Below are 144,179 nucleotides of genomic sequence, written 5' to 3' on the forward strand. Positions count from 1 at the left end.
AGGCAGTCATAAAAAGCATCACAATGTGAATTATCAACCCAATCCATGGTTCTGTTAAACTTTATAAAATAAATCCCATGCTTTGGAATGCAAGAATTCACACTACAACAAACTATCTAGTTGTACTGATTAGTGACAGTTTATTTGAATATCTGTTCAATGGTTATTGTACCATAAAGCCCTTTGTTTTTGTGTGTCATGTCCCTGTTCTAGATTCTGGAAAATGTTAAACTGCTTCTAACGCTCCAACACTTCAAATGTCTGAACACCAGTTATGCACATAGACAGCATGCAGTTCAGACCTAGAGCTCAGCTGACAAGTCACTTTTCAGATGGATGAGATATCTGTGTTTCTACTGAACTTCATTGTACTGCTCCTCATCGCCACTTCAGAGTTTGACTCATGAAAGCATGTGATCTGTCATTTGTTAAGTTGCGCATGTAACTGAGCCAGTTTTGGAAGAGAAACTGAATATAAAAGCAAATAATTCATGCATTCCTTTTTTATTTTTATTATATTTTTTTCCTCTGCAATTGACAGGCCCTGATTGGTCCATGAATTGCAATCAAAGGTGCTGGTGTTATTTTTGATGTGCCAAAGTGCAATGGTATCTAATGCACAATAAAGTAAAATAAACATACCAGCAGATGTGATGCTCAAGGTGTATTTTACCGATTCTTACTCTGATTCACCATTAGTAGGACAAAAATAAAGTACCTCATGCATGGTGAAAAGAGATTTAGATGAGATCTCTAGTCTAGGCAGGGGTTAAAGACTTCATCACACTTATCCCGAAACTGTCAGGTTGCAGTGGGACACTGCACAGGAACTGAACAGTGAAGCACTGACGGAAGGAATATGGTCAGTGGTTGTAAAAGTACCCAATTGTCATACTTGATACCTGCTCATTGACTTTTGCTCAGCCTTCAACACCATAGTACCCTCCAAGCTCATTATGCTCGGGGTCCTGGGTCTGAACCCCACCCTGTGCAACTGGGCCCTGGACTTCCTGATGGGCTGCCCCAGGTGGTGAAGGTAGAACACAACACCTCCACTTCGCTGACTAAACACAGGCCCCACAAGGGTGTGTTCAGCCTCCTGTACTCTGTTCACCCATGACCGTGGCCACACATGCCTCCCAACTAACTATATTATCAAGTTTGCAGACAACATAACAGTTGTAGGCCTCTCTGAAAATGGCAGCCTACAGGGAGGTGAGGGCCCTGGTGGAGTGGTGCCAGGAAAAGAACCTCTCCCTGATCATGGACTTCAGGAAACAGCAGAGAGAGCACGTCCCTATCCACACCGACGGGACCACAGTGGAGAAGGTGAAAAGCTTCAAGTTACTCTGCATACACATCACCGACGATCTGAAATGGTCCACCCACACAGGCAGTGTGGTGCAGAAGGCGCTTAAGAAATGTGGCTTGGCCCCTAAGACCCTCACAAACCTTTACAGATGCACATTTGAGAGCATCCTGTTGGGCTGTATCACCGCCTGGTACTGCACTGCCCGCAACCACAGGGCTCTCCAGAGGCATCACCGGGGGCACACTGCCTGCTCTCCAGGACACCTACAGCACACGATGTCACAGGAAGGCCAAAAAGATCATCAAGGACATCAACCACCCAAGCCACGGCCTGTTCACCCCGCTACCACCCAGAAGGCGAGGTCAGTACAGGTGCATCAAAGCTGGGACCGAGAGACTGAAAAACAGCTTCTATCTCAAGGCCATCAGACTGTTAAATAGCCATCACTAGTCGGCTACCACCTGGTTACTCAACCCTGCACCTTAGAGACTGCTGCCCTATATACATAGACATGGAATCACTAGTCACTTTAATAATGTTTACATACTGCTTTACTCATTTCATATGTATATACGTTGGTTAAGGGCTTGTAAGTAAGCATTTCACGGTAAAGTCTACACTTGTTGTATTCGGTGCATGTGACAAATAAAGTTAGATTTGATTTGATATACTGTATTCTATTCCACTGTATTTGAGTCAATGCCACTCTGACATTGCTCATCATAATATTTACATATTTACTCCATTATTTGATTTAGATGAGTATTTTTTATGAATTGTTAGATATTACTGCACTGTTGGAGCTAGGAACACAAGCATTTCGCTACACCCGCAATAACATCTGCTAAATATGTGTATGTGACCAATCAAATTAGATTTGATTTTAATAGAAAATGACTGAAGTAAAATTGAAAGTCTCTCAGTAAAATACTATTTGAGTAAAAGTCAAAGTATTTGGTTTTAAATATACTTAAGTATCATCTACAAGACCCTGCTAGGTAAAGTCCCCCCTTATCTCAGCTCGCTGGTCACCATAGCATCACCCACCTGTAGCACGCGCTCCAGCAGGTATATCTCTCTGGTCACCCCCAAAACCAATTCTTTCTTTGGCCGCCTCTCCTTCCAGTTCTCTGCTGCCAATGACTGGAACGAACTACAAAAATCTCTGAAACTGGAAACACTATTCTCCCTCACTAGCTTTAAGCACCAACTGTCAGAGCAGCTCACAGATTACTGCACCTGTACATAGCCCACCTATAATTTAGCCCAAACAACTACCTCTTTCCCTACTGTATTTATTTATTTTGCTCCTTTGCACCCCATTATTTTTATTTCTACTTTGCACATTCTTCCACTGCAAATCTACCATTCCAGTGTTTTACTTGCTATATTGTATTTACTTTGCCACCATGGCCTTTTTTTTTGCCTTTACCTCCCTTATCTCACCTCATTTGCTCACATCGTATTTAAACTTGTTTATACTGTATTATTGACTGTATGTTTGTTTTACTCCATGTGTAACTCTGTGTCGTTGTATGTGTCGAACTGCTTTGCTTTATCTTGGCCAGGTCGCAATTGTAAATTAGAACTTGTTCTCAACTTGCCTACCTGGTTAAATAAAGGTGAAATAAAAAGTATCATAAGTCAATTGAATTGCTAAGATATACTTAAGTATCAGAAGTAAAAGTATAAATCATTTCAAATTCCTTATATTAAGTAAACCAGACAGCACAATTTTCTTGGTTTGTATTTATTTAGATAGCCAGGGGCACACTCCAACATAATTTACAAAAGAAGCATTTGTGTGAAATGAGTCTGCCAGAACAGAGGCAGTAGGGATAACCCGGGATGTTCTCTTGATAAGTGGGTGAATTTGACAATTTTTCTGTAAAAACATAACGAGTACTTTTGAGTGTCAGGGAAATGTATGGTGTAAAAAGTCATTTTCTTTAGGAATTTACTGAAGTAAAAGTAGGCAAACAAAATACATAGTAAGGTGCAGATACCCCCCCCCCCCAAAACGACTTAAGTAATACTTCAAAGTATTTTTTACAAAGGTACTTTACACCCCTGGGTTACAACAGGCACAAATACAGTAAGCACAACATACCACTGAACATACAGTAAAGAGAGTGTAGCAGATACAACAAGCAGCTGTCTCCTCTATTGTTTAAAAGAGGGGACTGCTGCAAATAGAGAAATAAGGAAGGCACTCTGATGTCTTCATGCCAACATGGGACGACTTGCTTCTTTGCAAAAAAACGTCACGTTGTAGATGTACCTATCTGAGCTCACGCGAGAACTTCGGTTTCATTGCCAGCGGTGTGCGACAGAGACAGCGAAGATGGCGTCGCAGGAGACCGAAGCTTCTCCGCAAGCCAACGGCGAGGTAAAAATGAATTAAATTGTATGACTGTCGTCAATGTGTGAACGTACCAATATCGGCATATGGCGAACTCGAGCAGTGAATGGCACTGCAGACATTGTTATTGAAGTGTGATCGTTTCACACGCGAGCTTTTTGACGCTGTCAATGCCGGTCGGTTTATAAACGTCCCCCCTGCCTTTCACGGTACGTTTGTTATAGCATCTTGCAAGTTAGTTATTTTCTGATAAACCGACAACCATATTTCTGATCAAAATAATGAGGTCGGTACTTGGGGTAACAGATCATGTCATGACAGTGGATGATTGGGTTAGCCCGTTTTAACCTAGCTAGTTAGCTACACGAGTGGCTAGCTAGACTGGCGATGATTTCGTCAGCCTAGCCGACGTTCGTTAGCAGAATAATTTGTCAATCATTACCTTTAATCGCACTTCCTTTTTTTAACGGACTAAAGTTATTACTTGGTAGACTAGGCTAGTCTGCTGCCTGTCACTATCAACTGAGTGCTAAACGGCGCTGAGAATGATCGAACATCTGTGTTTTCTAGATTTTGGTTCGTTAACTACTTAGTTATGGATGTTGCATCTTATTAGCTAGCAAGTAGATCCGACCGCATGCTTACAGCTGTACTAGGGTCAGACGGGATTCATGTATAGATTAAGACACGGCGGAGCTGGCGCAAAATATGGCTCGGTAAACATACCTCAATCCAGGGATGAGAAATATGTTGTATTCCGATTTGTCCCATTATCCAAACTGTTACACCGAGAAGTTTGCTAGAAGGGTTAGCTAAAAGAGTACGGTAACATGCAAAGTAGTTAAAGTTGCTAAAAAATGCTTTGGTTGTCTGTGATTTGAACTTGACATTTGCGTTAAACGCCCAACCAACCACCCTACTTTAATTTGTGTATGTCTTTTGTAACCATACCAAATGTAAAATCTACTAATTTGGGTGTCCTGGATGTACAATTACTATGTTACGTCTAGTCTGAGACCAGGCTGTTTTTCTGGAAAACTGCTCTTTTCATCCTCAAGCCATGGCAGCCATTTTGGAATTGTAGTGTCAGCCAATCCGCTTCTTTGTTGTTCAAGGCGACATGCCATTCCATAATGGCTGCTGTGGCTACTGATAACTGTCATTCAATCTTCTCCTGTAACAGTTGGGATAATGGGACAATTCGAAGTACAAAGCATTTATCATCCCTGAATTGGGTTATGTTTTCCAAGTGAGACGCCGGATAATCTAAACAATTTACACGGTGAGCCTGTCTGACCCTAGTGCATCTGTAAGCAAGCGGGTTGGATATTCTGGTTAGTTATTAGCTAACTAGCTAGCAAGCTAGTCACTACTCATCAGTTAGCAAGCTAATGTTGACTTGGGTCAAACATCCGTGCACATGCATGCCACGGGACTGTCATCCCCTTCTGAACAGATCGGATCAATTACTCATTTTTGGTTCGTGTGACATTTGCTTTCACTGAGAGACTACGCATGTAAAAAAAAATAAAAATAAAAAAGGGGGGGGGGGTAATTTTTTGCTGTGTCTCAACAAGCCTCCTGATTTGATAGGTGTGTTCAGTTATTAAATCAACTTCAAACGCATCCACTAGAGGCCCTCTTACTATGCTAGCCTTCAGAGTGGTGTTATCTAAGGTCCTCATGGCTTGTTTGCGCAGATACTTCTAGTTGATTATCCACTGCATTCACGAGTATCTCCCACTCATAGGAACCAGTTTGGTCCTCTTATCACAGATACTGTCACTCATCTCACCAATGAGGAATGCTACAGGAGCCAAGGCAGCAGCTGTCTTTCGATTCCCTCCATGAAAGATTGACAGATAAAGGGCTGTGTTGCCTCTCATAGCAGTAGGCAAAGCCATTGGTTGTTTTGAAGCTTTTACTCTGTGTCCCATTGGCAGAATTTAGTAGTGGGTAAAATGTTAACCCCAGTTGACAATGTGAGTTGTAAGAATGACTTCTTACTGGGAAAATAACAGTTGGATTTTGGATCCTGTGTAATCTTGGGGTGCCCTCTGGAACAAAACAGAGCATCTGCCACAGATAATGAAATCATTCCAGTCAGTTAACATCATAAGGAAACTGCTGCCTTCACTCAAAAACACTCATGCAGCACTATTTAGCTTCAGCCTCTTAGGCCATGGTGGTCACTGTGTTGACTGAAACCTTTATGACTGTCAATGCAGTTTGTTCTTAGAGGCTTGCTGTCCATCCCTGTTTGTGTTAGTGACATGCAGGGGAGATGTGATTTTCAGAAAGTGGGGCCTGTCTTGTGACTTGGCGTGTGCTTGTCTTTTGTTTCACTGGGCAACAATGCACCCCTGCTTGGGCTTTCTGACTGACACGTTCTTGGCTTGCAATGCTTCCTTCATGCTGCACTCACTCCAAACCATACAACTTAATTAGACAGGATTTGACATGTAAGCAAAACCTATCAAAGTAGCTACATCATCATGGGTCCTAATAGTAGACTTTCAGGGGAACATTAATGCAGTGTAAACCATTGACAAACCTCAGGGAATCACTTTCTTTATAAGTGACTCGCGTAATTCATTGGTGGCTCTTGAAATGAGTCCCAGACTGGATAACCCCCCGAAGTGCTACTTTCGTCACCCTGGTTTGGGTCTTGTTTTTTTTCTCTTGCTCGCTTTAGGTAAAATTTAGTTGATGCTGGAAAATATTTTCTTATAGTGTTCATGGAAACTGGGAACTTCTGGGTAAAATGTCCTACAGTCGACAAAACAAAATTCACCAGACATGGGTGAATTTTGTTGTCTGTAACCACGTTTCCATACACAGTTTTTATGAAAGCAAAATCACGACAGCTGTGATGGAAACAGGAATATTCAATACAATTTTATAAACTGTTAGCTGCTGAAAATACATTTGGCCTGTCATGATATAGGTGAATTTGCATAATTTTAGTGGAATTAAATTGGCGTGTGTATTTTCGTTTGTCGTCATGCATACCGAGGCTAGTTTGAGGAGCGGAATAGTCGATCACCTGTCAAAAAGCCTGCGCTGATGAGAAACGTGCTTTTGTCAGCCAAGTCATTGCGCAACAAATAACATGCGACTGCATCTAGAATTGTTTAGCTTTGATGGCCACGGTTTTAAAATGAGCTTTTTTTTCTTTCTCGATCTCAACTCGTAATAAAAGCACGCCTCCCATTCGAGTGCGTAGGCTATAACCTTAGTCAATGGTAAGAAGACAATCAGCGCGTCACTCACCACTTTGCAATTTGAGTTTGCGGCAGTATATTAGTTTGAAACCTGAAAATTTTACTTCAAATAATGAGTCATGTCTTACCTTGCTTCAAAGTAGCATTGCGGAAATCCATACATAAAAACGCAGAGGCAATTATTTTAGACTTCCTCATGCCATTAATCAGCATTTCTCTCATGATCAAATCAAATTCCCGTGATTTGCGTTTTGGCAAATGTTTTAAAAAGACGTTTTATTAGCTGCTTCATTACAGCAGTTGCATGTTAAATAATAGACCATAGAGACTTTTGACTGTATGAAGCTCTGTGGCGAAATTTTCCCGGAAAGCTTCCGAGCCTTCGCGCAGCCCCACGTTTTTAGGTTAGAAATAGTGTTGCGAAGGCTCGGAAGCTTTCCGGGAAAATTTCCATGGGGAGTTAAGCCTGGGAATTTTGCTTAAATTCATTTTTTTTAAGTAGGCTTATAACAGTGAACCTTTTTTTGTGGGATACACAGAAGGAAATTCTAGATTTTGTGGCATATTTTGGTTAAACTATCCCCAATTCAATGGAATTGCAACCCTCTGCATGCACAGTGCATTCTTCCATCACATGTACAGCTGATTCTCAAGATTTTACACACTAATGAGATGCTATTGAGCCCACACTACTACACTACCTGAGCCAAGGACTACATGCTTTCTGGTATGTTTTGATTGCAATACTGGGTGGGTTGAATATATTTTATGACACATGATTTTTTGTTAACTAGTAAATAGTAGTCTACAGCAAAGTGTGTTTCAATGATTTCTAACTTAACCATTTCTGCTAGTTAGTCTTTGCTACCGTGTGGGTTTTTAGCTTGCTTGAGCCTGCTAACTGAGTGTTAATTCATCTGTTTCCATACGTTTAATTAAAATATATATATATCTTAGAAAGGAGTTGTTTAATCTAACTGCCTAACTCTATCTGTACATGGAATAGTATTTTTATTTATTTACAAATGTTTTTATAACCTTTACAGGCAAATGCCACGGGCACTATCTGACAAAAGTCCCTCTACTTCTATTCGAGGTGAAAATGATGAATTGGACACATAATCGATAGCAACAGCTCGTGGTTCTCCTGGAATCAGAAGTTTTTTTGACTCAATGGAGGAATGTAGGCAGAGAAAAGCTGATGAATGTCTTGCTCGAGCTGTGTATGCAACTGGTTCAGCGCTGATGCTCACAGGCAATGTGTATTGGAAGAGATTTCTGAATGTTCTTCGCCCAGCATACACCCCTCCAACCAGACATGATTTATCTACTCATTTGCTGGATGCAGAGTTCAACAGAGTTCAAGTGAAGGTCACGCAAATCATTGAGAAAGCAGACTGTATTGCAATCACCTCTGATGGGTGGGCAAGGAATAATTAACTTCATCATCTCCACCCCTCAACTAGTATTCTACAATAACACAGACACAAGGGACAACAGACACACCAGTCCCTACGTTGCAGGTGAGCTGAAGGTAGTCATCAATGACCTTGGACCACAGAAGGTATTTGCACTGGTGACAGACAATGCTGCAAACATGAAGGCTGTTTGGTCTTAAGTGGAGGAGTCCTACCCTCACATTACACCCATTGTCTGTGCTGCTCATGCATTGAATCTGCTCTTCAAGGACATCATGACACTGAAAACAATGGATACACACTACAAGACAGCCAAGGAAATGGTTAGGTATGTTAAGGGTCATCAAGTTATAGCAGCAATCTACCTCACCAAGCAAAGTGAGAAGAATAAGAGCACCACATTGAAGCTGCCCAGGAACACCCATCGGGATACATAATAAGATGTATTACAAACGCTAGATCACTCACCCATCACTGTGATTTGTATGCTATGGTGCAATGGACCTCTCTCTCCACCAGGAGGTGATAGCACTGGTACACTTTTGTGTACAAAGCGTTGATGGGACAACTCCCTTTTTATCTGTTCCACTGACCAGATCAGTCACTCAATATAGTCTTTGTTCACAATTGCTGCTGTCCTTGTCTGTTCCGGGCTAGAACTAAGATGAACGGGGGGAAATATTTTTCCCATAATGCGCCTTCATCTTGGAACATGCTTTAGGAGATTTTAAAGGTAGGGGAGTTAGTGTCCTTGTCTGTTTTTAAGACTGATCGACAACACTGTTTCACAACTGCAGTTTCTAATCTTCAATTGTATCTTTAACTTGTGACACTTTATATTCTGTATTTTTCTGTAATGTTTTATGCACACGCTGCTATTAACCTGTTTCGCCTTCTTGCCAGCTCGCCCTCAAAATTGTTTTTTTTAACCTCAATGGGTTTTACCTGGTTAAATAAAAATTACGAGTCTACCGTCTCCTTGAACCCAGGCCGTTTCCGGAGTATTTTTGAGAGCATGGGTGAAAGAGATTACAGGCTACAAAGGCATTATGACAACCAACCAAAAGGGTACATCTAGCACAATCCAAAACAAATTTGGGGGTTGTATGTATGCAGTGTACAGAGAAGCTATAGTTAAGGAGGTGTCTGAGACTCCTTTTGCGTCTGTACAGGCAGACGAGACCACTGACGTCTCCTGTAAATCACAGATGGTAATAGTGCTGCGCTACATGTTGCCAGACAACAGCGTGTGTGTGAGAGGTTTTTGGAGTTTGTGGAGGTGGACAAAAATTAATATAATAACCATCGTATCGAAGTAAACGAGTTGTGATTTGTGGTCCTGCCACAATGACTCGGAAAACCACGCACTTCAGCTAAATAAATAATGAACTTCAGAGGGTGGTGGTGAAAGTGCAAGGTGATGAGCTTGATGCTCCTTTACAATAAATATCGAGGGTCTTATTCTAGTGACATGATGGCTACCGTATGACAAATTAAAAATGAACATGCTCTTTTGTCCATACATTTTAAAAATAAACTTGCTCTTTTGCCCATAATCATCTCGTGCAGGATATACCCGCACTATATCTGCGAGCTGTTGGCTATAGCGCACGCGGCAATACCAGAGTGGGCACTTTTGCTATATAACGCAACATTTAAACCATCAGTAGAGTTGAAAATGCGATGGAAACTCATTTTAACTTGTATTTTTTTTATACGGTACGTAAGAATTTAAGCACAGACGTTGTGCACTACGTCATCATGCACAACTAGTTAATTTGAGGGGAAAACGTCTCTGGTGGGAAAATGCACATATTTTGTTAATGCAGAGAATATTTGCATAAATCTTTTGCCTAGCTATTGAAATTGATTTTTTAAATTGACATTTTTGCACCCTACATTCCACTTTATCAGTGTTGTCCAGAGAACATGCACCAAGACGAGATTGGGCAAGATTGCTATTTGATAGAAACAGTTTTTGTGACAACCGATGGAATCGCATTGAACTTAAGTGAATCGCATTGAACATTAACTGAATAAAAAACTGATGTGCAGAAGGTGTTTTTTTATGTCATCGCACAGCTTTTCATCTGTAACAAGCCAGTTTGATGGAAACACTCCTGTGCCTATCTTTTTGATGGATATTCCACTAGTGGATGGAAACCCATTTTAGGATTCCCTGATTGATAGGGATGCACAATGTAGCGGTGAACATATCGGAATCGGACGATATTAGCTAAAAATGCCAACAACGGTATCAGCCGATGTCTAGTTCAACGGCGATGTTAAAAACCCATGTCAAAGCTACCGTGCATACCTGTATGACGTAATAACTCCATGTAAAATGTTGAAATGATTGAACAACGGAACAGAATAGTAAGTAAGTGAAAGAATTATGTTTTGATTGTTTTACTGGTAATGGGGACATACATACGTAAATGCCAGCAATAACTTTTTTGTGTGTAACCTTTATTTAACGAGGGAAGTCAGTTAAGAACAAATTCTTATTTACAATGACGGCCTGGACGAAGCTGGGCCAATTGTGTGTGGCGCCCTATGGGACTCCCAATCACGGCCGGATGTGATACTGCCTGGATTAGAACCAGGGATTTTAGTGACCCCTCTTTCACTGAGATGCAGTGCCTATTTAACTGTACTAGAATGCTGAAAAGGTCGCTAAAATGTTTAAATATTGGTTATTTGTATCGTTTCGTTTTTGGCAAGGAAAATATTGGATATCGGTATCGGCCAAAATATTTAATATCGGTGCATCACTACTGATTTGATGTGTGTGTGTGTGTGTGTGTGTGTAGGTGAGCAGCAATGGAGCTGCTGCAGCCGTGGATGGCCAGGCCATACAGACTGCTGTTGGGGACCCTGCACAGCCCCCGCCGGCTCCACCACCCAACGCATGGTCGGTCATAAAGGGAGTCCTCTTCAGGTGGGTCAGAAATGTGTGCACGGAAAGTATTCAGACCCTTTTACGTTGTCCATATTTTGTTACACTACAGCCTTATTCTAAAATTGATTAAATCTTTTTTTTCGCTCATCAATCTACACACAATACCCCATACTGAGAAATCAAACTGAAATATCACATTTACACAAGTATTCAGACCCCTTTACTCAGTATTTGAAGCACCTTTGGCAGCAATTACAGCCTGGAGTATTCTTGGGTATGATGCTACAAGCTTGGCCCAACTGTATTTGGGGAGTTTCTCCCATTCTTCTCTGCAGATCCTCTCAAGCACTGTCAGGTTGGATGGGGAGTGTCGCTGCACAGCTATTTTCAGGTCACTCCAGAGATGTTTGATCGGGTTCAAGTCCGGGCTCTTGCTGGGCCACTCAAGTACATTCAGAGACTTGTTCCCCTAGCCACTCCTGCGTTGTCTGTGTGGTTGGAAAGTGAACCTTTGCCCCAGTCTGAGGTCCTGAGCAGGTTTTCGTCAAGGAACCCTCTCTGTACTTTGCTCCGTTCATCTTTCCCTCGATCCTGACTGATCTCCCATTCCCTGCCGCTGAAAAACATCCCTTTGTATGTTGTTGCCACCACCATGCTTCACCATAGGGATGGTGCAAGGTTTCCTCCAGATGTCACAATTGGCATTATGGCCAAAGACTTCAATCTTGGCATCATAAGAAACCAAGGTGCACGATGGCGCACGCGGAATCCAAACCGGCTGCGCGCGTGTGCCATTGTGCATAAATGCTAGCTAATTTGTCCCATTTAGCTAGTTTGCTGTTGCTAGCCAATTTGGGATATAAACATTGAGTTGTTATTTTACCTGAAATGCACACGGTCCTTCTACTCCAACCAATTAATCCACACATAAAACGGTCAACCGAATCGTTTCCAGTCATCTCTCCTCCCAGGCCTTTTCTTCTCTGGACTTTATATTGCGATTGGCAACTTTCATAAATTAGGTGCATTTCCGCCACCGCCCTCGTTCGTCTTTCAGTCACCCACGTGGGTATAACCAATGAGGAGATGGGAGAGTCAGGAGTTGCAGTGCGATCTGCGTCACAAATAGAACTGACTTCTATTTTAGCCCTTGGCAACGCAGATGCTCGTTGGCGCAATAATTGATTAATATAGATTTCTACATTTATTTTGAAACGTGACACGCGAGCGGTCAAGTCATGGTATAAGTCTAAATATTGCTGTTACATTGCACAACCTTCAATGTTATGTCATAATTATGTAAAATTCTGGCAAATTAATTATGGCCTTTGTTAGGAAGAAATGGTCTTCACACAGTTCGCAACGAGCCAGACGGCCCAAACTGCTGCATATACCCTGACTCTGCTTGCACTGAACATGAGAAGTGACACAATTCCCAGAGTTAATATTTACTGCTAACTTGCATTTCTTAACGAAGTGTGCAAGTTTAAAAAAATATACTTGTGTATTGATTTTAAGAAAGGGATTGGTGTTTATGGTTTGGTACATTGGTGCAACGACAGCGCTTTTTTTTTCGCGAATGCACTTGTTTAAATCATAAAGTAAAGTAGGCTGTGATTCGGTAACTTAACAGGCACCGCATTGATTATTTGCAACGCAGGACAAGCTAGTTACCTACACATGGTTGATGATATTACTAGTTTAACTAGTGATTATGTTTATGGTTTTTTTTATAACATAAGTTTAATGCTAGCTAGCAACTTACCATGGCTCCTTGCTGCATTCACGTAATCGGCGCCCAAAAATGCTGATTGTCGATTGTTATGAAAGCTTGAAATTGACCCTAATTAATCGGCCATGTCGACCTCTAGTACGCACTACCCTCTGTAGTGCCTTAAGGTTGGATTCCGAGCAGTTCCCATACCAGGTGGTGATGCAACCGGTCAGGAGGCACTCGATGATGTAGCTGTGGGACTTTTTGAGGATCTTGGGACCCATGCCAAATCTTTTCAGTCTCCTGTTTCTAAGACTGTCATGAAGAGGGCACGACAGGCATTGTCGTGCCCTCTTCATTACTGTCTTAGCGTGTTTGGACCATGATAGTTTGTTGGTGACGTGGACACCAAGGAACTGGAATCAATCCTCTCCAACATCTGATGCTAAAGAGAGAGAGATGTATAAAAACACTTGTCTTTATCTCAACCTTTGTTTGACACACACCCTTTATGGTAGATGCTAAGTGGGATCGTTGGGACTACCCTACCCTTAACCTTAACCTAGCATTTAACCCTTACCATAACTGTTTTAAATTTCAACTTTAATGGGGTGATGTCATTTGGGTGGTCTCAATCATAGAAATGTAATTCTATTTCTATGGTTCCAAGCACCCCACTTAGAAAAAACAACCTTTTTACACATTTGACTAAAAGTTTAATTGGTTTCAATTGGACTTACTTGACTTTCTTCTTCTCTTTCCTCAACCTCTACAGGATCTTTGTCATCTGGGCCATCAGTAGCTGGTTCCGCAGAGGGTCCTCTACACCAGACCCCAGTACCCCAGCTGGGGCACCGCATTTACCCAGCCGAAACCTTTTCCCCAAGGAAAGCCTCATGGTACACCAGCCTTTTCACACCGTTCTGCATAAGCGATTAACCCCAGGTCATGTGACCGTATTGACTTCCTGGTTGACCTTTTGGTCTGTGCCTGCCTCTCAGTGGTAGTTCTCTGGGTGAGTTGTGTGCACAACTTGTCTCCGTTGATGAGCTTTATCCTGGCTAGCTTGTTGACTTGCACTCAGTAATTAGTTTACACTGCTGGACAAAGAAGCTGTGCCACAGCAAACAACCACCCAAAGTGGTTGGGAACAAGTCAATAGGAGAATATGGAAATAGATAACATGAAGAATAAGTGATAACCTGTTTTCTTTTTGCCCTCAGGACCTGTATGTGTACATCTCCCAGGACGAGGTGTTCTCTGACTTCAACGACACACAGTCCCTGTTCTGGTTCCATAGAGACCTGGTCTACGGAGACTGGAACACTGGAGAAGATGGGGACGGCTGCTATGAGCACTCAATAGATCTGAACATCCCAGAGGTGAGGGAGCAGGAGGGAGAAGTGAAGGTAGAATGTCCATTTTCTAATCTCTTTCGCTGATCCTATGTGCTACAGAAGGTGCAAATGAATGGTTCCCTCTACATCCACGTGTATTTCACAAAGACTGGATTCCACCCAGACCCCAAACGCAAGGACCAGTATCGTCGGCTAGCGACAGTCCATGCCACGCGGAGTAAGTAACCGACACCCCCCCCACTCTGATGCATGCATGACCTTTTCAAAGTAGTATGTCAGTGGTTTGACTCACGTTTTCCTCTTTGACTCTTTCAGTGTTGAACAAGTTCAAACGCAGGAAGTTCGTGAAGACTAAGAACCTGCTGACGGGGGAGACCGAGACCGACCCGGAGATGATCAAGGTTGTTTACCATGATGCATAGACCCTATTTTTGTATTCGGTCAGTAAACCCAGTCCGTACAGTATTGATTGACTGCCGTTCCTCTTTTCTCCCCCCCACCCCAGCGAGCGGAGAGCCACGGCCCAGTGGAGATCATCTCCCACTGGCACCCTAACCTCACCATCAACATGGTGGACGACCATACAGCCTGGGTCAAGGGCTCGGTCCCACCTCCACTGGACCAACGTAAGCTCTACCAACCTATTCTCACGCTTCTCAGTGGTTCAGACCAGAGCATGTACTAGGAGGGTTGAGATCTACTGCTTCTTTACAAATATCTAACTAAAGGGGAAATACCTTTTTTTGTTGTTTTGTTACTGCTCTATTCAGTCTCATTTTCTCAACCCATTCTTTTTACCCTCCACAACCCTACAGATGTGAAGTTTGACGCGGTGAGCGGCGACTACTATCCTATCGTCTACTTCAACGACTACTGGAACCTGCAGAAAGACTACTACCCCATCAATGAGAGCCTGCAGTCGCTGCCTCTGCGCCTGTCCTACTGCCCGCTGTCCCTGTGGCGCTGGCAGCTCTACGCTGCCCAGAACGCCCGCTCACCGTGGAACTTCCTGCCAGAGGACACCTATGAGCAGTCTGACGAGGACCAGGACTCTGTCAAGGTCAGGGGTTAGAGGTCATAGGCTGGGGCAGGGCGTACATTTTTGTTTTGCTTTTGCTCCTCCAATTTAGCACATCGTAGAATCAAACTGGTCCCGGAGTCTGGACCCCATGTTGTTTCCCTGGTAACCGTGGCTAAGGAACTGTTGTCTCTGTAGGTGGCCTTGCTGGAAACCAACCCCTACCTCCTGGGCGTGACCATTGTGGTCTCAATCGTTCACAGCGTCTTCGAGTTCCTGGCATTCAAGAATGGTGAGCTCACTGTGCTTCTTTTTTTCCCACAGCTTAACTGCCTATTACATGTATTTTGTGTGGTTGAATGTTCTTTCTATTCTGGTGTGTGTGTGTTAGACATCCAGTTCTGGAACAGCAGGCAGTCCATGGAGGGTCTCTCTGTGCGCTCCATCATCTTCGGGGTGTTCCAGTCCCTGGTGGTGCTGCTCTACATCCTGGACAATGAGACCAACTTCGTGGTGCAGGTTAGTGGGTTTTTCCATTTGTGTGTATATAAAAAAATAAAATAATAATAAAGACTTGTCACCAGACCCTTTGTAATGTCATTCATCATGACAGGCTCTGTAGGGATGTCATTCATGACCATTGTACTAGAGCAGAGTGGTCCCTTCTCTAATTCCCAGCTCGTGTCCCATAACAGGTCAGCGTGTTCATCGGCCTGCTCATCGACTTCTGGAAGATCACCAAGGTCATGGACGTCAAGGTGAGATGGAGAACAGGTATTTCTCTTGTTTTCGGGTTGCACAAATGAATCCCTGGTTGTTAGCTAATCTGGATGTCGGTTTCCCCTTAGTTGGACAGAGAGAACAAGTTGTTCGGGATCCTCCCACGCTTATCAATAAAAGACAAGTCCACGTACGTGCAGTCCTCCACCAAAGTCTTCGACGACGTAAGGAAACGCGTCAACGCCACACACATTACAATGGCTTTTATTGACCGCTAGAATGGCAAATCTTCTACTGACGTTTTTTGTCCTGTCCTCTTCCCTCTGCGTAGATGGCGTTCAAGTACCTGTCATGGCTGCTCTACCCTCTGTTCGGGTGCTATGCCGTCTACAGTGTGCTGTACCAAGAGCACAAAGGCTGGTACTCATTCGTACTGGGCATGCTCTATGGCTTCTTGTTAACCTTTGGTGAGTCACGCACGGGTGGTCATTGTTCAGAAATGGGATTATACATATTTTTTTTGTCTGATTTTTCAAGGAATTCCTATTTTTCTGGTCTTGGAAGATCCTCGTTTTCTATGCTGTGATGATCAAATCGCTAAATATCAGTTGCACAGTCCAGGACAAGTGAGAGTCTATGCTGTCTTAATCCTCATTTTACATAGCCTGATCCCTATTGACAGTGTCCGAGCAGACAGTCGAGCCTTATTGACCCGTAAAGTCTATAATTATTGATAGTCTGTCCTTGTTAACACATTCTCTCCTAAATGTCTCTTTATTATTTGACATCCTAAGTGATATTCGACCCTAAGTGACACTGTCGGAGACAGACTAAGTGCGACGCTCATCGTTTCTTTGATCTGATTCGTCGTGGTGTCTGCTTTGTGATTTTGGCTCAGGTTTCATCACGATGACGCCACAGCTGTTCATCAACTATAAGATGAAGTCCGTGGCCCACCTCCCATGGAGGATGCTCACCTACAAGGCACTGAACACCTTCATCGACGACCTGTTCGCCTTTGTCATCAAGATGCCCATGATGTACAGGATAGGATGTCTCAGAGACGGTGCGTTATTACTCACTGCCCTCCAACACACACACATTTCATAGACTTAAGTACAGTCCATTCCGGGTCTTAACAATGACTATCCCATTGATGTATAAAAAAAAACACACTAAAAAACGAGTTCCCTTAGGGGTTTAACGGTACACGTATTCATACCGAACCGTTTGTTTCTGGCTGCATCGTGGACCTGAATGAATGCATCCCAAAAATATATGAACAAAGTAATAACACTAGGCCTGCAGGCTGTCTACGCTGCATTGTCTGCCTTTTTGAGTACGTCTGAGCTGAAAAATAACATGTTCAGGCTGTTCCGTTAACGACTACAGTGGTTCCTCATTTGAAATCCTACTGTAGTGTCGTGAACAGTATGTCGGTGAGTCGCAGCGCTTGCAGTTAATACTCATTTAAAACACCAGAGGGCATATTTGAGCACATCTTCTCCATCTAGTCTTTTTATCCTTTTTTTATATTGAAGGAAACACAAAGATGTTGATGAACAAAAACCGTATACTACTTTCTATTGGATGTAAAGTATATACTGTACATCATGACCTAATAAGGTTGTTTTGATTATGTGGATTATAATTGTCATTTGTAGGGGGTTGAAGCATTTTCGTCAGGGCAAATCAGGTCTGTGCTATTGAGTTAGACATTTCAAACTTTAGTCTTGTGTCAGGTGAACTATTGTATCTTTTGGTTTGCTCGTTTTGTTTAAGCGTTTCAGTTATAAAAAAATAAGAAACAAAAGGGAGCCTTGAATAATTAAACAATATATGAGCTGCAACAAGTTGGCTAAAGCAATTGCAATCACGATTGAAAGCGACTGTTTTTAATCTTTGGTTGTGCTATAATTGTATTTGTTGTGTTACAAATCGTCATTCAAAAAAAAAAATGTTTTGCCAAATTTCTCAATTATTTTTAGCCAATGCCCATCACGTGATTGGGTCCTTATCAGGCATCGCAGCTTCGAAGTAACAACTGAGACATAAACTGAACAAGTTCCACAGACATGTGACTAACAGAAATTGAATAATGTGTCCCTGAACAAAGGGGGGGATCAAAATCAAAAGTAAGTCAGTATCTGGTGTGGCCACCAGCCCCGTTAAGTACTGCAGTGCATCTCCTCCTCATGAACTGCACCAGATTTGCCAGTTCTTGCTGTGAGATGTTACCACACTCTTCCACCAAGGCACCTGCAAGTTCCCGGACATTTCTGGGGGTAATGGCCCTAGCCCTCACCCTCCGTTCCAACAGGTCCCAGACGTGCTCAATGGGATTGAGATCCGGGCTCTTCGCTGGCCATGGCAGAGCAATGACATTCCTGTCTTGCAGGAAATCACGCACAGAACGAGCAGTATGGCTGGTGGCATCGTCATGCTGGAGGGTCATGTCAGAATGAGCCTGCAGGAAGGGTACCACATGAGGGTGGAGGATGTCTTCCCTGTAACGCATAGAGTTGAGATTGCCTGTAATGACAACAAGCTCAGTCCGATGATGCTGTGACACACCGCCCCAGACCATGACGGACCCTCCACCTCCAAATCGATCCCGCTCCAGAGTACAGGCCTCGGTGTAACACCTATTCCTTCGATGATAACTGAATCCGACCATCACCCCTGTGAGACAAAACCGAGACTCTTCAGTGAAGAGCACTTTTTCCAGTCCTGTCTGGTCCAGCGACGGTGTATTTGTGCCCATAGGCAACGTTGTTGCCGGTGATGTCTGGTGAGGACAGGCCTACAAGCCCTCAGTCCTGCCTCTCTCACTGATGGAGGGATTGTGCATTCCTGGTGTAACTCGGGCAGTTGTTGTTGCCATCCTGTACCTGTCCCGCAGGTGTGATGTACCGACCCTGTGCAGGTGTTGTTACACGTGGTCTGCCACTGCGAGGACCATCAACTCCCGTCCTGTCTCCCTGTAGCGCTTTCTTGGTCGTCTCACAGTACGGACATTGCAATTTATTGCCCTGGCCACATCTGCAGTCCTCATGCCTCCGTCACGCAGATGAGCAGGGACCCTGGGCATCTTTCTTTTGGTGTTTTTCAGAGTCAGTAGAGAACTTAGGACATTAGAGGCTTTTCATAACTGTGACCTTAATTGCCTACCTTCTGTAAGCTGTCTTAACAACCGTTCCACAGGTTCATGAATTGTTTGTGGTTCATTGAACAAGCATAGGAAATGGCGTTTAAACCCTTTATAATGAAGATCTGTTAAGTTATTTGGATTTTTACAAATTATCTTTGAAAGACAGGGTCCTGAAAAAGGTCTGTTTCTTTCCTTCTTTTTGCTGAGTTTCTATACCCAACATATTCAACATGCACTATATAGTGATGGTTTTATATCAATTACACCTACTGTAGTTGAAAAAAGCTTGCCCAGTTTTCCAATAGTTTTTTTTACTGGTTCCACATCTGTATTACATCACTAGGTGGAGACATTGACCATAGTACCCCAAACCCTGAGTACCGACCTGTATGGTCTACCACATGTCTCATTAGCGCCACCAGCTGACGATTTCTCCTTAATTGTCTTCCCCATGCCCTAATATGAACTTGTCCATTCACTTTGTGATTATTCTGAAGAAGGCCATTGAAGGCCTCAACAACATTCTTTAAAACCTGTTTAGGGAAAGTACAGTCTTAGTGCTAAGCGAGCGTTGTGCCTTTTCCATTCCAATGGGTTCGTCATATAGAAATGATAAAAACATTTATTTTAACAGCTCCAAAGCAATTGCCTGTCTATGGCTCAGGAACCACTTGCCTCTTTCTGTAATCAAGATACCTACTGGTAACTCTTGTTGGATTCTGGGTTAAACTTGGAACATTTGCTATCCTAGAAACTATGTTTTACATCAGAAGTTGATGGCTTTGGAATGTGCTGGGTGGACGGGAGGAAGTCGCAGGATTGCTATAGGGGATAGGGATGGACATCTGTGGATTAGGAAAATGAGGGGTTGAGGTCAGGTCATATCCCCTTAAGGGAGAAATGATGATTCATTACCCTATTACTTTGTCTCTAACTTGGAGTGTATATACTAACTTGGAGTGTATATACTAACTTGGAGTGTATATACTAACTTGGAGTGTATATACTAACTTGGAGTGTATATACTAACTTGGAGTGTATATACTAACTTGGAGTGTATATACTTGTTGTGGTGGAAATGTGTCTAGTGCAGCTCTAATGATCCTCTGGGAAGAATACACTTGGTTAAGCTTTCAGAGTGTCAGAGTTTTATTACTCTGAGAATTAGAACACTTAACTGTTAGGACAGCTTATGGGGTCTCCTGTAGGCCGTCATTGTAAATAAGAATTCGTTCTATATAAGAATTAGTTAAATAAAGATTTAAAATAAAATGTTTTTTAAAAATCTGTCAACGACTAGTTGGAACTCTTAAGACTGGAGAGGCTGTATAGGAAGTTACGATATTAAGACCAAACCGGACACGCTCTTAGGCCTACAGCTGAGTGGTGGTTATACAAGGCTATAGCGATAAGAAACCATCTAATGACATGACTTATTATAATGATGATCATAATTGTAATAACAATAAGGAGGGTAGAGAAGCGAGAGCTGCTTGCATATTATGTGTGACAAACCGATGGTGTTGGATTACAATACCTTTTCTGCCTGTTTGGAACCGTGTAAACAACACGAATACCAGAGAATCTGTTCTAACAAACATTTTGTAAAGCCTTTTATTAAAGCATAGCAAAGATTTTAAAAACTGGCTGCTTGCTTTACCCAACATTTATCCGACATTTTGCAGTTGTGTGATACTTGGTACTCACGGAGTCAGTAGACTATTAAATAAACTCAAACAGGCAACAGAAGCAGGATCTGTCTCATTCCTGTAGACATACCTTTGGTCATGTAGTGTATGTGGAAACCTGCTCGTTGAACATCTCATTCCAAAATCATAGGAGTTTTAATATGGACTTGGTCCCCCCTTTGCTTCTATAACATCCTCCACACTTCAGGGAAGGCTTTCCACTAGATGTTGGAACATTGCTGCGGGGACTTGCTGGGTGATTTAGGACTAGCTTGCAGTAAGCTTTCCAATTCAACCCAAAGGTGTTCATTGAGGTTGAGGTCAGTGCTCTGTGCAGGCCAGTCAAGTTCTACCACACCGATCTCGACCAACCATTTCTGTATGCACCTCGCTTTGTGCACGCGTGGCATTGTCATGCAGAAACAGGAAAGTGCCTTCCCCGAACTGTTGCCACAAAGTTGGAAGCACATAATCGTCTTGAATGTCATTGTATTCGGTAGCATTAAGATTTCCCTTTCACTGGAACTAAGTGGCCTAGCTCGAACCATGAAAAACAGCCCCATCCTCCACCAAACTTTATAGTTGGGGCTAAGCATTGGTTCAGGTAGCGTTCTCCTTGCATCCGCCAAACCCAGATTTGTCTGTCATCACTCCAGAGAACGCGTTTCCACTGCTCCAGAGTCCAATGGTGGCGAGCTTTACACCACTCCAGCCGACGCTTGGTATTGCGCATAGTGATCTTAAGCTTGTGTGCGGTTGCTCAGACATGGAAACCCATTTCATAAAGCTCCCAACGAACAGTTCTTGTGCTGACGTTGCTTCCAGAGGCAGTTTGGAACTCTGCAGTGAGTGTTGCAACCGAGGATTTCATTTTTACGCGCTACGGCACTCGGCGGTCCCATTCTGTGAGCTTGTGTGGCCTACCCCTTTGAAGCTGAGCCACTGTTGCTCCTAGATGTTTCCATTTCACAGAGCTTCCAGTTGACCGGGGCAGCTCTAGCAAGGCAGACATTTGACAAACTGACTTGTTGGAAAGGTGGCATCCTATAACATTGCCACGTTGAAAGTCACTGAGCTCTTCAGTAAGGCCATTCTACTGCCAATTTGTCTACGTAGATAGACTGAACAAAAACATAACGCAGCAATTTCAAAGGAGTTACAGGTCATACAAGGAAATCTGTGAGGTTTAAATAAATTCAGTAGGCCCTAATCTATGGAATTCAAATGATAGACAGATACCTTTTTTTAAGGTTGTAAGGCCCGTTGGACGTACTGCCAAATTCTCTAAAACGACGTTGGTGTCGGCTTATGGTAGAGAAATTAACATTCTAAATTACTTCGCAACAGCTCTGATGGACATTCCTGTAATCAACATGCCAATTGCACGCTCCCTTGAGACATCTGTGGCATTGTGTTGTGACAAAAGTGAACATTTTAATGGCCTTTTATTGTCCCCAGCACAAGCTACACCTGTGTAATGACCATGCTGTTTAATCAGCTTCTTGATATGCACCTGTGAGATGCATGGATTATCTTGGCAAAGGAGAAATGTTCACTAACCGGAATGTAAACCAACTTTAGCATTTTTGAGAAATATGCTTTTTGTGCGTTTGGAAAATGTCTGGGATCTTTTTTTTCAGCTCATGAAACATGGGACCAACACTTTACATGTTGTATTTCATATTTTTGTTCAGTGTAATTAAGTTGGTGTTTCCTCAATTTGCACTTTTATGCACAAAGCAACATCTAGGGAAAGGTGACAATTCAATGGTCACTGAAGATTGTTTCAGAAGTATGGACAGCTCTATTTTTCAGCATAGGGCTGATTGACTCACTTATTTGTAGCTTTTGTTCAAAATAAGTTATACTACAAAGCAGGGTTAAATGCATACTTTCTGATTTTGTCTTTAGCATGTTTATTGCTGCGTATATGAGCCCATTCTCGGTTGTTGAGAATATGGGGATTCAGCACCTCATGAATGTGCTTGAGACTCTATGAAACTGGAACCCTCGCACCCGTTTCAGAGCGGGTCCTACCCGTTTGCTATCTAAGCAAGCTAAAGCCGACATTGTCAATGAATTGGCCAACACACCATGTGTTGAGCAACTCCAGTCCTCAGGGTGTAGAGTGGTTTCACACTTCTCCCCATCCTAATCAAACACAGCTGATTAAACTAATTGCATTCTAAACTGAATATCATGATTAGTTGATTGTTGGAGTCAGGTGTGTTAGCTGGGGCAAAAGTGTGACACCAATCAGGCCCCAGATGATTGGAGTTGCCCATCCCTGCTACAGATGGATCTCCATGCCTACAGAGAGCTAATTAAAGGATAACAAAATCTATATTGTAAAAGTACATTTCCTGCAATTCTCCACATTTTGGCATAGGGTGGAGGCAAATGTTTTAAATATGATCACTCGTGATCAATGTGCCCCACCCCGGTCAGTAATTCAAAACATGCTTACTTCAAGTTTAGATAGCTGGCCGCAAGACTAACTAAACATTAAAATATTTTTTGTGCTGAAACGGGCTAATTGAGTGAGTGACTGATGCATAACCACATGGTTTAATTGCAGCTTGTGTTGTCTATTATTCTAACTCTTAACAGTAAGTTGAGACCCAGGCTGAGTTGGTCCACCGGCCTACAAAATGTTCTGCGGGCTCATCCCTGGTGTAGATGAAAGGGACAGGTTAAGGATTCTCAAGCCTTGAGACAATTGACACATGGGGTGTCAACTCAATATTAGGAAGGTGTCCGTAACGTACAATGTCTGAGCCATGTTTACATATTGATTTCACACAGATATTGCACTTTGTTGATGAGTAATTGTTTTCATTTAAGAAAAGGCAAAGTGTTAGGACTCCTGATTTGTGCTCTCATCAGCCATTATATAACTCATGATCATACATGAAATCAGGAATACCAACACTTTGTATTTTAAAGGGCCAAAAATGTTGCTACAGTAACTATTGGCATTTCATTTTCCCGCTGTACCGAAACCGAACTGTGACCCCAAAACCACAATACGTACCCAACCATGTGTTTTGCTGAACATTACACCCCTAGTTTTGATACCCAAGGCTTATTGTCATTTTACAGGTTTTAAGTAGGCGCAACTGACTCAACACAGAAGTTGGCATAGTCTGAAATAACATCTGTGACTTCATCAAGATCAGAGCTGCTGTCCTCATATCTCCCACATAGTAGAGTCAAAACACCCCTGGAGACAAGTGATACTGTTGTCATTCCAGATCTGGACAGTTATAACTGTTTTAACCCAACCATGGGTTTTGGTGAACATTACACCCCTGTAATAACTCTTATGTTTCCCTCCCACAGACGTAGTATTCTTTGTCTACCTGTACCAGCGCTGGATCTACAGGGTGGATCCCAACCGGATGAATGAATTTGGCACCAGCGGAGCGGAACCCACTGGAGTGGACCCTAACAAGGACAGCACAGCACAGGGGGAGGTCACAGCCACAGGGGAGGTCGCCGCCATAACAGAAAAAGCAGAGGAGGAGAAGAAGAACGATTAACATGACCAACCTATCCGCCTTTCTCTCCCTCGCTCCTGGGGCGAAGCGGACCTGTGGAAACCAGGCAGAGTGAAATGTCACTTGCCAGGGAAAAGGAGTCATTGTATTCTGTCATGGACACCGCTACATATTTCTGTTTAACTCTTTGTGTGGGGGATCTGCAGCAAATCGTAATTAATGTAGACTCACTTTTTTTTCTTTTTTTTTTCTGCAGTTCAAGTGAAACGTGATGTACTGTAATCGTTATCTTTTTCTATGGGTAACAGTAATGTTTTGGAAGCAAGGTTGTGAATGTGGGAGATCCAGTTGAGGGTGGAAGGTCGCAGTACATATCTCCGTATTTTCAGATCTTTGCACCATTTATGGATTTCTTGTGATTTTTTTTATTTTTATTTTTCATTCCGTGTGTGAACGCAGTGTGTCATGGTGGGGTAACTGGAAATTGGTGAGTAGTGCTGGAGGAAACTGGAAGGGTCCAGAGCCAAGGGCGACGTGAAGGGAACCAAGATGGACGACCTGTCCAACACTACCCACGAAAGACAGACTACCCTCCATTTTTAAACAAATGGTCGATGTTCCCAACTTGAACAAAAAAACAGCCTTGTAGGTATTAATATAAATACATTAATATTATTGACTTGATTTCTGTTTTCAGTCATTTGAATTTATTTAGTATGTTCTGAAACTACAGAATCTCAGCTTGTAATGTTAATACTGATGTCAAAATGTCTAGCAATAGCTGATTTACAAGTCTTTATGCCTGGACTTCTGATTTTTGAATTGTTTTACTACATTCACACGCCAAGCAGGACCACCTTGACATACAGTCTACAAGACATTAACAACCCACCCTCAGAACAGCCTCATATTGTCGGGGCATGGACGCTACAAGGTGTCAAATGCGTAATACAGGGATGCTGGCCAATGTTGACTCCTATGCTTCCCACCGTTGTCAGGTTGGCTGGATGTCCTTTGAGTGGTGGACTATTCTTGATACAAATGGGAAACTGTTGAGTGTGAGATGGTTTAAAGCAGTGTTTCTCAAACTATGTCCTGGGGATGTACTTCACATTCAAATAATCAACTAATCATCAAGCTTAGATTATTTTTAATCCGCTGTGTAGCGCTAGGGCAAAAACCAAAACATGCACCCTTTAGGGTCCCCAGGACTGAGTTTTGGAAGCGCTGACATAAAGGCATCCCGCAGTAAAGTCACACACCTATACAAATAATTACTTTTTTCCCCAATTTATTTCTCCCATAGGAGATTTTTAGAAACACTTAAAATAAGGGCTGTTCAGTCTTAACAGGCTGTGATGAGTTATTAACCATGTAAATCTCTCTCGGACAAGGTGATTTATCAATATATTTGGCTATTTATTCTCAGCTTTTAGAAATTCTAATTGGCATCAAAGTAGACGACATGCAAGATGACAAATCCCTGCAAGCACACGTATTGTGTACATTTCAAACTTACCCAAGACAGCTCTCCGAATTGTCAATTTAAGGAAATTTAGCCATTTTATTCCTTACTAAATGTAGTTAACAGATGGTTAATCCAGAAATCCTTACCTTTTCCTCGTTTCGGCAGTCTCACCCAGAGCATCATGGGCATGGTTATCAAAACATGACGCCAGTTTAAGACTTCACAAAACACGTCCCTTATTTTACGTGTTTCTAGAATAGGTTTATGGGTGTTATTGCTCATACTGTGGTACTCTAAGAACATATTTTCATTAAACTAGCACCATTTAAAGGGGCAAATTGTAGTTCAAGCAAATGTCCAGGCAACTTCTGAAGGTACACCCCACTACTGTCTTTGGTAAACAGCTGAGGGATGGATGTAACCACTGTTGAAATAAACCCGTAAGACAAATTCTATTCTTTAAGAATTAATGGGTGTTGTCGCGAGAATTTTCAATCCCAATGATAACTCAAATAATTTATAACTTTGACCAATTCCCAGAGGTTTGTAAGACCCTGGATTTAATAATAATTAGGCGAAGTCTCAGATTGTGCAAAAGGTTAATTCTTTATTCAGAGAGTACTCTGAAGTCAAAAATGAGAACAGTCATTTTATAATTCACACACACACATCAGTAGAAACTCTGCCACCCTTTAGGTGGGCTGTATTTTTCCACAATACTAACACATTCCTAGTTGATCACTTTTCTTCCAGCTTGGCAGTTTCTAGCTGTTCCTCTCCTCCCTAGATTAGAGGGACCTTGGAAAGGGCCTCTTTCCTGTCGTACGTTTTCAGAGTTATAACTAAGTCATCTGTGGTTCACATTGCTACAAAGTAACACAATGTTTTTTATCTTAACTTGTTTTACACACACATTATTGGATTATAGTCTCATAATTCTAATACATTTCACACCGTTAAATACGTTTCAGGGTGGAATTCTTTAGTCATTACTTTAAACATATAAATTCCTTTATCAATCCACCCTTTGCCTAAATATTACACACTGATACTTCAACCTTTTATTGGAATTATAAATGTCACACAAAACCAATACATGTATTTACATCATATACTCATCAACGACTGTTCTAGGCCTATATCCAATTATAACTCTTCTTTTTAGGATTTTCATTATCTTCATGAAATGTCTAAACATTGAAGATGGGCTCCTCGTAATCAAAGGGATCAGAGCCATCTACTCGGTTCGGAGGCATGTATTTGTTGTCCCACTGGTCGGAGCTCAGAATCGGTCCTTACCTCACCATTTTGTTGCGTCATCGATCTCTAGAGTCCTGGTGATTAAAAACCTCTCGCACACGGAATCAAACAGCAACCACACAACATCAACACACTCATACAGATGAAAGCGGCCCACAACACGGTGATTATAAAAAATTCCATTTTCCAAACATACTATCGAACCACCCTGTCACAGATGTATTAACCCCTGAGTTCTCAGCCCATTCTTCACTTAGAGCCGTTAACCCTGCTAGAGCTCTTGTAACTGTCCCATCTGGTGATGTTTTATTAGGAATAAACGTACAACAATGAACCCCTATCATTCTACATACCCCGCCCTTTTCTGCCAATAACATCGAGAGCCAGCCTATTTTGCCAGGTCATAAGGGAGGTGGCGGATAATTGGTCAGAGATCCCGTTTACTGCATCCCCGGTTTCATTCATGAATCTCTATTGATTATATTAGATGTAATTAATCCAATCCACATTTTTATTTATTGTCAACCACCAAAAAACGTAGTGGTAATGCCTTCACCTATTTGATTCATAGCTTTGTATTCATCTGGAACTCCCCTATGGATGCCAATAGCATCCATCTAGACAGGGCTACTCTCATCCTGGTCAAAACTCCTCATGTGCCTACCTTGGCATCCTATAACTGGCCTCTGATGACTAATTCTAACTGGTTGACCAATAACACCGCAGCGCAAGTTCCTAACCACCCTTTTGGTAGTGTCTGTCATATGCATCCTTTACTGGTACAAGCCCACTATGCATCAGTTATAGGTTCTGTGAGGTTAAGAATTTTCTCCTGTGCTTCCAAACCTAAGTCAGTCACATTAACTATCAGACTTACATCCATTAATCTCCTAAATTCCTGGTGCCATTCTTGTGTCTATAACACTGGTGCTCACCAGGAGTAAACCGAGGTGGGTTGCCCGAGTACTTCAATCTGGCTAACCCAATCCCTGTACAGTTGTCTGCTTTCCTAGGGAATTGTTTGTTTACCTTAAATCCTACATCAAATGTATTTATATAGCCCTTCTTACATCAGCTGATATCTCAAAGTGCTGTACAGAAACTCAGCCTAAAACCCCAAACAGCAAGCAATGCAGGTGTAGAAGCACGGTGGCTAGGAAAAACTCCCTAGAAAGGCCAAAACCTAGGAAGAAACAACCTAGAGAGGAACCAGGCTTTGAGGGGTGGCCAGTCCTCTTCTGGCTGTGCCGGGTGGAGATTATAACAGAACATGGCCAAGATGTTCAAATGTTCATAAATGACCAGCATGGTCAAATAATAATAATCACAGTAGTTGTCGAGGGTGCAACAAGTCAGCACCTCGGACGTAAATGTCAGATGGCTTTTCATAGCAGATCATTAAGAGTATCTCTACCGCTCCTGCTGTCTCTAGAGATTTGAAAACAGCAGGTCTGGGACAGGTAGCAAGTCCGGTGAACAGGTCAGGGTTCCATAGCCGCAGGTGGAACAGTTGAAACTGGAGCAGCAGCACGGCCAGGTAGACTGGTCGCAGAGGAGTCCTCATACCAGGTAGTCCTGAGGCATGGTCCTAGGGCTCAGGTCCTCCGAGAGAGATAGAGAGAATTAGAGAGAGCATACATAAATTCACACAGGACGCCGGATAAGACGGGAGAAGTACTCCAGATATAACAGACTGACCCTAGCCCCCCCGACACATAAACTACTGCAGCATATATACTGGAGGCTGAGACAGGAGGGGTCAGGAGACACTGTGGCCCCATCTGATGATACCCCCGGACAGGGCCAAACAGGCAGGATATAACCCCACCCACTTTGCCAAAGCACAGCCCCCACCACCACTAGAGGTATATCTTTAACCACCAACTTACCATCCTGAGACCAGGCCGAGTATAGCCCACAAAGATCTCCACCACGGCACAACCCAAGGGGGGGCACCAACCCAGACAGGAAGATCACGTCAGTGACTCAACCCTCTCAAGTGACGCACCCCTCCTAGGGACGGCATGGAAGAGCACCAGTAAGCCAGTGACTCAGCCCCTGTAATAGGGTTAGAGGCAGATCATCCCAGTGGAGAGAGGGGAACCGGCCAGGCAGAGACAGCAAGGGCAGTTTGTTGCTCCAGAGCCTTTCCGTTCACCTTCACACTCCTGGGCCAGACTACACTCAATCATATGACCTACTGAAGAGATGAGTCTTCAGTAAAGACCTCAAGGTTGAGACCGAGTGTGCATCTCTCACATGAGGAGGCAAACCATTCCATTAAAATGGAGCTCTGTAGGAGAACACCCTGCCTCCAGCTGTTTGCTTAGAAATTCTAGGGACAATTAGGAGGCCTGCGTCTTGTGACCGGAGCGTACATGTAGGTATGTACGGCAGGACCAAATCGGAAAGATGGGTAGGAGCAAGCCCATGTAAGGCTTTGTAGGTTAGCAGTAAAACCTTGAAATCAGCCCTGGCCTTAACAGGAAGCCAGTGTAGGGAGGCTAGCACTGGAGTATTATGATCAAATGTTTTGGCTCTAGTCAGGATTCTAGCAGCCGTTTTTAGCACTAACTGAAGTTTATTTAGTGCTTTATCTGGGTTGCCGGAAAGTAGAGCATTGCAAGTAGTCTAACCCAGAAGTAACAAAAGCATGGATTAATTTTTCTGTATCATTTTTGGCTGAAAGTTTCAGATTTTTGCAATTTTACGTAGATGGAAAAAAGCTGTCCTTGAAACGGTCTTGATATGTTAGTCAAAAGAGAGATCAGGGTCCAGAGTAACGCCGAGGTCCTTCACAGTTTTATTTGAGATGACTGTACAACCATCAAGATTAATTGTCAGATTCAACAGAAGATCTCCTTGTTTCTTGGGACCTAGAACAAGCATCTGTTTTGTCCGAGTTTAAAAGTAGAAAGTTTGCAGCCATCCACTTCCTTATGTCTGAAACACAGGCTTCTAGCGAGGGCAATTTTGGGGATTCACCATGTTAGCAGTGAAAGTTAACATTATGTTTTCGAATGACATCCCCAAGAGGTAAAATACATCGTGAAAACAATAGTGATCCTAAAACGGAACCTTGAGGAACACCGAAATTTACAGTTGATTTGTCAGAGGACAAACCATTCACAGAGACAAACTGATATCTTTCTGACAGATAAGATCTAAACCAGGCCAGAACTTGTCCGTGTAGACCAATTTGGCTTTTCCAATGTCTCCAGAAGAATATGGTGATCGATGGTATCAAAAGCAGTTGCGAAGGTCTAGGAGCACGAGGACAGATGCAGAGCCTCGGTCTGACGCCATTAAAAGGTCATTTACCACCTTCACAAGTGCAGTCTTAGTGCTATTATGGGGTCTAAAACCATACTGAAGCATTTCGTATACATTGTTTTGTCTTTGGAAAGGCAGTGAGTTGCGGCGCACCTCTTTTTCTACAATTTTTGAGAGGAATGGAAGATTCGATATAGGCCGATAGTTTTTTATATTCTCTGGGTCAAGGTTTGGCTTTTTCAAGAGAGGCTTTATTACTGCCACTTTTAGTGAGTTTGGTACACATCCGGTGGATAGAGCCGTTTAATATGTTCAACATAGGAGGGCCAAGCACAGGAAGCAGCTCTTTCAGTAGTTTAGTTAGAATAAGATCCAGTATGCAGCCTGAAAGTTTAGAGGCCATGATTATTTTCATCATTGTGTCAAGAGATATAGTACTAAAACACTTGAGTGTATCTATTGATCCTAGGTCCTGGCAGAGTTGTGCAGACTCAGGACAACTGAGCTTTGGAGGAATACGCAGATTTAAAGAGGAGTCCGTAATTTGCTTTCTAATGATCATGATCTTTTCCTCAATGAAGTTCATGAGTTTATTACTGCTGAAGTGAAAGCCATCCTCACTTGGGGAATGCTCTTTTTTAGTTGGCTTTGCGACAGTATCAAAAATAAATTTAGGATTGTTCTTATTTTCCTCAATTAAGTTGGAAAAATAGGATGATCGAGCAGTATCAAAAAAGCTAAAGACTTTATTTCCGGATTGTTCAGAGCTTATTTTCTGTATACCAGGGAGCTCATATGACAAATAAGATGGGCAACTGGAAAAACTAGTTGATTGTTAGTTGATTGTTGGAGTCAGGTGTGTCAGCTGGGGCAAAAGTGTGACACCAATCAGGCCCCAGAGGATTGGAGTTGCCCATCCCTGCTAAAGATGGATCTCCATGCCTACAGAGAGCTAATTAAAGGGAAATTACACCCCAAAACAACATTTTGTTACTTATTTCTATGTCCATTGTTGATATAGTCCCAAAAAATGATTTGCATGTCAGCAATTAAGTTTAAGATATAACTTTCAAAATACAGCTGGTATGATGCGTTTACCAAATAGCATTTTAGCAGCCCTCTTTGTGACAGCCAAAAGAAAAAATCTATATTGTTAAAGTACATTTCCTGCAATCTCCACATTATGGCATAGGGTGGAGGCAAATGTTTTCAGTTTTAAGTATGCTCACTCGTGATCAATGTGCCCCACCCAGGTCGGTAATTCGAAACATGCTTACTACAAGTTTAGAAAGCTGGCCGCAAGACTAACTAAACAATAAAATGAAAAAAATAATTAATAAAATAAAAAATGTTTTGTGCTGACATGGGCTAATTGAGTGAATGACTGATGCAGAACCACATGTGTTGTCTATTATTCTTAGTCTTAACAGAAAGTTGAGTCCCAGGCTGAGTAGGTCGACCGGCCTACAAAATGTTCTGCGGGCTCATCCCTGGTGTAGATGAAAGGGACAGGTTAAGGATTCTCAAGCCTTGAGACAATTGACACATGGGGTGTCAACTCAATATTAGGAAGGTGTCCGTAACGTACAATGTCTGAGCCATGTTTACATATTGATTTCACACAGATATTGCACTTTGTTGATGAGTAATTGTTTTCATTTAAGAAAAGGCAAAGTGTTAGGACTCCTGATTTGTGCTCTCATCAGCCATTATATAACTCATGATCATACATGGAATCAGGAATATCAACACTTTGTATTTTAAAGGGCCAAAAATGTTTCTACAGTAACTATTGGCATTTTATTTTCCCGCTGTACTGAAACCGAACGGTGACCCCAAAACCACAATACGTACCCAACCATGTGTTTTGCTGAATATTACACCTCTAGTTCACTGTAATAACTCTTATGTTTCCCTCCCACAGATGTAGTATTCTTTGTCTACCTGTACCAGCGCTGGATCTACAGGGTGGATCCCAACCGGATGAATGAATTTGGCGCCAGCGGAGCGGAACCCACTGGAGTGGACCCTAACAAGGACAGCACAGCACAGGGGGAGGTCACAGCCACAGGGGAGGTCGCCGCCATAACAGAAAAAGCAAAGGAGGAGAAGAAGAACGATTAACATGACCAACCTATCCGCCTTTCTATCTCCCTATATCTCCCTCTCTAACTTTAAGCATCAGCTGTCAGAGCAGTTTACCGATCACTGTACCTGTACACAGCCAATCTGTAAATAGCACACCCAACTTATTTATTTTTCTCCTTTGCACCCCAGTATCTCTACTTGCACACTCATCTTCTGCACATCTATCACCCCAGTGTTTAATTTGCCATACTGTAATAATTTCGCCATTATGGCCTATTTATTGCCTTACCTCCCTTATCCTACCTCATTTGCACATACTGCTAAGTTATTGACTGTACGTTTGTTTATGTGTACCTCTGTGTTGCTTTATGTGTCACACTGCTTTGCTTTATCTTGGCCAGGTCGCAGTTGTAAATGAGAACTTGTTCTCAACTAGCCTACCTGGTTAAATAAAGATCAAAGAAAAAAAAAATGTCTACTTGCACATCTTCATCTGCACATCTATCGCTACAGTATTTAATTCTAAATTTTAATTATTTCGCTTCTATGGCCTATTTATTGCCTACATTTACACAGACTGTACATAGGTTTTTCTATTTTTATTTTCTATTGTGTTATTGACTGTATGTTTGTTTATGTGTAACTCTGTGTTGTTTTTGTCGCACAGCTTTGCTTTATCTTGGCCAGGTCACAGTTGTAAAAGAGAACTTGTTCTCAACTGGCCTACCTGGTTACATAAAGGTGAAATCAAAATAAAACTCAAAAAAGATGGATGACCTGTCCAACCCTACCCTTCAGGGCCGGTCCTGGACCTTCTGCCGCCCTAGGTGAGACAATCTCCTCGAATATTATAGGCTGCAGTTTAGCTTCAGATTGTCATCGTGAGTAATCAATATATCCCCATATGCATCGGAGTCACGTCTTTCACGGGCATTTTAGAATTTATTTCTACCATAAGGCATCACCGAGTTAAGCATTTTTATAGAACGCTTATATAATCTGGATACGTTTTTTGTATTTATTTCAAAATATAAAGCAAACTATAGATAAGGGTACGAGTCTGGGTCCAAGATAGTAGGGTCTTCGCCGGCATTGTTTGGAGGTGTGGCTTTGCCTGGAGCGACCACCTGTTCTTGTCCAGCCAGAGAGCTGTCATCATTGGTGGAAGTGCATGGCTCGGACTCCTCCGGTTTGCCCTCTTCCCTGCTAGAATCAGCGAATGGGGGCTCGTCGTATGAATGGCCTGTCCTCGTAGGTTTGTCATTCTCCACACCGGCTGATGGACATTGCTGCACACTGACGCATTTCACCAGTGAATTTCTTTGGTCCAGAGATTGTGCCTTTTCTCTCATTGTTTAAAAAATAATAATTGCTTCCTGATAGTTTTTGTCTCTTACACATGGTAGCAAATTGTTTCAAATATATTACTTTTAGCTAAAATTATATCCACTAGTAGTAGCTAGCTAACATTAACAGACTAGTTTAGGCTACTGCCTTAATCAATAATCGTCTTCCTCACACACACATTTTTTTTAAATACAATCATTTATTTGGCAGATTCATTTTTATTAATGTTTCACAATTGGATAATCCCATATAAACACACACATCACCATAGCTACCAAGGATAATGGGAGTGAACTTCGGGAGAAGCGAGAATGGGGTGAGGGCGGGAACTGCAGCAACGCCAAGAACTGATGGCCGGGGTGCCGCGGGCGGTGAAGTAGCCAATCACTTGTCAAAATGTCACCTCAAATTCAAGTGCCGCCATAGGCGACGGCCTAATCTTGCCTAATGGAAGGGCCTAATGGAAGGGCCTGCTACACACGAAAGACAGACTACCCTCCATTTTTTACTTCTTATGGCTGGGGGAAGTATTGACTAGCTTGGATGAATAAGGTGCCCAGAGTAAACTGCCTGCTACTCAGTCCCAGTTGCAAACATATGCATATTATATGTGGATAGAAAACACTCTGAAGTTTCAAAAACTGTTTGAATGATGTCTGTGAGTATAACAGAACTCATATTGCAGGCAAAAACCTGACAAAAAAATCCAACCAGGAAGTGGGAAATCTGAGGTTGGTCGTTTGTCAACTCATTCCCTATTGAAGATACAGTGGGATATTGGTCATGTTGCACTTCCTAAGGCTTCCACTAGATATCAACAGTCTTTAGAACCTTGTTTGATGCTTCTACTGTGATGGGGGGCCGAACGAGAGGGGAATGAGTCAGAGGTCTGCCAGAGAGCTACAAGCTGGCCACGCTCGTTCACGTGAGAGCGAGCTCTGTTCCATTGCATTTCTACAGACAAAGGAATTCTCCGGTTGGAACATTATTGAAGATTTATGTTAAAAACATCCTAAAGATTGATTATATACTTCGTTTGACATGTTTCTACGGACTGTTACGGAACTTTTTGACTTTTCGTCCTAGTGAACGCGCTTTGTGAGTTTTGATTTGTTTACCAAATGCGCTAACAAAAGGAGCTATTTGGACATAAATGATGGACATTATCGAACAAAACAAACATTTATTGTGGAACTGGGATTCCTGGGAGTGCATTCTGATGAAGATCATCAAAGGTAAGTGAATATTTATAATGTTATTTCTGACTTCTGTTGACTTCACAATATGGCGGATATCTTTTTGGCTTGTTTGGGCTCTGAGCGCCGTACTCTGATTATTGCATGGTTTGCTTTTTCCCTAAAGCTTTTTTGAAATCTGACACGGTGGTTGCATTAAGGAGAAGTTTATCTAAAGTTCCATGTATAACGCTTGTATTTTCATCAACATTTATGATGAGTATTTCTGTAAATTGATGTGGCTCTCTGCAAAATCACTGGATGTTTTTGGAACTACTGAACATAACGCGCCAATGTATACTGAGATTTATTTTGAGAAATATGAACTTTATCGAACAAAACATACATGTATTGTATGACATGAAGTCCTATGAGTGTCATCTGATGAAGATCATCAAAGGTTAGTGTTAGGAATCGTATGAATACATGACTAAACAATATCCCCATTATAAATAGAACTGTAACTAAGTAAACTTATACTCTGTTTTGTTATATCTGATTAACAATATGAATTCATAAGTGAGGGATTGTGGAGCCTGAAACAGGGGTAATTAAATAAAATAAATACCATTCCAGCCAGGTTGGAGAAGATTGGAAGTGTTTTTTTTTTTAAATAAGCAGAAAGGGTAATTTACCTATGGTTGAACCTACTCAACTTAGCACTAGAATGTTCAGATAAAGACATTGTTTGTTTTCTTAGGTTTTCCGTTAACTGGAACTGTCAGCTAAGTGGTGATGGATAATGGTGAGGGATCAAGAGTTAATTCAGTTATATTGTGTGTCATGTGTGTGCGCTAGTAGGTAGGAATTAACTGTTAAACCTGCGTTTGTCTTGGTCGACAGGAGGAGATTCATTCTAGAACCAATGACGTCATATTTTGTATATAAACTGTTGTTTGTGGTTACATGGCAGCGTGCTCCGAGAATAAATACTACTATCTAATTTTGATAAGACTGGTCTCCGTCTATTTTATGCAAATAAGAATCTTACAAATTCTCATAAAATAGACTAAGTGAATTCAATTAATGAAAACATATTTGAATAATGAAATTATATCAACAGAATGTAATTCTATCTCTATTTCTGATTTTTGTGACTCCTCTCTTTGGCTGGAAAAATGGCTGTGTTTTTCTGTGACTTGGCTCTGACCTAACATAATCGTTTGTGGTGCTTTCGCTGTAAAGCCTATTTGAAATCGGACACTGTGGTGGGATTAACAAGAAGTGTATCTTTAAAATGGTCTGAAATACTTGTATGTTTGAGGAATTTTAATTTTGGGATTTCTGATGTTTTGAATTTGGCGCCCTGCAGCTGAAAGAAGTTTTAAACAAATGCTTGATGTTCCAAACTTGTTTTTCAGTCACTTGAATTTATTTAGTATGTTCTGAAACTACAGAATCTCAGCTTGTAATGTTAATACTGATGTCAAAATGTCTAGCAATAGCTGATTTACAAGTCTTTGCCTGGACTTTTGATTTTTAAAATTGTTTTACTATATTCACATGCCAAGCAGGACCACCAGCCTCAATTCGTAGGTGCATGGACACTACAAGGTGTCAAAAGCGTTCCACAGGGATGCTGGCCAATGCTGACTCCAATTCTTCCCAAAGTTGTCAAGTTGACTGGATGTCCTTTGGGTGGTGGACCATTCTTGATACACACGGGAAACCTTTGAGTGAAAAAACCCAGCAGCGTTGCAGTTCTTACCACTCAAACCGGTTCGGCTGGCACCTACTACCATACCCCGTTCAAAGACACTCAAATATTTTGTCTTGCCCATTCACCCTCAATGGCACATAAACACAATCCATGCCTTAAAAAATATATTTTAACCTGTGTCCTCCCCTTCATCTACCGATTGGAAAGGATTTAACAAGTGACATCACCTGGATTCACCCAGTCTATCATGGAAAGAGCAGGTGTTCGTGATGTTTTGTACACTCACTGTATGTGGAATAGCATAAAGCAGTGTTTCCCAAATCCTCTCCAAGGGCTGCACATTTTTTATTCTATAGCACTTCCCAGCTGTTTCAAATAACTAATCATCAAGCTTAGATTATTTGAATCCGCTGTGTAATGCTAGGGCAAAAACCAAAACATGCACCCCTCGGGGTGCCCAGGACCCAGTTTGGGAAACGCTGGCATAAAGGCAACTCGCGGTAAAGTCACACACCTACACAAATACTTGCTTAAATGTAGGCTTTATTTCACAACATGGTGCAATCACTTCACAGACAGGTTTACGCCTACGATGATAGTGTCACATTGAACGAAGTGTTAACATTCAGTGAAGAAATGGCTTCGATATGGATTTGGAGGAAATAGCCATAGAGTCCCACAGTGGATGAGTCATATACCCAGAAAACCTAGTGGTCAAACAGGGAAATGGTTCCAATCGTTTTTCCACCATTTATTATTCCCATAGGGGATTTTAGAAACACTTAAAATAAGGGCTGTGTTTTGTGTAGGCTTATCCGGGCGTGAAATTTGATTAACCGTGTAAATCTCTCTTGGACAAGGTGACTTATCAATATATTCGGTTCTATTTATTCTCAGCTTTTGAAAATGATAATTAGCATCAAAGTAGATCATCAAGACTACAAATCCTTGCAAGCTCCTGCACGTCATCTTTAGACGATACCTTTGCTAACAGGTATTGTGTAAATGTCAAACATGTCCAAGACAGTTCACAGAATTGTCAACTTAAGGATATTTTGCCAATTTATTCCTTACTAAATTTAGTTAACAGATGCAGAAATTCTTAGATTATCCTCGATTCGGCAGTTATCAAAAACTGATGCCATGGTAAGCCTTCACAAAACACAGCCCTTATTTGAAGTTTTTTTTAAATAGCTTTTATGGGTATAATGACTCATACTGTGGTACTCTAAGAAAATATTTTTATTAACATAGCACCATTAAAGGGGCACTCTGTTGTTCAAACAAATGTTCAGGCAACAAATCTGCAGGTACACCCTGCCACTGTCTTTGGTAAACAGCTGAGGGATGGATGTAACCACTGTTGAACTAAACCCATGAGACAAATTATATTCTTTAAGAATCAATCAGTATATATATATATATATATATATACAGTGCATTCGGAAAGTATTCAGACCCCTTGACTTTTTCCAAATGTTGTTACGTTACAGCCTTATTCTAAAATGGATTAAATAAAATAAAAATCTCAATCTACACACAAAACCCCATAATGACAAAGCGAAAAACAGGTTTTAAATGTTTGCAAATTTAGTAAAAACAAAAAACAGAAATACGTTATTTACATAAGTAATAAGACCTTTGCTATGAGACTCGAAATTGAGCTCAGGTGCATCCTGTTTCCATTGATCATCCTTGAGATGTTTCTACAACTTGATTGGATTGGACATGATTTGGAAAGGCACACACCTGTCCCACAGTTGACAATGAATGTCAGAGCAAAAACCAACTGATGAGGTTGAAGGAATAGTCCAGAGAGCTCCGAGACAGTATTGTGTCGAGGCACAGATCTGTGGAAGGGTACCAAAAGTTTCTGCAGCAATGAAGGTCCAAGAACACATTGGTCTCCATCATTCTTAAATGGAAGAAGTTTGGAACCACCAAGACTCTTCCTAGAGCTGGCTGCCCTGCCAAACTGAGCAATCGGGGGAGAAGGGCCTTGATCAGGGAGGTGACCAAGAACACGATGGTCACTCTGACAGTGCTCCCAAGTTCCTCTGTGGAGATGGGAGAACCTTCCAGAAGGACATCCATCTCTGCAGCACTCCACCAATCAGGCCTTTATGGTTGAGTGGCCAGATGGAAGCCACTCCTCAGTAAAAGGCACGTGACAGCCCGTTTGGAGTTTGCCAAAAGGAATCTAAAGGACTCTGAGACCATGAGAAACAAGATTCTCTGGTCTGATGAAACCAAGATTGAACTATTTAGCCTGAATGCCAAGCGTCACGTCTGGAGGAAACCTGGCACCATCCCTACAGTGAAGCATGGTGGTGGTGGAAAGCATATCTCTACACCTACAATGCCATCTGCCAAATATGTGTATGTGACCAATAAAATTGGACTTTGATTTGGCAGCATTATGCTGTGGGGATGGTTTTCAGCAGCAGGGACTGGGAGACTAGTCAGTATCGAGGTACAGATGAATTGAGCAAAGTACAGAGCGATCCTTGATGAAAACCTGCTCAGGACCTAAGACCGGGGCGAAGGTTCACCTTCCAACACGACAATGACCCTAACAACACAGCCAAGATAACGCAGGAGTGGCTTCGGGAGAAGTCTCTTAATGCCCTTGAGTGGTCCAGCCAGAGCCTGTACTTGAACCTGATTGAACAACGCTGAAGATGTTCCCCATCCAACCTGACAGAACTTGACAGGATCTACAGAGAATAATGGGAGAAACTCCCAAATACAGGTCTTCCTGTCTGGGTATTTACTCCTGAAGTGCTGACCTGTTGCACCCTCGACAACTACTGTTATTATTATTTGACCATGCTGGTCATTTATGAACAATTGAACATCTTGGCCATGTTCTGTTATAATCTCCATCACCAGAAGAGGACTGGCCACCCCTTATAGCCTGGTTCCTCTCTAGGTTTCTTCCTAGGTTCTGGTCTTTCTAGGGAGTTTTTCCTAGCCACCCTGCTTCTACACCTGCATTGCTTGCTGTTTGGGGTTTTAGGCTGGGTTTCTGTACAGCACTTTGTGATATCAACTGATGTAAGAAGGGCTATATAAATAAATTTGATTTGAGGTGTGCCAAGCTTGTAGCGTCATATCCTAGAGGACACTAGGCTGTAATTGCTGCCAAAGGTGATTCAACAAAGTACTGAGTAAATGTGATATTTTTTAAATATTTTTTGAACATTTGCAAAATAAAAACTGTATTTGCTTTGTCATTATGGGGTATTGTCTGTAGATTGATGAGGGGGGGAAACTATTCAATCAATTTTAAAATGAGGCTGTAACATAACAAAATGTGGAAAAAGTCAAGGTCTAAATACTTTCTGAATGCACTAACGTGAAAGTCCAGAAATGGATGCACCAATTGCCTCTTTAAACCAACAAAACATCTAGTCAGTACACCACCACTACCCAGGCTGACACAATATGGCTTATCCAGAGATTTGGCTCATTAGAGACTATAAAGATGCTAGTTTTAAGCTTAACAGTTAACATACCAGATTTCTCAGCAATAGGCTATGGAAATACCCAGAATTCACATTATGTTGAGAGGGTTGGGCTTCTTTCCTCTGGGCGAGATAAAGGTTCAGCACCTGGAAAGGATGGAATGGAGAGGGGAGGAATGATCACTGAGATCAGAGATGAATCCTGTTTTCACCCAGATGTAAGTGTTGCCCGGCACCAGTTCAGGGGAGCTGCAGTGGTCGGGTAATGTGTGGTACAGAGGGGAAGGCAGGGTGCTGACATTGCCATGAGAGGCCAGCAAAGACATGGCGTTTACCATCACGATGGACCGCTCGTTCATCTTCATAGACACACTCTCCACTGTTCCTAGCAGAACTGGACACAAAATTCAGATCAGCTTTGTGAAGCCACTGTACTCAGTGTCAAAAATAAAGTACAGTTGAAGTCGGAAGTTTACATACACGTTAGGCAAATACATATAAACTCAGTTTTCACAATTCCTGACATTTAATCCTAGTAAAAATTCCCTTTCTTAGGTCAGTTAGGATCACCACAATTTTTTAAGAATGTGAAATGTCAGAAAAATAGAAGAGAGAATGATATATTTCAGCTTTTATTTCTTTTATCATATTTCCAGTGGGTCAGAACTTTACATACGCTCAATTAATATTTGGTGGCATTGCCTTTAAATTGTTTAACTTGGGTCAAATGTTTCGGGTAGCCTTCCACAAGCTTCCCACAATAAGTTGGGTGAATTTTGTCCCATTCCTCCTGACAGAGCTGGTGTAACTGAGTCAGGCTTATAGGCCTCCTTGCTCCTTGTGGAGTGGTTGAAAAACGATTTTTAATGACTCCAACCTAAGTGTATGTAAACTTCCAACTTCAACTGTATACTGAACAAAAATATAAACAGAACATGCAACAATTTCAAAGATTTGACTAAGTTACAGTTCATATAAGGAAATCAATCAATTTAAATAAATAAATTAGGCCCTAATCTATGGAATTCACATCACTGTGTAGGGGTGTAGCCATGGCTGGGCCTGGGAGGGGATCCACTGGAGAGCTAGGCCCAGCCAATCAGAAATAATTTCCCCCCACAAAATGACTTTATTACAGACAGAACTACTCCTCAGCACCCTCCCAACCACCCCTCAGATGAAGAAGAAGCCGGATGTGGAGGTCCTGGGCTGGTTACACGTGGTCTGCTGTTGTGAGGCCGGTTGGACGTACTGCCAGATTCTATCAAACGATGTTGGAAGCAGCTTATGATAGAAAAATTAACAGCTCTGGTGGACATTCCTGCAGTCAGTTTGCCAATTGCACGCTCCCTCAAAACTTGAGACGTCTCTGGGATTGTGTTGTGTGACAAAACTGCACATTTTAAAGTGGCCTTTTATTGTCCCCACTACAAGGTGTACTCACTCTGTTTAGCCTCACATGTGAATCCTTAAAGAGAAGGGTGTGGCTGGCTTAAGGGGATGTGAACGATGCTGAATGGTTGTAGACAAAGAAGAGCTCTCCAGTAGTGGTACCAAAACATTCCAGGGCCATTTTCTCAAATGTGGGGTTACAAGTTTATCAACTTTCAAAGCAGAATTTACTTTCCCATTGTTCCTCAACTCTAGTGCATGATATGCCATTTTCTAGCTCTGAGTCCATACTTTTATCCAAAAACACCACCTCAAATGTTGCTACATAAGACAGCCGGTCGGTCACATTTTTGTTCAGTGTAGATTCAAGTGCTTCCCACTGTTCTTGCTAGAGGTCAAAGTATAGATTCATGTTTCCTTCACTCTGTGCTGCAAACTGGAGGCCTTACTTTCGGTGTAACACAGATCTTCCGTCTTCAAATCCCCCAGTGGTAGAAGCCTGGGTCCTGATGGTAGTAAACAACAGTCTAATCAAATGGGCTTAGACAGAGACAGAATCCATACAGGGACCCATCAAAACACACCCCGTTTATCATTTATGAACTACATATAGAATCATCATATCATTCGTCTGGGCTGTGGGTTGGTCTTTCGTATGGCCCAGAGATAAAAAGACGTAAAACAAACTGTGACATAAATCATGGATCGATGAAAAATGTGAGTCAAGTTCGGAATGTATCCTGTTCCCACTGACCTGGAATCATGTTCATGCTGGTGGTGTTTCGTTCAGTCCTGGGGTGCAGGACCCCTGCACAGCAAGACCACAGGGAGGAGTTGGGGTAGCGGTGCCCACAGCAGGTGAACCCTGACTGGGTAGGGTAGAGCAGGTCTAGCCCTGGGGCAGAGCAGCAGGTCTGAGTGGAGCCGGCCTCCATCAGGACATTCCCACAGCACTGGGCATCCTCTGTGAGCCTGCCCTGAACCTGCATGTCGTACAGAGTCCCTGCACAGCACTTCATCTGGCCACTGCTGGGGCCGTAGGCCTTCCCTCCGCAGCAGGACATGTTCCCCAACCTGCGGTGTCTGTGCAGAGAAAAAAATATTTGACCCAATAGCAAGAGAGCTGTTCTGATACACACCAGCAAATTGATTAGGTATTGTCAACAGGTTTGTTGTCTCTATTAGTGTGTGGCGGGTTAGTTAACACTTGGATAAACTGATTAAAGTTAACGGTACAACGGGCCTCCCGGGTGGCGCACTGGTCTAAGGCCAGAGACTTTGGGTTCGAGCCCAGGCTCTGTCGCAGCCGACCGCGACCAGGAGGTCCATGGGGCAACGCACAATTGGCCTAGCGTCGTCTGGGTTAGGGAGGGTTTGGCCGGTAGGGATGTCCTTTTCTCATCGAGCACAGTGTTTCCTCCGACACATTGGTGCGGCTGGCTTCCGGGTTGGATGCGCGCTGTGTTAAGAAGCCGTGCGGCTTGGTTGGGTTGTGTTTCGGAGGATGCATGACTCTCGACCTTCGTCTCTCCCGAGCCCGTACGGGAGTTGTGGCAATGAGACAAGATAGTAACTACTAAAACAATTGGATACTACGAAACTGGGGTGAATAAAGGGGGTAAAACTCTGAAAAAAAACGAACACTAACACAATAACTGGCTTATGGAAGCACTTCTCTATGTGAGAGAGAGGTATAATTATATATTTATATATAAACTATTTATGCTACCTTTTATATCATTGATCCTAATGATTTAGGCCTAGATGTACAACAGCCAATGTGAGTAATGACCGTGGAATAAAAAACAAAATGTGTATGGGTGGAGAGAGGGTTAGTTTTACAGGTTCACTCGCTCTGGATTGTCAGTACTGCATGTATTGTTGGCTGTCGTGCCATGGCTGTGTCAGAGTCGATTGTAACTTGGGTATTCCTTTATGGGCAGTGTGATTCCTAAGACACATTTTTACTTCCAGTCATTAGCAGCCGTTAGAATCCATGTTCTTTTTTCCTTACTTTTTTTTGTCGGAAAACAACAGGATATGATGAGGACTACATGAAATATGTCTTGCATGTATTGGACATTAAAAAAAAGGACTGGTCTTGTGATATATTTAGCTTGTTTTCTCTTCATTTTTTCAAACATTTTCAAACAATTGAATCCAATGAACTGAGCAGGCTGGGCTGACATGGTTATAGCCTTGCTAGGACTTTCTAAATATGAGCATGCATTTATAAGATTGTGCTGTTATTATTTATATTAATATTATCAATTATTGTTACTATTTATTTTTTTCTGACTGTTTTCCATGTTATTTGGTTAGTTCTCTTAAACACCCTCATAGGTATGTTATCATGGGACTGCCCGTATTTCCCTCTGGCCAACGCCAATTGGCGGCCAAGGGTTTGCCTTAGGACGCAAAGGTGCGTCATGAGTCAGGGAGATGGTCTGATGGTCTTAGTGATAACAGACCTAGATATGGGGGGAGGTTTTAGTGGGTGGAATATTATATCTTGATAGTGAGGCTGTAGAACTTTTGAGGATCTGGGGATGCCAAAACCCATGCCAAATCTTTTCAGTCTCCCGAGGGGGAAAAGGTTTTGTCGTGTCCTCTTCACGACTGTCTTGGTGTGCTTGGACCATGATAGATCGTTGGTGATGTGGACACCAAGGAACATGAAACTCTCAACCTACTCCACTACAGCCCTGACGACGTTAATGGGGGCCTGTTCGGCCCGCCTTTTCCTGTAGTCCATGATCAGCTCCTTTGTCTTGCTCACATTGAGGGAGAGGTTGTTGTCCTGGCACCACACGACCACATCTCTGACCTCCTCCCTAAAGGCTGTCTCATCGTTGCCGGTGATCAGGCCTACCACTGTTGTGTCATCAGCAAACTTAATGACGGTGTTGGAGTCGTGTTTGGCCACGCAGTTGAGAGTGAACAGGGAGGACTATGTACAAACCCCTGAGGGGGCCCAGTGTTGAGGATCAGCGTGGCAAACGTCTTGTTCCCTACCCTTACCACCTGGGGGGCGGCCCGTCAGGGAGTCCAGGATCCAGTTGCAGAGGGAGGTGTTTAGTCCCAGGGTCCTTAGCTTAGTGATGAGCTTCGTGGGCACTATGGTGTTGAACGCTGAGCTGTAGTCAATGAACAGCATTCTCACATAGGTGTTCCTTTTGTCCAGGTGGGAAAGGGCAGTGTGGAGTGCGATTGAGATTGCTTCATCTGTGGATCTATTGGGGCGGTATGCGAATTGGAGTGGGTCTAGGGTATCCGGGAGGATGCTGTTGATGTGAGCCATGGCCAGCCTTTCAAAGCACTTCATAGCTACCGATGTGAGTGCTACGGGCGGTAATCATTTAGGCAAGTTATCTTTGCTTCCTTGGGCACGGGGACTATGGTGGTCTGCTTGAAACATGTAGGTATTACAGACTCAGTCAGGGAGAGGTTAAAAATGTCAGTGAAGACACTTGCCAGTTGATCCGGGCATGCTTTGAGTACACGTCCTGGTAATCCATCTGGACCTGCAGCTTTGTGAATGTTGACCTGTTTAAAGGTCTTGCTCACATCGGCTACCGAGAGCGTTATCACACAGGCATCAAGAACAGCTGGTGCTCTAGTGCATGCTTCAGTGTTGCTTGCCTTGAAGCAAGAATAAAATGCATTTAGCTCGTCTGGTAGGCCCGCGTCACTAGACAGCTTGCGTCTGGGTTTCTCTTTGTAGTCCGTAATAGTTTTAAAGCCCTGCCAAATCTGATTAGCGTCAGAGCCAGTGTAGTAGGATTCAATCTTAATCATGTATTGCTTGTTTGATGGTTTGTCTGAGGGCATAGCAGGAATTCTTATAGGCGTCCGGATTATTGTCCCACTCCTTGAAAGCGGCAGCTCTAGCCTTGGGGACAACGTCGTCGATGCAATTATTGATGATGCCAATGACTGAGGTGGTATACTCCTCAATGCAATTGGATGAATCCCGGAACATATTCCAGTCTGTGCTAGCAAAACAGTCCTGTAGCGTAGCAACTGCGCCATCTGACCACTTCCGTATTGAGTGAGTCACGGGTACTTCCTGCTTTAGTTTTTGCTTGTAAGTAGGAATAAGGAGAATAGAATTATGGTCAGATTGGCAAAATGGAGGGCGGGGGAGAGCTTTGTATGCATTTGGTAAAACTGATTTAAGTTTGCCTGCATTAAAGTCCCCAGCCACTAGGAGCTACGCTTCTGGGTGAGCATTTTCTTGTTTGCTTATGGCCTTATAGGGTTGGTTGAGTGCGGTCTTAGTGCCAGCATCGGTCTGTGGTGGTAAATAGACAGCTACAAATAATATAGATGAGAACTCTCTTGGTGGATAGTGTGGTCTACAGCTTATCATAAGCTACTCTACCTCAGGCGAGCAATACCTCGAGACTTCATTAATATTAGACTGCGTGCACCAGCTGTTATTGACAAAAAGACACACCCCACCCCTCGTCTTACCAGAGGTAGCGTCTCTGTTCTGCCAGTGCATTGAAAATCCCTCCAGCTCTATATTGTCCGTGTCTTCGTTCAGCCGTTTTTAATGTCCCGTTAATAGGATAATCGTAATCATAGGTCATCTATTTTATTTTCTAATGATTGCATGTTAGCACGTAGAATTGATGGTAATGGGAGTTTACTCGCTCGCCTAAGAATTCTCAAAAGGCAGCCTGATCTGCGTCCTCTTTTCCAACGTCTTTTCTTCACGCAAAAGGTGGGGATCTGGGCCTGTGGGAGCAGTATAGCTTTCTCGTCGGACTCGTTAAATGAAAAAGCTTCTTCCAGTCCGTGGTGAGTAATCCCAGTTCTGATGTCCAGAAGTTATTTTCCATCATAAGAGACAGTAGCAGCAACATTGTGTATAAAATAAGTAAAAAATAAGTTATAAACAACGCTAAAAATCGAACAAAATAGCACAATTGATTACAGACATGTAAAACGTTAGCCATCCTCTTCGGCACCATTTTTTGACACTTAAATCATTGTGGTGCTTTTTAATGGTAAGTCTACAAATATTGGTTGTGGTAAGTATAATTGAAACTTGGGTATCATTATGGTAAGTCTGGAAATAAGTATAGCCAGTTATAATTGTAATGGCTTAGCAGATCATAAAAAAAGAAGATAAATTTTTACATGGCTAAAAGAGAATATAATATCTATTGTTTACAGGAAACTCATTCTACAAATATAGATGAGGTTGGGTGGAAAAAGGACTGGGAGGGAGAAATATATTTGTGTCATGGGCAAAGATACTCAAAAGGGGTGATTATACTAATTAATACACATTTTGATCCGATTGTGCAAACTGTGCGAACAGCGCTGCAAGGAAGATGGATTATTTTAAATATGCTAGTGGACCAAAAACAGATCTGGCTAATTAATCTACAGTTGAAGTAGGAAGTTTACATACACTTAGGTTGTAGTCATTAAAACTTATTTTTCAATCACTCCACAAATTTCTTGTAAACAAACTATAGTTTTGGCAAGTCGGTTAGGACATCTACTTTGTGCATGACACAAGTCACTTTTCCAACAATTGTTTACAGACAGATTATTTCACTTATAATTCACTGTATCACAATTCCAGTGGGTCAGAAGTTCACATACAATGGGGCAAAAAAGTATTTAGTCAGCCACCAATTGTGCAAGTTCTCCCACTTAAAAAGACGAGAGAGGCCTGTAATTTTCATCATAGGTACACTTCAACTATGACAGACGAAATGAGGAAAAAAACTCCAGAAAATCACATTGTACGATTCTTTATGAATTTATCTGCAAATTATGGTGGAAAATAAGTATTTGGTCAATAACAAAAGTTTATCTCAATACTTGTTATATACCCTTTGTTGGCAATGACAGAGGTCAAATGTTTTCTGTTGCTGGTATTTTGGCCCATTCCTCCATGCAGATCTCCTCTAGAGCAGTGATGTTTTGGGGCTGTTGCTGGGCAACACAGACTTTCAACTCCCTGCAAAAATTTTCTATGGGGTTGAGATCTGGAAACTGGCTAGGCCACTCGAGGGCCTTGAAATGCTTCTTACGAAGCCACTCCTTCGTTGCCCGGGCGGTGTGTTTGGGATCATTGTCATGCTGAAAGACCCAGCCACGTTTCATCTTCAATGCCCTTGCTGATTGAAGGAGGTTTTCACTCAAAATCTCACGATACATGGTCCCATTCATTCTTTCCTTTACACGGATCAGTCGTCCTGGTCCCTTTGCAGAAAAACAGATTTTTTCCCTAATTTTGTCTGTCATAGTTGAAGTGTACCTATGATAAAAATTACAGGCCTCTCTCATATTTTTAAGTGGGAGAACTTGCACAATTGGTGGCTGACTAAATACCTTTTTGCCCCACTGTACATTAAGTTGACTGTGCCTTTAAATAGCTTGGAAAATTCCAGAAAATAGTGTCATGGCTATAGAAGCTTCTGATAAGCAAATTGACAACATTTGAGTCAATTGGAGGTGGACCTGTGGATGTATTTCAAGGTCTACCTTCAAACTCAGTGCCTCTTTGCTTGACATCATGGGAAAATCAAAAGAAATTAGGAGACACGTTCTGTCTCCAAGAGATGAACGTACTTTGGTGCAAAAATTGTAAATCAATCCCAGAACAACAGCAAAGGACCTTGTGAAGATGCTGGAGGAAACAGGCACAAAAGTATCTATATCCATAGTAAAAACGAGTCCTATATCGACATAACCTGAAAGGCCGCTCAGCAAGGAAGAAGCCACTGCTCCAAAACCGCCATAAAAAAGCCAGACTACGGTTTGCAACTACACATTGGGGAAAAGATTGTACTTTTTGTAGAAATGTCCTCTGGTCTGATGAAACAAAGATAGAACTGCTTGGCCATAATGACCATCATTATGTTTGGAGGAAAAAGGGGGAGGCTTGCAAGCCGAAGAACACCATCCCAACCGGGAAGCGTTTTTTTCACAAGTCTGCAATCTGGATCCCTGCACAGTCTCATTGAAGATCTTGATCACTTTTCTAGCCTCTCTGGATTAAAAACTAATTATGACAAGTGCACCATATTACGTATTGCAGGGGTGTCAAAGTCAAATGGACGGAGGGCCAAATAAAAAAATCAGCTACAAGACGAGGGCCGGACTGTTCGAATGTTCATTGAAAAATTTTTAAATGACGCATATAGTCTAGTGAACCTAATTGAACCTACTGAAAACCTAACAAATATATTACAATATGATCAGATAAATAAAGCAATATTTTCTTATGGCTCTGTCAGTAATCTTTAATTTTCAACAGACACAAAAGACAAATTTCCTTTATATAAATATCCCCATAACATGAACATTAAATGAAAGAAACCGGTATTCAAGGCACCATCAGTAGACTATATTTTCTATTTTAGCAAAAGTGGGCTAAATTTACTTCAAAGAAAAAACAATAATAGCAATTTTCTATCATCCACTCAACTGAAATATTTTTAAAATATAATTGGATTGAAATACAAAAATAAAGTGCAAAAATCTATTAATCAAAAACAACACTTTGTTTAAGGAGAAGTAACATGCAGTGAAAACAAATATTAAATTTTAACTTTTAAACTTGAACTGAGTAAAAACTCTAAATATGTGATTGCACAGTAATGTTCACTTGTTTGAGGTTGAGGGTGATACTTGGTGGTGTCCCATCTTTTCCACAAGTTCATCAATGTTCGGGGTAAGGCTCTGAGCTGAAGAAATCCTCAGAATTGAGTGGAGGTGTTCAGCAGTAAGTCGACTTCTGTGTGATGTTTTGTTCAGGTTCATCAAAGAAAACAGTTGTTCACACAGGTATGTGCTGCCAAACATAGACAACGTTTGAGCAGCCTGGATGCGCAGCTGGGGCATTGTGCCGGGAGGAAACGGGCGAACTCCGCAGCACCCACTGCCGCATATTTTGCCCTCAGTGCATCATTGCATTGGAGGTCAATCAACTCCATTTGGAGGTTTGGTGGTGAGCTTTCCACGTCAACAGCAAATGGGTTACCGAGCAGTTCCAACCTGCTTTTTTGTGCTTCAAAGTCAGCAAGTCGAAAGTCAGCGGCAAGCATACCTATTTTATCAGCCAACTGTGTGCTCGGGAACGCACTGGTAGAGAGCTTCTCTTTCATGGTCTGGCAGCTGGGAAAGTGGCTCAAATTTTCTTTCCGCATCTGCGTCTCCCACAGAGTCAGTTTGGTTTTAAATGCCTTCACTGTACTGTACATATCAGAGATGACACGATCCCGACCCTGCAGCTGCAAGTTTATTGCATTCAGATGACTCGTAATGTCACACAGAAAAGCCATTTCACACAGAAACATTTCGTCTCGGAGTTGTGTTGTGTCTTTCCCTTTGCTGTCCAAGAACAGACAAATCTCCTCACGAAGCTTTGCGAAACATCTTTGAAGCACCTTTCCCTGGCTTAGCCATCGCACCTCTGTGTGATAAGGCAAATCACCATGCTCCGTTTCTAACTCCGTCAGAAATGCCTTGAACTGGCGGTGATTCAAACCTTTGGCTCTGATAAAGTTAACTGTGCGCGTGATGATGCTCATTACATGCTCCATTTTCAAGGCTTTACCGCACAACGCTTCCTGGTGTATGATACAATGATAAGCTGTCAGCTCACCTGTCGCGTTTTCCTCTTGCATCTTTTCCCGTATCTTCGCCACCAGTCCGCTCCTGTGTCCACACATCGCAGGTGCTCCGTCGGTTGTCAAACCCACGAGTTTTTCCCAAGGCAGCTCCATCTCATTTACACATCTTGACACCTCTTCATACAAATCATGCCCCGTAGTTGTGCCATGCATAGGACGTAAAGCCAAAACTCCTCTGTCACGCTTAGGTTGGAGTCCACTCCGCGGATGAAAATTGACAACTGGGCAATGTCAGAAATGTCGGTGCTCTCATCCACAGCCAAGGAATATGCACAAAATCTTTTCCTTTTTCACAAGCTGCTCTTTTAGATTGATGGACAACTGGTCTACTCTCTCGGCAATGGTGTTTCTGCTCAGACTCACATTTAAAAAGAGTTGCCTTTTTCTGGGCAAACTTCGTCACAAACTTTAATCATGCAGTTTTTGATGAAATCCCCCTCCGTAAATGGCCGGGCTGATTTAGCGATCTCTTCTGCCAAAATAAAACTGGCCTTGACAGCAGCCTGGCCTTGTGATTTGGCTTTTTTGAACAGAGCCTGTCGAGATTTGAGGCCTCGTTTTAATTCCTCTGCCTTTTGTAGCCTTTGTTCCATGTCCATATTCTTGTTTTTGTCCGCGTGTTTCGTTTCATAATGTCGTCTCAGATTATACTCTTTCAGTACCGCCACACTTTCTCCACACAGAAGACACACAGGTTTAGCTACCTTCGTGAACATATACTCCGACTCCCACCTTGTTTGAAACCCCCGGTTCTCAGTATCCACCTTCCGTTTTGCCATTTTTGATGGGTATCTGAAAGTTAATTTTACTGTGATGCTGACGACTGCTGTGCCAATAAATATTGAAATGAAGCAGCCTACTGCTCGGTGCGTCACCTTTGCATTGTGGGAAATGTAGTATTGGTGCGTGTAAAAGATCTGCGGGCTGCCGGCTTGCTGCGGGCCGGTTCTAATAATAAATCAAGATCATCCCAGGGGCCGTAAAAAACCTTCTTGCGGGCCGGATGTGGCCCGCGGGCCTTGACTCTGACATATGTGACGTATTGGATCGTTAAAAAAAATTGTGTTGACAATACCTTGTTAGTTTACCAATAAAATGGGTGGATGGTGAAGTAGACATACCTGGTATAAATTAACTTTCCACAATTAATTTCAATAGAAAGTTAGCAACAATAGATAATATTCTGAAACCATGGCGATGTAAATACTTGTCTATTTATGGAAAAAATCATATTGATGAACTCTTTGGTCCTATCACAGAATACTTACTTACTAATTTACTTACTAATTGTCACGTTCTGACCGTAGTTCCTTTGTTTTGCCTTTGTTTTAGTACGGTCAGGGCGTGAGTTGGGGTGGGCAGTCTGTTTGTTTTTCTATGTTGGTTTTTGAGTTTGGCCTGGTATGGTTCTCAATCAGAGGCAGGTGTCGTTAGTCGTCTCTGATCGTTACACTAATGGCACTGCCTACTCCAGATGACTTGTTTTTTTAAATCAAATGAGCAAAAAACATTTAATTTGATTTGAAATGCTAAGCCAGACAAAATTAAACGTGCCTATTTCTATAACGAATATGAGTTTGGGGGGCTAAAATTATAAAATATTAAAGCTTTAAACCTCTTACTAAAAGCTTCACTCATACATAAGTTATACTTAAACCCAAAATGGTTCTCCAGTAGATTATTAAAAAAGGCTCATCCATTGTTCAAAAATGTCCTTTTTGCCTCTATACAGATTACAACTTCTCATTTCCTACTAATTGAAAATGACATTTTGTTTAAAGTATCGCCATGCAAAGCTGGTTACAATTTCAGTTTTATCCTCCAGAAAAGAAAGAACAAATATTACAACAAATGGTTATGGTTCAACTCAAATATACTGATAATTTAAAAAACAAACATTCTTTATGGAATTTTTTTTTTTTAATTATTAGATTTGTTAATGACATTATGAATAGAAACGGAGGAGTTATGTCACATATGCAGTTATCGAAAATATATGTGGGGATCCAAACGTACAACCTCAATCCAAACGTCCAACCAACTGATTGCAGCACTACAACAAAAATGGAGGCAAGTGGAAAAGGGAGAAGGTAGAGAACTTGAAAGGCCGCACAGCAAGGAAGAAGCCACTGCTCCAAAACCGCAATAAAACTGCCATATATTAAAGATACAAATTGGCTGAAATGAACTGGCATAAATAGAAAAATATTCCAGTTTAATATTCCAGTTTAATTTGAGGACAAAAATGTTGACAGCTGCACCATAACGGTTGCAAAATAAATGGGAAGATATTTTCGATGTACCAATTCCATGGCATATGGTTCATGAACTGGTACAAAAAAACTACACTTGATTCAACACTTTAAATTATTATACAACACTTTAAATTATTATATAAAATGATTGCCACCAACAGAATGCTATATATATATATGGAGCATAAAACAATCTCAGCTCTGTAGATTTTGCTGCGAAGAGACCGAATCAATGGATAATTTATTTTGGTATTGGCCCTATGTAGCTTGTTTCTGGTCACAAGTACAGGAATGGTTAAAAAAAATCACAACATGCACTTAAAAACTAACCTTACAAATAGCAGTGTTTGGCGATTTGGAAAGTCATAGTCAGTCAATAAATAATATAATAATACTCGTAGGAAAGGTTTTCATCTTTAGCTCATAAACTGTGGATAGTATACAATTAGAAAGGTAAAAAAAAAATTGGTAAAACATCACAGCCCAATTGAAAAATATATGGCACATGGAAACCAAACGAGGGTGGTCTATGGAGACAGGTGGGATGGGCTGAGTGGCGGGATTAAAGAGCTTGTGTTTGGTAAAGTATCATTGTTATGTGACTGCTTTATATAAAAGTACCATGTATGTCAAATGTATATGTAAAATGTATATGTAAAATGTATGTATAAACTCAGCAAAAAAGGAAACGTCCTCTCACTGTCAACTGCGTTTATTTTCAGCAAACTTAACATGTGTAAATATGTGTATGAACATTACAAGATTCAACAACTGAGACATAACCTGAACAAGTTCCACAGACATGTGATTAACAGAAATGGAATAATGTGTCACTGAACAAAGGGGGGGGGGGGGGGGAATCAAAAGTAACAGTCAGTATCTGGTGTGGCCACCAGCTGCATTAAGTGTGCATCTCTTCCTCATGGATTGCACCAGATTTGCCAGATCTTGCTGTGAGATGTTACCCCACTCTTCCACCAAGGCACCTGCAAGTTCCCGGACATTTCTGGGGGGAATGGCCCTAGCCCTCACCTTCCAATCCAACAGGTCCCAGACGTGCTGAATGGGATTGAGATCCGGGCTCTTAACTGGCCATGGTAGAACACTGACATTCCTGTCTTGCAGGAAATCACACACAGAACGAGCAGTATGGCTGGTGGCATTGTCATGCTGGAGGGTCATGTCAGGATGAGTCTGCAGGAAGGGTACCACATTTTTTATTTATTTTATTTTTTTATTTCACCTTTATTTAACCAGGTAGGCTAGTTGAGAACAAGTTCTCATTTGCAACTGCGACCTGGCCAAGATAAAGCATAGCAGTGTGAACAGACAACACAGAGTTACACATGGAGTAAACAATTAACAAGTCAATAACACAGTAGAAAAAAAAATGGGCAGTCTATATACAATGTGTGCAAAAGGCATGAGGAGGTAGGCGAATAATACAATTTTGCAGATTAACACTGGGGTGATAAATGATCAGATGGTCATGTACAGGTAGAGATATTGGTGTGCAAAAGAGCAGAAAAGTAAATAAATAAATTTAAAAAACAGTATAAAAACAGTATGGGAATGAGGTAGGTGAAAATGGGTGGGCTATTTACCAATAGACTATGTACAGCTGCAGCGATCGGTTAGCTGCTCGGATAGCTGATGTTTGAAGTTGGTGAGGGAGATAAAAGTCTCCAACTTCAGCGATTTTTGCAGTTCGTTCCAGTCACAGGCAGCAGAGTACTGGAACGAAAGGCGGCCAAATGAGGTGTTGGCTTTAGGGATGATCAGTGAGATACACCTGCTGGAGCGTGTGCTACGGATGGGATGAGGGATGAGGATGTCTTCCCTGTAACTCACAGCGTTGAGATTGCCTGCAATGACAACAAGCTCAGTCCGATAATGCTGTGACACACCGCCCCAGACCATGACGGACCCTCCACCTCCAAATCGATCCCGCTCCAGAGTACAGGCCTTGGTGTAACGCTCATTCCTTCGACGATAAACGTGAATCCGACCATCACCCCTGGTGAGACAAAACCGTGACTTGTCAGTGAAGAGCACTTTTTGCCAGTCCTGTCTGGTCCAGCGACGGTGGGTTTGTGCCCATAGGCGACGTTGTTGCCGGTGATATCTGGTTAGGACTTGCCTTACAACAGGCCTACAAGCCCTCAGTCTAGCCTCTCTCAGCCTATTGCGGACAGTCTGAGCACTGATGGAGGGATTGTGCATTCCTAGTGTAACTCGGGCAGTTGTTGTTGCCATCCTGTACCACTCCCGCAGGAGTGATGTTCGGATGTAACGACCCTGTGCAGGTGTTGTTATACGTGCTCTGCCACTATGAGGACAGTCAACCCGTCCTGTCTCCCTGTAGCGCTGTCTTAAGCGTCTCTCAGTACGGACATTGCAATTTATTGCCCTGGCCACATCTGCAGTCCTCGTGCCTCCTTGCAGCATGCCTAAGTCACGTTCACGTAGATGAGCAGGGACCCTGGGCATCTTTCTTTTGGTGTTTTTCAGAGTCAGTAGAAAGGCCTCTTTAGTGTCCTAAGTTTTTATAACTGTGACCTTAATTGCCTGTAAACTGTTAGTGTCTTAACGACCATTCCACAGGTGCATGTTCATTAATTGTTTATGGTTCATTGAACAAGCATGGGAAACAGTGTTTAAACCCTTTACAATGAAGATCTGTCAAGTTATTTGGACTTTTACGAATTATCTTTGAAAGACAGGGTCCTGAAAAAGGGACATTTCTTTTTTTGCTGAGTTTATGTAGCAAAAAAGCTGTAAAAAAAGTTTAAAGATATTTGTCCTCTGAAGAGGGATTAATAAGGATTCATCTTTTTTAAAGAGCTGTCATGTTCGGTGAACTCAAAGCCATAAGTACTGATTATTTAGAATTTGATGGATTTTAACCATTATATTTCAATGAATATAGCACTCAAAGAAATGCAATCTGGAGAGTCTAGCTATAAGAATGAATTATTTTAGCTCATTGACTGCTTGAATCAACAGATTGAGCAATGAAGAGAGATTACCAAAACCCAGTGGTGGAAAAAGTACCCAATTCTCATACTTGAGGAAAAGTAAAGATACCTTAATAGAAAATGACTCAAGTACAAGTGAAAGTCACTCAGTAGAATACTACTCGAGTAAAAGTATTTGGTTTTAAATATACTTAAGTATCAAAAGTAAATGTAATTGCTAAAATATAAAATTGCTAAAATATGTATCAAAAGTAAAAGTATCAATAATTTAAAAATGTATTATTTTAATGTTTTATTTAACCAGGAAGGGCTCATTAAGATTAAAATCTATTTTTCAAGAGCGCCCTGGCCCAGATAGGTGCTGCCTATCTTGCCTTATATTAAGCAAACCAGACAGAACCATTTTTTTGTTTTTTAAATTTACGGATAGCCAGGGGCACACTCGAACATATCCCAGATTTTGTGTTAAATGCTCTAGAACAAAGCTTTCTTAGTGCCCAACAAGCTTTCTCTACCCTTAACCTTGTTCTGAACACCTCCAAAACAAAAGTAATGTGGTTGGGTAAGAAGAATGCCCCTCTCCCCACAGGTGTGATTACTACCTCTGAGGGTTTAGAGCTTGAGGTAGTTACCTCATACAAGTACTTGGGAGTATGGCTAGCTGCAGGCTAAAGTTAAATCTAGACTTGGTTTCCTCTATAGTAATCGCTCCTCTTTCACCCCAGCTGCCAAACTAACCCTGATTCAGATGACCATCCTACCCATGCTAGATTACGGAGACATAATTTATATATCAGCAGGTAAGGGTTCTCTCGAGCAGCTAGATGTTCTTTACCATTCGGCCATCCGATTAGCCACCAATGCTCCTTATAGAACACATCACTGCACTCTATACTCCTCTGTAAACAGGTCATCTCTGTATACCCGTCTCTTGATGCTTATTTATAAAACCCTCTTAGGCCTCACTCCCCCCTTCTGCCAGTCACATTCTGTTAAAGGTCCCCAAAGCACACACATCCCTGGGTCGCTCCTCTATTCAGTTCGCTGCAGCTGGCGACTGGAACGAGCTGCAACAAACACTCAAACTGGACAGTTTTATCTCAATCTCTTCATTCAAAGACTCAATCATGGACACTCTTACTGACAGTCGTGGCTGCTTTACATGATGTATTGTTGTCTCTACCTTCTTGCCCTTTATGCTGTTGTCTGTGCCCAATAATGTTTGGACCATGTTTTGTGCTGCTACCATGTTGTGTTGCTACCATGTTGTTGGTATGTTGTGTTGCTACCATGCTGGGTTGTCATGTGTTGCTGCCTTGCTATGTTGTTGTCTTAGCTCTCTCTTTATGTAGTGTTGTCTCTCTTGTCGTGATGTGTGTTTTGTCCTATATTTATATGTTATTTTTTAAATCCCAGCCCCCATCCCCGCAGGAGGCCTTTTGCCTTTTGGTAGGCCATCATTGTAAATAAGAATTTGTTTCTTAACTAAGTTTCCTAGTTAAACAAAATATCTGTACTTTACTATTTATATTTTTGACAACTTTTACTTTACGAAAGACAATAATGTACTTTTTACTGCATACATTTTCCCTGACACCCAAAAGTACCCGTTACATTTTGAATGCTTAGCAGAACAGGAAAATGGTCCAATTCACGCACTTATCAAGAGAACATCCCTGGTCATCTCTACTGCCTCTGATCTGACAGACTCACTAAACACAAATGCTTTATTTGCAAATGATCTCTGAGCTTTGGAGTATGCCCCTGGCTATCCGTAAATAAAATATAAAATGGGGCTGTTTGGTTTGCATAATATAAGGAATTTGAAATGATCTATTTATACTTTTACTTTTGATACTTAAGTATATTTTAGCAATTACATTTACTTTTGATACTTAAGTATATTTAAAACCAAATATTTTTAGACTTTTACTGGATGGCTTTTACATTAGTCATTTTCTATTACATTATCTTTACTTTTACTCAAGTATGACAATTGGGTACTTTTCCCACCCCGTTATCCATCATAAACCAGCCCCTCGCGCTTGCCAACTCGCTCTGAGGGCCCTCCGTTGTCACATGTTGCGGAGGAAACTCGGGAGGGTGACCTCAAGAGTAGCGAGAGAGGGTCAACCCCTCAACTTCAGGACACACTCGTGACTTGAATGACGCAATTCATGTTTCACATTGAAATAATAAAACAAGCATGATGTTCAAATGAACAAATCCCCCCCCAGAAATCAACCAGCTTCCTCCTAGAGTCAGACACCGAGGTCAAGCACAAGTCACACAACAGGACTAGGTAGACAAAAACAACTACCCACCCCCCAAACCCCCTCTTAGAGACCCCAAAGCAGACATACAGGCAGGCCAGTTGAGAACAAGTTTTGGGATGCATTTACTTTGTTACATGTGTCATGCCTTGAAATCAGACATAAACAAGCATGAGGGAGTAATTTGGGATTCAACCACAGAGTCAAAAAGAAAGCAAATCGAAGTGCGTCACTACCCACCCCCAAACCCAGAGGTGTCTGGCCACCTCTTAGAGACCCCAAAGCAGACATACCACTTCTCTTAAAATGTCTGGTAGTCTGTCTGAATGCCTCTGACTGGAAAAAGGGAAGTGAAGTACAGGATGGGAGGAGACCTTTAGACCTTTGGCTGCAGCGGTAGACGCCCTCTGGGAGTCAGTGGTTTGTATGACTTGGTGCATTCCATTAAGCAGTTAGTCGCCCACGGAATTCTACAAAATCGAAGGTAGTGGGCCTGGGAATGTGGGTATGTTTAATTTCATTACAGTCGCATCCATTCATGTTTCCCAGACATAAACATACAAAGATGCACACCCAGTGTCTGATGGTTGGGAATACTTTCCACCGTTAGTTAAAGTACAAACATGCACACACACACACACTGGTTGAATCAACATTGTTTCCACATCATTTCAATTACATTATGTTGAATCAACGTGGAATAGATATGTTGAATTGACGTGCCTAGTGGGATTGTATCATCACATGGAAAGGGGAGGCTGGATACAGTCTGTTGAAGATGAAGTGATCTAATCGTTAGCCTTCAGGCACTCTGAACTCTACTTGCAGACAGTGATAACCCCATGTCTTTGGGATAAACTGCCTGGCTAGGTTCATCTACCTACAGTTTCCACCCTACAGAGCAACTCACTTGTGTCCATTGCAGCAGATTTCATCCTGAGGGTTGTAGGTCTCTTCTCCACAGCAGTGTTTGCCTGAATTGTTGAGATGAACGCGTGACTCACACACAATTTCACGGGATGGCAGATACAAGTGGCCACCTGGGGAGCACTGGTGCCCAGCCTCCACCCCAAGGTACAACATCTGGTTACAGCACAGCACCCGTCGGTCCTCTACAGCATAGGGAGTTTTACCGCAGCACTGGGAGAGACACACACCAGTCAGCAGGGTATCAACACACGCGCACACACAAATAACAGACACACACACATACAGACAACTTCATGCACTCACAAACCATAGCATGCAAATACACAAAATTCACACACAATCACAAAAGAAAGTCAAAACGCTAGAAAAGAAAGTCTGATTTTCTTTCCAGTAAACCTGTGTACACATCTTCTACCGACAGAGTGCCGTGATAGAAAAGAGACCCAAAGAGAGCTCTCGTTACTCGTCAGGTACACTCTCACACTATAGAGGGGCTGTACTACTTTAATTGGTTGCGGAATGGGGCTTAAGTAAATAACTGTGCAGACTAAACTGACAGCATATAGTACAGCATATAGCCAAAGTAAAGCTCTCACCACTACAAATAGTCCTTGTTACTGGCAAATCATGGGGCAGATTTTCTCCCTGATAGACTTTTAGATCAAACAGCACTCAAACATTCTGAGTGTATTGAAACTAGTCTGTGGACAACGTATAGTTTGACACTTTTAGTTATTTTGACCATTAACATTTTTTTTTTTACAAACACATCCATTTACAGTACAGCATTGTCTTCATGCCTTGACAAACAACTACTCAACAAGTGGGTGGATGATACATTCATTTGACTGAGGTTAGCACATTTTTATGTTGCGGAGGAGGTTCAGTGAACTAAATTTAGCTGTAGGCCTAAGCTCTGTGGGCTAATGGACTCACCAGGTTTTTCCCAAGCACCCTGTGAGAAATCTGCCCGGCACAGCAGATGTTGATATCTGGATTGTAAACCTGAGAGCCACAGCTAGCAACATTGTAGGGACCTGGTTAGACAGATGGGAAGGAGGGAGGACAGAGATGGTGATGACTCACATGAAAAAATACTTGTTTGCTATAGACATCTATAGAACTTACTGCGGTATTCAGACCCCTAGACTTTTCCAACATTTCGTTACGTTACAGCCTTATTCTAAAATGGATCAAATTGATTATTTTCCTCCTCAATCTACACACAATACCCCACAATGACAAACCGAAAACAGGTTTTTAGAAATGATTGCAAACGTATAAAGAAAAGAAGAAATACCTTATTTACATAAGTAATCAGACCCTTTGCTATGAGACTCGAAATTGAATTGAAATTGAGCTCAGGTGCATCTGTTTCCATTGATCATCCTTGATGTTTCTACAACTTGATTGGAGTCCACCTGTGGTAAATTCAACTAACTGGACATTATTTGGAAAGGCACACACTTGTCTATATAAGGTCCCACAGTTGACTGTGCATGTCAGAGCAAAAACCATGCCATGAGGTCAAATAAATTGTCCCTAAGACAGGATTGTGCCAAGGCAAAGGTCTGGGGAAGGGTACCAAAAAATGTCTTCATCATTAAAGGTCCCCAAGAACACAGTGTCTTCCATCATTCTTAAAACGGAAGAAGTTTGGAACCACCAAGACTCTTCCTAGAGCTGGCTGCCCGGCCAAACTGAGCAATTGGGGGGAGAAGGGCCTTGGTCAGGGAGGTGACCAAGAACCTGAGCTCCAGAGTTCCTCTTTGGAGATGGGAGAACCTTCCTGAAGGACAACCATCTCTGCAGCACTCCACCAATCAGGCCTTTATGGAAGTGGCCTGAAGCCACCCCTAGTAAAAGGCACATGAGAGCACACTTGGAGTTTGCCAAAAGACACCTAAAGGACATGTGTCTGAGAGACCATGACAAACAAGATTCTCTGGTTTGATGAGTCACATCTAGAGGAAACCTGGCACCATCCCTATGGTGAAGCATGATGGTGGCAGCATCATGCTGTGGGGATGTTTTTCAGTGGCAGGGACTGGGAGACTAGTCAGGATCGAGGGAAAGATGAACAGAGCAAAGTACAGAGAGATCCTTGACGAAAACCTTCTCCAGAGCACTGAAGACCTCAGACTGGGGCAAAGGTTCACATTCCAACAGGACAACAACCCTAAGCACACAGCTTTCTAAATATCGTATAATACAATTATAAAACCACTAACTATGAGATTTCACCTTCCTTATAACTGTAAAATACATATTTGTATGTTTAGTGTTAGAGAAATGTACATATTTTCTAAAAGTCCCTCTTGCTCCCACTGCTGTAAACATCACAGAGCTCTTGCTTGGCTTCCTGAACTTGTTAGGAACCCGCCTTTCACCCCATATCAATGTTGTCCATCTATGACGAACATAACATTTTTTGTTTAAAATCTATGAATTATTTTAGATGAATGGCTGTAAATCAAACTCAATGTGCTATGATGTAAGGATTGAGGGCTAGGGTTGGACAATATTACGATATAAATCAGAAATCAACGATGTTTGATAGACATCGTCAATGGCAATAACACCGTGATGCGACAGACGATAATTTAACCTACAGTTGCAAGACAAAGTATCTGAACCCTTTGGAATTACCTGGATTTCTGCATAAATTTGACATAAAATTTGATCTGACCTTCATCTAAATCACAACAATAGACAAACACAGTGTGCTGAAACTATTGACACAAATTATTATATTTTTCTTGTCTATATTGAATACATAATTTAAACATCCACAGTGTAGGTTGGAAAAAGTATCTGAACCCCTAGGCTAATGACTTCTCCAAAAGCTAATTGGAGTTAGGAGTCAACTAACCTGGAGTCGAATCAATGAGACGAGTTAGGCGATTTTGGTTAGAGCCGCCCTGCCTCATTAAAAAACACTCACGAAATTTGAGTTTGCTATCCACAAGAAGCATTGCCTGATGTGAACCATGCCTTGAACAAAAGAGATCTCAGAAGATTAAGAATGGTTGCCTCGTATAAAGCTGGAAAGGGTTACAAAAGTATCTCTAAAGGTCAGTCCACGGTAAGACAAATTGTCTATAAAATTGAGAAATTTCAGTACTGTTGCTACTCTCCCTATGAGTGGCCGTCCTGCAAAGACGACTGCAAGAGCACAGCGCAGAATGCTGAATGAGGTTAAGAAGAAGCCTAGTGTCAGCTAAAGACTTACAGAACTCTCTGGAACATGCTAACATCTCTGTTGACGAGTCTATGATACATAAAACACTAAACAAGAATGGTGTTCATGGGAGGATACCGTGGAAGAAGCCACTGCTGTCCAAAAAAACCATTGCTGCACATCTGAAGTTAGCAAAAGAGCACCTGGATATTCAACAGCACTCATGGCAATATTCTGTGGACAAATTAAACTAAAGTTGTGTTGTTTGGAAGGAACACACAACACTATCTGTGGAGAAAAAAACTTAATCGCAACTGTAAAGTATGGTGGAGGGTGAACACCTGTTGTATTCGGCGCATGTGACAAATAACAGTTTATTCTAATCTGTTTTTACGAGGAGGTGGCTAGGATCTGCCATGGTTTAGATGGTAGCTCTTTTCTGACTGCGGGGACCTGCTTTGGTGGTGTGCCATTCACTTAACATGCTGGCCAGGACTTCACGTGCAGTTCAACCTCTTTTACAATGTTTTGCCACCACACGTTTGTGCACAGTCTCAGGCTGCATTACAGATCCTTTACTGTGTTGCTAGGCAATACAACAACTCGCTCTCCCCCTGCCCCGGGTAAAAATAAATTGACGATACAATCATAGATCAACAATGCTTGGACAGGTCGATGGGATGATGTGTCATTCCAGACATGGCCCAACCCCATTGCAAGCATGTGCATTGTCAGTGGCTGGGATGTAGGGTTTAGCCAGGAATTGATGGACAGTAAGAAGAGTGATTGAAACGCTAGGAGGGACATCCCATGCTTCAAGTGGTTTCAGATTTCACATCCTATGTCACACAGGCTAAAGAACCAGGTGGAACCAGGGCTATCGCTCAATGCAAGCCATTTCGATCTACGGGGTCCACAGATCGATTTATAAACAAAGGGACTTTACATCTAAGAGGTTTTAACCCATCTCCTCCCCTTCATCTACACTGATTGAAGTGGATTTAAGAAATTACATCAATAAGGGATCATAGCTTTCAACCTGGTCAGTCTATGTCATGGAAAGAGCGAGTATTCCTAATGTTTTGTACACTCAGTGTACATGCACATCAGAGGAGGCTGGTGGGAGAAGCTATATGAAGATATGTAATGGCTGGAATAGAATAGATGAAACGGAGTCAAACATGTGTTTCCATATGTTTGCCACCATCATATTTATTCCAATCCAGCCATTACAATGAGCCTGTCCACCTATAGCTCTTCCCACCAGCCTCCGATACAAAAACAAAATAAAAAATAAAACTAGTCGGACACCTTGTGCTGTCTTACATGGGTTGCGGCTGAGTATTCCTTCACAGCAGGTCTGGTGACGCAAGTAACGCTTCCCTTGGAGAGATGTAGGGTTCTCACAGCAACCCTCTGTTGTTGGGTTAAAACAGGCACCTCGACCACAGGGCCTCTCCCCTGGCATACTGGAGGCATGCAGAGAGCGAGAGAGATGCAATACAACAACATGCACCTACACATACATAAACAATAAACGTATATGTACACAAACACAAGCATAGTTGTGAAAAACCAAACAAGTTTCTAATTATTGCACCACTCTTTTTCTACAGACAAAAGGTTACCAGTTAAACTCCCTTCTTGTGCTTGTTGGCAGGCCATTCAATATCTCGGGCCTCGGCCAAAAGCCACAAGGAAAATAAAGTAATCCCTGACACCTGCAGATTGTTCAGTTAATTTGAAATCTATTGACATGTAGTGGTAGTTCTTTGAATGATATTGCATAATTTGAAACGGATGCCACCCCCAATGTGGCTTTTAGCAACTGAGACATCAAAATTATTATTTGAAACCCTGACTGTTAATGAAATGGTTGAATGGAACATTGAATAAATAAAAGTGAGGTTCTTTATACGGATGAAGGCAACCTTTACCAGTTTGGAGAACTCGCATCAATTCCCCTCAGCTGAAAAAAAAGAGAGAACAAAATACACACAAAGATGACAAACGATCATAATGTGAAGTTTCATTACAGCCATACAAAACTAGCAGGTTTGCTTTTTACTAACATTAGAACTTGATGATGCACAGCAGCTTGCATTGAGAGGCTCTGGGGATAGTGTTTCAGAGCAGCAGCAGTGGCTTTGCTGGTCAAACTGGTGGTCTCCACAGCATCAGTGGTGACTGGACATTTTGGCCAGGACCTTCCTTCCTTCGATAATATTTCCACAGCAAAGCTGGTGGTCTTCATCGTAAGGCTCTGTGGGACAGGTAATAACAATTGATGAGATTTACTGTTTAAAAGAACTCAAGAGCTTTCAAGTGCTACAGTCTTACAAGCTTGACATTGTGAAGGGGAGTGAGTGAACACAGAAGCCGTGAGGTGAAGGTGGTTGTCACAATGAGAATCGGGAAACATCTCCCAAACAGCATTCTGAGTAGACAGACCGCCACTGGGAAATACAGTTTGAGAGCCAAGTCTAAAATATACACTATACAACACCACCTCTGTTTATGCCCTTGGGAAGACTAGCCTTGTTTCCATTGATCATCCTTGAGATGTTTCTACAACTTCAGTGGAGTCTACCTGTGGTAAATTCAATTGATTGGACATGATTTGGAAAGGCACACACATGTCTATATAAGGTCCCACAGTTGACAGTGTATGTCAGAGCAAAAACCACCCCATGAGATTGAAGGAATTGTCCGTAGAGATGCGGAGAAGGGTACCAAAACATTTTTGCAGCATTGAAGGTCCCCAAGAACACAGTAGCCTCCATCATTCTTAAATGGAAGAAGTTTCAACCCACCAAGAATCTTCCTAGAGCTGGCCGACCGGCCAAACTGAGCAATCGGGGGAGAAGGGCCTTGGTCAGGGAGATGACCAGATAACATTTATCTCACTCACCTCTCCAATGTCGGATGATCATGGGCCTCTCGAATGGCTTTTTTATCCCATTCCCCATTTTATTTGAATGTGACTTGTTGGTCCAAGCATATCTTTCATGATCAACTTTCAAATGAATATAAGAGGCCAGTAACCAAGTTCTATCTCAGAAAGTTATGCTTGTGAATAGTCTAAATAAAAGTATGATATGGTAATAATGAGAGAGAGAGAACCAACAATTGCAAGATAGATTATTCTAATGGGCCTCCACTTGACCAAAACTTTTTGGAAAAACAAGTTGCGTGCTGCCGGAAAATCCTTGCAAACCTGGAACAAAAACAAACCTAAAACTGGAACAAAAAATAAACGTTGCCTATAAACCCACATTTGGATAGGCAACAAATTACAAAACCAATAAAGTAAACAAAACAAGTACGAAATTAACCAAATAAATGACAGTGCAAATAAGTTTATGGCACACAACAGAATATTCTAGCCTAGGCTACATTTATTTAGAGGAAGACGTCTGTGAATATAGGCGTTTGAAAATTTAACAAATAAAAAGTGCAATAAAAAAAGCACGATATACCTAAAGGTTTCTAGCAAGGAACACAAGCATGTTCACCTTTTTTGGCTTTAATAGACTGCAGAGTGTGGTAACAATATATTGCCTGATGTAGGCAGTTTGAAAAGGACAGTTTGAAATGCACACTACAACACCACCTCTGTTATTGCCTATGGGGAGAATAAAACAAACACAGCTACATCATCAATGATGACAGCAAACATGTCAATAGACTGCACCTCACTGACCTTTTCCACAACACTTGGCATGGGGTTGGGTCCTGTTCAGGATCCGTGAGTCACAACACAGTTGGTTGAGTGGGTCGTAGGCCCTCAACCCACAGCAATCTGACACCAGCTGGCTTACATTCAGAGTCAGTTGACCTGCAATGGTTGAATCACAGATAAACACCCACACAGCATATCAATTCAAATTCAGGAGGTGCTGAAAAAAGTATGATTTTAACCCAGTTACCAGGTTCAAGTGAATAGGTACAGCAGGAAGCCTGGGTGAGGCTGAAGGCCCTTTTTCCACAGCAGGACAGCCCCGCCCCTTTATGCCGTGCTCCTTCACAGCAGGTGAAATCTAGACCGCTATAATTAACCCCGCCGCAGACGTGATCTCTGGGAGATCTGAAAGGCAGAGGCTCATCTTCATGTCTAGAGGGCATTATCTTCATCTATATGCAGCACATAAACTAGACATAGACAAAGTGGAGTCACAATGCACACACATACAGTTACATCATGATGACACATCTTAATTAAAGAAAGGTAGTAGGTTGAAGTTGCCCCTAAACACTGTTCTAAGGTCAGTTTTGCATATCCCCACTAAAGATCTGGGCCCAAGGGCAGCTTCTAACCAGAGCAGAGACAATAAGGGCACTTGCTATACTCACGTGCCGTAGAACTTCCCAGCATGGACGGAGACTGGAATTCCAAAAGGATTGATCTGCCCTGTGAGACAAGTAACATCCCCACATCAAGACAATGTCCTGGCTACGTATTCTGTGAAAAGCTTCCTCAGGTTATGCTGTTAATCTAAGTGTGATATTTGCAAAACACACACTAAGAAAATATTGTAACTGTAAATTGCTTTAGAGTAAAAAAAAGAAAAGAAAAGTAAAGCACTGAATAATTCATTGCTTTAAAAATCGCATATTACAACTGCCTATCAGTGACTGAAGTTGATTAGGATAAAACGCATAAAGATAATTTGATGATAAAATGCCTGAAAAACTGAATAAGGTATTGTCAGGAAGCAACGGTACCTATGGCTGGGGTTAGCGCTCCTTAAAGTTCTCTGCAGGCTTAATATCTCCACAGCAACTATAAAAAACACATCCACTAGTATGCCCTAAGAGGCTATACTGTTTAGAGTAATGATGACAACTCATTTCACTGACTTACTATCTATACTGAACAAAAATATAAGACGCAACATGCAACAATTTCAACAATTTTACTGAGTTACAGTTCATATGAGGAAATCAGTCAATTTAAATAAATAAATTAGGCCCTAATCTAGGGATTTCACATAACTGGGCAGGGGCGCAGACATGGGTGGGCCTGGTAGGCCATAGACACACCCACTTGGGAGCCAGGCCCAGTGATAGAGGAATTCTAAATTCCTTTATGTTTAATTGCCAAATCCAATTAAATTCACACTCATTTCTAATTCATGATAAGTTGTAAGTTTATCATTTGCATGAATTAGCACGAGACCAGTCTTAAAAACAAGTTCAGCATTTATTCTTGATGAGTACTGGTCCAAAATACAAAGAACATTACATTTTAAAGCTAAAGAAGACATAAAATGACATCATCAGTTACACCCCCTCTCCCAGCCTTACAATGGCGTAGTATTCGGTCCTGGAGATAGTTTCACTCCCCTCATAAATCTACATTCCAACCTGTCTAAAGGATAAACTCCTCTCCCCTAATGGAATCCAACCAAAACATTCTCATCAGTTTGAAAAACGATCTTATCCCTTTCCCAGGAGACACAGACACAATTCATTTCTGCTTACATTTTCAGTAACAGTACAATTAAGAACCCATACTTTTCAAATCATAACATAAGTATTAGCATAGAAGGGTTCTAATCATTAATGTATACATAATTGATTATCTAAACTATATTTTCCTCTATCACCCAGCCAATCAGAATAGTTTTTTTTTCCCATAAAAGGGCTTTATTTATTACAGACAGAAATACTCAACACCTAGCACACTTTAGAGTGGCCTCCCCAGCACAAGGTGCACCTGTGTCGTGATCATGCTGTTTAATCAGCTTATCGATATGCCTCACCTGTCAGGTGGATGGATTATCTTGGCAAAGGAGAAATGCTCACTAACAGGGACGTAAACACAATTGTGCACCAAATGTGTCAGAAATAAGCTTTTTGTGTGTTGGGAAAATTTCGGAGGACTTTTATTGCATTCATATTTTTGTTTATCGCAGATTGCAGATATCGCTATACAAGCAGAACTCTGTCAGGGAAGTAAGGTACATGATGCACAGGGGTGAAAGTAATGCCCGAAGTCCACCAGATGCATATGCGTTTTGTTTTGCCGGATGTCTAGCACACATTTTCCATACTTGACACACATGTACGTCACTTTTCAACTAGCTACAATGAACAGAAATGTAAACACAACATGTAAAGTGTTGGTCCCCAAATTGTTGCCACAAAGTTGGAAGCACAAAATTGTCTAGAGTGTCATTGTATGCTGTCGCGTTAGGATTTCCTTTCACTGGAACTAAGGGGCCTAGCCCGAACCATGAAAAACAGCCCCAGACCATTATGCCTCATCCACCAAACTTTACAGTCGACACTATGCATTGGGCAGGTAGCGTTCTCCTGGCACCCGCCAAACCCAGATTCGTCTGTCGTACTGCCAGATGGTGAAGTGTGATTCATCACTCCAGACAAGACGTTTCAACTGCTCCAGAGTCCAATGGCGGCGAACTTTACACCCCTCCAGCCAACGTTTGGCATGGTGATCTTAGGCTGGTGTGCGGCTGCTCGGCTATGAAACCCATATCATGAAGCTCCCGATAAAAAGTTATTGTGCTGACGTTGCTTCCAAGAGGCAGTTCGAACTCGGTATTGAGTGTTACAACCAAGGACAGACCATTTTTTACCCGCTTCAGCACTAGGCGGTCCCGTTCTGTGAGCTTGAAGGGGTGTCCACATACAGTACTTTTGTATAAGTAATGTAGTTTGGAAAGCAAATGGCTATTGCTGGAAAGAGAAGGCAATGAAAAAACTCTAATCTGTCTTGAAAGTTATCAAAATTCTCAACTTAATTGAGCGAACAGTAGGCCTGTAGCCTATCTTAGGATATTGGCACCAGTGGAGAGCATCGGCCATATCCCCGGTGAGTGTGCATATTCACTCTCATCACTGTTGTGTCAATGCCACTTAAAAACGTTTGTTTTTGGACAATAATTTCCTCTTCCAGTTTAGATGGAAGTCTACTATACTGTATTTTATGATACACCAGTATTGATGCACAAACCGGTTTGGGTTTTTACATTACCTTCTATAACAGTATTTGATTTTGGTTTGTTAAATGTTTACTCCATTACTTGAGTCATCTCACTCTCTCCATGCCGCTTTCCATATAAACCGTCCCCCTTTTACTCATGGAGCGAATTTGTTGTTCCACGACCCTGACACACTTGCTTTCAGTCTGCATGGTCAATGCAACACATGCAACAATGTTGATGACAACAACAATGTTTTCCCTTTGCTTCTTAATGTGCATCCACTAGTGTTCAGCATCGAGGGTCACCAACAACACAGTGGCCTCCATCAATCTGAAATGGAAGATGTTTGGAACCACCAAGAGTCTTCCTAGAGCTGTCCGCCAGGCCAAACTGAGCAATCGGGGGAAAAGGGCCTTGGGTCAGGGAGGTGACCAAGAACCCGATGGTCACTCTGACAGAGCTCCAGAGTTCCTCTGCGGAGATGGGAGAATCTTACAGAAGGACAACCATCTCTGCAGCACTCCACCAATCAGGCCTTCATGGTAGAGTGGCCTGACAGAAACCACTCCTCAGTAAAAAGTACATGACAGCCCGCTTGGAGTTTGCCAAAAAGGCAACTAAAGGACTCTCAGACCATGAGAAAACAAGATTCTCTGGTCTGATGAAACCAATATTTACCTCTTTGGCCTGAATGCCAAGCGTCACGTATGGAGGAATGCGGGCACCGCTCATCACCTGGCCAATATCATCCCTACAGTGAAGCATGGTGGTGGCAGCATCATGCTGTGGGGATGTTTTTCAGCAGCAGAGACTGGGAGACTAATCAGGATCGAGGAAAAGCCTGCTCCAGACCACTCAGGACCTCAGACTGCGGCGAAGGTTCACCTTCCAACAGGACAACGCAGGAATGGCTTTGGGACAAGTCTCTGAATGTCCTTGAGTGGCCCAGCCAGAGCCCAATCAAACATCTCTGGAGAAACCTGAAAATAGTTGTGCAGTGATGCTCCAATCTGACAGTGCTTGAAAGGATCTGCAGATAATGGTAAAAACTCCCCAAATACAGGTGTGCCAAGCTTGTAGCATCATACCCAAGAAGACTCAAGGCTGTAATCGCTGCCAAAGGTGATTCAACAAAGTACTGCTTAAAGGGCCTGAATACTTATGTAAATGTGTTATTTCATTTTTAAAATAAATTTGCAAAAAAAAAAAATAGCTTTTGTCATTATGGGGTAATTGTGTAGATTGGTGATGGGGGCATTTTTTCCCATCCATTTTAGAATAAGGCTGTAACGAGACAAAATGTGGAAAGGTGAGTTTCTTCCATCTGCAAACGGCTAGTTTGTCTTTCCTTAGCAAGTTGGGCCTACATTGTGTTAGCTGCTAATGCTAATCGCTAGTTAGCTGGCTAGCTAGTTAATACATGTACTGAATCAGAGCAAAAGTAACTAGCTATACAGCCTGATATATCTTGTTTGCGCAACAGTATCTTCTAAATCAAAGAGGAATACACAAAGCGTGAATATGTTAGCTACATAAAGTAGCTAAGAAAAAACATTAAATATAGCCAAAGATTATAGGGTCCCCTAGGAAACAGTTACTAACACTTCGGTTCCTACCCTGTCACAATAATTTTTGGCATTTTCATTCGTTGTCATGTCCAACAACACTGTATTCAAAGTGTCCACTATTATAGTCTAACTATAGAATTAGAATAACCATCATACTTCCATGATTCCAACAGTTCACCCAAGTGTTTTGAGCTAAATCGCTAATAACATCTCAATTGCAACAGTTGGTCAAAAATAAGGCCTGGATTGTTTGCTCATATCGTGCAGCCCTACAAGGCAGTATGGGAATTACCTCAAATGAGTGATGGAAAGGCAGAAATTGATGAAAATGCAGAAAGTCATTTTGGGTTGAAGTTGAATTGAACAGTATACTGTAAAACAATCAGCATGGGGAAAGACTCATTGAAATCACATAGAATGTATGTGTTGCCAGCCTAGGGTCACGCACTACTCAAAGCAATTGTATAACTTTTATTATTCAAAAACATAAAATACCTTTTTTTTTATACCGTGACATGATATTTTGGCCATTCCACCAAGCCCTAATCAGACATTGTTTTTACTGATCTGTTTGTAAGTGTCAGCAGAGTAGACTACCCTGTCATTTGTCTAATCAAAAACGATTATTTCAATGTCTCCAGTCATATAAAGTGAAGTAGAATTGCATGGAATGTGTTTATAAAAGGCCAAATTCTTCACGGGCAAAGAACATATTGTATAAGAAATGTATCTGCTATAGCCTAGGCCAACTCTACCGTACACGTTCAGCCAAGCATTGAACGGTCATTTTGTGAACAGTGACTGAGTTATATTAGCCTAAATTATGAATATCCAATGCACAGATCACCTTAGGAATAGTAGGCTATCTTACATAAGTCTGCAAATGTGATGACGCATGTAATGCTTTATTATAAAGGTGCATTTTTATGGTGAACATTAGCTTCCCCTAACTTGAAACTCACACGCTGCCTAGGAGTGGACACATCAATTCTGGCCTAATGACAATCGGCAAATATCATTACACTTCTTTGGTGTTTTGTGTAACAGATGTCTCTTTCCATTCACCACTGTTTGGAGGCTTGAAATATGGTAGGAAGTGGATGAACGTGCGCTGCTAGCCTGGTAAAGGAGCCCTTTGAAGTGACAGTTTGACAATCAGATGAAAACGTCAAAACTGGTTGTGTTTACGCCACAATAAAAGGTAATGCATTTTAAAAGTGAAATGACAAATCTTTACAACTATGTCCACAGAGACCCTATTGATTTAATTATAGGGATTATATATGTAATAATATAGCAAGCACATATAGGTCCCGTACCGGGAATAAATGAATTATGCTTTTACTCCGAAGTCCAAACCACAGAACAATAAGTAATAATGTATTCCACTGGGGATTATTGTAACTGAAGAGGAGCCCACATTACAACACTGTCTCTGCTGTCTACTGTACACACATCAATCTGAGAGGCAGAGTAGTAGCCCACATTACAATACTATCTCTGCTGTCTACTGTACACACATCAATCTGAGAGGCAGAGTAGTAGCCCACATTACAATACTATCTCTGCTGTATACTGTACACACATCAATCTGAGAGTGAGAGTAGTAGCCCACATTACAATACTATCTCTGCTGTATACTGTACACACATAAATCTGAGAGGCAGAATAGTATCCCACATTACAATATCATCTCTGATGTCTACTGTACACACATCAATCTGAGAGGCAGAATAGTGGCCCACACAGCCCTACACCTCTCAACAACTGGCCCCATTTAATTCATACAAACAGATGCAAGAGATGACAGTGCTTTCCACTTACCATGTGCGCTGTAGCAGGGTAGAGTCAGAAGAACTGCACAAATGAAACAAACAAATGGTAAGGAAAGGAAGTCCAGAGATTGTACACACAAATTCTAGCAAATGTGCAGAGTTTGACAGTGATGGTCACATACCAAACATCCGTAGTGGAGTGTTCATGGTGTTTCTTTCCATAAAGCAATCTCATTCATAGATGGAAGCTTAAGATGAGCTGAGATAAGTAGTCCAATTCAGCCCCACCTACAAGCACCTAGTGGTGGGGAGTCAACTCCAAAATAATAGATTCCTTGCCCGTCGACTCCAATTTCTGGGATGTCAAGCTTCGATTCTGCAACGAATCGACTCCTCGATTTTTGCAACGGCGGAAACTACACGACATCACCAAAAGTATGTGGACAACCCTTCAAATGAGTGGATTCGGCTATTTCAGCCACACTCGTTGCTGACAGGTGTATAAAATTGAGCACACCGCCATGCAATCTCCATAGACAAACACTGGCAGTACTGAAGAGCTCAGTGACTTTCAAAGTGGCACTGTCATAGGATGCCACCTTTCCCACAAGTCAGTTCGTCAAATTTCTACCCAAATAGAGGTGCCCCGGTCAACAATTCTCTCAACCAGCTTTACCTGGAATGCTTTTCCAACAGTCTTGAAGGATTTCCAAAATATGCTGACCACTTGTTGGCTGCTTTTCCTTCACTCTGCGGTCCAACTCATCCCAAACCATCTCAATTGGGATGAGGTCAGGAGATTGCGGATGCCAGGTCATCTGATGCAGCACTCCATCACTCTCCTTCTTGGTCAAATAGCCCTTACACAGCCTGGAGATGTCCGGTTGAAAAACAAATGATAGTCACACTAAGTGCAAACCAGATGGGATGGGGTATCGCTGCAGAATGCTGTGGTAGCCATGCTGGTTAAGTGTGCCTTGAATTCTAAATAAATCACTTGACAGTGTCACCAGCAAAGCACCCCCACACCTCCTCCTCCATGCTTCACGGTGGGAACCATAAATGCGGAGATCATCCGTTCACCTACTCTGCGTCTCACAAAGACACGGCGGTTGGACCTAAAAATCTCAAATTTGGACTCATCAGACCAAAGGACAGATTCCCACCGGTCTAATGTCCATTGCTCGTGTTTCTTGGCCCAAGCAAGATTCTTATTAATTATTGGTGTCCTTTAGTAGTGGTTTCTTTGCAGCAATTCAACCATGAAGGCCTGATTCATGCAGTCTCCTCTGAACAGTTGATGTTGAGATGTGTCTGTTACTTGAACTCTGTGAAGCATTTATTTGGGCTGCAATCTGAGGTGCAATTAAATCTAATGAACTTTTCCTCTGCAGCAGAGATAACTCTGGGCCTTCCTTTCCTGTAGCGGTCCTCATGAGAGCCAGTTTCATGTGAGTCTGAAAGGAGAGTTTACATTCTAACCAGACACATAGGTATATGTATTTGTCCACATATTCTAAGTCAGAACCGTCCAGAGTAGTGATGCTGGACGGGCGGGCAGCGATCGGTTGAAGAGCATGCATTTAGTTTTACTTGCATTTAAGAGCAGGCTAAAATGATTGCCACCAATTTCCAGCCATTTTTGATTGTGGTTTTAGAAATTATAGCAATAGTCTAAATCCAATATACACAATTCCAAGCAGGAAAGCCCTTTCAAAAATCACTTATTCCACAACTGTACGAGAGCACACATGCTTCAGTATGGGAAGGAGTCCAAAAACCTACTGCAGTTTGCCTTACCACTGACTGCTGGACATCAAGGGAAACCACTTCTTACATGTCGGTTACCTGTCACTTCATTGAAGATTTTTCGATGTCTAGCTGTCTTCTGGACTGCTTTGAGTTCAGCGACAGACACACCTCAGAGAAATTGGCAGAGGAACTGTTGAGAGTGGCCAGAGAATGGCAAGTAGATGGAAAAGTGGTCTGTTGTGTTAACGACAATGCAGCTAACATAACCAAAGCCATGAAAATGTTCAACTGGACACATCATCCATGTCTTGCCCACACAATCAACCTGATCGTAAGAGGTGCTCTGACAGTGATGAAGCCCACTGTGGACAAAGTGAAAGCAGCTGTGGAATACTTCCACAGGAGCACAGTAGGTGCTGAAAAACTAAGGTCTACACAATGCCAGATGGGAATGCCTGAGCTGAGGCCTAAACAAGACTGCACTACAAGGTGGAATTCAGCATTTTATATGCTGAAGCGGTTTCTTGAGTCAAAAGATGCCATCATCTCTACCCTGGCCAATGTCAATGCACCTGTTGATGCTCTGACCCAAGAGTAATGAGAGGTGGTGGAGTCCTGGAACCCTTTGAGCAGGTCACTATGGAGATCAGTGGAGAGAGATACAGTAAGCAGTTATTACTACATCATTATTTAATCCAGTATTATATATGTATATGAGAATGTAGTATCTGTGGACAAAACATGAACCTGAACTAATAAGGTACTGTTCTCTCTTTTCTGCTATGTGACAGCCTAAAAAATGATACTCCTGTGTAAAGGTCTGCAGCAAATCACAGCCAGCCGCCAGAGAGAAGCAAATGTAACCACAGGACATGTGACAGAGTTGATGGACACCCTATGTTCATCAATGGACAGAAAGTTCCACAGAATGGAATATAATCACGTGCTATCAGAAACCGCTGCACTTGACCCCAGGTTTAAGAAGTTAGCCTTCAGTGATGCCAGAGCGATTGATGAGGCTCTTCAAAGAATAACCTCAGCAGCAGGGAGGGACATCCCCAGCAGTCAGCTGGCTCAGGCACCAGGGCAACAGGAAGAAGAGGGATCAGATGGAGCAGAAGAACCAGCAGTAGTGCCACAAACGGCTGCTGTTTGGATGCTGTTTGACGAGAGAGCAACTGGGGATGCAGCACGAAGGAATCCCTCAACAGATGCCATAATGGAGCCCCTCCTCCAAAGATCTGCAGATCCTCTGAGCTGGTGTAAGAACAAGGCCTCTGTCTACCCAGGGCCTACTAAAGTCACGACAGGGAGATTCTGCATAGTGGCCACATCCGTTCCCTCTGAGAGGGTCTTCTCGAAAACGGGACAAATAATTACTGAGAAGAAAATGCATCAGCCCCATCAGCCCCCTTTACATTCAGCTTGTATTTCTGAATGCAAACCTCTCATAAAAGCAAAATATGGTCAGCATTGCTGTGTGCTGCTGGTTATAACATGGCAATAAAGAAGCGAGAGAGAAAAAGGGACCAGTTTAATGTGTTAAGTGGGATGCTGCAGTTTTGCACATTGTTCCTTATTTTTCTTTGACATGGTGCAATATTATATTATTATGTTGTTCAGATTGTATTCGTTTTGAATTGTTCATTTATATGACCTTTGTTTATATATATATTTAAAAAGTTATACTTTATCATTCTTTTTAACATTTATTTCAATTTGTGGGATGCTGCAGTTTTGCAAATTGTGATTTATTTTTCTTTGATATGGTGCAATATTATTTTATGCTGTTCAGATTGTATTCGTTTTGAATGTTCAGATTGATATGCACTTTGTTTATATACATTACAAAGTTATACTTTAAATGGAAATGTTTAATAGCATTCTTTTTCAGCGTAGCCTAGTGGTTAGAGCGTTGGACTAGTAACTGGAAGGTTGCGAGTTCAAACCCCCGAGCTGACAAGGTACAAATCTGTCGTTCTGCCCCTGAACAGGCAGTTAACCCACTGTTCCCAGGCCGTCATTGAAAATAAGAATGTGTTCTTAACTGACTTGCCTGGTTAAATAAAGGTAAAAAAAAAAAAAAAAAGTAGAGTATGATTTAATTTAATAATTTAATTAGAATTATTTTAACACCAATCATAGTCAAAGTATCGCAAATTGTTTGACTTGAAAAAATACAAAACGTGTTTTTTTTAAAGAGCCGTTTGAGAGCCAAAAGAGCTGGTGAGTTGAGCCGAACGAGCCGGCTCACTGAAAAGAGCCGGAATGCCCATCACTACTCCGGACAGTGCTGGTCGTAAAAAAGCTAGCTAGTTCATGGATGCAAACAATGTTCTTCCTCAAAAACACACCAACACGACATAATCTGTTTCAGTAGCTATAGTTATTTTTTTAACGTAGTTAAACATTGATTACACTCTCACTCGTATATCATGTCACAACGATTCACCTATACGTATGCTATGAGTCATAGATTGTCATTTGCATAAAGTTCGTTAACGTTAACGTTAAAGTTCATAGTAACGTTAACTTAATGTTAGCTAGCTATCTAACGTCGAGGTTGAGAAGCAAAAACAAGGAGCTATTTGTATTTGCAGAGGTTTTGTGGCAACATCTACAACCAGACTGCTTAGAGACCTGGGAATTAAGTGCCAGAGCCAGCGTTCGGCAATCAAAGCTGTATCGGAGGCGGCAGAAGGCAGCAGTCAGTGGCTCTGGATGAAGAGGAAAGACCCCAGCTGGGCCCCGAAGTGAGAGGGCCAGGAAGTATGCGGTCAACAATGCTTGACTCAGGGAGGAGGACGCCCCTGCCATGCATAGTCCCATGGGATTGTTGGCTATCAACAACAAGGCAACTCCTATGACTAATTGGGAATGGGACGCAAGTGTAGGATTGATCACCCTGTCGCTGGCCGCCTTTTGGGAAGGGTGAATAGTGTGAAAGGCCGAAACACCCTAGGAACCAAAGGTACACTACTGACGATGCGCTCCCCAAATTTCACCAGGCTCACTGTTCATTAACTCTTGGAAGTGCTTGCACAAAGGATAGTAACATCTCATCCTGTGTTCTTGGAATCTACATCGCTGACCTTATTTTAGCGCCCCCAAAAACGTAGTACTTCCAGATCAACTGTAATATCAATACCATTGTAAAGCACACTTTCTCCCCTTTCCAACAAAATCAATGACGACCTTCACCTCTAAAATGTAAATAAAACACTATAAAGAGTTTCTATAATGTGTCATTACCTATACCTATTGGAAGGTTTGTGTCGAATTTGAATCGGGAATTTTAGGGCGCCGCTAAAGTTATCTTCAGAAGTAAACAGCGGCTTTTTCAAATCATGATGACTTGCAGTGATGACGAAAACGAAAAAGGACTAGATATCCCCCCTTACCCTGTCCCTGTGTTGTTTTTAAACGGTGAGAGAAGCGCTACACCTGGTGGAGAGAGGCTGTAAAGACACAGAATGAGTTGCTTTATGCGTGCTGTATGTTACGTCATGACGCATCACAATTTAACGTATGGGGGGTTTTTGCAATACTATTGAGCCATTACCATGTCAATCAACGCTTGATTAGAAATGTAGTTCACACTCAATATTTTGATGTCAACACAGCGCCATTCGTTTTCATTGCAACCTCGTTTGAATGTAGTGGTTACGCAAATGTGTACCGAATGGGGTTAGTCACAGTTAGATAATGTAACGCTACCAACGGCGTTAGCTAGCTAGATCTGCCATTGACAGTAAACTGAACTCAAGATAGCTAGCTAACGTCACTCGTCTATAATCTAGTTATGGAATCAATAAAACGTAGTAACGTTAGCCAGCTAGCGATGTAGTTAAAACTGTATCGCACGGTTGTCATTGTTAAACCATGTTGCGGAGCCTTCGGTGGGCAAGCGGTCATTTGATTGATGAAGAGTTGGCCAGCAATCTAATTGCTGTTGCAGGCAGAGGAGTTCCTACAAGAGACAAAGGACATCCAACAACGGGAACTTTACCAAGATGGAAAGTTGTTACATTTGTACAGCATGAGTGGCAAAGGCTGAGATTGTATAATTTTACTTGTCCTGTGTTAAGTCTGGGGTTGTGTGTGCACCTCTATCTAGCGAAGTCAATCAATCAATAAATACAAATTTGGTTGGCCTAGCTAATGCTGTTCCTAAATTCTATATGGTGCTCTTATAGTCTTTTAATCTAAAAAGATTTTTAGGAGTGTATGTTGTTTCACTTGTTTTGTGATTGTCTCCACCCCCCTCCAGGTGTCGCCCATCTTCCCCATTATCCCCTGTGTATTTATACCTGTGTTCTCTGTTTGTCTGTTGCCAGTTCGTTTTGTTTGGTCAAGCCTACCAGTGGTTTCCCTCTGGTCCTGTTTCTCAGCTGTTCCTTTTTTCTAGTTTTCCCGGTTTTTACCTTTTCTGCCTGCCCTGGGCCTGCCTGGCGTCTTGTACCTTTTCCCCACCTATCTGGATTACTGACCCCTGCCTGCCCTTGACCTGTCTTTTGCCTGCCCCCGTTGGATAAATAAACTGTTGTTAATTCGACATTGTCTGAATCTGGGTTTTTAACTGAAATGTGATAATAAGCTTTGGGTGACATGAGAAAGCAATAAATGGTAGTTATGCTTAGCTTATAAAAAGTGTACCTCTTCAATTTACCTCTCCAAATTAATTTAGGACCAGCAACTGTCTGAGACACACAGGAGGTATCCCATCCACCAGAGCCAGTGAGTTCTGATCAGTCTGATTCTCTGTGCTCTGAGTTGGAGCTTGAGGTAGGCTATACATTAAACAACTGTTGAAAAGTAAATATCTCCCATTTATAACACTGCACTAATCCATCAAATGTTCTCACAGATGCCTTGTGTTTGATTACATACACAGATGAACTAAAAACACTAGCACTGCAAACACTCAGAACAAAGAGAGCAGCAGTGCCTGGACTTTGCAGTCTCCCTCTTTGAGTCCCCCTTGAGAGACAGGCAGAACCTCCCACCCACACAGCACCCACCTCTCTAGTCCACACACAATAATTCAGTATTTCAGTCTATGATTGTCATGTGAGTGTACCTGGGTGGTTCTGCAACTACGGAGCTTCTATGTCCTCAGGGTCAATTTTGGGGATTTATTTTTTAAAACATGTTTTTATTCTTTATATGTTAATGACGTGATGTAACTGACATTTGTTTATAGCTGTTTTAGAAAAATGACAAAAAGATATACATTCCTGAATAGTACGATCGCAGCCATTATCAGATATTATTTATAGAAAAATCAAACACAATTATAATACTGGTAAAAATGGTGTTTCAATTTTTTTTTAAATCTGAAAGCTTGTAGGGCCAAAGTGCCCGAAGTTGCAGAATCACCTCCCAGAATCGAAGGTTGGTTTTCACAGCTGTTGCACAAGGTGTTCATTGTTGTAAATTGTAAGGTATTCCTTTACGGTATTCGTTAGTTCAACATGATTCATTATTGTGTCCTAGGACCTACAATAGATGCATATATTCAACCACAAGGGTGTACTAATGAGCTATGCGAGATAGAAAAAAGTATCATAGAACTACTGAAAGTAATATTATTTCAGTGTAGATAAGGAAACGACAGGTCAAATTAAAAACATGCCAGCCAGACAAGCCAGTGTATGAATCAAACGCATGTGCATACGAATGAAGTAGAAATTAACTGACTTTGTGATCTGTAAGGTAAGTAACATTAATGTGTCAAACAGATCACACATTTTCTCTATTTCCGAAACGTAGCAAAGTTTAAGACATGGATGTCATGTTCTTGAAATGTTAACAAGGTACCCCAAAACACTTGGAAGTAATGTTTTCGTCATATTAGCTCAACAAAACTCGTTTAAAACAGCGAAAGTGTCGCGGTAATGATCTTCAAAATTCGATGCATTATAGGTTGATATAGCAACGAAAGCTAATAGTTGATCGAACTCCATTGTGATTTGGAGAGACACTTTTTGCCATGACACCCCCATTGATTTGGTTAGTCACTCTTACGCGAACATATTTTCACTTATGCTCTCCAAAACGCCAGGGCCGGCGCTGTTTGGAGGTGTGGGTATGCAGACCTGCGAGCAACTGCGGTCCCTCATGATGAGTTCAGTTTTTTTTGTGGCCCTCACCACGGTCAAAATTGCTCATCTCTGACAAAGGATAGATTAATTGGATTAGTTGGCATATCGTTTGAATCACACCGGGATGCACCACCATGAGAAATTGCATGTTTGTGCACTACCAGTATCCTTCCTCATTCTATTATAAATATCCCACTCTATTTTGCATTAAACAATGAAATATACTATTCTATTTTCTGAAATATACTTAGTGCAAGTAGCTATATTTTTTAAAGTACAATAATCGATCCCATTGTGCGTAAAAAACCGGACATGAGGAAGGGTATTATTTTTTATATCAGGATATTCACACTCGGGTCATTGCACTTTGCGGCTATTATAAAACAGTAGTTTGCAAAATATAGTTGATGGAATGAGCCGTCATCTGAAGTTTCTACATGGCTACTGCCCGCACAACACTGCCTCTGGGGGTTTCCCAAGCAGTGATGTAAGGGGATTTCCACCCAACCGAACAGCCAGTCAAATCCATCCAACAAGTGCGGAACTAAACGCACACTCGAACAGGGCGCTCGTGAGGCGACTCATTTTAGCCATAACATATGCACTAGCTCATCGCATGCAGGAGATGTAGAATTTGTATGCTTTTTAACAACGAAAGGCCAATTGAACCATATCGAAGTACGAGAGCGAAGAGAGGACAATATTTGATTGCAGTAGCCTACCATGGCCACGAAATGATCGGTCAGGGGAAATAGGGCGGAATTGTGTTTGTGTCTGTTTTTTATTTTATACTCGAACAAGGTTTTCAGCTCCAGGACAAACGTCGTAACGTGCCATGAGAAACATGAGTGTTCAAAACTGCACTGCAAGTAAGTGTCTTTTCTTTCTTTTAAATAAACGGAATCTGAGTTATGCATCAACGGTATCTGTGTGTTGTCACAAGTCATTCACATTCGCACGAACAGTATAGTATAATTTTCATAAATAATTTATCTACTTGTAGTGTAAACGCATTGTCACGGGTCTGTGTCAAAAAGTGGACAGACTGCAGGGGCCTAGACAAGAGATCCTATAGTGTAAACGGCACACACTCCCATGCTTTTCAAACGGCACACACTGCCCATGCTATTCATTTGACAGTTTGTGTTGTCATTCTGTCTTCCCCAACGTGACTGACAGTTGAGTAGAAGGGTCAACACCCACTTCAGAGACGTTAGTCTTAGACACTAGTCTTAGGCTACCTGTTAAACCTATACTATTACATTGCACACTATTACTGTTATACTTACACTATTACAATCACTGTCATACATGTATATAGTCTTGCCTGTCACAAAGTAATCATTAATGAGTTAACTCACTTTTTTTTCTCCCGCTTTGTACAACAGCAAATGACTTGGGTGAGTAGGCTATTTGTTATTAATGTATAGTTACTTTAAAAAAAAATTAAATGACTAGTAGTCATATAGTCTACGTACGTGCCTGTGCATCATGCTCATGGTTTGATGTAGCTGGTACTGTACACATACAGGATCACACTCAGATGGCCAACCCACCAGCTCAATGTTTGGAGGCCCCCCATCAGTGTGTTTGCAGTCTCCCTCATCCCACTCCCTCTACTCTTTTTAGACATCATTCAGGAGGTGATCTCTGCAGACCGAGAGTTTCCCTGTCAGGCCCAGTCTCGTTTCTGCCTCCCCAGACCTCCTCATCCCCCCGTAGACTCTGACCCCCAGGCCCAGAACCACAGGGCCATGCCCAGGCAGATCCCCTCCTCAACGCCCCCAGTACTGGTGCCAAGGGGCACGACCTCCAGGGTGAGTACCAGGCCTTTCAGGATCCAATACGAAAATATATTCAATAAATGATACATTTCTACAAGGGTGATAGTCTTTGTTAGGCCATTGATTCATAGAGTTCAACAGAAAAATGGAGGGGTTGACATTTCATTAGGTTCCCCATTAGCTGTCGAAAAAGCAGCAGCTACTCTTCCTGGGGTTCACAGATGGCCTACACACCAGCTCAAAACTTGCAGTTGTTGTGTGGTGGTTAGTTAGTGATTTGATTTGTTTCTGCAGACACTCGGGTACTCTTTGTGGTCGCATCAGTTCACACTGTCAGGGCTTGGTATCTCAGTTTGTTGTAATAGCTGGGAGATAAAGTCAAGAAAACAGCTAAGGTCTAGTCTTATCTGGGACGTGTGCTATTGCTTCCTCGTGGGCTAGTTGTGGGAACCAAGGCAGACAGACACACCTCAGGGATAAGTGAAACTCAACTACTCACAGTTTCCATGGATAAGCATGGTGACTCAATTCACTGGTGCTTTGACTTCTAAGGCGGCCTTGATTACCTTGTTGTCATGCCTTGGGTTGCTGTTCTTCATTAGTCTGGAACTCACAATGAGACAATTGTGGTCTGTGTACGTCTGTGAGTCAAAGCGGTGCCTTGAGAGAGACTGTGAGCTGAGTTGACACACCCCCATCTGCATGTTGTGGCATCTCGTGGGGGAGGTGGCAGAAAAAGGAGAGAAAGAGTGTCATCTGATTCCTACTTTCGTTTTGAGTTCCCTTCCTTCCTGGACCCAACCCTTTCAGGGTGGAAGTTCACATTCGGAGGCTTTTCTGCTTTTCTAATTGGTCGATCTGCTGTAGATTATGTCAACTTCCTGTTTCCTGAACATGCGCCTCCCGGCTCGATCCTAGTTGCTTTTGTGTAGAGGCTCTAAGGCATGCCAACACTATTACTCTTACACACTCGCACACATACTCCGCCTGTAGACGCTACTTTGCGGTGGAGCACAATGATCTCACACGCACCTCTTTTTGCTCAACTTCTGGCGGTTTGTTTAGACAGACTTGAGTTGTAGGGCAGCTTGTAAAAACAAAGGGAGAAGGCGATCCCTTAAGTCGGTCAGCTTTTTTTCTTTGTTCCGGTTTGTTTTTGGTGAGTAGTTTTTCCTGTTGCTGGTCTCTAGGGATTCTTTAAACGGGCTGTTAATTAGAAGGTATGTAGTTGAACTTGGAGAGTGAAGGGCAAAGTGTGTGTGAGAGAGATTGTGTCTGTCTGTAATGACCACAGGCCGTTTAAAAAAAAAATGTATATAAGTATACCATTTTGACGTGCAAGAGAACCTAGAAGAAATGTGCAGACGGACAGAGCTAGAGAGATGGAGGCATGAAGGATGAAGAACAGTCACGTATCTCAGCAGCCTGAAAGGGTGGAAGGGAGACGGAAGTATAGAGGGGTTAACCAAAAACGGAAGGGGTGCTCTCTAGTTTAACGGTTGAAAGGGGGGCATGGCAACAGAATGTGTCAAATGAGGACATAGAAAGTGGTGTACCGAGAGGGGATATGTAGATAAACAATAACAATGCAGGTTATCTTTGAAAACGCTCTCACCATTTCACTCTCAGTACCGTCATGATGATGTTTTGGATGCAAAGTTAACTGTTTGTTGTCTGCTGTGTTCTTTACATGGATTTTTAAACATGGCCACTGACTTTAAACGATGTCTCTCCGCAGCCGCCCTGCTTCTTCCCTCAGCCCCAGCACCCCTCTAGCACCAGAGGTATGGCAGCACCTCACCCCACTCGTGGGGTCTCTCACTCGGGCTCAAACCGACGAGGACGGGGGTCCTCTGGTTCAGGGACTTCCAGGGGGCCAGATAGTCCCTCTCGACAGGCCCAGACAGACACAGATCTGCTGGAGCAGATCCTGGAGAGGCCCACCCTGGCTGTGGTGGAGCAGCCCAAAGAGAGAGGCATGAGATTCCGTTATGAGTGTGAGGGCCGCTCGGCCGGGAGCATCCTAGGGGCCTCCAGTGGAGACTCCACCAAGACCCTGCCTGCTATAGAGGTACCCAATAGATCCATATTGTAGTTTGTATTTATTGGAAGTTGATTGGAAACACTTTCATTTAAAACAACTTAGCGAAGTCACAGTTAATGCCCTTACTCTTGTGATAAGGGACATCTTTCATCGTGACCATTTAATGTCTCATTAATATAGAACCTAGTCCTTATATTTGTTTACTGCAAATTGTGTTCCCAATGTCATCCCTAACTTGCACTGGATTTGTATGTTTGTGTGGGAAGTGGAAGGGGGTTAACGGAATGTACCATCTATCCCAGAATAAAGGTGTTTCTCCCCTTGTTGGTTTGGCTGCCCTCAACATGTAGAGCCTTGCTAGTGTAAGGAGCAGGGGCAGACGGGAAGGGGGAGGAATTACATGTAACTGAAATAGAAAGTACCCCACAAATCCACATCTTTGTGTGGTTCAAACTAAGGGGATTACCCCCCCCCCCTTTAAACACTGTTGATTCGCACCCACATACTACAATTCAGACCGCATCCCTCTAAGATTAACACTACCAGCAAGTGTGAAGTTTGACAGTTGAAAGGGAGAGTTTTGGTTAATCACTGCACATTTATTCAGTTTTAATCATGCTCTCACTTGCGTTGGAGGAAGAAAGACGGTTTGATTGATGCATATCTCTCTCCCCCTCCTCTTTCTTTGTCCCTCTCCCCCGCTTTCTCTCCCCATTTCTTTCTCGTCTTCACACTCTTTCCCCTCTCCTCCCTCTTTCCCTTCTCCTCCCTCTTTCAGCTCCAGGGTCCCATTCAGAACATAAAAAAAGTGATGGTCACTGTTTCCCTGGTGACCAAAGACTACCCGTACCGCCCACACCCCCACTGCCTTGTGGGTAAAGACTGTGCTGACGGTACCGGAATCTGTGTCATCTGCTTAAACCCTCACAGCAACCGACGTCACAGGTGCCCCTCTCTTTCTCTCCTCTATTCATCGCTCTCTTTTCGTGACAAGTGCATTTTCTCCCTTTGTCCACCAGAGGCCCATATCCTATTTCTTTCTCGTTCATTCTTCACCTCTTTGGGAGTGCTTTGCCAGGAAAGTGCACTAGGTTAGTGTAAACTAGGTTAGTGTAAACATGTCTGTTTTGAATGGTTTGTAACCGACCATGTTTTGTGTGCATCTTGCAGTTTCGCTAACCTGGGCATCCAGTGTGTCAGGCGGAAGGAGCTGGATGCCTCACTCGAGAAGAGACGGAATCAGAAGATCGACCCCTTTAAAAGTGAGTAGAGCCCTGACACGCGCACACAAAGCACATCGCAAGTGCACACAGAACTTACCCAATTACATAAACCCAATATCATTGTACAAGAAAGTTGTATTTTCATTAGCCGTAGGGTAATATCATCTCCTCTGTCCTCCCAGCGGGCCACTCTAAAAGCATTGAGGACATGGACATGAACGTGGTGCGGCTCTGTTTCCAGTGTGAGCTGGAGTGGGAGGATGGAAATAAGGACTTCCTGAACCCCATAGTGTCCAACCCCGTCTATGACAAGAGTAAGATCACCCCCCCCCCCCCCAAACATCCTCATGACACGGACACCTGCGCATGACTGCTTTTACAATAGTCTTCAAACGTGATACGAACCAGTACCGTCACACAACAGCTATGTAAATGTACTTCCTTCCTGAACCATCTAGCAGGTGCTCAGTGTGTGTGTGTGTGTGTGTGTTTACAGAGGCGACCACAACATCTGAGTTGAAGATCAACCGTCTGAACATTGTTAAAGGGCCATGCACCGGCAAGACTGAGATCTACATGCTCTGCGACAAAGTCCAGAAAGGTGAGATGCAGCCAGACTCCCAAGCTGTAACATAGAAACACTGTGTTGAGCGCGCTGATATCTAGCAAATTAAAGGGTGAAGGCAAAATCCTGTTTTTAAACAACTCGATGGAAGTGGCACATGATGTGTAATGACACCTCTCTGGAAATACACGGTTGAAGTCATACAGCCTGCAGGACTATACAAGCTGATTGGTGTGTGTGTGTGTGTGTGTGTTTCCCGCTCAGATGACATAGAGATCATCTTCAAGAGGGGGTCTTGGGAGGCCAAGGCGGAGTTTGCCCAGACGGACGTCCACCGGCAGATCGCTATCGTGTTCAAGACCCCGTCCTACCAGGAACAGGACGTGGGGGGGGAAGTGGAAGTAAATGTCCTCCTGCGTCGTCTCTCGGACCACATGGACAGTGACCCCGTCACGTTTACCTACCAGCCCGACAACACAGGTTGATACAACTTATGAATGTTATTTATATATATATATATATGATATCATAATGCTGTGTTATAACATTTTATGTATTGTGCAATAATATAACATTATAGAGACAAGAGCTATTCAAACAGAGGGATGAAAGATCTTTTTTTCTGTTTTGATGCCGTGTTCAGATCCATATGAAGTGAAGCGGAAGAGGAAGATAAAGTCGGACATCGGCTTCACAGAGAGGTCCTGTGTGGCAGGTGAGGATTGGCCTCGGGCTCTTTCTCTTTCCAGCTTAAACTTCTGCACCTAATTGCAGGACAGAAAGTAAAAAAAGAAAATGAAAGCGAGAACAATAACAGCTGCTTTACACAGGACCCTCTCCGAAACAAATGACTGTACATTTGAGTGTCAATAAGGTGTTCTTATATTCAGAGCCCTTAACTTTTTCCACATTTTGTTACATTACAGCCTTCAATTGTTGTTGTTTTTCTCATCAATTTACACACAATACCCCATAATGACAAAGCGAAAACAGGTTTTTAGAAAGTTTAGCAAATGTATTACAAATAAAAAACAGAAATACCTTATTTACTTACATAAGTATTAAGACCCTTTGCTATGAGACTCGAAATTGAGCTCAGGTGCACCCTGTTTCCATTGATCATCTTTGAGATGATTCTACAACTTGATTGGAGTCTACCTGTGGTAAATTCAATTGATTGGACATGCTTTGGAAAAGCACACACCTGTCTATATAAGGTCCCACAGTTGACAGTGCATGTCAGAGTAAAAACCAAGCCATGCGGTCGAAGGAATTGTCCATAGAGCTCCGAGACACGATCTGGGTGAAGGGTACCAAAAATGTCTGCAGCATTGAAAAAGTCTCCAAGAACAAAATGGCCTCCATCATTCGTAAATGGAAGAAATATGCAAAACTCAAGATTCTCTGGTCTGGTGAAACCAAGATCGAACCCTTTGGCCTGAATGCCAAGCGTCACATCTGGAGGAAACCTGGCACCATCCTTGAAGCATGGTGGTGGCAGCATCATGCTGTGGGGATGTTTTTCAGTGGCAGAGACTGGGAGACTATTCAGGATCGAGGGAAAGATGAGCGGAGCAAAGTATAGAGAGATCCTTGATGAAAACCTGCTCCAGAGTGCTCAAGACCTCAGACTGGGGCGAAGGTTCACCTTCCAACAGGACAACAACTCTAAGCACAGAGCCAAATAAAATGTGATTTGAAGACAACACAGGAGTGGCTTTGGGACAATTCTCTGAATGTCCTTGAGGGGCCCAGCCAGAGCCTGGACTTGAGCCCGATCATACATCTCTGGAGAGACCTGATAATAGCTGTGCAGCGACGCTCCCCATCCAACCTGACAGAGCTTGAGAGGATCTGCAGAGAACAATGGGAGAAACTCTGCAAAAACAGGTGTGCCAAGCTTGTAGCGTCATACCCACAAAGACTCAAGGATGTAATCGCTGCCAAAGGTGCTTTAACAAAGTACTGAGTAAAGGGTCTGAATGCTTATGTAATATTTCATTATTTTATACATTTGCAAAAGATTCTAAAAACCTGTTTTTGCTTTGACATTATGGGGTATTGTCTGGAGATTGATGAGGAAACAATATAATTGCATCCATTTTAGAATAGGACTGTAACGTAACAAAATCTGGAAAAAGTCAAGTGGTCTGAATACTTTCCGAATACACTGTAAGTCCTTTCTATCGCCCACAGTTCAAAATGTGGCTGCAGCAGGAGCCTCCACCTCTCAGCCATTCGAGCCGTTCACCTTCCCCCCGGCAGAGAGCCAGCTGGTCCCAGAAGAGTTGCATCCTCCTGCCCAGTCTGGGGCCTCCACCATGGGGGAGATCCACTACACTGACCTCCAGGAGGACAACTTCTTCAATGAGGACATGAGCCCAGACGACATCAGTATGCTCTCTCGAATTCTGTTCAGTGACCCTGCCCTCCTTGGCTTTGGCCAGGAGCTCAACTCCAACTTCACCCCAGGCGTCATGGACATGAACTTTAACTTCAACCAGGGTGGGTCTGGACAGGACTTGGGCTACTATAACGACCTGCAGTTCAACCAGCTGGTCAACGAGAATCAGGCCTCTCCGATGGACCTCCTCCCAATGTTAATCCGCGGCTCCGCCCCTCAGGACCAGGGCCAGTGTGATAACGAGGGGTGTGATTTGGTCCAGGTAAAGACAGAGGGGGACCTATGAGGACGAAACGTAACCCCTTAAGACTGAATGTGGCGCGAATGTAGCCCCTGAACGTTAAGGGGCTTTTGTTGTGTTGCTCCTCAAACCAGAAGTGTAGGGTGTGTAAAGTCCTAACTCTGCCCTGTGACAGTCATCTCACCCAAATAAAGTACAGTATGAGAGTTTGAACACACACAGGTAATAGCAGTAGCGGAAGCACCTTGTACCTTAACGTTGTGGTTACCCCTTGCCCCCAAAGGCCTCGCAGGATGAGGCTATAATCCAGACCCCCCCCCCCCCTTCCCACACACGACCACTACCACACCCTAAAAGGATACGTTTCAAAATGTCTGCCCGGACCCAAGTCTCTGAGTGTACTGTGCTGCCTTCACCATGCTGCTAACGTTAGCCTAAGGCTAATAGCTGTGATCAGCACTCACGGAAGACATGTAGCTTTAGCTCCTCCGGGGACCAGAGTGATACTGGTGGAGGCGAGTTGCCCTTCCACTAGGCTAACCATGGGTGTTAAGAACGATTCCTACCTACCCATTGTCATTACTACCTGTGGTGACCAAATACAAAACGGACACACAAACTCAACCCTTGTCTGCCATGTCAGTTTTCCTTGTCAGGCTCCATCCTTACTGTGTATATATTGTGACTGAGGCAGACTACCACCAGGACCTGCAGGAGATCCCTGATTTTGAGGGTTCAACTGAAGGAAAGCACAACAAAAGGGCTCGATTCAATCCGTATCGCGGATGTTCAGCGCTATAGCGCCGACACATGCACCATTTACCAGGAATGCAGTCTCTGCGAATGCGGCATACTTTGCCGTTACATTTTCATCGCACTATAGCAAGGATCTTCAGCACTACACATTGAATCGAGCCCTAAGCATTTAATTGTTGGCGCAAGACAACTTGAAAACTAACCCTCTGTGGAGAAATTGTTAAATAAAAAGGGACCAACCACAAATGCTGTTTTATTTTTCACTTTCCATATGTGATATATTCTTTGTTGTATAGTCAAAGTTGTATCGTCAAAAGTTCCTTTCTTTTGACTGGTATCTGTAGTTTTTGAATGTTGACATTAGTTTTAACCTCTGGCTCACCTGTTGACTCTGTTCATTGTAATAACCAATCTCCATGTACAGTAGAAAGGACCATAGTCCAATGCGCTGTCCATCTGTTCCTAGTGTTAAACATGTTCAGATTATGTTCTGTGTATGTTCAGATTCACAGCTTCATTGTACACTGTATGCCAGACTCCACCCTTCACCCTGTAGTGTTTTGATTCTTGTCATTTAGTATTTCAAAAAATAAAATGATTCCAAGTCTTCATCGTAAACTCTGGTCACATCAAGTGGGTTTTGTTGTTGGCCATATAGGCCAATTTAATATTAATTACATGATAGCTTTATTCATTTTGTAAAAACCTAACTGGCCAATGACAAAGGAGAGAGAAAAAGAGAGAGGGACTGAATGAAAGGCAGAGGGAAAGGAGGCTGTGGGAGAACGGTGAGCCAGACGAGTGTCTGTCCTCCTGGGTTCGTCTTTGTGTTCAGGCACTGCCGCTTTTAATGCCATCCTATTTTTAGCTGCCACAGCTTTTGTTGCCGGGTCATAGTCCAGCCCACTCACATTCCTAAAAGCCTCACTCACATTTAATCCAAAAACTACGTGACTTCCCCTAACCTCACCAACACAACACAGTCTTGTACATGGGCCCTGACTTGACAATAAGTGTACAACACAGAAATATATGGTTTGTGTTGTTAGTAACTGGTGTTTTATCTCATGTAAAAGCATAGATGCTCTTTTGTTAGCCCATCAGTTTCTGGGGAAGAGCTCTGACGAGGCGCTTCACTTTGTCCTCCAATGCCATTGGATATGGCTTTTTGCCTGATGAGATTACACCACCTGTGAGTCACTGCATCAACGATGACTCATTCTCCCATACACCTTCTGTGTAGTGCTGCTGAAACTTTATTTGGAAGCATTTCTATTTGGATGTATTTATTAAAACATAAAAGTTTAATCTCTTTGTGTTCAGAGTTTTTGCTTAGTCAGAGGAGCATTATGGGAAGTTATAAGGCCACTGTAAAATCCCACGCAAGGTAGCAGTTCAAGTACAAACAATAACCATTTTTTCATATGTTCTTACAGGAGAAATTTAGGGGTTTGTTCCGTTTTTTTTATGCATACTGAACGCAACCCAGTGAAAGGCTACTGTATGGCAGCAAATGTTCCACTAGAGAGGCACAAATCACACCACTCTGTTATCTGCTAAACGGCACAAACCTGAATGGATCTCTCTTCACAGGTCCATGGTGAACGATATGATGACATAGATTCATTTAATAAGCTCAATAAGGCCCAGTCTGAGCAGGTGTATCTCACACTGTGCTTTTCACTGTTCACCAACACTGGAAATAGCGTTGCATAAAGCCACAGGGAAACTCCACGCTGGGCTCGCAACCAAAAGTTGAATTACCGTATGTACACAGTTAGTTACACACTGATGAGTATTACTAGAGGTAAATCTATACACATTTCCTACTTTACTATATAGTGCATTTCATACTTGACTAAAGTATACACACTCATTAAATGGTTTTATTTCTACGGGCCTACTGTATATGCCCACGAGTTTTGGTCTGAATTCACTTTAAAACTAGCTCAGCAGCTTCAGAAGAATTTGCATACTTGCCCAGAAATAAACTTTGGGATTTTGAAACACGAAAAATTCCCATGAATTCATGCAGAAGAGCTTTTTCCTAATATACGGATTAGTCATAGGAAAGCAGACGTGTGTGTTCACACAAGTAGGCCTACATACCATTGCACTGAGCTAAGAGTCATACCTCCTCATTCCAGAGATAACCTTTTTATAGTAGAGGTGAAAGCTAAAAGGTTAACATTACACACCCAAAATGTCCTATGTGGCCATACAACAATCCTCCACCTCCTCAAACCATCGATATATCTTACTGACACGTTACTGACTTTACGTTCTGCAAATGTGGTTGAACGCAAATGAGAATGTGTGACATAACAAAGTCAACGTCTTACCTCTCCTCTCGCCACCTTCTCTGGTGCTAAAAACAACCTGTGTGTGTGAGACATATTGAATCTCTGTGACATATTCGGAAAGTATTCAGACGCCTTGACTTTTTCCACATTTTGTTACGTTACAGCCTTATTCTAAAATTGATTACATAGTTTTTCTCCCCTCGTCAATCTACACACAATACCCCATAATGACAAAGCAAAAACAGGTTTATTTAAAATGGAGGGGAAAAATGAAATATCACATTTACACAGCTATTCAGACCCTTCACTCAGTAGCCTACTTTGTTGAAGCAAGCAAAGCTCAAGGACATTCAGAGACTTGTCCCGAAGCCACTCCTGCGTTGTCATGTCTGTGTGCTTAGGGTCGTTGTCTTGTTGGAAGGTGAACCTTCGCCCCAGTCTGAGGTGCTGAGGGCTCAGGAGCAGGTTTTCATCAAGGATATCTCTGTACTTTTCTCCGTTCATCTGTGCCTTGATCCTGACTAGTCTCCCAGTCCCTGCCGCTGAAAAACATCCCCCCCAGCACGAAGCTGCGACCACCATGCTTTTACCGTAGGGATGGTGCGAGGTTTCCTCCACACGTGAAGCTTGGCATTCAGGCCAAAGAATTCAAACTTGGTTTCATCAAACCAGAGAATCTTGTTTCTCATGGTCTTAGCGACCATCGGGTTCTTGGTCACCTCCGTGACCAAGGACCTTATCCCCTGATTGCTCAGTTTAGCCAGGCGGCCAGCTCTAGGAAGAGTCTTGGTGGTTCCAAACTTCTTCCATTTAAGAATGATGGAGACCACTGTGTTCTTGTGGACCTTCAAGGCTGCAGACATTTTTTGGTACCCTTCCCCAGATCTGTGCCTCAACACAATCCTGTCTCGGAGCTCTACGGACAATTCCTTCGGCTTGGCTTTTGCTCTGACATGGACTGTCAACTGTGGAACCTTATATAGGCAGGTGTGTGCCTTTCCAAATCATGTCCAATCAATTGAATTTACCACAGGTGGACTCCAATCAAGTTGTAGAAACATCTCAAGGATGATGAATGGAAACAGGATGTACCTGAGCTCATTTTCGAGTGTCATAGCAAAGCGTCTGAATACTTATGTAAAAAGGTTTTTAATTTAAAAAAATCTGTTTTCGCTTTGTCATTATGGAGTATTGTGTGTAGATTGCTGAAGATTTGTTTTTATTTAATCAATTATAAATCAAGGCTGTAAGGTAAAAGAAAATGGGGAAAAGTCAAGGGGTCTGAATACTTTCCGAAGGCACTTTAGAATGAATTAAAACTAGATTGTCCTAAATGTGGAATGATTAAATCATTTCAATCATGATAAAGGATAAAACTTAATTACCACATAACAGAAATACAGGAGGGAAGTTTGTTATATAAGGATGAACCAGGCTGAGGCCTGGTAGTGGTACAGTATGACTAGGCAGTTTTCCTAGCACTCCATTTAAGCAGACTCGCTACTGCTTCCTAGTGGTTCCCAAAGGATATTTACGGGAAAAATACATTGACACCTTTCTTTTTTCTCAATGACATTCAATTCAGCATTGAAAAAAAGCGCAAGTTTGTTCCACCTGAGTGAGTCTGACCACAAGTCAGAGACCCATATGATGACACAACAAATGCCATTTGATGGATCTTTTTTGTCTTCTAATGCCTCTTAAGGGGAAAGTAATCTAAAAAATTAATAAGATTACGTTACTGAGTTCAGGTAATCAAAAAGTAACGGATTACAATTTTGGACAAGTAACTGGAACAGATTATATTTACAAAGTAACCTACCCAGCCCTGGTTTGGGAGCATTGAATGTTGATGGCCCTATACACAGTGGGACTCAGCTGTAATTTATCATGGGCGACATTAACACAAGCAGTCACAAAGCCTGCATCTACACAGGCAGCCCAATTCTGATCTTTTGCCCAGTTATTTGCAAAATAACTGATCTGATTGATCAAAAGACCAATTAGTGGAAAAAATATCAGAATTGGGCTGCTTGTCTAAATGCAGCCTAAGGTGAAAATATGTACTAGTGTGATGTGTACTTTGTGTGCAGAGGATGTTGTGGTTTAGAGATGGCCTTCATAGCTGTTTCTCTGGGGGATTCAAGGGAATCCTGGCCTTGTAGGCTGACTGGCTGATCTTAGTGTGGAAACAATTAGCAAACAAGATGCTATCTGAATTTAGCTGATAGTGTTGTCACCTCCTGAACCACAATGCTTACAATAGGGCAGTGGTTCCCAAACTTTTTATAGTCCCCATACCCCTTCAAACATTCAACCTCCAGCTGCGTGTACCCCCTCTAGCACCAGGATCAGCACACTCTCAAATATTGTTTTTTGCATTCATTGTAAGCCTGCCACACACACACTATACGATACATTTATTAAACATAAGAATGAGTGTGAGTTTTTGTCACAACCTGGCATGTGGGAAGTGACATAGAGCTCTTATAGGACCAGGGCACAAATAATAATATAATAATCAATCAGTTTGCTCTTTATTTAGCCAGCTTACATATGAAACCTTATTTGTTCATCGAAAATTGTGAATAACTCACCACAGGTTAATGAGAAGGGTATGCTTGAAAGGATGCACATAACTCTGCAATGTTGAGTTCCGTCTTAAATCATTTTCCACATTTAGTTTCAAGCTAGTGAGGGCCGAGAATCCACTCTCACATAGGTATGTGGTTGCAAAGGGCATCAGTGTCTTAACAGTGAGATTTGCCAAGGCAGGATACTCTGCATGCAGCCCAATCCAGAAATCTGGCAGTGGCTTATGATTAAATTCAATTTTCACAGAACCACTTGTTGCAATTTCAATGAGGCTCACTTGTTCAGATATCGGTAAGTGGACTTAAGGCAGGGCATGAAAGGGATAACGAATCCAGTTGTTTGTGTCATCCGTTTCAGGAACGTACCTCCGTAATTGCGCACCCAACAAACCCAGGTGCTTCGCTATATCATTTTTGACATTATCCATAAGCTTGAGTTCATTTGCACACAAAAAAATCATACAATGATGGAAAGACGTGTGTTGTCCTTGTTAATGCAGACAGAGAGGGGCTCCAACTTCTTAATCATTGCCTCAATTTTGTCCCGCACATTGAATATAGTGGCGGAGAGTCCCTGTAATCCTAGATTCAGATCATTCAGGTAGGCCAGTCGTGTGAGAAACTAGTCACCATGCAAGCGATCAGACAAGTGAAAATGATGGTCAGTAAAAAAAAACGTGTCAGTACTTTGCCCTTTGATAACCAGCACACTTCTGTAGGTTGTAAAAAGCGTTACATGGTCGCTGCCCATATCATTGCATAGCACAGAAAATACACGAGAGGTCAGGGGCCTTGCTTTAACAAAGTGAACCATTTTCACTGTAGTGTCCAAAACGTCTTTCAAGCTGTCAGGCATTCCCTTGGCAGCAAGAGCCTCTCGGTGGATGCTGCAGTGTACCCAAGTGGTGTCGGGGGCAACTGCTTGCACGCGCGTTACCACTCCACTATGTCTCCCTGTCATGGCTTTTGCACCATCAGTACAGATACCAACATAAGCAGCAGCTACGTTTGGCTACATACGGACTGTTTAGTGGAATTCCCGCGAAAGAGTAACGGTTAATGCGATTGGATGTTAACTATTTGACGAGGCTACCTGTATTTGACATTGTATTGTTATTTCGCTGAACACTAGACAGTTAAATTTTATTTTTGGCAGTGAAACGAGGCTACCCAGGCGAGAAAAAAACCTCACCCAAATGTATAGCCCCGTTAGAAAATATAAATGGACTGTTTTTCTTAATGTGAATCATATTATTATTTGGTGTACCCCCGAAGGCATTGCGCGTATCCCTGGGGGAATATATATACCCCAGTTTGGGAATACCTGCAAAAGGGGAAAGTGTGAATACAAAACATTAGGAACACCTTCCTAATATTGAGTTGCCCCCTCCCTATAGCGATGCTGGCCCATGTTCACTCCATTGCTTCCCACAGGTGTGTTAAGTTGGCAGGATGTCCTTTGGGTGGTGGACATTTCTTGACACACAAAGGAAACTATTGAATGTGAAAAACCCAGCCGTGTTGCAGTTCTTGACTCAAACCAGTGCGCGTGGCACCTATTACCAAAGGCACTTAAATCTTTTGTCTTGCTCATTCACCCTGTGAATGACACACACACACAATCCCATATCTCAATTGTCTCAAGGCTTAAAAATCCTTCTTTAACCTGTCTCCTCCTCTTCATCTACACTGACTGAAGTAGATTTAACAAGTGACATCAATAAGGGATCATAGTTTTCACCTGGATTCACCTGGTCATGTCATGGAAAGAGCAGCTGTCCTTAACATTTTGTATACTCAGTGTATGTCATCTCCTGATGACTGTTTGATTTCAATCCAGAAAAGGTTCACCAAGTAAATAAACCTCGCCCGCCGACCCGACCCACTTGTCAGTCAATGACAAAATATACATACATACCCATACAATCATGACGGAATGGAACAAAGCAATTACCACATCTGGTCAAATTCAAAGTCGTTGAGAAGCTAAGTCTCAAGTCACAATGATCCGATCATGTCACTTGTCCATATTCAAATCTATAGTATACTACACTGTCATTCCATTCACTATCTTTACAATGAAATAATTTAAGGCCCTGATCACACAGCAAATGAGGCATCTTCCCTGAACGATGATCCACGCATGGTAAATTTCACTGTTTAATGCTTAGTTTGCATACTGTGCAATCCTCATCGAAGACTCTGCCTGCGTAATGGCATAAAGACAGGTTTTAAAAAAAGGTATGGGCCTTTTAGATTTAGAGTGAGGGTAATTCCAGCCTTTGGCATACAACATCGCCTGTCCTTATAAGTTGAGGATGAATCTTTAGACAGGTAATTGTTGAGAAGTCCTACTCGGTTGCTAGGTTACAACACCCACGGGAGTCCCCCAACTAACAGGGTTTCCCCGCCTAAACACACACTATTTGGTCATGGAAACAGTTACAGCAGGATATGTGCAGGCACACTGAAGTTGTCGAAAGCGAAAGCCACACAACAACAAAAAACACAGTGTTTACTGAAGAGCCAAGCAACTTCTTTTTCAATAATATAGTTGTGTACCATATAAGGGAATTTCATAGACACGGGTGTATGTGGTCTTCATTACATTTAAGTGAGTTAAGGAGTGTGTGGATGAACTCCATCTTGCCTTATAGTCCTTGTAATCTTCCAAGAAGCACAAACAGAGAGTGGGACATTTACACAGCTGCGTTATATTCAAAATGTAAATAAGCTTATTTAAGATTCAATTATTCTAGGCTATTGCCTGTTGTGTTGAGACTAAAATCATGATGACGACCTGGGGCCCCATTTATCAACGGCGTGTACATTTCGTCCAGAATTATGGCATAGGTGGAGATTCTAGGCTTTGCCTGTGCAACAAATTATTATTGGAATTTATCAAACTGTCGCATGGAACATACAGAGCCTTCAGAAAGTATTCATATCCCTTGACTTACTCCACATTTTGTTGTGTTACAGCCAGAATGTCTTACAGACAGATTTTTATTTTATTTTTAAATATCACCCATCTGCAAACAATACCCCATTAACGATGAAGTTACTTATTTTTTTAATAAAAAAAAATGAAATACAGAAATATCAAATGTACATAAATACTCACAACCCTCTGTTATGACACTCCAAATTGAGCTCAGGTGCCTTCCTATGATCATCCTTGAGATGTCATTACAACTTGATTGGAGTCTAGCTGTGGCCAATTTAATTGTTTGTACGTGATTTAGAAAGAAACACACCTTTCTATATAAGGTCCCACGGTTGATAGGGATGCATGTCAGAGCAGAAACTACACCATGAAATCCAAGGAACTATCCATAGATCTCCGACATTTCTTGGGTATTGAAAGTATCCAAGAGCAGTGGTCTCCGTCAATGGGAAAAATATGGAACTACCTAGACTCTGCCTAGAGCTGGCCGTCCGACCAAAGTGAGCAACCCGGGCAAGAAGGACCTTGATCTGGGAGGAGACAGAACTACATAGTTCCTTGGCTGAGATGGGAAAACCTGCCAGAAGGACAACAGTTTCTACAGTACACTAATCTGAGGTTTATGGGAGAGTGGCCAGATCGAAACAAACCACTCCTGAGAAAAGACACATGACAACATACCTGGAGTTTGCAAAAAGGCACATGAAAGACAGAACATAAGAACATAACATGGTTTGATGAGACAAAAATGTTATTATTTGGCCTGAATGCAAAGCGCTATGTCTGGAGAAAACCAGGCTCAGCTAATCACTCATCTAACACCATCCCTACAGTGAAGCATGGTGGTGGCAACATCATGCTAAGAGACTGGTAAGGATAGAGGGAACAATGAACAGGGCCAAATACAAGCAAATCCTTGATGCAAACCTGCTTCAGTGTGAAAATGACCTTAGACTGGGGGCGACGATTTACATTCCAACAGGACAATTACCACAAGCATACAGCCAAAGCAAAGCTGGAATGGCTTCAGAACAAGAATGTGACAGTCCTTGAGTGGCCCGGCCAAAGCCCAGACTTGAATCCCATTGAAAATCTGTAGAAAGACTTGAACATTTCTGCTCACCTCCGCTCCCCATCTACTTTAACAGTGCTTGAGAAAATATAGAATGGAAGAAAATCCCCAAATCCAGATGTGCAAAGCTGAAACGGACATACCCAAGACGACTCAAAGGTGCTTCTACAAAGTTTTGACTCCGGTTTGAATACTTATGACATTTTCTGGGATCTTTCATTTCAGCTCATGAAACATGGGACCAACACTTTACATGTTTATATTTTTGTTCAGTATATGTGTGTGCTCGTGAACCAGCATTACAACCATGTCTGGAAAACGTCATTCACCTTTTATGGTAACAAAAACTTTTGCTGTATGATTGAGATTTTGGAGCTGGTCCCTGACGGTCTCTAAAAGAAAGCGCAATGGCCAATCTTAGCACATTTCTGGAAAGGTGTGGGCAGAAGGGTAATGTTCTGAAGTTACTTTTTCAAACCAAATGCATGCCGCCTACAGCGAGTGCCAAATACTGTCCGCATATTCTGCAATATTTAAACAATTTAAAAGTGCTGCAGCCCACACTTCTATGCAAAATATAATGTACAAAAATATAAACGCAACATACAACAATTAACGATTTTACTGAGTTACAGGTCATAAGAAAATCAGTCAATTTAAATGTATTATGCCCTAATCAATGGATTTCACATGACTGGGCATAGGCCCACCCACTTGGGAACCAGGTCCACCCACTGGGGAGCCCAGCCAATCAGAATTCGTTTTTCCACACAAAAGGGCTTTATTAGACAGAAATACTTGGTTTTGGTGGCTGGTCTCAAGACGATCCTGCAGGTGAAGAAGGCAGATGTGGAGGTCCTGGGCTGGCGTGGTTACACTCGGTCTGCAGTTGTGAGGATGGTTGAGCGTACTGCCAAATTCTTTCAAATGAAATTGGAGGCAGCTTATGGTAGAGAAATTAACATGAAATTCTCTGGCAACAGCTCTGGTGGACATTCCTGCAGTCAGAATGCCAATTGCGCGCTCCCTCAATGTGACACATCTGTACATTTTAGAGTGGCCTTTTATTGTCCCCAGCACAAGGTGCACCTGTGTAATGATCATACTGTTTAATAATCTTCTTGATATGTCTGGTGGATGGATTATTTTGGCAAAGGAGAAATGCTCACTAATAGGGATGTAAATAAATGTGTGCACAAATAAGCTTCTTGGGCGTATGGAACATTTCTGGGATCTTTTATTTGAACTCATAAAACATGGGACCAACACTTTACATGTTGCGTTATATTTAGTTCAGTATATGAATTATTAGTTTATCAACACATGATTGTGTTTCTATCTCCTGCCCTGGTATAGGCTCTGAGATTATATAGGCTATGATGTTGCGCTCCTATCGCACAGCAACACCATCAAATATATTAAACAGGGCTATTGGTCTATTTACTTCAGAGCATGCTTGGCTATTGAATGAGCGATGGATAAATGGTAGCCTAATATTTGGGTCGTTCTACCAATTCAGTGTCTTTTGAGAAGTGTGACTTGTTTAAAAACAAACTTGATTTGAGCTCATTTTAACATCGTCTTAAAGAGTATATGTTCAACTTCAAGTGGTTATATATAAAAAATAACTATAGTAAGTGCCAAATAAAGTGACAGGGTTGCCGATTTCTTCTTAAAATCAGCCATAAATTCCCTTGTGGCAGGGGGAATGGAAGCTTGTGCGCAACAGGGAGTGGCAAGCTTCACAAAAATGTTGGATGCTCAACCCATTCAGTTTTCCAGCACAAAATGGCCAAAAAGAGTAGAATCAACTCACCTGCTTTTACACTATGATTTGACTATTGGATATTTATTTTGGAAAAAATACTTTAAAAAGGAATTGTTTCATTATATAAAAAATAAGTGTTCAGTAAAAAAAGTGTTCAGTTAACACTTGACCTTAAAATGAGGGAGAGACGTAAAAGAGTCACTGAATGATAATCTTCAGAAATTAATGTCAAAGAAACAAAATAAGTAACGCTTTACAAGGATGGAGAAACTAGGGAGACATTTCGGGATTGACATGTCAAAATGCTGAATTTTGTCACTTTAGCAAGCCTTTTTATATAAAGATTTGATTTATTGACTTCTCCATGTGATCTTTACTAAAAGGGCATTCATTTTATAAAATTAAATATTGGTGCACAATTTCCACTTAAAATATCACAGGGCACTGTTTTCGTGGAATAACCTATTTGTTGTGTAGCAGGAATAAACCAGTCATGACAGAAATGGAGAGACGTCCTGCAAATGATGATGATGATTTAGGCCTAAGTTATATAATAAAAGCAAAATAAATATGAGGATTCATGCTGCTCTCTGATCTTATTCATCATATTTATCATTAGGCCTACATTAAATGTTTTAGTAGCCTACCATTACTATAATACCCATGCATCAAACACCCCCAAAATAACAACATTTGCTTGCAATACAATTGTTCAACCACTAGAGGTTGTGCATACGCATGGGGAAATGGGATACCTAGCTATTTGAATGCATTCAAATAAATGAGTTTTCCGCATTTGGTCTGAGCTGTATGTGCGATACGCACACTTTCCCATAAACTTCAAAATTGAGAAATACCAACCTTTGTGGAAAAACGGGCACACGCAAGGTTTAGAGTATTTTTTTGTGTGCACGCACCTTTGATAAAAGAGGCCCATGGCTGTCTTCTATCTTTCTTAAAATGATACTGAAAAAGTGGTAATCACTCCCATCTAGAGGATAAACATGAGTATGACAGTCTAGATTAGGAATCAAGAGCCCAGTACCTAACTAACCACAACACTAACTTTAAGAATTTGCCAATAAAAACAGATTAAAAATGAATATTTTATTCCTGAGACAAATGATATAGCACTGAATGGGGAATATTTACAAGGTAACAACCCAGATGAATCAGCTGCTGAAAAATAGAACCTGAATAAACAAGTGTCTTTCAATGGGACCAAGTGACCACCAAGTGTCCCCAAGTGTCACCATCAACAGGAAGTGACCTCAGTGCTCCTCAGAAAAATGGCCCTTACTTTTTCCTCCACCAGCTGTGGTTCAGAGAGCTTCTGGATGGCCAGCACCTTCGCCGGGTTCTCCACACAGCTCTTGAACAAAGCCACCGGCTCCTGGGAAACAAAACAATAGAGTCCCGTTAGAGAGATTATGGGCACGAGCAGATACAATCTAAAAATCAGTCAATATCACCCGTGCATTTTTACCCTGGCAGGGTGATTACTGTGGGACACCATATGTCCGAAACGATGCAGTTACCTTGTGCTCCAGTTGTCTCTGTTCCTCCACGGCCTCATCCACACTCAGGCCAACCCACTCAGCCTCCTCTGCGGGGATCTCAAACTCCTGCTGGGGGGCAATGGAAGAGGGGCGAGGACAGAATGCGAGGGAAAGAGATGAGGGAGACCTCATTACGTCATCTATAAACTTTGTGCAGCACTTTCACTGACTTTATGAACGGTTGTTGCGTCATCTCCTATAGCAGCTTGGTGAAAGCTCAAGACAAAAGTGTGTTGGAATTTCAAACCGTCATGGTCCAAAACATAATGAACCGACCTTGTGCTTGGTGTAGATCCTCTCCCTCTTGACAGGGTCCTCTGGGTAGAGTAGAGCTGGATGTCTTTAAAGGCCAGCCTCAGGAGCATGGCCCCGCCTCAGGTCCATTCAGGTCCTCCTTTGGTGTCTGGAGGAGAATCAAGCGAGTCATTGGATGATGAAACCCACACTGTGCCATCTTCTCATAACACAGCACGTTGGACAATTGACATGTATCCACACACTATAGCTAAAGACGGCAACATGCAGACTCCTCTCTCTCACCCTCAGGATGTAATAGTCAAAGCCGTAGGCGGCATCAATGAGGTCTAGGGTGCGAGCCGTGACAGTGATGGTGAGCTTGTGGTTGAGGATCTCACTGTACAGCTCTCTGGTGAACAGCTGTGGCTTCCAGACTCTTTCCAGCCTGGTGGAGAGCTGAAGAGATAGACAATGTTAGGATACATGCTCAGATATAGAATAAAGTGTGACTGTGAATACGGGGAACACAACAAATGCTCATGATATTCATTAATGCCCTTCATAGTACTCACTTTGTCATTGTTTGCATATCTGAAGCCTGATATCCATCCTTCATCTCCCCATAGGCCGTCCTGGGACTCAGGGGGTAGTAAATGGGGATGTCTTGGACCCGCTCCTTGTGCCCTGTTTTGGGGTTGGCCCTGTATTTGACTCCCAGGGCCTTCCAGTGGACCGGGGTGGCCTGCGTGGTCTCCTCCAGAGAGCAGAGGTAGTGTTTGGGGAGGAAGGCATAGATCCCCTGCTTCAGTTTAAGGGCTTCCCAGATCTTTGAGAGGTACTTGTGGTGAGGCATGGTCACTGGGTTGGTATTGACGCATGCCTAGCTGGGAAAACAAAAATATAATTGGACCAAGAGTAGTCTTATTTGCAATTCCTTTACTTATTTGTTAAATTAAATCTCGTTACATTTAATTGTGCTTTTGTTAAACTCATTGTTAGACAACAGCAAGGTAAAGTGAAATAGCTATTTAAATATGAATATGGAAGAGTCGGTGTAGCTCACTAACGTTAGCTAGATGCTCGCTGTTGACCTCCAGACAACCCAGCAGCAACAATGCCGCACGTTCGGTTTCACTAAACTAGCTACAGTAGCTGGATAGGACAGCTATGAAGCTATTTATAATATAATTTCTAATTTGTTGCCAAATACTAGTCTCTACTCAGTTCAAACGGCAACTTTACCTTTGAATTGGATAAACGACCAACTACACCATCAGATGCCGTTTATATCTCTCCACGTTACAAAAACAAGGACATGCAACATTTCCGCCTACTCCAACAAGGACATTGATTGCTTGGTTAAGAAAAAAAACGGCGATGCGATGATTGGTTTATCGGGTTTGGCAGTCATTATGTGCTTCCGGTCTTGTTCGTTTGAAGGATGCATATAATTTGCGTCGCGCTGCACCAGATTTTTTTTTACTGTTTTGAGTGACGCAATAATCATTTTATAAAACACTGTAATCCAGAGCAATTTATAGTAGCAATTAGTCTTAAATGCCCTGTTCAAGGACACGTTGACAGATATTTCACCTTGTCGGAGATTTGAACCACCGGCAACTGACACAACGCCCTAACCACTAAACTACCTCTCATCATCAATACCCAAATAAATGTACCAGACAGCGTGACTGTTGAAATACAACTAATACAACTATAAAATAACATATATATCTTCAGGAACAGACTTGGACTGTTGTTTTTTGCTGCGTAGTATATAAACCAGCGAATGTGTTCAAGCATTGGTGATCAAAGTCCATGTATTTTGAGCATTTATAAATTACGCACGAAAGGTGGAATTGAACCACTCTGCCGCTAAGCAGCTACAGGTTTGAAGCCTGCACCCCGGACCACCGAGGCTCATCCGGGCACTTGAATGAGAGTTCGCAGTGCCTATATATACCTGATGGTGTACATAACTGTTTCAGTGTCGGTGACAAAATGTTGTGGTAAAAACAGCCGTACTATTTAGTATAAGGAATGTACGTTTTCCTACAATGAAAATCGCAAGCATTTTAGTGACTGTATAATGAAAGAAACACAGAAATTTAACGAAGTATGTTGTTAAAGGGAGGGCTTTTAGAAATAATGCAAAATTTCTAAGATTTGATTGGCTGGTTGACAACAAAAGGGGTGGAGTTTTTCTAGTGTGTATCCAGGGTATATCCAGGGTCAACGTGGGGGGAATGTGTGCACTCATTGCTTAAAATGTGGTAGGATGTAGGTCATTACTTGGATCCTACAACACCGCACAATAAAACTCAGTAGGACCTGTCAATGTGAAGATGTCATTGTTATAGGTCCCGGTCCATCCACAATTTGTGACACTATATTTACCTCCAGGTACCTCTGTTTTGCTGCGTAGTATATAATATCAGCGAATTTGTAAGAACATCATTGGTGATCAAAGTCCATACATTTGAATGTTGATAAATCACGCCCGGAAGGTAGAATTGAACCACTCTGCCGCTAAGCAGCTCCAAGTTTGAAGCCTGCACCCCGGACCACCAAGGCTCATCCGGGGATTTTATGAAGAGTTCTCATTGCGTATTTATACCTAACCGTATACATAAGTGTTTCAGTACCGGTGACAACATGTTGCGGTAAAAGCAGCTGTACCATTTAGTATAAGGAATGTACGTTTTCATACAGTGAAAATCGTAGGAATTTTACTGACTGTATAATGAAAGAAACACAGAAATAAAGTATGTTGTTAATAAGGGAGGATTTTTCGAAAGAATGCAAAATTGCTAAGATTTGATTGGCTGGTTGAAAACAAAATGGTGGAGTTTTTATAGTGTGTCTCCAGGGTCACCATCAAATAATGGCTGGTCCCTGGCTCTGACTCCATTCTCAGAGTGTGTCTAAGGCACAGGAGACTGCTGAGAACAGTACAGCTCATAATAATGTATGCAACGGAGTACATGGAAACCATGTGTTTGATTTATTTGATACCATTCCCCTGATTCCGCTTCAGCCGTTACCACAAGCCTGCCCTCCCCAATTAAGGTGTCACCAACCTCCTGTGGTTTCAGGGGGAGTGGGATATCCAAAAAAAATCATTTCCAATTCACACATGCACTTTTACATGTGTGAAATAGGACAAATGTAAGCACCCACCTAATTATCTTATCTTATTATCTCTGTAGTGAGGTGTCTTAGGCAAAATACTGTATTTTTGGGCCTATTTACTCTATATGGTTGGCAGGACACTGAGGGTAGAATTGCCCATTATAAAGAGAAATTATGACAAAATGCATTACAGTCGGCGATGTAATCAGCTTCTCTATGGTAGGAAGAGCAGGACTCTTATTTATGGGTTCATATATCACATGTTTCTGAGGACCTTTTATTGTTGACAGTAACCTGATTGTTTGAATGTTGTTTGAATGTTGTGCGTGGATCTAAATTCCCACAACAATAAGATTCCAAGTAATTCGGATGACCAAAATCATATGAACATCTTCAAAGGAAACTGTGTGGTGGTGACTATCAAGAGCACAGTGATGGGCCTCAACATCATGTTCTAACCAGACAGCACGATAGAGGACAGAACCAAACCAATCAGTTATAAGTATACAGCGGACGTCAAGTACAGCCCAGACGTTCAGGCCTCTCCAGTCACAGCCAGGTGAGACCTGCCGGTCCCAAGCCTGGAGCCCCACCTGTAAGAACCGTGCTATTTCCGGTCCGAGGGTTCTGCAACCTCCAGACCCTGCCTCAGGGGACCTGCCAGAAGTCACCCCTGATGTTTCCCCTGACCTAGTTGTCCATTTCCCATCCTTCCTGGTAGGGTCAGAGCTCCCTTCCTTCCCGGTAGGGTTACAACTCCCTCCCTTCCCAGTAGGGTTTAAAAGCTCTGTTCTTTGTATCTACAGAGCCAGTTATTTTTCCCAATAGTCATTTCCTATAGTCGTTTAGAATGCCTAATACTATTTATTTTTTAAATACATTTTTTATTTTTTTCCTACGTTTATTTAGGCAAGTTGAGAACAAGTTCTCATTTACAACTGCGGCCTGGCCAAGATAAAGCAAAGCAGTTCGACACATATAACAACACAGAGTTACACATGGAGTAAAACAAACATACAGTCAATAATACAGTAGAAAAATAAGTCTATATACAATGTGAGCAAATGAGGTGAGATAAGGGAGGTAAAGGTAATAAATAGGCCATGGTGGCAATGTAAATACAATATAGCAATTAAAACACTGGAATGGTAGATTTGACAGTAGATGAGTGTGCAAAGTAGAACTACTGGGGTGCAAAGGAGCAAAATAAATAAATACAGTAGGGGAAGAGGTAGTTGTTTGGGCTATTTATAGATGGGCTATAGATGTACAGGTGCAATGATCTGTGAGCTGCTCTGACAGCTGGTGCTTAAAGCTAGTGAGCGAGATAAGTGTTTCCAGTTTCAGAGATTTTTGTAGTTCGTTCCAGTCATTGGCAGCAGAGAACTGGAAGGAGAGGCGGCCAATTAGGGATTGGCTTTGGGGGTGACAAGTGAGATATACCTGCTGGAATGCGTGCTACGGGTGGGTGCAGCTATGGTGACCAGTGAGCTGAGATAAGGGGGGACTTTACCTAGCAGGGTCTTGTAGATGACATGGAGCCAGTGGGTTTAGCGACGAGTATGAAGCGAGGGCCAGCCAACGAGAGCGTACAAGTCACAGTGGTGGGTAGTATATGGGGCTTTGGTGACAAAACGGATGGCACTGTGATAGACTGCATCCAATTTATTGAGTACAGTATTGGAGGCTATTTTGTAAATGACATCGTCGAAGTCGAGGATCGGTAGGATGGTCAGATTTACGAGGGTATGTTTGGCAGCATGAGTGAAGGATGCTTTGTTGTGAAATAGGAAGCCAATTCCAGATGTAACTTTGGATTGGAGATGTTTGATGTGAGTCTGAATGGAGAGTTTACAGTCTAACCAGACACCTAGGTATTTGTAGTTGTCCACATATTCTAAGTCAGAACCGTCCAGAGTAGTGATGCTGGACGGACGGGCAGGTGCAGGCAGTGATCGGTTGAAGAGCATGCATTTAGTTTTACTTGTATTTAAGAGCAGTTGGAGGTCACAGAAGGAGAGTTGTTATGGCATTGAAGCTCGTCTGGAGGGTTGTTAACACAGTGTCCAAAGAAGGGCCAGAAGTATACAGAATGGTGTCATCTGCGTAGAGGTGGATCAGAGACTCACCAGCAGCAAGAGCGACATCATTGATGTATACAGAGAAGAGAGTCGGACCATGGAATTGAACCCTGTGGCACCCTCATAGAGACTGCCAGAGGCCCGGACAACAGGCCCTCCGATTTGACACAATGAACTCTATCAGAGAAGTAGTTGGTGAACCAGGAGATGCAATCATTTGAGAATCCAAGGCTATCGAGTCTGCCGATGAGGATGTGGTGATTGACAGAGTCAAAAGCCTTGGCCAGGTCAATGAATACGGCTGCACAGTATTGTTTCTTATCGATGGCGGTTAAGATATTGTTTAGGACCTTGAGCATGGCTGAGGTGCACCCATGGCCAGCTCTGAAACCAGATTGCATAGCGGAGAAGGTGCGGTGTGATTCGAAATGGTTGGTAATCTGTTTGTTGACTTGGCTTTCGAAGACCTTAGAAAGGCAGGGTAGGATAGATATAGGTGTGTAGCAGTTTAGGTCAAGAGTGTCCCCCCCTTTGAAGAGGGGGATGACCGCAGCTGCTTTCCAATCTTTGGGAATCTCAGACGACACAAAAGAGAGGTTGAACAGGCTAGTAATAGGGGTTGCAACAATTTCGGCGGAAAATTTTAGAATTAAAGGGTCCAGATTGTCTAGCCCGGCTGATTTGTGGGGGTCCAGCTTTTGCAGCTCTTTCAGAACATCAGCTGACTGGATTTGGGAGAAGCAGAAATGGGGAAGGCTTGGGCGAGTTGCTGTGGGGGGTGGAGTGCTGTTGTCCGGGGTAGGGGTGGCCAGTCTTAACATCCACAGTGAAGAGGCAACTCCGGGATGTTGGCCATATAGGCAGAGTTCTACTGTCCAGTGTCTGTGTTCTTTTGCACATCTTAATCTTTTCTTTTTATTGGCCAGTCTGAGATACGTCTTTTTCTTTGCAATGCAGCCTAGAAGGCCAGCATCCCGAAGTCACCTCTTCAATCTTGACGTTGTGACTGGTGTTTTGCGGGTACTATTTAATGAAGCTGCCAGTTGAGGACTTGTGAGGTGTCTGTTTCTCAAACTAGAGACTAATGTACTCGTCCTCTTGCTCAGTTGTGCACTGGGGCCTCCCACTCCTCTTTCGATTCTGGTTAGTTTCTTGGGAATTTCTCGCATGGAATAGACTTAATTTCTCAGAACAAGAATAGACTGACGAGTTTCAGAAGAAAATTCTTTGTTTCTGGCCATTTTGAGCCTGTAATCGAACCCACAAATGCTGATGCTCCAGATACTCAACTAGTCTAAAGGACAGTTTTATTGCTTCTTTAAACAGAACAACAGTTTTCAGCTGTGCTAACATGATTGCAAAAGGGTTTTCTAATGATCAATCAGCCTTTTAAAATGATAAACTTGGATTAGCTAACACAAGGTGTCATTGGAACACAGGAGTGATGGTTGCTGATAATGGGCATCTGTACACCTATGTAGAAATTCCTTAGAAAAATTAGCCATTTCAATCTACAATAGTCATTTTCAACATTAACAATGTCTACCCTGTATTTCTGATCAATTTGATGTTATTTTAATGGACAATTTTTGGTGGCTTTTTTTTCTCCAAAAACAAGGACATTTCTAAGTGACCCCAAACTGAACGGTAGTGTATGTTGAAATGGCATTATTGAATAAACACTTAATTAGGTGAGTGACTTGGCTTACAATCTACTGTATCTTTGGTATGGCACCGTGTTAATACAATGAAATACAATCCCAACATAATGATGTAGTACATACATACATGCATACAGTAGATACAGTACACATACAGGCCCTTTCTGAGTACCCATAGGAATGCTGTTTATTATCCCACCCCATCCCAAAATACACACGCATGATGACTACTTTGATTTCTACTCTTTACCTGAGCCTAATTCTTACATTAGGCTATCTAGCTCTCTAAAAGTACCTCAATGACATGGGGACAGAAGTCTTTAAGAATATTCTGACAATAATAATGTATTCTATTCAATCCCCAAGCTGAATCTTAATTGCCAAAAGTGGTTTGCTCCACTTCAGGCCTCTCACATCAGTTTAATATGAAGGAAAGGATGCAAGGAGCCCACTCTACACTACTGAGATACATCCTAGAGGTCCTTCCCTCAAAGAAAGGTGTTCTCGATGATCAGCACGTGAGGCTCCTCCTCAGTTTCCCCAGCAGGGGGTGCCAGTGGCTCTGCAGGCCCTTCCTCCAGAGGAGCACAGCACATCTTCCCAGCACAGCCCTTCCCACAGGCCAGGCTGCAGGCGAGGTGTGAGGGCATCTCCCTATGGATGATGGTGGGGTTGGTGCCGTTGTTATCCAGGTTGCCGTTGGCTGTGGGAGTAGAGAGGAGGAACTCTGGTTGTACGGTGCAGCAGCTCACACCTACACTCTGCAGTACCTTGGTGACCCCCGACAACAAATCACCACACCTGTGGGAATAGATGCATATTGAGTTAACTATATTTACTGTCCATCCAAAACCATTTCCCCATCGGCAACATGCATTGTATTGTACTATAAAAACAGACACAAACTGTGTATCTGGAACCCAGCGTGGCAGTGGACATGTACAGACGCCACCAGGCAGCTCTCTGTCAGCTGCCACACGTGGAGGTCGTGCACCGCCTGCACCCCTGGCACACTGGCGATCCGCCGGCCCAGATCAGACACACACACCTGGGGCGGGACGGCCTGGAGCAGCAGCCAACCGTAGCTGCACACACCTGGGGCAGAGTGGTGGCCAGCAGCACCCCACAGCCACCATGGAGAAGCCAGGGTCCAGGTAGACGAAGGGGCCACAGGCCCCAGAGCCATGCATGCAGTCTGGGCCCAGTAGTAGCAGGGTAAGTCCGTTGGTGAGTGCCAGGATGGAACCTAGCAGTGCCTGAGTGAGGGCGATGAGGGATGGGAGGCAGGCGGGAAGTTGGACCCTGAGGCTTGTAGGGCTTTCTGACTTTAGGGCTGAGGCTGTGGTGGGGTCTGTCTGATTTTCTGAGGAGGAGACAGGATAAAAAGAGGGTAAGGCAGGAAGAACTGAACAAATCTGAAATAATGCAATAATTAGTCTGTCTGCCAGCCATGAAATGGCTTAACTTGATTAGTATAAACATTGAAAAACACCCCTGTTTCACTTAGAGATTGTCTGGTACTTTTGGTTACTTTTTACCCAGTAGTTCTGAAAGTAGTGTTAACGAGCCAAAAGTGGTCCCAGAAAATGTGCAGATAAAATGTCATTATTCTCTCTGTCGTGCTGCTGTGTGTGTGCATCATGTGCATCTTGCTAGCTGTCACTCATATAGCAAGGGGCTGAAGCTCATTGGTTGAAATCGAATTGCTGGGGGGGCTGGCCCAGATGGGGGGAAATGGCACAGCACAGGTTCCAGAAAAACAGTTGCTTCCAAACTAGTGATTTTGTGCCTAATTGAGGTAAGTAAGTAATTTTGATCATAGATTATGCATTTATGAAGTACACATTGACACTTCCAGCCCACTACAAAAAAAGTAGTTGCCAAAGTTCTGGAGCATGTCTTTAAAGTCACTGGGGTCCGAGTATGTTCAGGTACAGCACTATATCGTGTATTACTGTTACTATTTGATGCACATGCTATGCAACTTACTTCACAATATCATATTGGAACTGTACTATAAAAATAACTAACCAAAATATATTTTTAGAGAGTGATGGTGCTTGATGCTGGTTCAACCTGGCCAAAACTCAGGACTGTGGGCAGAAGCTCATTGTCCAAGGGCCTGGACAACGTGGGGGGGAGGGAATGTGTGCACTTATCTCTTAAAATTTGGTAGGACATAGGCGGCCCATCCACAACTTTTTACTTATATTTACTTCCAAAAACACAATTACGTTTCTTTTCCTGCGTAGTATATAATATCAGCGAATTCGTACGAACATTGTTGGTGATCAAAGCCCATACATTTGAATGTTGATAAATGACGCCCGAAAGGTGGAATTGAACCACTCTGCCGCTAAGCAGCTACAGGTTTGAAGCCTGCACCCCGGACCACCGAGGCTCATCCGGGCATTTGGATGTGAGTTCCCAGTGCCTATATAGACCTGAGGGTGTACATAAATGTTTCAGTGTCGGTGACAAAATGCTGTGGTAAAAGCAACCGTATTATTTAGTATAAGGAATGTACGTTTTTCTGCAATGAAAATCGCAAGCATTTTAGTGACTGTATAATGAAAGAAACACAGAAATTAAACAAAGTGTCTTGTTAAGGGAGGGCTTTTCGAAAGAATGCAAAATTGCTAAGATTTGATTGGCTGGTTGATAACAAAATGGGTGGAGTGTTTAATTGCGCATCCAGGGTCACCATCAAATAATGGCTGGTCCCTAGCGTTGACCCCATTCTCCAAGGGTGTCTAAGGCACAGGAGGCTGCTGTATTCATAATGTACAGTTCATAATAATGTATGGAAAGGAGTAAATGGAATGTTATCAAATACATGGAAACCAGCTCATAGGCCAACAGGCAACCCTCCAAGTGCCTGCACAATGTGGGGGAAACATTTCTGTGTGCATAGCTATCTCTTAAGATGGTTTGGTGTGCCACCCTCCTTCCATGGATGAGGCATGCGACAACATCAACGCAGACCAATGTCAAGCTTGGATTCACCATGGCAAAAGGTTTTTCTCAAGGTGCATGAACAATGAGGACATTTACTGTGATGTGGATGAGAATTTATGGCCAAATGCTCAAAAGAGCATGGGAATGAGCCCCATCAAAGAGGAAAGAGGTGGGCATGGGCCCCATCAAAGAGGTCAAAGAGGTGGGCATGGGCCCCATCAAAGAGGTCAAAGAGGTGGGCATGGGCCCCATCAAAGAGGTCAAAGAGGTGGGCATGGGCCCCATCAAAGAGGTCAAAGAGGTGGGAATGAGCCCCATCAAAGAGGTCAAAGAGGTGGGCATGGGCCCCATCAAAGAGGTCAGGAGGTGGGCATGGATCCCCATCAAAGAGGTCAGAGAGGGCATGGGCATGGGCCCCATCAAAGAGGTCAACGAGGTGGGCATGGGCCCCATCAAAGATGTGGACATCAGAGGGAGGGAGGCAGACGGCAGGGAACTGTTGTGTCTAATGAAGTCTGGGCTGTTGTTGTTGACCATGTGGTATACACCGGCCTTACCATGGCAGAGGCTGCCAGATAAATTCACCCCAATCTGAGAAGATCAACTGCCAATTCAATCACAAGAACATTTCGCCAAGAAAACCAGTCTGCAGGATATGCACTATACTTTTTTTTGTTGGTATTTTATTAGTTTCCCCATTAGCTGTTGCAAAAGCAGCAGCTACTCTTCCTGGGGTCCACACAAAACATGAAACATTACAAAGAATGACATAATAAAGAACATCAATAGACAAGAAAAAGCTCAAGGACAGAACTATATACTTTTTAAAAAGACACTCATAGCCTACATATCAATACTTTACTATTACATTTACAGTAAATTACATTCTAACACATGTAAATTCGCAAAACATGTTACAGTATTCTGACAGTATGATCTATTGACCCTGTTTTACCCTCAGAATTGACAGAAGACCACATGGTGGTGGCCGTGTGCTGACCGACCAGCAGTAGTGGGCAGTGGTGGAAACGGTGAAAGCCAGGAATGACATACGGCTGTCGGAAATGACGCTGGCCCATTGAGGAGAACGTTGACACCAACAATCGCCTTTTGAAGAGGCACCAGTTATCTATGAAACACTTTTTTTCCTGGTGCCTTTTGAGAGAAACAACGACCAGGTGGAACAACTGGGGGTCCGAGTATGTTCAGGTACAGCACTATATCGTGTATTACTGTTACTATTTGATGCACATGCTATGCAACTTACTTCACAATATCATATTGGAACTGTACTATAAAAATAACTAACCAAAATATATTTTTAGAGAGTGATGGTGCTTGATGCTGGTTCAACCTGGCCAAAACTCAGGACTGTGGGCAGAAGCTCATTGTCCAAGGGCCTGGACAACGTGGGGGGAGGGAATGTGTGCACTTATCTCTTAAAATTTGGTAGGACTTAGGCCATCCACAACTTTTTACTTATATTTACTTCCAAAAACACAATTACGTTTCTTTTCCTGCGTAGTATATAATATCAGCGAATTCGTACGAACATTGTTGGTGATCAAAGCCCATACATTTGAATGTTGATAAATGACGCCCGAAAGGTGGAATTGAACCACTCTGCCGCTAAGCAGCTACAGGTTTGAAGCCTGCACCCCGGACCACCGAGGCTCATCCGGGCATTTGGATGTGAGTTCCCAGTGCCTATATAGACCTGAGGGTGTACATAAATGTTTCAGTGTCGGTGACAAAATGCTGTGGTAAAAGCAACCGTATTATTTAGTATAAGGAATGTACGTTTTCTGCAATGAAAATCGCAAGCATTTTAGTGACTGTATAATGAAAGAAACACAGAAATTAAACAAAGTGTCTTGTTAAGGGAGGGCTTTTCGAAAGAATGCAAAATTGCTAAGATTTGATTGGCTGGTTGATAACAAAATGGGTGGAGTGTTTATATTGCGCATCCAGGGTCACCATCAAATAATGGCTGGTCCCTAGCGTTGACCCCATTCTCCAAGGGTGTCTAAGGCACAGGAGGCTGCTGTATTCATAATGTACAGTTCATAATAATGTATGGAAATGAGTAAATGGAATGTTATCAAATACATGGAAACCAGCTCATAGGCCAACAGGCAACCCTCCAAGTGCCTGCACAATGTGGGGGAAACATTTCTGTGTGCATAGCTATCTCTTAAGATGGTTTGGTGTGCCACCCTCCTTCCATGGATGAGGCATGCGACAACATCAACGCAGACCAATGTCAAGCTTGGATTCACCATGGCAAAAGGTTTTTCTCAAGGTGCATGAACAATGAGGACATTTACTGTGATGTGGATGAGAATTTATGGCCAAATGCTCAAAAGAGCATGGGAATGAGCCCCATCAAAGAGGTCAAAGAGGTGGGCATGGGCCCCATCAAAGAGGTCAAAGAGGTGGGCATGGGCCCCATCAAAGAGGTCAAAGAGGTGGAAATGAGCCCCATCAAAGAGGTGGGCATGGGCCACAGAAAAGAGGTCAGAGAGGTGGGCATGGATCCCCATCAAAGAGGTCAGAGAGATGGGCATGGGCCCCATCAAAGAGGTCAACGAGGTGGGCATGGGCCCCATCAAAGATGTGGACATCAGAGGGAGGGAGGCAGACGGCAGGGAACTGTTGTGTCTAATGAAGTCTGGGCTGTTGTTGTTGACCATGTGGTATACACCGGCCTTACCATGGCAGAGGCTGCCAGATAAATTCACCCCAATCTGAGAAGATCAACTGCCAATTCGATCACAAGAACATTTCGCCAAGAAAACCAGTCTGCAGGATATGCACTATACTTTTTTTTGTTGGTATTTTATTAGGATCCCCATTAGCTGTTGCAAAAGCAGCAGCTACTCTTCCTGGGGTCCACACAAAACATGAAACATTACAAAGAATGACATAATAAAGAACATCAATAGACAAGAAAAAGCTCAAGGACAGAACTATATACTTTTTAAAAAGACACTCATAGCCTACATATCAATACTTTACTATTACATTTACAGTAAATTACATTCTAACACATGTAAATTCGCAAAACATGTTACAGTATTCTGACAGTATGATCTATTGACCCTGTTTTACCCTCAGAATTGACAGAAGACCACATGGTGGTGGCCGTGTGCTGACCGACCAGCAGTAGTGGGCAGTGGTGGAAACGGTGAAAGCCAGGAATGACATACGGCTGTCGGAAATGACGCTGGCCCATTGAGGAGAACGTTGACACCAACAATCGCCTTTTGAAGAGGCACCAGGTATCTATGAAACACTTTTTTTCCTGGTGCCTTTTGAGAGAAACAACGACCAGGTGGAACAACTGGGGGTCCGAGTATGTTCAGGTACAGCACTATATCGTGTATTACTGTTACTATTTGATGCACATGCTATGCAACTTACTTCACAATATCATATTGGAACTGTACTATAAAAATAACTAACCAAAATATATTTTTAGAGAGTGATGGTGCTTGATGCTGGTTCAACCTGGCCAAAACTCAGGACTGTGGGCAGAAGCTCATTGTCCAAGGGCCTGGACAACGTGGGGGGAGGGAATGTGTGCACTTATCTCTTAAAATTTGGTAGGACATAGGCCATCCACAACTTTTTACTTATATTTACTTCCAAAAACACAATTACGTTTCTTTTCCTGCGTAGTATATAATATCAGCGAATTCGTACGAACATTGTTGGTGATCAAAGCCCATACATTTGAATGTTGATAAATGACGCCCGAAAGGTGGAATTGAACCACTCTGCCGCTAAGCAGCTACAGGTTTGAAGCCTGCACCCCGGACCACCGAGGCTCATCCGGGCATTTGGATGTGAGTTCCCAGTGCCTATATAGACCTGAGGGTGTACATAAATGTTTCAGTGTCGGTGACAAAATGCTGTGGTAAAAGCAACCGTATTATTTAGTATAAGGAATGTACGTTTTCTGCAATGAAAATCGCAAGCATTTTAGTGACTGTATAATGAAAGAAACACAGAAATTAAACAAAGTGTCTTGTTAAGGGAGGGCTTTTCGAAAGAATGCAAAATTGCTAAGATTTGATTGGCTGGTTGATAACAAAATGGGTGGAGTGTTTATATTGCGCATCCAGGGTCACCATCAAATAATGGCTGGTCCCTAGCGTTGACCCCATTCTCCAAGTGTGTCTAAGGCACAGGAGGCTGCTGTATTCATAATGTACAGTTCATAATAATGTATGGAACGGAGTAAATGGAATGTTATCAAATACATGGAAACCAGCTCATAGGCCAACAGGCAACCCTCCAAGTGCCCGCACAATGTGGGGGAAACATTTCTGTGTGCGTAGCTATCTCTTAAGATGGTTTGGTGTGCCACCCTCCTTCCATGGATGAGGCATGCGACAACATCAACGCAGACCAATGTCAAGCTTGGATTCACCATGGCAAAAGGTTTTTCTCAAGGTGCATGAACAATGAGGACATTTACTGTGATGTGGATGAGAATTTATGGCCAAATGCTCAAAAGAGCATGGGAATGAGCCCCATCAAAGAGGTCAAAGAGGTGGGCATGGGCCCCATCAAAGAGGTCAAAGAGGTGGGCATGGGCCCCATCAAAGAGGTCAAAGAGGTGGGCATGGGCCCCATCAAAGAGGTCAAAGAGGTGGGCATGGGCCCCATCAAAGAGGTCAAAGAGGTGGGAATGAGCCCCATCAAAGAGGTCAAAGAGGTGGGCATGGGCCCCATCAAAGAGGTCAAAGAGGTGGGCATGGGCCCCATCAAAGAGGTCAAAGAGGTGGGCATGGGCCCCATCAAAGAGGTCAGAGAGGTGGGCATGGGCATGGGCCCCATCAAAGAGGTCAACGAGGTGGGCATGGGCCCCATCAAAGATGTGGACATCAGAGGGAGGGAGGCAGACGGCAGGGAACTGTTGTGTCTAATGAAGTCTGGGCTGTTGTTGTTGACCATGTGGTATACACCGGCCTTACCATGGCAGAGGCTGCCAGATAAATTCACCCCAATCTGAGAAGATCAACTGCCAATTCAATCACAAGAACATTTCGCCAAGAAAACCAGTCTGCAGGATATGCACTATACTTTTTTTGTTGGTATTTTATTAGTTTCCCCATTAGCTGTTGCAAAAGCAGCAGCTACTCTTCCTGGGGTCCACAAAAACATGAAACAAAAAGAATGACATAATAAAGAACATCAATAGACAAGAAAAAGCTCAAGGACAGAACTATATACTTTTTAAAAAGACACTCATAGCCTACATATCAATACTTTACTATTACATTTACAGTAAATTACATTCTAACACATGTAAATTCGCAAAACATGTTACAGTATTCTGACAGTATGATCTATTGACCCTGTTTTACCCTCAGAATTGACAGAAGACCACATGGTGGTGGCCGTGTGCTGACCGACCAGCAGTAGTGGGCAGTGGTGGAAACGGTGAAAGCCAGGAATGACATACGGCTGTCGGAAATGACGCTGGCCCATTGAGGAGAACGTTGACACCAACAATCGCCTTTTGAAGAGGCACCAGGTATCTATGAAACACTTTTTTTCCTGGTGCCTTTTGAGAGAAACAACGACCGGGTGGAACAACTGGGGGTCCGAGTATGTTCAGGTACAGCACTATATCGTGTATTACTGTTACTATTTGATGCACATGCTATGCAACTTACTTCACAATATCATATTGGAACTGTACTATAAAAATAACTAACCAAAATATATTTTTAGAGAGTGATGGTGTTTGATGCTGGTTCAACCTGGCCAAAACTCAGGACTGTGGGAAGAAGCTCATTGTCCAAGGGCCTGGACAACGTGGGGGGAGGGAATGTGTGCACTTATCTCTTAAAATTTGGTAGGACATAGGCGGCCCATCCACAACTTTTTACTTATATTTACTTCCAAAAACACAATTACGTTTCTTTTCCTGCGTAGTATATAATATCAGCGAATTCGTACGAACATTGTTGGTGATCAAAGCCCATACATTTGAATGTTGATAAATGACGCCCGAAAGGTGGAATTGAACCACTCTGCCGCTAAGCAGCTACAGGTTTGAAGCCTGCACCCCGGACCACCGAGGCTCATCCGGGCATTTGGATGTGAGTTCCCAGTGCCTATATAGACCTGAGGGTGTACATAAATGTTTCAGTGTCGGTGACAAAATGCTGTGGTAAAAGCAACCGTATTATTTAGTATAAGGAATGTACGTTTTTCTGCAATGAAAATCGCCAAGCATTTTAGTGACTGTATAATGAAAGAAACATAGAAATTAAACAAAGTGTCTTGTTAAGGGGGGCTTTTCGAAAGAATGCAAAATTGCTAAGATTTGATTGGCTGGTTGATAACAAAATGGGTGGAGTGTTTAAATTGCGCATCCAGGGTCACCATCAAATAATGGCTGGTCCCTAGCGTTGACCCCATTCTCCAAGGGTGTCTAAGGCACAGGAGGCTGCTGTATTCATAATGTACAGTTCATAATAATGTATGGAACGGAGTAAATGGAATGTTATCAAATACATGGAAACCAGCTCATAGGCCAACAGGCAACCCTCCAAGTGCCCGCACAATGTGGGGGAAACATTTCTGTGTGCAGTAGCTATCTCTTAAGATGGTTTGGTGTGCCACCCTCCTTCCATGGATGAGGCATGCGACAACATCAACGCAGACCAATGTCAAGCTTGGATTCACCATGGCAAAAGGTTTTTCTCAAGGTGCATGAACAATGAGGACATTTACTGTGATGTGGATGAGAATTTATGGCCAAATGCTCAAAAGAGCATGGGAATGAGCCCCATCAAAGAGGTCAAAGAGGTGGGCATGGGCCCCATCAAAGAGGTCAAAGAGGTGGGCATGGGCCCCATCAAAGAGGTCAAAGAGGTGGGCATGGGCCCCATCAAAGAGGTCAAAGAGGTGGGCATGGGCCCCATCAAAGAGGTCAAAGAGGTGGGAATGAGCCCCATCAAAGAGGTCAAAGAGGTGGGCATGGGCCCCATCAAAGAGGTCAAAGAGGTGGGCATGGGCCCCATCAAAGAGGTCAAAGAGGTGGGCATGGGCCCCATCAAAGAGGTCAGAGAGGTGGGCATGGGCATGGGCCCCATCAAAGAGGTCAACGAGGTGGGCATGGGCCCCATCAAAGATGTGGACATCAGAGGGAGGGAGGCAGACGGCAGGGAACTGTTGTGTCTAATGAAGTCTGGGCTGTTGTTGTTGACCATGTGGTATACATGCCTTACCATGGCAGAGGCTGCCAGATAAATTCACCCCAATCTGAGAAGATCAACTGCCAATTCAATCACAAGAACATTTCGCCAAGAAAACCAGTCTGCAGGATATGCACTATACTTTTTTTTGTTGGTATTTTATTAGTTTCCCCATTAGCTGTTGCAAAAGCAGCAGCTACTCTTCCTGGGGTCCACACAAAACATGAAACAAAGAATGACATAATAAAGAACATCAATAGACAAGAAAAAGCTCAAGGACAGAACTATATACTTTTTAAAAAGACACTCATAGCCTACATATCAATACTTTACTATTACATTTACAGTAAATTACATTCTAACACATGTAAATTCGCAAAACATGTTACAGTATTCTGACAGTATGATCTATTGACCCTGTTTTACCCTCAGAATTGACAGAAGACCACATGGTGGTGGCCGTTGCTGACCGACCAGCAGTAGTGGGCAGTGGTGGAAACGGTGAAAGCCAGGAATGACATACGGCTGATCGGAAATGACGCTGGCCCATTGAGGAGAACGTACACCAACAATGCACTTTTGAAGAGGCACCAGGTATCTATGAAACACTTTTTTTTCCTGGTGCCTTTTGAGAGAAACAACGACTTTGGAACAACTGGGGGTCCGAGTATGTTCAGGTACAGCACTATATCGTGTATTACTGTTACTATTTGATGCACATGCTATGCAACTTACTTCACAATATCATATTGGAACTGTACTATAAAAATAACTAACCAAAATATATTTTTAGAGAGTGATGGTGCTTGATGCTGGTTCAAACTGGCCAAAACTCAGGACTGTGGGCAGAAGCTCATTGTCCAAGGGCCTGGACAACGTGGGGGGAGGGAATGTGTGCACTTATCTCTTAAAATTTGGTAGGACATAGGCGGCCCATCCACAACTTTTTACTTATATTTACTTCCAAAAACACAATTACGTTTCTTTTCCTGCGTAGTATATAATATCAGCGAATTCGTACGAACATTGTTGGTGATCAAAGCCCATACATTTGAATGTTGATAAATGACGCCCGAAAGGTGGAATTGAACCACTCTGCCGCTAAGCAGCTACAGGTTTGAAGCCTGCACCCCGGACCACCGAGGCTCATCCGGGAATTTGGATGTGAGTTCCCAGTGCCTATATAGACCTGAGGGTGTACATAAATGTTTCAGTGTCGGTGACAAAATGCTGTGGTAAAAGCAACCGTATTATTTAGTATAAGGAATGTACGTTTTTCTGCAATGAAAATCGCAAGCATTTTAGTGACTGTATAATGAAAGAAACATAGAAATTAAACAAAGTGTCTTGTTAAGGGAGGGCTTTTCGAAAGAATGCAAAATTGCTAAGATTTGATTGGCTGGTTGATAACAAAATGGGTGGAGTGTTTAAATTGCGCATCCAGGGTCACCATCAAATAATGGCTGGTCCCTAGCGTTGACCCCATTCTCCAAGGGTGTCTAAGGCACAGGAGGCTGCTGTATTCATAATGTACAGTTCATAATAATGTATGGAACGGAGTAAATGGAATGTTATCAAATACATGGAAACCAGCTCATAGGCCAACAGGCAACCCTCCAAGTGCCCGCACAATGTGGGGGAAACATTTCTGTGTGCGTAGCTATCTCTTAAGATGGTTTGGTGTGCCACCCTCCTTCCATGGATGAGGCATGCGACAACATCAACGCAGACCAATGTCAAGCTTGGATTCACCATGGCAAAAGGTTTTTCTCAAGGTGCATGAACAATGAGGACATTTACTGTGATGTAGATGAGAATTTATGGCCAAATGCTCAAAAGAGCATGGGAATGAGCCCCATCAAAGAGGTCAAAGAGGTGGGCATGGGCCCCATCAAAGAGGTCAAAGAGGTGGGCATGGGCCCCATCAAAGAGGTCAAAGAGGTGGGCATGGGCCCCATCAAAGAGGTCAAAGAGGTGGGCATGGGCCCCATCAAAGAGGTCAAAGAGGTGGGAATGAGCCCCATCAAAGAGGTCAAAGAGGTGGGCATGGGCCCCATCAAAGAGGTCAAAGAGGTGGGCATGGGCCCCATCAAAGAGGTCAAAGAGGTGGGCATGGGCCCCATCAAAGAGGTCAGAGAGGTGGGCATGGGCATGGGCCCCATCAAAGAGGTCAACGAGGTGGGCATGGGCCCCATCAAAGATGTGGACATCAGAGGGAGGGAGGCAGACGGCAGGGAACTGTTGTGTCTAATGAAGTCTGGGCTGTTGTTGTTGACCATGTGGTATACACCGGCCTTACCATGGCAGAGGCTGCCAGATAAATTCACCCCAATCTGAGAAGATCAACTGCCAATTCAATCACAAGAACATTTCGCCAAGAAAACCAGTCTGCAGGATATGCACTATACTTTTTTGTTGGTATTTTATTAGTTTCCCCATTAGCTGTTGCAAAAGCAGCAGCTACTCTTCCTGGGGTCCACACAAAACATGAAACATTACAAAGAATGACATAATAAAGAACATCAATAGACAAGAAAAAGCTCAAGGACAGAACTATATACTTTTTAAAAAGACACTCATAGCCTACATATCAATACTTTACTATTACATTTACAGTAAATTACATTCTAACACATGTAAATTCGCAAAACATGTTACAGTATTCTGACAGTATGATCTATTGACCCTGTTTTACCCTCAGAATTGACAGAAGACCACATGGTGGTGGCCGTGTGCTGACCGACCAGCAGTAGTGGGCAGTGGTGGAAACGGTGAAAGCCAGGAATGACATACGGCTGTCGGAAATGACGCTGGCCCATTGAGGAGAACGTTGACACCAACAATCGCCTTTTGAAGAGGCACCAGGTATCTATGAAACACTTTTTTTCCTGGTGCCTTTTGAGAGAAACAACGACCGGGTGGAACAACTGGGGGTCCGAGTATGTTCAGGTACAGCACTATATCGTGTATTACTGTTACTATTTGATGCACATGCTATGCAACTTACTTCACAATATCATATTGGAACTGTACTATAAAAATAACTAACCAAAATATATTTTTAGAGAGTGATGGTGCTTGATGCTGGTTCAAACTGGCCAAAACTCAGGACTGTGGGCAGAAGCTCATTGTCCAAGGGCCTGGACAATGTGGGGGGAGGGAATGTGTGCACTTATCTCTTAAAATTTGGTAGGACATAGGCGGCCCATCCACAACTTTTTACTTATATTTACTTCCAAAAACACAATTACGTTTCTTTTCCTGCGTAGTATATAATATCAGCGAATTCGTTGTTGGTGACATTGTTGATTGTTAATATGAAGGAAAGGATGCAAGGAGCCCACTCTACACTACTGAGATACATCCTAGAGGTCCTTCCCTCAAAGAAAGGTGTTCTCGATGATCAGCACGTGAGGCTCCTCCTCAGTTTCCCCAGCAGGGGGTGCCAGTGGCTCTGCAGGCCCTTCCTCCAGAGGATGACCGCACATCTTCCCAGCACAGCCCTTCCCACAGGCCAGGCTGCAGGCGAGGTGTGAGGGCATCTCCCTATGGATGATGGTGGGGTTGGTGCAAAATCCAGGTTGCCGTTGGCTGTGGGAGTAGAGAGGAGGAACTCTGGTTGGTCCCAGCAGCTCACACCTACACTCTGCAGTACCTTGGTGACCCCGACAACAAATCACCACACCTGTGGGAATAGATGCATATTGAGTTAACTATATTTACTGTCCATCCAAAACCATTTCCCCATCGGCAACATGCATTGTATTGTACTATAAAAACAGACACAAACTGTGTATCTGGAACCCAGCGTGGCAGTGGACATGTACAGACGCCACCAGGCAGCTCTCTGTCAGCTGCCACACGTGGAGGTCGTGCACCGCCTGCACCCCAATGGCACACTGGCGATCCGCCGGCCCAGATCAGACACACACACCTGGGGCGGGACGGCCTGGAGCAGCAGCCAACCGTAGCTGCACACCTGGGGCAGAGTGGTGGCCAGCAGCACCCCCACAGCCACCATGGAGAAGCCAGGGTCCAGGTAGACGTCAAGGGGGGACAGGCCCCAGAGCCATGCATGCAGTCTGGGCCCAGTAGTAGCAGGGTAAGTCCGTTGGTGAGTGCCAGGATGGAACCTAGCAGTGCCTGAGTGAGGGCGATGAGGGATGGGAGGCAGGCGGGAAGTTGGACCCTGAGGCTTGTAGGGCTTTCTGACTTTAGGGCTGAGGCTGTGGTGGGGTCTGTCTGATTTTCTGAGGAGGAGACAGGATAAAAAGAGGGTAAGGCAGGAAGAACTGAACAAATCTGAAATAATGCAATAATTAGTCTGTCTGCCAGCCATGAAATGGCTTAACTTGATTAGTATAAACATTGAAGAACACCCCTGTTTCACTTAGAGATTGTCTGGTACTTTTGGTTACTTTTTACCCAGTAGTTCTGAAAGTAGTGTTAACGAACCAAAAGTGGTCCCAGAAAATGTGCAGATAAAATGTCATTATTCTCTCTGTCGTGCTGCTGTGTGTGTGCATCATGTGCATCTTGCTAGCTGTCACTCATATAGCAAGGGGCTGAAGCTCATTGGTTGAAATCGAATTGCTGGGGGGCTGGCCCAGATGGGGGGAAATGGCACAGCACAGGTTCCAGAAAAACAGTTGCTTCCAAACTAGTGATTTTGTGCCTAATTGAGGTAAGTAAGTAATTTTGATCATAGATTATGCATTTATGAAGTACACATTGACACTTCCAGCCCACTACAAAAAAAGTAGTTGCCAAAGTTCTGGAGCATGTCTTTAAAGTCACTGGGGTCCGAGTATGTTCAGGTACAGCACTATATCGTGTATTACTGTTACTATTTGATGCACATGCTATGCAACTTACTTCACAATATCATATTGGAACTGTACTATAAAAATAACTAACCAAAATATATTTTTAGAGAGTGATGGTGCTTGATGCTGGTTCAACCTGGCCAAAACTCAGGACTGTGGGCAGAAGCTCATTGTCCAAGGGCCTGGACAACGTGGGGGGAGGGAATGTGTGCACTTATCTCTTAAAATTTGGTAGGACATAGGCGGCCCATCCACAACTTTTTACTTATATTTACTTCCAAAAACACAATTACGTTTCTTTTCCTGCGTAGTATATAATATCAGCGAATTCGCACAAACATTGTTGGTGATCAAAGCCCATACATTTGAATGTTGATAAATGACGCCCGAAAGGTGGAATTGAACCACTCTGCCGCTAAGCAGCTACAGGTTTGAAGCCTGCACCCCGGACCACCGAGGCTCATCTGGGAATTTGGATGTGAGTTCCCAGTGCCTATATAGACCTGAGGGTGTACATAAATGTTTCAGTGTCGGTGACAAAATGCTGTGGTAAAAGCAACCGTATTATTTAGTATAAGGAATGTACGTTTTTCTGCAATGAAAATCGCAAGCATTTTAGTGACTGTATAATGAAAGAAACACAGAAATTAAACAAAGTGTCTTGTTAAGGGAGGGCTTTTCGAAAGAATGCAAAATTGCTAAGATTTGATTGGCTGGTTGATAACAAAATGGGTGGAGTGTTTAAATTGCGCATCCAGGGTCACCATCAAATAATGGCTGGTCCCTAGCGTTGACCCCATTCTCCAAGGGTGTCTAAGGCACAGGAGGCTGCTGTATTCATAATGTACAGTTCATAATAATGTATGGAACGGAGTAAATGGAATGTTATCAAATACATGGAAACCAGCTCATAGGCCAACAGGCAACCCTCCAAGTGCCTGCACAATGTGGGGGAAACATTTCTGTGTGCATAGCTATCTCTTAAGATGGTTTGGTGTGCCACCCTCCTTCCATGGATGAGGCATGCGACAACATCAACGCAGACCAATGTCAAGCTTGGATTCACCATGGCAAAAGGTTTTTCTCAAGGTGCATGAACAATGAGGACATTTACTGTGATGTGGATGAGAATTTATGGCTCAAATGCTCAAAAGAAAGCATGGGAATGAGCCCCATCAAAGAGGTCAAAGAGGTGGGCATGGGCCCCATCAAAGAGGTCAAAGAGGTGGGCATGGGCCCCATCAAAGAGGTCAAAGAGGTGGGAATGAGCCCCATCAAAGAGGTCAAAGGGCATGGGCCACAAAGAAAAGAGGTCAGAGAGGTGGGCATGGATCCCCATCAAAGAGGTCAGAGAGATGGGCATGGGCCCCATCAAAGAGGTCAACGAGGTGGGCATGGGCCCCATCAAAGATGTGGACATCAGAGGGAGGGAGGCAGACGGCAGGGAACTGTTGTGTCTAATGAAGTCTGGGCTGTTGTTGTTGACCATGTGGTATACACCGGCCTTACCATGGCAGAGGCTGCCAGATAAATTCACCCCAATCTGAGAAGATCAACTGCCAATTCAATCACAAGAACATTTCGCCAAGAAAACCAGTCTGCAGGATATGCACTATACTTTTTTTGTTGGTATTTTATTAGTTTCCCCATTAGCTGTTGCAAAAGCAGCAGCTACTCTTCCTGGGGTCCACACAAAACATGAAACATTACAAAGAATGACATAATAAAGAACATCAATAGACAAGAAAAAGCTCAAGGACAGAACTATATACTTTTTAAAAAGACACTCATAGCCTACATATCAATACTTTACTATTACATTTACAGTAAATTACATTCTAACACATGTAAATTCGCAAAACATGTTACAGTATTCTGACAGTATGATCTATTGACCCTGTTTTACCTCAGAATTGACAGAAGACCACATGGTGGTGGCCGTGTGCTGACCGACCAGCAGTAGTGGGCAGTGGTGGAAACGGTGAAAGCCAGGAATGACATACGGCTGTCGGAAATTACGCTGGCCCATTGAGGAGAACGTTGACACCAACAATCGCCTTTTGAAGAGGCACCAGGTATCTATGAAACACTTTTTTTCCTGGTGCCTTTTGAGAGAAACAACGACCAGGTGGAACAACTGGGGGTCCGAGTATGTTCAGGTACAGCACTATATCGTGTATTACTGTTACTATTTGATGCACATGCTATGCAACTTACTTCACAATATCATATTGGAACTGTACTATAAAAATAACTAACCAAAATATATTTTTAGAGAGTGATGGTGTTTGATGCTGGTTCAACCTGGCCAAAACTCAGGACTGTGGGCAGAAGCTCATTGTCCAAGGGCCTGGACAACGTGGGGGGAGGGAATGTGTGCACTTATCTCTTAAAATTTGGTAGGACATAGGCGGCCCATCCACAACTTTTTACTTATATTTACTTCCAAAAACACAATTACGTTTCTTTTCCTGCGTAGTATATAATATCAGCGAATTCGTACGAACATTGTTGGTGATCAAAGCCCATACATTTGAATGTTGATAAATGACGCCCGAAAGGTGGAATTGAACCACTCTGCCGCTAAGCAGCTACAGGTTTGAAGCCTGCACCCCGGACCACCGAGGCTCATCCGGGCATTTGGATGTGAGTTCCCAGTGCCTATATAGACCTGAGGGTGTACATAAATGTTTCAGTGTCGGTGACAAAATGCTGTGGTAAAAGCAACCGTATTATTTAGTATAAGGAATGTACGTTTTTCTGCAATGAAAATCGCAAGCATTTTAGTGACTGTATAATGAAAGAAACACAGAAATTAAACAAAGTGTCTTGTTAAGGGAGGGCTTTTCGAAAGAATGCAAAATTGCTAAGATTTGATTGGCTGGTTGATAACAAAATGGGTGGAGTGTTTATAATTGCGCATCCAGGGTCACCATCAAATAATGGCTGGTCCCTAGCGTTGACCCCATTCTCCAAGGGTGTCTAAGGCACAGGAGGCTGCTGTATTCATAATGTACAGTTCATAATAATGTATGGAACGGAGTAAATGGAATGTTATCAAATACATGGAAACCAGCTCATAGGCCAACAGGCAACCCTCCAAGTGCCCGCACAATGTGGGGGAAACATTTCTGTGTGCGTAGCTATCTCTTAAGATGGTTTGGTGTGCCACCCTCCTTCCATGGATGAGGCATGCGACAACATCAACGCAGACCAATGTCAAGCTTGGATTCACCATGGCAAAAGGTTTTTCTCAAGGTGCATGAACAATGAGGACATTTACTGTGATGTGGATGAGAATTTATGGGCAAATGCTCAAGACAGGCTTGATGCAAATTAATGTGTGCTAAACATTGTTTAAAAATATATATATATATTTTCTTACATTTAATTACAGATAGTATACTTATTTTGTAGAGGATGTCTTCATTGATCACACCTTTGATTACACATTGGATATATACAGTACTGTATTATGGAAATGATAGATTTTCTGTCAATTTTGTTGGGTAATATAAGTGTATTGCCTAATGTGAAAACTGTACTGTAATTTACAGTACTGTACCATATTACTTTCAGCACTTCTAAGGGTGATTTGAAACACATTTCTTACATTTGCTATTGGATTAACTGGTAGTTAAAGCGACTACATTGAAAAGATATCATTATGTTGTGTTTTGGAGACTTCTTAGGGTTAGCCCCCTTTACTTCAAATTTGGCCTAAAATGACATATCCAAATCTAACTGCCTGTAGTTCAGGCCCTGAAACTTTGAAGTTTGTGGAAATATGAATTGAATGTAGGAGAATATAACACAATAGATCACCATCTTTGAAATGCAACAGAAAGGTCCCACATCGAGCCATCACTCTGGTTGTAATTCCGATAGTGTCCACAAGATGGCAGCAGTGTATGAGCAAAGTTGAAGTATGAGCCAACTACATACCCAGGTACATTTGGGCAAATTGTGAAGGAGACATTCACATTACATTTTTTTTGCAAGAATATCGTCAAATCTGTTTACTTGGACTTTGATTCAGCTTTTCCAGTATTAGTCGTCATACTATAAGTTCAACATTTGCAAAACACCCAGTTTTCATAACTTTATAACTCTCCATATTCTTATGATTTTTGTCCAAAAGGAAAAGGCTTGCTATCGCAAAAGGTTAGCAGCTACATTTTGCGACAGATTCGGCCGCATCATCGGCGTGCCATGAAGGCGTCGCTCTCTGACCAAATTTAGTGTCCTATAGGATATGCTACACCCCTAATGATATAGTGAAGTCTGATTACAGTCTAGGATCTCTGAGGAATAAATATGAACGTGGTTTGACTGGTTGAAACAATGTTTAGGGTTAGATTTTCAGATTCCATTCTTTGCAAATTGAACGAGTGGAAGTACAAAATCGATCGTGCATGCTATATGGACCTTTTTAGAATATGAAAAAGGATTTGATCTAACAAAACGACACGTCATGTTATCTCTGGGACCCTTTGGATGATAAAATCAGAGCAAGATTTCAGAATTTAAGTACACATTTCACCTTCAGAGTTGAATTTATCAAACCTATCGCGGTGAAAAAGGTGTTTTGTTGTTAGGAGCTCTCCTCAAACAATAGCATGGCATTATTTAGCAGGAATAGCTACTGTAAATTGGATAGTGCAGTTATATTAACAATAATTTAAGCTTTCAGCCGATATAAGACACTTATATGTACCGACATTTGTAGTTTCTCTAAAATCTGCGATCGTTACACAAGAGAGTATGTGCATATGTGTATTTGTCTGCTGTGCTCAAGTGTTAAACTTCAAGAACATTGATAAGAGGGAGTAGACCTACTTAAACATTGGGAGCATTAATAGCTACATGTTAGTGACATTTGTGTTGTTTACGGTGAAATTCTGTTGTAAGATAATGTTGTGTTTCCGTCCCTTACAATCAAAACATAGTATGCCTGTACCTCAATGCACTGCCTTTTAATTAAATGTAAAATCTTTATTTAGCAATTAACTCAATTAATTACTGTGATTGTTTGACAGCCCTAAATATTTTACACATTCAATGTACACAAAAAGTGAATGATTAGACATACAACTTTGTCATTAATGTGCAATAATGGCAGTGAAAATACACTACCATTCAAATGTTTGGGGTCGCTTAGAAATGTCCTTGTTTTTGAAAGAAAAGCACATTTTTTTGTCCATTAAAATAACATCAAATTGATCAGAAATACAGTGTAGACATTGTTAATGTGTCTGAATCCTGGCTCAGGAAGGCCACCAAAAATTCAGAGATTTCCATACCCAACTATAACATCTTCCGTCAAGATAGAACTGCCAAAGGGGGCGGAGTTGCAGTCTACTGCAGAGATAGCCTGCAAAGTAATGTCATACTTTCCAGGTCCATACCCAAACAGTTCGAACTACTAATTTTGAAAATTACTCTCTCCAGAAATAAGTCTCTCACTGTTGCCGCCTGCTACCGACCACCCTCAGCTCCCAGCTGTGCCCTGGACACCATTTGTGAATTGATCGCCCCCCATCTAGCTTCAGAGTTTGTTCTGTTAGGTGACCTAAACTGGGATATGCTTAACACCCCGGCAGTCCTACAACGTAAGCTAGATGCCCTCAATCTCACTCAAATCATCAAGGAACCCACCAGGTACAACCCTAACTCTGTAAACAAGGGCACACTCATAGACGTCATCCTGACCAACTGGCCCTCCAAATACACCTCCGCTGTCTTCAACCAGGATCTCAGCGATCACTGCCTCATTGCCTGTATCCGCTACGGAGCCGCAGTCAAACGACCACCCCTCATCACTGTCAAACGCTCCCTAAAACACTTCTGTGAGCAGGCCTTTCTAATCGACCTGGCCCGGGTATCCTGGAAGGACATTGACCTCATCCCGTCAGTTGAGGATGCCTGGTCATTCTTTAAAAGTAACTTCCTCACCATTTTAGATAAGCATGCTCCGTTCAAAAAATGCAGAACCAAGAACAGATACAGCCCTTGGTTCACTCCAGACCTGACTGCCCTCGACCAGCACAAAAACATCCTGTGGCGGACTGCAATAGCATCGAATAGCCCCCGTGATATGCAACTGTTCAGGGAAGTCAGGAACCAATACACGCAGTCAGTCAGGAAAGCTAAGGCCAGCTTCTTCAGGCAGAAGTTTGCATCCTGTAGCTCCAACTCCAAAAAGTTCTGGGACACTGTGAAGTCCATGGAGAACAAGAGCACCTCCTCCCAGCTGCCCACTGCACTGAGGCTAGGTAACACGGTCTCCACCGATAAATCCACGATTATCGAAAGCTTCAATAAGTACTTCTCAACGGCTGGCCATGCCTTCCGCCTGGCTACTCCAACCTCAGCCAACAGCTCCGCCCCCCCCGCAGCTCCTCGCCCAAGCCTCTCCAGGTTCTCCTTTACCCAAATCCAGATAGCAGATGTTCTGAAAGAGCTGCAAAACCTAGACCCGTACAAATCAGCTGGGCTTGACAATCTGGACCCTCTATTTCTGAAACTATCTGCCGCCATTGTCGCAACCCCTATTACCAGCCTGTTCAACCTCTCTTTCATATCGTCTGAGATCCCCAAGGATTGGAAAGCTGCCGCAGTCATCCCCCTCTTCAAAGGGGGAGACACCCTGGACCCAAACTGCTATAGACCTATATCCATCCTGCCCTGCCTATCTAAGGTCTTCGAAAGCCAAGTCAACAAACAGGTCACTGACCATCTCGAATCCCACCATACCTTCTCCGCTGTGCAATCTGGTTTCCGAGCTGGTCACGGGTGCACCTCAGCCACGCTCAAGGTACTAAACAATATCATAACCGCCATCGATAAAAGAAAGTACTGTGCAGCCGTCTTCATCGACCTCGCCAAGGCTTTCGACTCTGTCAATCACCATATTCTTATCGGCAGACTCAATAGCCTCGGTTTCTCGGATGACTGCCTTGCCTGGTTCACCAATTACTTTGCAGACAGAGTTCAGTGTGTCAAATCGGAGGGCATGCTGTCCGGTCCTCTGGCAGTCTCTATGGGGGTGCCACAGGGTTCAATTCTCGGGCCGACTCTTTTCTCTGTATATATCAATGATGTTGCTCTTGCTGCGGGCGATTCCCTGATCCACCTCTACGCAGACGACACCATTCTATATACTTTCGGCCCGTCATTGGACACTGTGCTATCTAACCTCCAAACGAACTTCAATGCCATACAGCACTCCTTCCGTGGCCTCCAACTGCTCTTAAACGCGAGTAAAACCAAATGCATGCTTTTCAACCGATCGCTGCCTGCACCCGCATGCACGACTAGCATCACCACCCTGGATGGTTCCGACCTTGAATATGTGGACATCTATAAGTACCTAGGTGTCTGGCTAGACTGCAAACTCTCCTTCCAGACTCACATCAAACATCTCCAATCGAAAATCAAATCAAGAGTCGGCTTTCTATTCCGCAACAAAGCCTCCTTCACTCACGCCGCCAAGCTTACCCTAGTAAAACTGACTATCCTACCGATCCTCGACTTCGGCGATGTCATCTACAAAATGGCTTCCAACACTCTACTCAGCAAACTGGATGCAGTCTATCACAGTGCCATCCGTTTTGTCACCAAAGCACCTTATACCACCCACCACTGCGACTTGTATGCTCTAGTCGGCTGGCCCTCGCTACATATTCGTCGCCAGACCCACTGGCTCCAGGTCATCTACAAGTCCATGCTAGGTAAAGCTCCGCCTTATCTCAGTTCACTGGTCACGATGGCAACACCCATCCGTAGCACGCGCTCCAGCAGGTGTATCTCACTGATCATCCCTAAAGCCAACACCTCATTTGGCCGCCTTTCGTTCCAGTACTCTGCTGCCTGTGACTGGAACGAACTGCAAAAATCGCTGAAGTTGGAGACTTTTATCTCCCTCACCAACTTCAAACATCAGCTATTCGAGCAGCTAACCGATCGCTGCAGCTGTACATAGTCTATTGGTAAATAGCCCACCCATTTTCACCTACCTCATTCCCATACTGTTTTTATACTGTTTTTTTTATTTTTTATTTATTTACTTTTCTGCTCTTTTGCACACCAATATCTCTACCTGTACATGACCATCTGATCATTTATCACTCCAGTGTTAATCTGCAAAATTGTATTATTCGCCTACCTCCTCATGCCTTTTGCACACATTGTATATAGACTGCCCATTTTTTTTTTCTACTGTGTTATTGACTTGTTAATTGTTTACTCCATGTGTAACTCTGTGTTATCTGTTCACACTGCTATGCTTTATCTTGGCCAGGTCGCAGTTGCAAATGAGAACTTGTTCTCAACTAGCCTACCTGGTTAAATAAAGGTGAAATAAAAATAAAAATGTTAGTACCCGCAAAACACCAGTCTTAACATCCACAGTGAAGAGGCGACTCCGGGATGTTGGCCTTATAGGCAGAGTTCCACTGTCCAGTGTCTGTGTTATTTTGCACATCTTAATCTTTTCTTTTTATTGGCCAGTCTGAGATACATCTTTTTCTTTGCAATGCAGTCTAGAAGGCCAGCATCCCGAAGTCACCTCTTCAGTCTTGACGTTGTGACTGGTGTTTTGCGGGTACTATTTAATGAAGCTGCCAGTTGAGGACTTGTGAGGTGTCTGTTTCTCAAACTAGAGACTAATGTACTCGTCCTCTTGCTCAGTTGTGCACTGGGGCCTCCCACTCCTCTTTCGATTCTGGTTAGTTTCTTGGGAATTTCTCGCATGGAATAGACTTAATTTCTCAGAACAAGAATAGACTGACGAGTTTCAGAAGAAAATTCTTTGTTTCTGGCCATTTTGAGCCTGTAATTGAACCCACAAATGCTGATGCTCCAGATACTCAACTAGTCTAAAGGACAGTTTTATTGCTTCTTAAACAGAACAACAGTTTTCAGCTGTGCTAACATGATTGCAAAAGGGTTTTCTAATGATCAATCAGCCTTTTAAAATTATAAACTTGGATTAGCTAACACAACGTGCCATTGGAACACAGGAGTGATGGTTGCTGATAATGGGCATCTGTACACCTATGTAGAAATTCCATAGAAAAATCAGCCATCTCAAGCTACAATAGTCATTTTCAACATTAACAATGTCTACACTGTATTTCTGATCAATTTGATGTTATTTTAATGGACAATTTTTGGTGGCTTTTTTTTCTCCAAAAACAAGGACATTTCTAAGTGACCCCAAACTGAACGGTAGTGTATGTTGAAATGGCATTATTGAATAAACACTTAATTAGGTGAGTGACTTGGCTTACAATCTACTGTATCTTTGGTATGGCACCGTGTTAATACAATGAAATACAATCCCAACATAACGATGTAGTACATACATACATACAGTAGATACAGTACACATACAGGCCCTTTCTGAGTACCCATAGGAATGCTGTTTATTATCCCACCCCATCCCAAAATACACACACGCATGATGACTACTTTGATTTCTACTCTTTACCTGAGCCTAATTCTTACATTAGGCTATCTAGCTCTCTAAAAGTACCTCAATGACATGGGGACAGAAGTCTTTAAGAATATTCTGACAATAATAATGTATTCTATTCAATCCCCAAGCTGAATCTTAATTGCCAAAAGTGGTTTGCTCCACTTCAGGCCTCTCACATCAGTTTAATATGAAGGAAAGGATGCAAGGAGCCCACTCTACACTACTGAGATACATCCTAGAGGTCCTTCCCTCAAAGAAAGGTGTTCTCGATGATCAGCACGTGAGGCTCCTCCTCAGTTTCCCCAGCAGGGGGTGCCAGTGGCTCTGCAGGCCCTTCCTCCAGAGGAGCACAGCACATCTTCCCAGCACAGCCCTTCCCACAGGCCAGGCTGCAGGCGAGGTGTGAGGGCATCTCCCTATGGATGATGGTGGGGTTGGTGCCGTTGTTATCCAGGTTGCCGTTGGCTGTGGGAGTAGAGAGGAGGAACTCTGGTTGTACGGTGCAGCAGCTCACACCTACACTCTGCAGTACCTTGGTGACCCCCGACAACAGATCACCACACCTGTGGGAATAGATGCATATTGAGTTAACTATATTTACTGTCCATCCAAAACCATTTCCCCATCGGCAACATGCATTGTATTGTACTATAAAAACAGACACAAACCTGTGTATCTGGAACCCAGCGTGGCAGTGGACATGTACAGACGCCACCAGGCAGCTCTCTGTCAGCTGCCACACGTGGAGGTCGTGCACCGCCTGCACCCCTGGCACACTGGCGATCCGCCGGCCCAGATCAGACACACACACCTGGGGCGGGACGGCCTGGAGCAGCAGCCAACCGTAGCGGCACACCTGGGGCAGAGTGGTGGCCAGCAGCACCCCCACAGCCACCATGGAGAAGCCAGGGTCCAGGTAGACGAAGGGGCCATAGGCCCCAGAGCCATGCATGCAGTCTGGGCCCAGTAGTAGCAGGGTAAGTCCGTTGGTGAGTGCCAGGATGGAACCTAGCAGTGCCTGAGTGAGGGCGATGAGGGATGGGAGGCAGGCGGGAAGTTGGACCCTGAGGCTTGTAGGGCTTTCTGACTTTAGGGCTGAGGCTGTGGTGGGGTCTGTCTGATTTTCTGAGGAGGAGACAGGATAAAGAGGGTAAGGCAGGAAGAACTGAACAAATCTGAAATAATGTAATAATTAGTCTGTCTGCCACCCATGAAATGGCTTAACTTGATTAGTATAAATATTGAAAAACACCCCGTTTCACTTAGAGATTCTCTGGTACTTTTGGTTACTTTTTACCCAGTAGTTCTGAAAGTAGTGTTAGCGAGCCAAAAGTGGTCCCAGAAAATGTGCAGATAAGTGCACCATGTCATTATTCTCTCTGTCGTGCTGCTGTGTGTGTGCATCATGTGCATCTTGCTAGCTGTCACTCATATAGCAAGGGGCTGAAGCTCATTGGTTGAAATCGAATTGCTGGGGGGCTGGCCCAGATGGGGGGAAATGGCACAGCACAGGTTCCAGAAAAACAGTTGCTTCCAAACTAGTGATTTTGTGCCTAATTGAGGTAAGTAAGTAATTTTGATCATAGATTATGTATTTATGAAGTACACAGGGTAGCCTAGTGGTTAGAGCATTCAACTTGTAACCGGAAGGTTGCAAGTTCAAACCCCCGAGCTGAAAAAGGTACAAATCTGTCGTACTGCCCCTGAACAGGCAGTTAACCCACTGTTCCCAGGCCGTCATTGAAAATAAGAATTTGTTCTTAACTGACTTGCCTGGTTAAATAAAGATAAAATAAAAACATTGACACGTCCAGCCCACTACAAAAAAAGTAGTTGCCAAACTTCTGGAGCATGTCTTTAAAGTCACAAGGTTTGACAGCAATTGCTGCATAACATTCCAGTCTGTTCGGAACAGGAACAGTGGGTTAACTGCCTGTTCAGGGGCAGAACAACAGATTTGTACCTTGTCCGCTCAGGGGTTTTGAACTTGCAACCTTCCAGCTACTAGTCCAATGCTCTAACCACTACCCTGCCGCCACATGAACTATGAACTGATATATTAAACAACAATTGACACATCAATTAGCTCGTTTCAATTTAAACTATTATATGAAATACTTGCTATAAAAAGAATGCTCAATATGTAGGGCATTGAACAGTCTGACCGGGGCAGCCATGAGTAAATAGGGCATCTTTTCTAGTGCTGTCCATCGGTGGAGCACTTCTGTGATGGTTATGTCATAATATCCGGGTTCAGATGGACCTGCAAGATATTGTTGGGGGATCTGAAAAATCATGATCAGTCAATGGGAATTATCATTATAGTCTTGGGTAATGTATTTATTTTATAGGGAAATATCGGTAAACATTTTAAAAATAGGGAGGTTCAAGACCCTCGTAAGACATCACAGTAAAATGGGGAGATGCTATTTCCTTTTACAATACAAAATGGTATTTTGCTGGGAAAGATGGGTTAATCTGTGGACATCGGAGGGTTGGAGTTCAAATCAGAATGAATGGTGGATTGGCTGCTGTGAGTGAAAATCCAGCATTTGCAGAAAAAGGAAATTAGGGATATACAGGTATGTATAATTATTTAACTACATGTACTGTACATGAGAGAAAATGGCTGTATGTCGCAGTACAAGTATTGTTGTCTGATAGTTTACTCCAATCAGGGGATGGGGTGTAGCCCTCCCCACCCGAAAAAAACAAGTGGATAGTCTTTGACCATGTCTCGACTCCCTAGTCCTCCTTTTGATTTGTTGTTTAAATTCCAGACTAGGACAGATACGACCACAAAATGCAACAAGCATAGAAATTACTCATCTACCAAATAGTCAAATGTACTGCCAAGGCCAAAGGCAGGAATATACCATTCCTCACCTCTGTGTCTCATGCAGGCCCTATACTTAGACACTTCAGAGTGGGGGTCCTTTGGATGACAGACACTGGCCTCTGGATGTGGGAAGCTGCTTGGTGTCTCTGAAGTTCGGCAGTCTGCAGGGAGTGTGCGCGCGTCTGCAGGGAGTGTGTGCGCGTCTGCAGGGAGTGTGTGTGCTCCGTGGCAGTGGTCTGAAAGGGGACCCTGAGGGGCCACGGTATGGAGTGGGGATGTCTGGGGTGGGTGCGGAGTATCACTATCAAGGTTCAGGACACTGGAGGTCCCAGGGTTACAGAGTACAAGTGTTCCATCTTGGAAGGCACCATCTAGAGATGTAGGGAGGTTACTGATGTAATTCTCTCCCCCCACTGCATTGCTGTCTTTGGTCTGGACCTTGACTGTGGTGTGTTGGAAAGAATGGAAACACAAACAGATGCTCATTGCTTATATTCTACTGAACCTACTATAATAATGCAGAACTTGTACACAATTCCCTCCCACACAGACATTAATATTAAAAGCAAAGAATGCACTGTGCCTTTTCCATTCACACCAAGGACAGAGCTCTCCTCCCCCTCCCAGGCAGCTCTAGTCTTGGTCCCAAGCCAGCTGCCCCAGCTGAGCCCCAGCACCAGGAGGTTGTAGAGTAGGCTGACAGCCCCCATCACCGTGGCCAAAAGAGGGCGCTGTATAGGGTGGGGCTGCAGGGTGTGGCTGAGGATCTCTAGAGAGACAGAGACACACAAGGCAGCCAGCAGAAGAGCTGAGATCAGAGCCCCCAGGGGCTGGACCCTCGCCCCACTGTAGGACAGGCCACACAGGGAGGCCACAGGGGTGAGGGGTCTGGGGAACACACCGGAGGTGGCTGGGGAATATGGGGGAGTTTTGACAGGTGACTGAGTGGGGGTGGAGGTGTTGGGGGTGGAAAGAGGGGAGGCAGGTGGGGGTTTTGGGGAACCTCTGCCCAGGGTGGGTTGAGGAAGAGCCATGTGCATGAGGATGAAGAGGGTGTGGAAGACATCCACCATGGTGATGAGGGAGTTACAGAGGCGGCTGACAACGATCTCACACAGTAGGAGCAGGAAGGTCAGGACCAGCATGCATCTGTGTAGGGAACTGTCATGGGGGAGCCCCAACCTGCTCGCCATCTCACCTGTCCGAGGATACAGGCACACGAAAAGTCAAATGTCATGCTCGATATTGGTGGAGCAGCCCATCAGATGCAAGTTAATGTAAAAATGACATAAAGGTCTGTAAAAGCCAGGACTTCCTATCAATGACCACTGCTGCAAAGGTTATTTGGTTACCCAAAGTACAATATACACTCCAATTCTCCTATGGGGACAACCCTTTTAGGTTCTAGATAGCACCTTTTTTTCTAAGACTGCACTGATAGTAACAAACAAACCAGCCACCTTCTTTAACCTTTAGTATTAGCCGGTCTGCCCAGTGTCATAAATGGACAAATTTGATTTGAAATGTATCAAAGGAGCTTTAGCACGTCTCTTGTTCAGTGGAATGTGTTACCTTGCAATGGTCCCAACCAAACTCAGTGGACAGTGAGCCACTCACTAGCTGATCCTAAAAAGTCACATAGGAATTCATGTTTCACAGCATGAATAACCTGCTTGGCACGCGTGCACACACACACTACCATATGAATTTACCAATATGTCAATATGCTCCAAATTCAGAGCACTTAAATGTAGGCTAGTCTGACGGAAAAAAAACTCCCTAGCAAATGGTTTGCCACTATCACTTTTTAATGGTAGGACTTAATATATTATTGTTTTAGAGTTTATTTACCTTTGATGAACGGTAGATCACAAGCGTCAAATAATCACCTGGTAAATGGCGGTGAGATAATACATGCACATTTGCGCGCCGAATTAAGACATTTCTTCACGTGTTCTGTGCTCTGTTATTCTCTCTCTCTCTCTCTCTCTCTCGTTCTCTTTCTCTCCCACGCCCACCAAACTCCCAGGTTATAATCGCTGTCATGTGAGGTGATTCGCTCTCATCATCCTCCTCATTTATCCGCTGTCCCATTCCCTTGTGGGGGTCAAGAGGAAAGCCCACCCACCCATTTAACCCTTTACTGACCACACTTCAGGAAAAGATGATGCCGAGAGGAAATAATTTAAACCTGAACAAAGATGATACTATGCTGAACAACAATATAAACGCAACATGCAAAAACGTTAACGATTTTATTCAGTTACAGTTCATACAAGTAAATCAAGTCAATTTAAATAAATTGATTAGGGCCTAATCTATGGATTTCCCATGACTGGTCAGGGGCGCAGCCATGTGTGGGCCTGGGAGAACACAGGCACACCCACTTGGGAGCCAGGCCCACCCGCAAAAGGGCTTTATTACAGACAGAAATACTCTTCAGTTTCATCAGCTGTCCAGGTGGCTGGTCTCTGGCAACAGACCCGGGGGACATTTCTGTAGTCAGCATACCAATTGCAGCATTGTGTTGTGTGACAAAACTGCACATTTGAGTGGCCTTTTGTTGTTCCCAGCACAAGGTGCTCCTGTGTAATGATGTTTAATCAGCTTCTTGATATGCCAAACCTGTCAAGTGGATTACTTGTCTTGGCAAATGAGAAATGCTCACTAACAGGGATGAACAAATTTGTGCACAAAATTTGAGACAAGCTTTTTGTGTATATGGAAAATTTCTGGGCTCTTTTATTTCAGCTTATGAAACATTGGACCAACACTTTACATGTTGTGCTTCATATTTTTGTTCAGTATATGCACATAGTATCAATAAGAATAAATATAACATTTAAAAAAAACTGAAATATCAAATGACATAAGTATTCAGACCCTTTACTCAGTACTTTGTTGTAGCACTTTTGGCAGTGATTACAGCCTCAAGTCTGCTTGGATATGACGCTACATGCTTGGCACACCTGTATTTGGGGAGTTTCTCCCATTCTTCTCTGCAGATCCTTCTCAAGGTTTGTCAGGTTGGAAGGGGAGCATCACTGCAAAGCTATTTTCAAGTCTCTCCAGCGATGTTCGGTCAGGTTCAAGTCCAAGCTCTGGCTGGGTCACTCAAGGACATTCAGACTTGTCCCGAAGCCACTCCTGCATTGTCTTGGCTGTGTGCTTAGAGTCGTTGTCCTGTTGGAAGGTGAACCTTCACCCCAGTCTGAGGTCCGGAGCGCTCTGGAGCATCAAGGCTCTCTCTGTACTTTGCTCCATTCATCTTTCTCTCGATCCTGACTAGTCTCCCTGCCGCTGAAAAACATCCGCATGATGCGCTGTTGGGTGGTCCTTTGCATGGGGTGATGTAAGTTTCCTTCAACAATCAGTCTTCCAGATAGAGGACAGACACAGGAACGTTGGTATAAAACTTAAGTAATAAAATGCAATTGCAGACAGATTCACATACAGAATACCTCTGTAGTCTATAGTAAAGATGTGTGGCGAAACAACCCTCCTTATACTAGTTGGTGCAGACAACCTACCGCCAATCATATTGTTGCATTGGATTAGATACAAAGTATCTAAGATGAGAAAAACATGTCTAGACTGTGGTTTCTCACTCTCTCGGCCTTGAGGCTACATGACTATCAGCAGGTGCAGACCATTCTCAGTCCGAGAACTAAAGCAGTAGATCTCCATATACCCAGTACTTTTTCATCATTGCACATTGCAAGCATACAAATGTTATCACATATATACAGTAATCATGGCACCACTTGCTCAGTTTGGCTGAGCAGACCAGCTCTAGGAAGAGTCTTGGTAGTTCCTAACTTCCATTTAAGAATGAGGGAAGCCACTGTGTTCTTCATTGAGGCAGACATTTTTTGGTACCCTTCCCAAGATCTGTGCCTCAACACAATCCTGTTTTTTGTATTTTACCTTTATTTAACTAGGCAAGTCAGTTAAGAACAAATTCTTATTTTCAATGACAGCCTAGGAATTGTGGGTTAACTGTTCAGGGGCAGAACGACAGATTTGTACCTTGTCAGCTCGGGGGTTTGAACTTGCAACCTTCCGGTTACTAGTCCAACGCTCTAACCACTAGGATACCCTGCCGCCCGGTCTCGGAGCACTATTGACAATTCCTTCGACCTCATGGCTTGGTTTTTGCTCTGACATGTACCGTCAACTGTGGGACCTTATATAGACAGGGGTGTGTGTTTCCAAATCATGTCCAACCAATTGAATTTACCACAGGTGGACTGCAAACAAGTTATAGAAACATCTCCAGGATGATCAATGCAAACAGGATGCCGAGTTCAATTTCAAGTCACATTTCATAGCAAAGGGTCTGAATACTTATATAAAGCACGTTTATTATTTGAATAATTTGCAAAAGATTCTGAACACCTGTTTTCACTTTATCATTAAGGGGTATTGTGCGTTTTTATTTAATCCATTTTAGAATAAAACTAACGTTACAAAATGTGGAAAAAGTCAAGGGGTCTGAATACTTTCCAAAGGCACTCTGTTAGATTACGGGGCCAGAGCCCCATCTCTGACAGCTCCTCCCTGCCTAAGTGCAGAAGCTTGGTGCAGTCCAGTGGACAGTGAGCCAACAGGCTAGATGAGGGTTGACACCATGGAAAAGTCCCTTTTCTCTCTTATACCAACACGCCTGCACATTCCTCAGGCACTGCTAAGCACAAGGAAAGGCCTGGCAAGGAAACATTTGATCACTTGCCACTGTCCTTTGAAAAAAATAACACTCCTTTAAAAGGTTAAATAGCTGGTTCCTACAGATTTTGTGACCCTTTGATGAAAAAGAGGATAAAGGTTTGAGTGACATCAGCCAGAGTAGCAGATAATTAGTAACATTTCTCCTCATATACATCCAGGTTACAGCTGCTCTTTCAGCATCACAGGCACACTCAAACCAATCTTTGCAAAACGCAAACCTGAATCGCTCTCCAGCGGTTGGTTGATTGACAACTCACATAATATTACAAGACATAACATCAACAACTAACGTGGAGTATTTGTTCATCTATCAGCCTACACAATATATTACCCCACATAGAATCAACAGGTGCTGGGAAGGCTACGGGACATCTGTGGATGTGCATAATTTCCCTCTTATGAGCATCAGATGTTGAAAAGACATCTTGTGCTCACTGGGCACGTCATCACCGTTATGACAGTGATGTTTGGGTATGTTGTCCGGATGCCAAAGGGAATCACTAGCCAGAACGGACACACAAGACAATGAGCCTGGTCTGTCCACTGACTCCCAAATAGTTTAATAGCTAACACTGCTGACCCGTAACTTTCCAAGACATCCACATTGGTTTATTAACTAGACACCAGATTGTTGACCTGTTAAATGTTGATGGGACATCTTCTCTGTTCCACCTCCGGTTTCACTCAGTCTGCTGGAACAGAAAACTACAGCAGAGTGTCAACCACAACACTAGTGCTCAACACAGCTGAGAAACACGGTTGACACTGTGCAGGTTTGCCCATTGGGTTTTCTGTCATACAAATGCTACACAATTTTTCACCAAGACACCTGTGGAAAATACAGTAAATAACAAATAAAATGCAATTTGTAAAGCACTTTTCATGACAGAAACTCTAACAAGGGAAAATAAATAAAATATAGATACAATAAAAACAGTGGGCGAGCAATCTAGGTTTTGAGAAAGTCTGTAAAAGTGGGTTTTAAAGCCCCCCCGTGGACAGAGCAGGTCTCAGATGGTCAGGGAGAGCATTCTATAGGTGAGGGGCAAGGGAGCATGAAGGCTTTGTCCCCCATAGTTTGGAGACGTGCATATGAACCTAGCTGTAAAGAAGAGTCAGGCAAGGTAACACACATGAAACCAAGAGACACGGGAAATTAGGAAACCCTTCATTTCAACCAAAATTATACACAAATCCCATAAAAACTTTTAACACAAATAAAGAAAAACAAGAGACACTTCACCTTCGTAGATAGTTTAGAAGAGCACATTATGAGACGTAGGTGAAGCTACAAAACACCACAGGTCACAATGTTGCACAGCCATTGCTTATATGATTCACCTCAACAGCCTGCCTGTGCGCTTAAGACAACACCAATGTATTTCAGGTGACGTGTACTGAGAGCTGAAACCCACTGCAATACTTATAGGTTTACTGAAATGAAAGGTGAACGGGGAAGCTGAGAAAAGCAGACTTAGAACTGAAGGTCGCGTTTTAATTAGTTTTCAGTGTTGCTTTCATTGTGGATTTAAGCCAATTCATGGGTGGCAGTTTGGGCTGGGGAAAAGTAGAACAAAGGAAATACTTGCATAGATACACTAGGAAAAGGGAGAAAAAAAAACATGAAAGAAAAAGAGTTCTTAAATGTTAACATGGCTATTGAGTTTTTTTAAATTCCAGGTTCTGCCCTTAGTCTCTCTATCCAATCAAGTCACACGAGTCTACTGTACAGAAAGAGAATGGAATGAAGGATCATTCCATTTTTATCCACTATATAGTTTCACCTCTGAAGTTTATGTTTAAGGCTTTCTCTAGCCCCCTCTCCTTTCCTCTCTCTAGCTCATGATCATTCAAGCGGCTGGGGGTGGGAGGGTGGGGTTGGATTAGTATTGGCTGGAATTCCTTCAGAACAGAATTAGTAATATAAAGAGAACAGGCCCCCCCCACATACACACAATACCCTTGCCCCATGAGCCCGTCTCAGGGGGTCCGGTGAACCGCCTCACCCCTCAACGTACCATCTTAACTTTCCAAAATGTGACCAAATGTTAAGACTGAACCTGCCATCTCCTGAAATCTGATTTAAAAGACAAACCTTTTGAGTCTTGACATAACAGAGAATATAAATATCCATACCAGAATAGTACTGAATGCTTGGCCAAGATGCCACTTCATACTTCAAGTACACTTCATACTGTCCTCGTCTTGTCGTGTCCTGTATATATATATATATATATATATATATTTACAACTTTTTTCACATACATTTTATTTTTATTTTCCATCAACTCATCTTCAATACAATCTCCTGCAACCCGCCTCACCAATTTATATTTATAAATAAGTATTATTTACCTCAAATCTGCAATCCTCCAAGAAGCTAGCCAGAAGCTTCTTTACTGGCAACTCGTTAGTATTCAGCTAACCACGGTTTGTGGTCATCAGCTATCCTTTAGCTCGAGAATCTATCGCCAGTTTTGTACGGCGCAGCGCGGCTCGGAACGGAACATACCGGACCAATTTTTCTCTCCATGTCCCTGGATTTCAACTGCTCTCTGGACATTCACTCCCGGATCTCACAGCTAGCTGGCTGCTATCCGTGTGTCTATCTGCTTTCGTCGATTCCGGAGCAAACATCAATTACTCCGGAGCTAGCCAGCTCCGTCAATCACTCCTGAGCTCCGTCAATCACTCCTGGGCTGCAGTCACCTATCCGGACCCGTTTTACTGCCTACGCGGAGCCCCACCGGGCCTTCACAACTGGACTGCCGACGTTATCTACCCGAAGGAGATCCGGCTGGCTCCTCCGTCGCGACGTTACCTGAACGCCCATCTGCGGCCTGCTAACCGTTAGCGGTCTTACCGGCTGCTCTCAGAATAGACAATCGGACAATTTATTTTTATTATTATTATTATGTTTCTTCTTGGGCCTCTATAACTATATCTATTGTTTTTATTTTTTTGTTGTTGTGTGATTTGGACTAATCCCCTCTACCACACGGAACCCCACTAATCTACTGACGGAACGCAAGAGGTGGCTAACAACAGACCTCCATCCTATGCTAGCTTGCTACCGATGTCCTGGCTAGCTGTCTAAATCGCTGTGACCCCCAAACCAACCTCTCCACTCCCTGGACCCTTTTGATCACTCGACTAAGGATGCCTCTCCTTAATGTCAATATGTCTTGTCCATTGCTGTTCTGGTTAGTGTTTATTGGCTTATTTCTCTGTAGAGCCTCTAGTCCTGCTCACTATACCTTATCCAACTTATTAGTTCCACCACCCACACATGCAATGACATCTCCTGGTTTCAATGATGTTTCTAGAGACAATATCTCTCTCTTCATCACTCAATACCTAGGTTTACCTCCATTGTATTCACATCCTACCATACCTTTGTCTGTACATTATACCTTGATGCTATTTTATCGCCCCCAGAAACCTCCTTTTACTCTCTGTTCCAGACGTTCTAGACGACCAATTCTTATTGCTTTTAGCCGTACCCTTATTCTTCTCCTCCTATGTTCCTCTGGCGATGTAGAGGTGAATCCAGGCCCTGCAGTGCCTAGCTCCACTCCTATTCCCCAGGCGCTCTCTTTTGATGACTTCTGTAACCGTAATAGCCTTGGTTTCATGCATGTTAACATTAGAAGCCTCCTCCCTAAGTTTGTTCTATTCACTGCTTTAGCACACTCTGCCAACCCGGATATTCTAGCTGTGTCTGAATCCTGGCTTAGGAAGACCACCAAAAATTCAGACATTTTAATTCCAAA

General features: G+C 42.9%; 4 protein-coding genes, 9 non-coding genes and 1 pseudogene across 15 annotated transcripts; 2 read left to right on the forward strand and 12 right to left on the reverse strand.

The window, feature by feature from the left end:
* Positions 1-3,597: 3,597 nt before the first annotated feature.
* clptm1 (CLPTM1 regulator of GABA type A receptor forward trafficking) lies at positions 3,598-25,162 on the forward strand. Its single transcript, XM_029680462.2, has 15 exons — positions 3,598-3,701; positions 11,130-11,257; positions 13,708-13,831; positions 14,156-14,314; positions 14,390-14,507; positions 14,606-14,691; positions 14,796-14,916; positions 15,106-15,350; positions 15,507-15,600; positions 15,700-15,827; positions 16,004-16,066; positions 16,157-16,252; positions 16,360-16,495; positions 16,927-17,094; positions 24,210-25,162. The coding sequence occupies exons 1-15, from the start codon at positions 3,657-3,659 to the stop codon at positions 24,407-24,409; spliced, it is 1,911 nt and encodes a 636-aa protein (XP_029536322.1). The 5' UTR covers positions 3,598-3,656; the 3' UTR covers positions 24,410-25,162.
* A 12,061-nt stretch (positions 25,163-37,223) lies between these two features.
* Positions 37,224-66,250, reverse strand: LOC115142130 (galaxin-like). Of its 2 annotated transcripts, XM_029681601.2 has the most exons (11): positions 66,191-66,250; positions 65,767-65,924; positions 65,541-65,675; positions 63,910-64,100; positions 63,775-63,806; positions 63,164-63,306; positions 59,593-59,693; positions 58,637-58,866; positions 42,312-42,640; positions 42,007-42,063; positions 37,224-40,559 (listed from the first exon to the last, which is right to left on the reverse strand). In XM_029681601.2, exons 6-11 carry the CDS (start codon positions 63,303-63,305, stop codon positions 40,306-40,308), a joined length of 1,113 nt encoding a protein of 370 aa, XP_029537461.2. In that variant the 5' UTR covers position 63,306; positions 63,775-63,806; positions 63,910-64,100; positions 65,541-65,675; positions 65,767-65,924; positions 66,191-66,250; the 3' UTR covers positions 37,224-40,305. The 2 variants fall into 2 exon arrangements, with proteins under 2 accessions (XP_029537461.2, XP_064856265.1); XM_065000193.1 differs by having other exon boundaries at positions 63,164-63,806.
* A 14,256-nt stretch (positions 66,251-80,506) lies between these two features.
* LOC115141523 (transcription factor RelB-like) lies at positions 80,507-89,621 on the forward strand. Of its 2 annotated transcripts, XM_029680463.2 has the most exons (11): positions 80,507-80,855; positions 81,375-81,386; positions 81,616-81,803; positions 83,509-83,841; positions 84,593-84,759; positions 84,985-85,076; positions 85,220-85,351; positions 85,534-85,638; positions 85,867-86,082; positions 86,246-86,317; positions 87,799-89,621. In XM_029680463.2, the coding sequence occupies exons 1-11, from the start codon at positions 80,822-80,824 to the stop codon at positions 88,290-88,292; spliced, it is 1,845 nt and encodes a 614-aa protein (XP_029536323.1). In that variant the 5' UTR covers positions 80,507-80,821; the 3' UTR covers positions 88,293-89,621. The 2 variants fall into 2 exon arrangements, with proteins under 2 accessions (XP_029536323.1, XP_029536325.1); XM_029680465.2 differs by lacking the exons at positions 80,507-80,855; positions 81,375-81,386; positions 81,616-81,803 and adding an exon at positions 82,611-82,929.
* Positions 89,622-100,779: 11,158 nt separating this feature from the next.
* On the reverse strand, positions 100,780-102,898 carry LOC115142131 (large ribosomal subunit protein bL28m-like; annotated as a pseudogene).
* Positions 102,899-103,326: 428 nt separating this feature from the next.
* Positions 103,327-103,413, reverse strand: trnastop-uca (transfer RNA opal suppressor (anticodon UCA)). Its single transcript has one exon. It is a non-coding gene; the product is annotated as a tRNA-Sec (tRNA).
* Positions 103,414-103,980: 567 nt separating this feature from the next.
* On the reverse strand, positions 103,981-104,067 carry trnastop-uca (transfer RNA opal suppressor (anticodon UCA)). Its single transcript has one exon. It is a non-coding gene; the product is annotated as a tRNA-Sec (tRNA).
* Positions 104,068-110,681: 6,614 nt separating this feature from the next.
* Positions 110,682-110,768, reverse strand: trnastop-uca (transfer RNA opal suppressor (anticodon UCA)). Its single transcript has one exon. It is a non-coding gene; the product is annotated as a tRNA-Sec (tRNA).
* A 2,144-nt stretch (positions 110,769-112,912) lies between these two features.
* On the reverse strand, positions 112,913-112,999 carry trnastop-uca (transfer RNA opal suppressor (anticodon UCA)). The gene has a single exon. It is a non-coding gene; the product is annotated as a tRNA-Sec (tRNA).
* A 2,069-nt stretch (positions 113,000-115,068) lies between these two features.
* Positions 115,069-115,155, reverse strand: trnastop-uca (transfer RNA opal suppressor (anticodon UCA)). Its single transcript has one exon. It is a non-coding gene; the product is annotated as a tRNA-Sec (tRNA).
* Positions 115,156-117,336: 2,181 nt separating this feature from the next.
* On the reverse strand, positions 117,337-117,423 carry trnastop-uca (transfer RNA opal suppressor (anticodon UCA)). The gene has a single exon. It is a non-coding gene; the product is annotated as a tRNA-Sec (tRNA).
* Positions 117,424-119,601: 2,178 nt separating this feature from the next.
* On the reverse strand, positions 119,602-119,688 carry trnastop-uca (transfer RNA opal suppressor (anticodon UCA)). Its single transcript has one exon. It is a non-coding gene; the product is annotated as a tRNA-Sec (tRNA).
* Positions 119,689-123,741: 4,053 nt separating this feature from the next.
* Positions 123,742-123,828, reverse strand: trnastop-uca (transfer RNA opal suppressor (anticodon UCA)). The gene has a single exon. It is a non-coding gene; the product is annotated as a tRNA-Sec (tRNA).
* A 2,081-nt stretch (positions 123,829-125,909) lies between these two features.
* Positions 125,910-125,996, reverse strand: trnastop-uca (transfer RNA opal suppressor (anticodon UCA)). Its single transcript has one exon. It is a non-coding gene; the product is annotated as a tRNA-Sec (tRNA).
* Positions 125,997-132,233: 6,237 nt separating this feature from the next.
* On the reverse strand, positions 132,234-137,744 carry LOC115142132 (proton-coupled zinc antiporter SLC30A1-like). Its single transcript, XM_029681602.2, has 5 exons — positions 137,530-137,744; positions 136,262-136,876; positions 135,726-136,121; positions 133,508-133,964; positions 132,234-133,402 (listed from the first exon to the last, which is right to left on the reverse strand). The coding sequence occupies exons 2-5, from the start codon at positions 136,869-136,871 to the stop codon at positions 133,090-133,092; spliced, it is 1,776 nt and encodes a 591-aa protein (XP_029537462.2). The 5' UTR covers positions 136,872-136,876; positions 137,530-137,744; the 3' UTR covers positions 132,234-133,089.
* Positions 137,745-144,179: the final 6,435 nt, after the last annotated feature.

This window comes from Oncorhynchus nerka, linkage group LG14 (genome assembly GCF_034236695.1).
Source record: "Oncorhynchus nerka isolate Pitt River linkage group LG14, Oner_Uvic_2.0, whole genome shotgun sequence".
NCBI classification, from domain to species: Eukaryota; Metazoa; Chordata; class Actinopteri; order Salmoniformes; family Salmonidae; genus Oncorhynchus; species Oncorhynchus nerka.

Bases quoted from the DNA above. Each gene is read 5' to 3' on its own strand.
- clptm1 (XM_029680462.2), top strand. From the start codon at position 3,657: ATGGCGTCGCAGGAGACCGAAGCTTCTCCGCAAGCCAACGGCGAG. The intron at 14,917-15,105 runs GTAAGCTCTACC...ACAACCCTACAG, and splicing joins CCCACCTCCACTGGACCAAC to ATGTGAAGTTTGACGCGGTG. The intron at 16,067-16,156 runs GTGAGATGGAGA...GTTTCCCCTTAG, and splicing joins CCAAGGTCATGGACGTCAAG to TTGGACAGAGAGAACAAGTT.
- LOC115142130 (XM_029681601.2), bottom strand. From the start codon at position 63,305: ATGCCAGGGGAGAGGCCCTGTGGTCGAGGTGCCTGTTTTAACCCAACA. The intron at 42,641-58,636 runs GTGAGTTGCTCT...TTCTCTGCACAG, and splicing joins ATCTGCTGCAATGGACACAA to ACACCGCAGGTTGGGGAACA. The intron at 40,560-42,006 runs GTAAGGCCTCCA...TTTTGTGTCCAG, and splicing joins AGATCTGTGTTACACCGAAA to TTCTGCTAGGAACAGTGGAG.
- LOC115141523 (XM_029680463.2), top strand. From the start codon at position 80,822: ATGAGAAACATGAGTGTTCAAAACTGCACTGCAA. The intron at 81,804-83,508 runs GTGAGTACCAGG...GTCTCTCCGCAG, and splicing joins CAAGGGGCACGACCTCCAGG to CCGCCCTGCTTCTTCCCTCA. The intron at 85,352-85,533 runs GTAAGATCACCC...GTGTGTTTACAG, and splicing joins CAACCCCGTCTATGACAAGA to AGGCGACCACAACATCTGAG.
- LOC115142132 (XM_029681602.2), bottom strand. From the start codon at position 136,871: ATGGCGAGCAGGTTGGGGCTCCCCCATGACAGTTCCCTACACAGATGC. The intron at 133,965-135,725 runs GTGAGGAATGGT...TCTCCTCCTCAG, and splicing joins GGCCTGCATGAGACACAGAG to AAAATCAGACAGACCCCACC. The intron at 133,403-133,507 runs GTTTGTGTCTGT...CTATTCCCACAG, and splicing joins GCTGGGTTCCAGATACACAG to GTGTGGTGATCTGTTGTCGG.